The 144,179-nt window shown below is 44.1% G+C and overlaps 1 protein-coding gene across 1 annotated transcript; it reads left to right on the top strand.

Annotated features, from left to right (window-relative positions):
• Window positions 1–60,947: 60,947 nt before the first annotated feature.
• Window positions 60,948–141,589, top strand: LOC120985817 (aromatase-like). Its single transcript, XM_040413986.1, has 9 exons — window positions 60,948–61,092; window positions 69,418–69,568; window positions 77,957–78,111; window positions 84,631–84,807; window positions 94,634–94,748; window positions 94,860–94,974; window positions 98,030–98,192; window positions 100,780–101,021; window positions 141,211–141,589. The coding sequence occupies exons 1-9, from the start codon at window positions 60,948–60,950 to the stop codon at window positions 141,454–141,456; spliced, it is 1,509 nt and encodes a 502-aa protein (XP_040269920.1). The 3' UTR covers window positions 141,457–141,589.
• Window positions 141,590–144,179: the final 2,590 nt, after the last annotated feature.

Genomic DNA, 144,179 nt, shown 5'->3' with positions numbered 1-144,179 from the left:
TGGTTGCCTCCTTCAAACGGTTGTAGTTTAAAAATTATAAATCCTACAGTGAAGAGCTTTATATTGTGAGAATCGCAAGACACAATCCTACATTTTGATGCATAGTATGTCTCTGAAATATTAAAAATGAAGGCACAGTCACAGTTTAGAAATTGCCCTTCAAATTTGAGGTGGCTAGAGTGGAGTTTCAATGAATGACAAATGGTCATATTGTGAAAACTATCAGGACTATGGCTTAGCCGTGAACATTTTTAGTGGCATCAGGGATAGCTGAATGTTTTGATATAAGATTTGTGTAGGTGGGTTTGAAAATGAGGGAGTAGTGGCAGTTTAGAAATCATGTCCTGATTTTTCAGCTCCCACTCTAGCTTTTGTCAGCTCCCACTCTAGTTTTGAACATTCCGCTATTCATTCAAATGGGACCAATTACGCCACAAAACACCGATATTTTGTGAACCATTTGGTGAAACGTTCCACAAAGTAATAGCACACCAACCAGGAACAATCCGCACGTTTCGTTATATTACTGTCTATGTAGTGTAAAAACTGTGGGAGGAGTTAGGGTGGTAAATTTGGCTATAATAATAAGAATATATATGTGAGATAATAGTAAGTGGTCTTGCCATGCAAGAACACTTAATGAAGAATATTTTCCATTTACATGCAATTATCCAATGAAGAATTTTTTTAAATTATGGTGGTCAAAGTGTATAGCAATGTTCATTGTTATCTACTTTGCTGAGTTCTGCTGGTCACACATGCTCTGTCACACCCCACCGGCATCTCTCTGTTAGGAAAGGAGCTTTCTGTGGGGTAGACAACTGCCCTACAGTGCACAGAGGATCACTATGCAGGGACATGGATGTAGATGAATGTGCACATTACTATACACTTTTACCATCAGGTGGTACTATATGATGTAGGTAGATGTAACAACTCTTCAATTCCTTTTTTGCCATGTAAATGGTAAATATGCTTTAATTTTTAAGATCTATACAGTGAATAAGACATGTGATGATGGGACAACCCCTTTATGTATATTACTTGATGTATTTACCTAATTGACAGTGCCTATTTCATCTAATCTCTCTTTTAGCTAAATAACCATTTAGTAGATCTGACATTACTTTGTTTCCAGTGATCAATCCCTATTACAATTATTTAGGGCTCCTAGCTGCTCAGACTTTCTTTATATAGTGTAACAGTGGCTGCTGTGTGCCGCTGTTCCCTTGCTTACCGCGCGGTTCTGGGCACCGTGTTCAGCGGTGATCTGCTGCCGTTGCTTCCCATTTCACCGCTGCAGTCCTGGGCCCTGTCTGTGTTGGTGCTGTTGTTCTTGATCTGCTCCACAGCTTGCTATCAGCCCTGGCCACAGCATGCTTGCTGTTTGTTCCTGCTGCACCTCCTTAGGGGCTGGCGCGCGTCACTTCCTGGGCTTTGTGGCCTAGGTCATGTGACCTTGCTGACCTATCCTAGACCTCCTGTGCATAAATAAGTGGCTCAGCCCCCTTCCCTGATGCCTCAGCATCAAGGTCCTTGTGCTCTGCTGAGGCTCCTGATAACCACTTGTGTTCCTGTGTTCCTGACTTGTATTTGTGTTATTGGATTCTGCTACCCGTCTAAACCCTGCCTGCTAGCCTTGACTCTCCTGTTGCCGAACCGGATTGCCTGACCTGTACCTGTGCCGCCTGCCCTGACCTTTCGTCTGACTGACTACGCCCCTGCCTCATACTTCGATCCTGCACTGTTGCTCATGGTAACGACTCCGCCTGCCTGACTACGCCTGTACTTCTGGCACCTTTCCATGGTACCTCCTGGTCCACCTGGACCAGCTGCCTCGTTTGCCTATCCTCCTTAAGAGGTAGCGACCTGGTGTTCCCCTCGGGAAAGTCTATCTCCACCATCAGAGGTACTGTGAAGAATCAAGGGGTTCACTTAGACAACGCCCTTGGAGGAGGTAGGACACGTGGCACAGTGGGTTCACACCTGCTGGTTCGTGACATATATGTTTTAGTATTTGTTTTTTTTTTTCACTTTTTTAGTCAATTATATTTCCTTTTTAACTATTTAGCACTTTGTAATTTTAAAGGCTACAGCTGACCCATCAGACTTGTAATTTTTAAATGCCCTTTTTGTCATTTATTGCCCTTTTAACAGTATCTGTACGCCATGTGTCGGATATTGCAGCTGTTTCACTTGAATGATGGTTAGCTGCAACACAAAATGTAGCATATGAATAAAACTGGTGCTTGTCCTGGAGAATAGCGGCCGTGTTTAATAAACCCTCATTATTGGAATTTAACTCACCAGGGTTTGAGAATGAAAAGATGATTCACAAGAACCAAGAAGGCATCTGTCTTAGCATATTTAAATTATATAAAATAGCTGTTGTTTTTTAGAGTTGTTTTTTAAAGTGTTTTTAAAGTTCATTATAAAGCTAATTTAATTAACCAAAGCAAGCATCTGGATATAATATGAGAGCAATGTGTACATAAAAATCTAGAATTTATTTGTTGTTGTTAGCTCAAGATTCCCTTTGATCCTTCCGTGTTTTAATAAAACATGGAACATACATACCTCTAAATATGACAGTTTAGCCTAGCAGGTTGTCCAGTGTCCTCACAAGCAACTCGCATCCAGACTAGTTTTTCACTACTACACTAAAGGGAGATTCTAAGAAATGTAAAGAAATGTGATGAATGAACAGCTTGCACTGAATAAATATATATTTGTAGTTCTTAAAACATTGCAATCCCCCACCATACATGGGAATATGGGGTTCACAGTAACTAGAGCCCCTGTAATCAGATTCTTTGAATAGGGCCTACCCTGCTACAGATACAATGGATAGAACAGAAGGCAAAAAATGGGAATTTATGAAAGGTTTAACCTGTCTGCAAAGTATACAAGTAGCAGTTTTCTAATTATTCTATGGGTAGGTGCACCTTCCAACTGGGATAACTACATCCCATCAAGAAAACAATCCAGATAAAAAAATAAATACAACAGTACTCCAGTAGCTCAAATGTTTCATAAAACTTTTTTTTAATTACATAGAACCCATGTGATATAACTACTAATTGTCAGTGTTATAAAATGTTTTATAGAAACCCTTTATCAGGCTCCAAAAGACAAAACCAAAAGAAACAGCAGGTGCCTACTGAATGGCAGCAAGCTGAGATCTTAAAGACCACAAGGATCTGATACAGAAAGTATACTGGGAAATTGACCTTCATTTGATAAAACTGGATTCCCTTACGTCCTAACCAGTGGCACAGATGGGGTATTCCGCCCCCCCCCCCCCCCCCGTGGACTGGTAGGACAGGTGGAAATTTTATTGACACTTAAATAATTAAATAATTGACTAGACCCTCCCACCTCCAATAAAGAGGGGGATCACCCCCAGTCCCCTTGTGTTTTCTTTCTGTCCTCCGGACAGGTTTGGCCTGCTGGAGATCCCCCTCTGGGCGAATATCCCTGTTCTAATAGAACTCGACACTTACCCTTTGGGGTTAACTTTGCATGGGTCTTTTAGCCATCTCTGGTGGCTGTTTCTTCTTCCTGCGGTTGGGCGCAGGGTAATCTGTTCCGCTCCCATGCTGCAACTCCGGGCGGAGAGGATTCTTGTGACCTATCGGTCCCCTCTGTTGCTCTAGTTTCGAGCCTGTAGTGGGAAAAGGGGCTCCCGCATGTACGCACACCGCTGGTCCTCTCTAACTAGACGATCCTAGGGAGCGCTAGGAGCTAGGAGTCGGCGGCCCCACGTGTTTCCTGTTGGCGTCGCCATTTTGGGAGTGACGTCTCCGGCGTGTGACATCACTTCCTTTTTTCTTTAGGGGAAGTGTTCTGCACCTTTATATTGTATTCTTTTCACCACTTGTGGCGAACTAAGCTACTATAGGCTCCCTTTAGTTTTTTAGCCTATTTTCTCTCTTTTGAAGCCATTTTATTGATTATTATATTTAGCGCTAGCTATGTCCCTTTTGGGGCGGAGCCTATTTTTTCAGCGCCAATGTTGCTATTTTAATCCTGCACTAGTGGTCATTCAGCTTCCTTACTCTGCTTATCTTGAGATATTGGCTGAAGCGAATTTTCCCTTCTTACAAGCGGTTTTGCTTTGACCAGCTAGTGCTGTTCCTTTGCTAATTACCCTTGCAGTTTTGCTTGAAGCAGTTTCTTGGTTTTTCTAGGTAAAAGCCTATTTGCTTGAATTTCCTTTCCTCCATTCAGACTCAACAGTTAATTCTGTTTGTTTCTTGCAGCCATGTCATCTAAAGGGGACGGTGATCGGGACCCTGGCAGGAAGAATTCTGGCAAGAGACGCCATCTTCAATGCCACAAATGTCAAATTGTCCTGGAGGACAATTATTTATTTTCTCGATGTCCGCCCTGTAGAGCTAAGCTTCTTCCCCAGCAAGAACCTACGGTTCATGATGTAGTTGACTGGGTGAAGAGCTACATGGAGTCCGACATGAATCAGGTGAACTCCTCTATAGAGGAGCTGAAGCAGGCTCTTATATCTAAGCGCCAAAGACCTTCCTCTCCTCATCGGGCCATGGAGGTATCGGGGGCTCAGAATGCTAGAGAGGGATCTATCTCCTCTTCTTCCAAAGATGAGGATAGGTTTTCCTACTTCTTCCCTCCCGAGAAAGCCCAGCAGCTGCTGAGATCCATCCGGCTGGGGATCCAGGATGTTGATCAGGGTGAAGCCTCAACATTCTCCATTAAGAGGTCCAGGGCCTTTAAAGCGGACGATTCCCTCCTGTCATTAATGAAGACGGAGTGGAAGAAACCAGAAAAAGGTCCCGTGCTGACTTGAAGATTTAAGTCTGTCTTCCCGTTAAGAGAAGATCAATTGTCCTCTTGGGGGCCAGTACCAAAGGTGGATATGGCCATTCCCAAGCTTTCCAAGAGGACCATAGCACCATCGGCCGATGTATCAAGTCTCCAGGATCCGATGGACCGCCGCAAGGCTGATTGCACCTTTAGGCGTACTTATTCCTCTGCATCGGCTTCTGCCTCGGTCGCAATAGCGTCCTCTGAAATGGCGAACTTTCTCAAGACCAGGTTCTCCCAAGTTCAGTCTGACCTGGACCAGGGGGTCTCTAGGGAGGACATCTTGGCCTCTTGTAAGACGGCCGGTCTGGCCACAGATTTTTTGTGTTACGCTGCTCCACAACAACTAAAATTGGCTTCCAAGAGCATGGCGCTCTAAGCCTCGGGCAGGCGTCCGCTCTGGCTAAAACCCTGGAAGGCTGATACAACTTCCAAGCATAATCTCTGCGCCATGGCATATGAACCTGGCAAACTTTTTTGGACAGAGCTTGACCATATAATGGAGGGACTGTCTGATAAGAAGGGCAAGTCCCTTCCCCAACAACCCTTTCATGGTCAGGGTAAAAGGTATGGGTCCAGGTCTGGACCTCAGCCCAAAGCCCAGAGAGATTGGAGCTCCTGTAGAGGGGGGAAATCCTCCAGGGTCTCTAAGCCCCCCAAGAAATCCTTGGAGCTCTTATTGCAGGCCTCCTCGAGGCTCTTGGTACCATGCCGGTCTGACTGGATTCTCAGAACTCCCTGCTCCCCATATTCCCGTAGGTGGTCGCCTACAACACTTTCTAGAATCTTGGCAGATCCACATACAAGACCCTTAGGTGCTTCGTATTATATGTCAGGGATACCTGGTAGACTTGGACAGTCCCCCATCAAACAAGTTTTCCTGGTACCCAAGGTGACCGGAGACTGGAGGATGATCATAGATCTGAGATATTTCAACCAGTTCATCAAACGCAAGCATTTCCGGATGGAAACTATCCAGTCAGTGACCAATCTTCTATTGCTAGGAGATTTCCTGGCAACCTTGGATCTCAAGGATACTTACCTCCATATTCCCATCCATCCTGGGTCCAGAAGATTCTTAAGGATCGCGGTACAAGTCAGGGGAGTCCTAAAACACTTTCCGTTTGTGGCCCTCCCGTTTGGAATTTCTTCTGCCCCACACACATTTACCAAAGTGGTGGTTTCCGTGGTGGCAGCTCTAAGACTTCAGGGTCTGAGCATCATTCCATACCTGGACGACTGGCTCTTTAGAGCTCCTTCCCAAGCGATCCTGTCCCAACACATTCAGCGGGCTGTAGCCTTCCTCCACCAGCTAGGATGGATCATCAACTCTCATGCCAGCAACCTCAGTGAAGTTCCTGGGATTCATGGTGGACTCAGTGGAAATGACTATTCATCTTACTCCAGAAAGAAGGCTACCTGTTCTCTTAGTACCTCAGAAAGTAACCATTCGTACTTTGATGAGAATGTTGGGACTAATGGCATCAACCGCAGAGGCGGTTCGTTGGGCATTATGGCATCTACGTCCGCTACAATCGGAGGTACTAGCCAAGTGGAATCACAGTCTGGTGGGACTAAATTCCATGCACTCCCTGTCTTACCGTGCCCGGTCCTCCCTAAGATGGTGGACCCATCTAGATGATGGCAAGTCCCTGATCCAACCCTCTTGGATCATACTTACCACAGATGCATCCCTAGTAGGCTGGGGAGCACATCTTCTGGACAAGACAGTTCAAGGAACCTGGACATCTCAGTGTCACGGATGGTGTTGCAGAAAACTGGAAGTCACAAATAAACATCAGACTGACTTGATCCCAAACTAAGGAACATATGGGTAAGCCCTATAACAGCCCTAGAGCTCACCCTTACTGCTCAGCCCATGCAAAGATCTCTATGATAGATAATGGCATGCCCACGTGCCTCGACTATATGACACCTGAAAACGCTACAATAGTGAGGGGACACGACCACCAGCTCCCTGCCCTTGAAACTGAGGGAGTCAGGGTCACCTAGAATCAAGCCAGAAGAAAAACACAAATAAAGGAAGCGACTTATCTGAGGAACCAGCGGTTGCAGCTTCTAGCAGAGAGCACAATCCAGGAAGTAGTATAAACCACAAAGTGAGGCAGTATGGGAGGGGATATGAAGGGAGGCAATCAGTGTGAATAGATGACAGCTGGGAGAAGGAAAAGAGATGACAAAGTGAAAGAAAAACAAAAGAACATCATACAGGAGGTACAGAAGAACGTCTGTCAGAGCTTCTTAGAGATCTGGCGGTGACACTCAGGAGAAGTTATTGTCATCGAATCTCCTAGAAATCAGGGCGATCAAACTAGCCCTTCTTAATTTAACTCCCTGCATTCAAGGCAAACCGGTGATAGTACAGTCAGACAGCATGACCGCTGTAATGTACATTAACAAGCAGGGAGGCACGAAGTCACAAAGTCTCCTGAGAGAGATAGGTGTGATATTGGATTGGGCAGAATTAAACCTCACCCATTTATCAGCCGTCCACATTCGTGGAGTCCACAATATGATTGCAGATTGCCTGAGCCGAGGTCTTCCAACCGGAGAATGGTCTCTCCATCCAGACATCTTCAAGGAGATAACGCTCAGGTGGGGCATGCCAGAGATCGATCTCATGGCAACAAAGTTCAACACCAAGGTGGAGAGGTACTGCTCCCTTTACAGGGAGGACAACCCGGTGGCAATAGATGCACTGTCAATCCCATGGAGGTTCGGGCTGGCCTATATCGTTCCTCCAATTTCCTTGATTCCGAGGGTATTGATGAAAATCAGGCAGGACCAAGCATCAGTCATTGCCATCATTCCATACTGGCTTGGTTTACCCAACTCACTCAAATGAGTTGGGGTTAATTTTGGAGGCTTCCCCCAGAGGGAGTACTGGTGTCGGGGGACATTCAGATCTCCTCAAATCTTCAAATGTTCAACCTGACAGCCTGGAGGTTAATCAGTCTCTTCCAAGAATAGAATGTCTATCGGGGTCTGTCTTGAGACCCCTACAGCACTACAGATCTGAGACTACTAACAGATCTTATTCAAGAATTTGGAAGATTTTTTCAAATTGGTGTTCCAGTCATCAACTGTCATCCACAGACGCTTCCATGCCTACCATCATACAGTTCCTGCAGGGCGGTGTGGACAAGGGGTGGTCACCGTCTACCCTCAGAGTGCAAACTTCTGCTATCTCGGCCTGTCTCAATAGGTCCATTTCTCAAGAACCACGTATCAAGAGGTTCTTGAAGGGAGCTTCAAGGTTAAACCCTACAGTAATGAGACCTATCCCGGTATAGGATTTAACGGTCGTGCTCAGGGGGTTATCATTCCCCCCCTTTGAACCTATAAAGGAGTTGTTCAAATTTCTTACCTGGAAAATTACTTTTTTATTGGCTATCACTACTGCAAAGAAAGTTGGGGAGCTCCAAGCTTTTTCTGCTTTTGAGCCATACACCAAGTTCCTGCAAGACTGGGTGCTGCTCAAGTTCTTGCCTACCTTTATCCCAAAGGTGCCTTCATTCAGCAACATCAACCAGGTAATTTCTCTTCCAGTTTTGGCTCAACTCCCCTCCTCAGAAGAAAGAGGGCTCCGTACCCTCGATGTCTCAGGAGTGGTCCAAGGTATTTAGGAAAGATGAAAATCTCCTTATACTTTTTTTACGGTAACCACAAGGGTAGGAAAGCCTCTAAGCCCTCCATCAGTCGATGGATTAAAGAGGCAATTCGGGAGTCTTATCTGTGTCAGGGTTCTGAGCCACCTGAGTTTGTAAAGGCCCACTCTACTCGAGCGGTGGCTACTTCCTTTGCAGAAAGAAGCTCGATTCCACTGGATGTCATCTGTAAATCAGCTTCCTGGAGTTCTCACTCCACTTTTATCTCACACTATAGAGTGGATTCTAGGATAGATAGCTATTCCTCATTTGGCCGGACAGTGTTTTCCTCCGCCAGGCATGAGGGCCCAACCTTGGGGGTTTCTACTTGCTAATCCCCATCTGTGCAACTGGTTAGGATGTAAGGGAATTGTTAATTTCTAACGATAATTTGTTTTCCCTTAGTCCTAACAGTGGCACACAAATATCCCCCCCCCTTAGTTATTGGTTGTTAAATTGTTATACATTACTGTTGCTTATTTCTACTTGTAACTACACAAGGGGACTGGACTCTTTATTGGAGGTTGGAGGGTCTAGTAAATTATTTAATTATTCAGGGGGCAATAAAATTTCCACCTGTTCTACTAGTCCATGGGGGGCGGAATACCCCATCTGTGCCACTGTTAGGACTAAGGGAAAACTATTGTTAGAAATTAACGAATACCTTTTGAAACATTTAAAGGGACACTTCCATACAAATGGAGTATTTTTTTAACTCAATATTCAAGGAAACACATTTTATTTTAGAATGTTTTGCTGTTTCCCTTTTTCATTTCGGCAGTACTAGTGTTGATCGAGCACCAAAGTGCTGGGGTGCTCTGGTGCTCGAGTAGAACACTTTGGGATGCTCGGGTTCTCTACAGAGCACCAGAGCACAATGGGAGTCAATGGGAGAACCAGAGCATTAAACCAGGCACCCCCTGTTCTGAAGAGGGGAGGGTGTTTGGTTCACAGGAAAAGGTCAGAAATTGATGGAAACTCGGGAACAGCATGGGGAGAATGTCTGGATGCATCTTGGACTCCCAGGTCGCTACTGGTAACGATAATATGCAAAAAACCGAAGATTTTAGAGGAAAAATTGTTAGGAAACATTCTTTCCTGTATATTTACTTGTAAATAAAGTGCAAGTGCTGCCAAAAATTACAAGGAAGAGGCATATGATACAACCTGTATATCACATAAAGGAGGGCCTCATTCACCTTGTGGTACAATTGTTCAGGTAGTGGGACTCCTACACTTATAAAGCCTATGCACTATGAAAGGGCTGCCAAAAATTACAAGGAACTGGCACTCCAATACACCCTTTATTACACATAAAGATTGGCATCATACACGCCCTTGAAAAATTATGATTGATGGCTTGCTGGTGACCCTCAAAAACATTAGGAGCAAGGGCCTGCTGGTGACCCTCTAAAACATTAGGGGCGAGGGCCTGCTGCTGATCTCACCATCTAAAACATTAGGGGTGAGGGTCTGCTGCTGATCTGACCATCTAAAACATTAGGGGCAAGGGCCTGCTGCTGATCTGACCATCTAAAACATTAGGGGAGAGGGCCTGCTGGTGACCCTCTAAAACATTAGGGGTGAGGGTCTGCTGCTGAGCTGACCCTCTAAAACATTAGGAGCGAGGTAAGCCTAATAAGCATGCTGATATGGTGAAGGAGGAGGACAATAAAAGGAAGATTGAACCATATACCCTTTTATTGTGGTGGAAGGGGTGCATGGGAATACAGTGTATTGAATACACCATAAAAGCCACATTTAAAGTGCCTTTATGTTCAGCCACTTTCTTCTGGTGGAGTAGAGAAGTCAGGGGCAATCCAGGCCTTGTCCATTTTGATAAGATTCAACCTTTCAGCATTTTCAGTTGACAGGCGGATGCGCTTATCAGTTATTATGCCCCCAGCAGCACTAAATACCCGCTCTGTCAAAACGCTGGCGGCAGGGCAGGCCAGCACCTCCAAGGCATAGAGAGCCAGTTCGTGCCACGTGTCCAGCTTGGACACCCAATAGTTGTAAGGCACAGAGGGATCAATGAGGATGCTGACACGATCTTCTACGTACTCCTTTACCATCTTCCAAAACTCTTCCCTCCTTGTGATACTAGGCTGCGCATCAGGGTGAGGGTGCTGGCGGGGTGTCATGAAACTGTCCCAGGCCTTGGAGAGTGTTGCCCTGCCTCTGTTTGAACTGCTGTGTGTTCCCCTGCCTCTGTTTGAACTGCTGTGTGTTCCCCTCGTCTCCCCTCCTCGGTTGCCCAATGAACTACGTACTCTGCCACCAACATTGTCAGCTGGAAATCTTTGGAGCAATTTTTAAACATTGACCTTCTGGTATTGCACCATTTTGCTAGTCTTCTCCACCACGGGAATGAGAGATGAAAAGTTTTCTTTGTAGCGGGGGTCGAAAAGAGTGAACAACCAGTAATCGGTGTTGGCCAAAATGCGTATAACGTGAGGGTCACGGGAAAGGCAGCATAACATAAAGTCAGCCATGTGTGCCAGAGTCCCAACAGACAAGACTTTGCGGTCCTCATAAGGAGGATGACTCTCAATCTCCTCATCCTCTTCCTCCTCTTCGGCCCATCCATGCTGAACAGATGGAATAAACCTGCTATGGGTACTACCCTCTGTAGCGGAGGCAACTGTCTCCTGCTCCTCCTCCTCATCATCATCCAATTCGCGCTGAGAAGACGAACTGAGGGTGGTCTGGCTAGCACCCTGTGTACTGTCTTCCCCAATTTCCACCTCTTCCACATGCAAAGCGTCTGCCTTCATTGTGAGCAGCGAGCGTTTCAGTAGACACAGAAGTGGGATGGCTACGCTGATAATAGCGGCATCGCAGCTCACCATCTGTGTTGATTCCTCAAAGTTGCGTAAAACCTCACAGAGGTCCGACATCAATGCCCACTCTTCGCTTGTGAAGAGCAGAAGCTGACTGGAAAGGCGACGACCATGTTGCAGCTTCTGCCCTCTGCTGCTCACAAAGCCTGGCCAACATGTGGAACGTGGAGTTCCAGCGTGTGCTCACGTCGCACAACAGTCGGTGAGCTGGCAATTGCAAGCTCTGCTATAGCGTTGCCAGACTGGCGGCAGCTGTAGATGACTTTCGGATGACACGCGGCGCACCTTCACCAGTAGCTCAGGCAAATTGGGGTAGGTTTTGAGAAACCACTGAACCACTAAGTTGAACACGTGAGCTAGGCATGGTATGTGTGTGAGCTTGCTGAGCTCCAAAGCAGCCACCAAGTTACAACGATTATCAGACACAACCATGCCTGGTTGTAGGTTGAGTGGCGAGAGCCACAGCTCAGTCTGGTCCCTTATACCCTGCCACAGCTCTGCGGCGGTGTGCTGTTTGTCACCTAAGCAAATTAGTTTTTAGCACGGCCTGTTGCTGCTTCCCCACTGCAGTGCTATACTGCTTACAGCTACTGACTGATGGCTGACTGGTGCTGCAAGATGAGAATTCAGAGGTGGAAGTGGAGAAGGAGAAGGGGGGATTGCAGCCACTAATGTAGGTGGTGGCGGAAATCCTGTTGGAAGTAGGGCCCGCAATCCTTGGTGTCGGTAGCACCTGTGCCATCCCAGGGTATGTCTCGCTCCCGGCTTCCACAACATTCACCCAGTGTGCCGTCAGGGAAATGTAGCACCCCCGGCCAAAAGCACTTGTCCATGTGTCAGTCGTTAAGTGGACCTTCCGAATAACTGGGTTGGTCAGGGCACGGGTGATGTTACGGGACACATGCTGGTGTAAGGCGGGGACAGCACACCGGGAAAAATAGTGGCGGCTGGGGGACTGAGTAACGAGGCACGGCCGCTGCCATCAGGCTACGAAAAGCCTCAGTGTCCACAAGTCTAAATGGCAACATTTCCAGGGCCAGCAATTTGGAAAGGTGCGCATTTAGTGCTATGGCCTGTTGGTGGGTGGCTGGGTATTTACGCTTTCGTTGAAATGCCTGGGGTATGGACATCTGTACACTGCGCTGGAACACAGAAGTGGATGTGCTAGCTGATGGTGCTTGAGAAGGTCTAGGTGCAGTGTGGGAGGCATCCGGGCCTGCGTCTTGGACAGGGGATTGGCCAGCACGTAACACAGGGGTAGAGGAGGCAGTGATTTGACCTGCAGACACTAATTGTGGACCCAGGCATTCGGCCCACCTATTAGGGTGCTTTGATGCCATGTGGTGGATCATGCTGGTGGTGGTGAGGTTGCTAGTGTTCACGCCACTGCTCATTTTGGTACGGCATAGGTTGCAAATGACAATTCTTTTATCATCCGCACTTTCCTCAAAAAAGCGCCAGACTGCGGAACACCTACCCCTTGGCAAGGGAGATTGCCGCAAGGGGGTGCTTCAGGGAACAGTTGCGGGCCTGTTTGGTTTGGCCGGCCTTCTTCCTTTTGCCACCCCACTGCCTCTTCCAGCCTATTGCGGTCGTGCAGATCCCTCCCCCTCTGTACTGCTGTCCTTACTTGGCTTGCCACCTTCCCAGGTTGGGTCAGTGATTTCATTGTCCACCACCTCCTCTTCCACTTCCTCACTCTGGTCATCTTCCTGGCTTGTTGACCTAACAAGAACCTCACTTATTGACAACTGTGTCTCATCCTCATCATCAACCTCTTGAGACACTAATTGCCGTTGACTTATTGGCAACTATGTCTCATCACCATCATGTGAAACACTAATTGCCGTTCCCCACCATCATCATCTTCTGACTGTGGATGCTCAAGAGTTTGGGAATCAGTGCACAAGATCTCCTCATGTCCCTCTTCAAGCGGGCTTGGTGAGAGGCCCAAATCAAGGAATGGCACTGAAAAGAGCTCCTCGGAATATCCGAGTGTGGGATCACTTGTTTGCCAAGACTCTCCATGGTGGGAGGAAGGAGGATCAGGGTAAGGATTCTGTTGACCAGTCTCTTGGCTACTGAGACTGGACTTTGTGGAAGACAGGGTGGTGCTTAACCGACTGGAAGCATTATCTGCTGCGATCCAACTGAGCACCTGATCGCACTGGTGTGACTTCAAGAGTGGTGTCCTGCGAGAGTGGTGTCCAACAATAGGCAGTATTATACCACTGGAAATCAAATACAACATACTGAGTCAGATTTAATAATGAAAATATGCCAATTTGCACCAGAAAACTGGCACACATGCTTTACATAACATTTACTAACTGTTTAATACCTCGACGAGGAGGTGTGGCTTTACTAGAAAGGGCATATAATTGCTAGAAAGGGTGTGGCTTAAATGCTCCCCCCATGCACCAAAAATGCGCCAAAATGTTGCTGCATTTTAGGAATAAAACTTTGCCACTTATCTGTGGTGTAAACTTAGGGTAGTGAGTTTTTTGCCACATAGCATAACTTTTTTGCCAACTCTAGCATAATGTCACACTTGTGTGTGGGAGGAAAACACCACACCGAATATAAGAGGGAAAGGGGATAAGGCCTGGAAACTAGGGATTGAAGATGGACACCTCCTAGAGAAAACCCTAACTCCAGTCCTGACAGACTAGCAGTATGAACAGGCCCCAAAGGTAGGCAAGTTCATACACCGGATACCTAGAATCCTATCTCACCCTATAGGACCCTGGAACTAATGTCAGGACTGAGTCTACCTGTTCCTCCAAAGGGAAGGACGAACAGGAGTCTCCCTAAGGCCTAATGACAAACAACAGGGAAAGGCAACACACACACATATATAAACAAAATGCAAAAGGGAAAGAAAACACTTATCTTCAATGAAGTTTTGGTAGCACCAGGAACTCAGCCAAGAACCAAACACAAGCTAACCACAAGTCCAAAAGAAGCTATAAACCGCATAGCATAGTGGGAGAAATAACAATAGAGAAGGTTAAATGACCACAATAGTGTAGTGTCCCCAGGGCTTTTCTTCTCAGAGAAAAGGTGGTGGAACTCACCCCCCTCCCCTGGCCACACCCCTATCCACCCCTAGGACCGCCCCCTAAAACCGCCCCTTTAGAGAACAGGGATGCAAGTAAAATTTGGGGGGGGGGGGCTATAAAAGTCCAGCCCAGCAAAGAAACCCCCCAGATGGGGATGGCACTGTTAATGGGGGATCTGGGGATGGCACTGTTAATGGGGGATCTGGGGATGGCACTGTTAATGGGGGATCTGGGGATGGCACTGTTATGGGGTGGAGGATCTGTGGATGGCACTGTTATGGGGGATCTGTGGATGGCATCCACAGACCCCTCCATCCTATAACAGTGCCATCCACAGACCCCTCCCACCCCATAACAGTGCCATCCACAGACACCCCCCACCCCATAACAGTGCCATCCACAGACCCCCCACCCCATAACAGTGCCATTCACAGACCCCCCCCACCCCATAACAGTGCCATCCACAGACCCCCCACCCCATAAAAGTGCCATCCACAGACCCCCCCACCCTTAACAGTGCCATCCACAGACCCCCCCCACCCCATAACAGCGCCATCCACAGACCCCTCCACCCCATAACAGCGCAATCCACAGACCCCTCCACCCCATAACAGTGCCATCCACAGACCCCCCCCACCCCATAACAGTGCCATCCACAGACCCACCCCATAACAGTGCCATCCACAGACCCCCCACCCCCTAACAGTGCCATCCACAGACCCCCCCCCCACCCCTTAACAGTGCCATCCACAGACCCCCCCCACCCTTTAACAGTGCCATCCACAGACCCCCCCACCCCATAACAGTGCCATCCACAGACCCCCCCCCCACCCCATAACAGTGCCATCCACAGACCCACCCCATAACAGTGCCATCCACAGACCCCCCACCCCATAACAGTGCCATTCACAGACCCCCCCACCCCTTAACAGTGCCATCCACAGACCCCCCCCACCCTTTAACAGTGCCATCCACAGACCCCCCCCACCCCTTAACAGTGCCATCCACAGACCCCCCCACCCCTTAACAGTGTCATCCACAGACCACCCATTGCCGCTCCAGTACAGTTATAAAATGTGTAATTCAATTAATAATGATTCATGCTGCCCCCTCTGTAGTATAACATTCAATATATCCTACTCACAGGGCTACTGTTATAAAATCGTAATGCAGGCCGGCCGGGCAGACAAGCGGCAGAGTGACTGACAGACGTCACGTGCCTGCGCCACCTGCTTCATTCATAAAGAAGGCCGGGCAGGCACGTGACGTCAGTCAGTCACTCTTCCGCTCGTCTGCCTGGCTGGCCTGCATTACGATATTATAACAGTAGCCCTGTGAGTAGGATATATTGAATGTTATACTACAGAGGGGGCAGCATGAATCATTATTAATTGAATTACACATTTTATAACTGTACTGGAGCAGCGGGGCCGGAGCACAGTGAACGCACCGGCCCCCAGCTCCTCCTCCCAGTCCCTCCCCGCTGATACATCGCAGCCTGCAATGCTGGAGCATGGCAGGCTGCGATGTCAAAAGGTGGCGGAACGCCGTTCCGGTGCGTTCCGCCAGAAAAAAAGCCCTGAGTGTCCCACTAGGTGAATGTGGGCACTACACAAGGGTCAATTGGGCCACGCTGTACTCCACCTCCTGTGGAACAGTGGCAGTGTATTTCACAGTACATTTTAATGTGTATTTAATGTGTATTTTTCCCTGTGATATGTGCAGCAGGCCTATTAGGGTGTAGTTAGGCATCCTAGGCACTAGGGGAGCCAGGGAACACTTAGTATAAATACTTAGACCCAGACAGGGAGGAGTTGGTCTGTAGTCAGGAGTCTGTGGAGACAGAAGTGAGAGGGCACCAGCCAGAGATATGCTGAGGGCCTCCTCCTGACATGCATCTAGATAGTCCAGGCTTCTAGTTGCTACCAGGAGGCTAATGAAGGATTATAGCCTGCCTGAAGTTTCCTGAGCCTATGTTAGCTCAGAAGATTCACCCCAAGAGAAGAGTTTGCCTCCTGGGAGAAAACCTGCAGTTCCCACCAAGCCAAGCAGAGCCAGTGTACCATTTAAACCAAGTAAGCTGAAGGGCAGAAGGATTATAAATGTAAAGCAAGGATAAATACGGGAGGAAGTTTGTTACCAAGGATAAAAGCCAGCATTGGGGCATCCGGACCTTGGGATAAAACCAGACAGGAGTTCTAAGGAACAGTGTACACTATTTCTGAGGAGAAGGTACAGCCTGATTCTGAGTGTGTTGTTGTTTACCCTCTGAGTATCTTGCAAGGAACAGTATACATGCCATAATTGTAAAAGCCTGCTTGTGAAGTGTATCTGAGATATGAAACTGATTTGACACCCAACTGTACAAAGTTGAACTGTTTTCAGTAAAGCAAAGTTTGGTTCACCATACCATCTGTGTACCTCACTTACTACCACTGGAAATCTGTGTGCCACCGTTACAGGCACTGGCGTCACGTTTCTTAAAGGGACCTTGCCCCAGGCACATAAAATACCTGCAACATCCAGGGCACCTCATCCACCACCAGGCCTGGTCCCTAAATACAGAGTGTGCCCCAGAGGACTCCTGTGCCAGCCTCTCCTTCACTGCTGTACGCCTGCACAGGGTTTTCCTACAGAACTGTGAGTAACCCTCGCTTGCCCATTAACCGTGACCTCAAAATCGCAATACCCTGCAGGTCTGGAGTGCTGCAATAGCAACACCTGGGGATAGAAGGTGTGGCAAGTACCAGAAACAATACAGACATCATTAGATCCAAAAGGAAAACATGTCAGATCAAACTACATGTTGCCTGTCTCACCGATCTTCTGCCACCTGTTGCGGGAATGTCCGTGACACATAAATCTGGTGCAGGATTTAGAACACAAAAGGATTAGAATATGGGAAATAGCTCACCCTCTCACAGCCACAGAGAGGTGCTCTAGTCTAAAATGATTCACCCTTCACAGATGCAAGAAAATATGTAGTACTGGAAGACTGGCACTCTCAACACATGGGACCATATGGTTCAGTGCAGATCACAAAGTTTATTAATAGATACATAAAAAGAATAAAAATATAAAAATATATTTATAAACAAATAAATATACACTAACACTGGATAACTATTAAGAAGGTTTCACACAGTATTGTGCTGATCATAACATGATATCATAAATCATATATTTTGACACCCTGTATTATATATTGATCCTTATGTTGTTTTAATGATCGCTGCAGGAAAAAACATAAATATTCGCAAATAGATTCCTGTAAATGGGAAAAAAAGGGGAAAAGAAAAAGAGAGTCCTCCTTGTTCTTATCCTTAATGAAAGCAGACAATGCGAAATGTTGTTCGCTAGAATAAAGTCAATATTTCTGCTATAGTTGACTGTTTCTTTCTTATGCATGTTTTACTTGGCAATTGGCAGTTTGGATATGCCTAGTGATCACCCACTGTGAGGGCTTACCTTTCCTTGGTGCCGGTCAGTCAGTCAAATTGTTCGGGGCTCGCTGGATGCCGGCGTCCCGGCTGTTTCACAGTCAGCGTCCCACGTGGATTCGGAGATAGGTTTGTCGCTCCGGAAATGACGTATCGGCACACAGGATTGTATTCGTCGATTTTTTTGAGCTCAAACGTTCGTTATAGCGGCCAATATCGAACTTACAGTGCACTGTTATAGAGATATTTCTTCTCACAGACGGGTCATATTATGATCTCCTATTTGGATCTCTTGAAACCAAACGCGTTTCGGGGAAGGCTCTCCCCTTCCTCAGTGGTAATGACCCTACTTCATATCTGATTGGTTTTTATACCCTCAGTTGGTGAGTTCCAAAAACAGACATGGAATATATACATTTATCATTTCTTTCAATTTTTAGTTGTTTTAAGTATGATTATTTTATATCAGATGTCTTTCATATCTTTTTTCTCCATAGTCCTTTTCATATATTCGATTTTTCTTCAATTTTTCCACTTGCGATTATGTTGCGTTTTTGATGCGTTTTATATTTGATACATGCTTTTTTTGCCAAAAGCTGTAGTTTTCCTTATGGTATAAAGTCCATAGAGGATTTTATTGCACGAGCCATAGTTGGACTTGTATATCATTTTTATGTGGTCTATTCAATATATATGCAATCAATCTACATTTGCATCTATCATTATATAGTTGGGATATTTTCATCATTCTTATCAGCATAAAAGTTTTTTTTATATAAAAATATAAAAGTGAAATCAGCTTCTAAAATTGTAGACTGCACATTTGATACATTGTGATTCTTCATGTTTTTGTTGGTTACTATATATCAACATACAACGTTGTATATGCCTATCTGTGTAATACCTTATTCAGACTTTTCAAAGTGTAATAACTCCATAAAAAATATATTCATTTTATTTAATAATTTGTATTATATAGAATAGACATCTATCAGCAAGATAGGGCGGTTGTATTAGTATATTTCTCTCTAGATCTTAGTCTAAAAGCTTTTTTGGGATGTCTGTTCTTTTCCCGAGAAGCATTTTGTTAGATGAAAAAAGGGTACATGCGCCTTTTTCCGAGGGAGGGTCGCAGTGCTGGTAAACAGCCAAACATGCGATCCTCCATCGGAAAAAAAGGCGAATGCCCCATAAACTCAAAGAAAACCAAATATCTCCAAATCAGCATTTAGTCCCTTTGGTATGAGACTTCCAAAATCATATATTCGTTTTGATTCTGCCCTTGACATTTTCTCAATGTGGTTGCCCCCTCTCCAGTCGTGCTCTATCTGCTCCAGTGCTGAAAAGGACAAACCCTCACAGTCCTTGTTGTGGACTTCCTTGAAATGTCTTGATAGGGCATTGTTGTCACAACCCTTGGCTATGTTATTGAGATGTTCAGATATTCGCACTTTGAGTTGTCGTTTTGTCCTACCAATATATTGTTTTGCGCATGGGCACTGGATCAGATAGATCACGCTGGAGGAGTTGCATGTCAAGAAACTTTTGATGGTCATTGAGAATAAATTCTGAGTCAAGGAAATTTTTATTGTTTTTTTAGGAAATTTAGTTTTTTTACAACCCATACAAGATCCACATCTAAAAAAAACATCAGATTTTAGCCAGCTTTGATTTATCTTTTTGCACTTTTTTTTGACAGTTGGTGCTATCTGGATACCTAGGTTTGGTGCCTTAGTGTATGTTATAAGGGGGTTTATTGGTAATAATGGACCAATAATCTTATCTTGGGAGAAGTGATGCCAATGACGTTTGATAATTCCAGTTATTTGTTTGGAGCGGACGCTATATGGTAAGATCATTCTAAATTCGGAATTCTGATTTTGTTTTTGTGTCTTTATTTCATCAAAAAAGGATTTTCTATCCAGTTTTCTTACTTTTTCTAATGCCTCTCCCAGTAATTTTTCTGGGTAAAGTTTTTCTCTAAATTGTGTCTTCATTATAGAGGCTTCTTCTTCGAATTGGTTATCTTCCGTGCAGTTTCTTCTGATACGACGAAACTGTCCGAAAGGAATATTGATAAGCCAATTCGGTAAATGACAGCTTGAAAAAAGGATAAATCCATTTTTGGCTGTAGGTTTATGATAAGTGTTACAGACATATTTGTTCCCATTTTTAGTGATCTGGATATCTAAAAAATCTACCTGGGCAACCACATTGAGAAAATTTCAAGGGCAGAATCAAAACGAATATATGATTTTGGAAGTCTCATACCAAAGGGACTAAATGCTGATTTGGAGATATTTGGTTTTCTTTGAGTTTATGGGGCATTCGCCTTTTTTTCCGATGGAGGATCGCATGTTTGGCTGTTTACCAGCACTGCGACCCTCCCTCGGAGAAAGGTGCATGTACCCTTCTTTCATCTAACAAAATGCTTCTCGGGAAAAGAACAGACATCCCAAAAAAGCTTTTAGAGTAAGATCTAGAGAGAAATATACTAATACAACCGCCCTATCTTGCTGATAGATGTCTATTCTATATAATACAAATTATTAAATAAAATGAATATATTTTTTATGGAGTTATTACACTTTGAAAAGTCTGAATAAGGTATTACACAGATAGGCATATGCAACGTTGTATGTTGATATATAGTAACCAACAAAAATATGAAGAATCACAATGTATCAAATGTGCAGTCTACAATTTTAGAAGCTGATTTCACTTTTATATTTTTATGTTTTTATATAAAAAAAACTTTTATGCTGATAAGAATGTTGAAAATATCCCAACTATATAATGATAGATGCAAATGTAGATTGATTGCATATATATTGAATAGACCACATAAAAATGATATACAAGTCCAACTATGGCTCGTGCAATAAAATCCTCTATGGACTTTATACCATAAGGAAAACTACAGCTTGTGTCAAATATAAAACGCATCAAAAACGCAACATAATCGCAAGTGGAAAAATTGAAGAAAAATCGAATATATGAAAAGGACTATGGAGAAAAAAGATATGAAAGACATCTGATATAAAATAATCATACTTAAAACAACTAAAAATTGAAAGAAATGATAAATGTATATATTCCATGTCTGTTTTTGGAACTCACCAACTGAGGGTATAAAAACCAATCAGATATGAAGTAGGGTCATTACCACTGAGGAAGGGGAGAGCCTTCCCCGAAACGCGTTTGGTTTCAAGAGATCCAAATAGGAGATCATAATATGACCCGTCTGTGAGAAGAAATATCTCTATAACAGTGCACTGTAAGTTCGATATTGGCCGCTATAACGAACGTTTGAGCTAAAAAAAAATCTACGAATACAACCCTGTGTGCCGATACATCATTTCCGGAGCGACAAACCTATCTCCGAATCCACGTGGGATGCTGACTGTGAAACAGCCGGGACGCCGGCATCCAGCGAGCCCCGAACAATTTGACTGACTGACCGGCACCAAGGAAAGGTAAGCCCACACAGTGGGTGATCACTAGGCATATCCAAACTGCCAATTGCCAAGTAAAACTTGCATAAGAAAGAAACAGTCAACTATAGCAGAAATATTGACTTTATTCTAGCGAACAACATTTCGCATTGTCTGCTTTCATTAAGGATAAGAACAAGGAGGACTCTCTTTTTCTTTTCCCCTTTTTTTCCCATTTACAGGAATCTATTTGCGAATATTTATGTTTCTTCCTGCAGCGATCATTAAAACAACATAAGGATCAATATATAATACAGGGTGTCAAAATATATGATTTATGATATCATGTTATGATCAGCACAATACTGTGTGAAACCTTCTTAATAGTTATCCAGTGTTAGTGTATATTTATTTGTTTATAAATATATTTTTATATTTTTATTCTTTTTATGTATCTATTAATAAACTTTGTGATCTGCACTGAACCATATGGTCCCATGTGTTGAGAGTGCCAGTCTTCCAGTACTACATAGGATTTAGAACACACCAAATTTACAAAGGTCCATGCACAAGAATAGTAAATTTGTCTAACATTAAGACTTTCATATTCTTAGTGTAAAGCACAACACTATTAGTAAATCTGTCCCATTGTCCTGCTGAAGCAGTCAGCACCTCCTATATAGATAGGTAATCCATTGTTAGTTTGCTGGTACTGTGAGGGGAAAATGTTATCAGAAGAGTAATCCTAATGATAATATTAGGGGCAAAATTTGGACAACAGTATGACAGCTCTGTTGTTCTCTTCCCCTTTATTGCTTTGGAGCCAAGCCCTGGGGAGCAACGGTATCCAGGTAGGAGCATCGAGAGAACTATTGGGGTCTTACCACACCACTCGGCATTCCTATAAACCTGTGACACGGTCGTCCCTGGGGGGTGGCACGTTGCACACCTATATGTACAGCAATGGAACATGACAGGATGTAATACCACTAATAACTATGTATAAATATATCAGGGGTCATTACAGAGATCTAATAACTATGTATAAATATATCAGAGGTCAGTACAGAGATCTCTCCCATCATCTATTTATCCCCAGGACTGTGACTGTGACGAAGGGACATCCTCTGCGTCTGGAGGAAAGAAGGTTTGTATACAAACATAAAAGAGGATTCTTTACTGTAAGAGCAGTGAGACTATGGAACTCTCTGCCTGAGGAGGTGGTGATGGTGAGTACAATAAAGGAATTCCAGAGGGTCCTGGATGGATTTCTGGAGTGTAATAATATTACAGGCTATAGCTACTAGAGAGGGGTCGTTGATCCAGGGAGTTATTCTGATTGCCTGATTGGAGATCAGGAAGAATTTTTTTCCCCCCTTAAGTGGGGAAAATTGGCTTCTACCTCACAGTTTTTTTTTTTGCCTTCCTCTGGATCAACTTGCAGGATAACAGGCCGAACTGGATGGACAGATGTCTTTTGTCGGCCTTATAAACTATATTATTATGTTACTATGTAATGCAGCCACGTTATAATTAGTCCCTAATTTCACCAGTCACCATGAAAGAAAACTTTCATAAAAAAAAAATACCATGTTAAGTCCATTTCTAAATTTATATTGAGTTTATATCCAACAAAATTTATTGTAAGAATTTGTATTTAGGTCCTTAATGAATGAAAGCTTTGGATATAAGGTCAAGTTACAAACTTGTCCTATTTTTTTGTAATGTCATTTATGAAATAAATCACCTGTATCTAAGCAACTGATCTCATAGCAACTTGAAGCACCTTTCCTCCAAACAGGGTTGGTCATAATTTTGTTTTCCACAGTCGGTATATTAAAGGGGTAAGAACTTCAGAGGCTCTACAGAGACCACAGACGTGCCAACTGCACACAGGTAGAGTTCAAACTTTATTGCTTCTATGCTGCTGCTTCACATCGGAAACAGCATCAATGTATTTGATATATTTAATATAAAACATTGTTATATTATTTCTTTTTAAGGATGTATAGCTAGAAAGACAACTGTGTACAAGTGTATTTTTCTTCCTATTACTTAACATTTTGCCTTTTATAGTTTATTTTCTCAAATTATAGCTAAAGCACTCTGGTGGCTGCATGGGGCTAGTGCTTTTTCTGACTTATAGAGTTTATCCCAAGGATTTGGTTAACCACAAATGTGGGATTTTTTCAGCTAGGATAGAGAGGGTTGGTGTGATAGTATCACATTGTGAAATGTAATGACAGGCTGGTATTACACAGATGAATACTTTAAGCATTGTCTACCTGCCAGGAAATGAGAAAATACAGTAGGAAATTTACAGGGAAACTGTAATGAAAAATCCATTACAATGCCCAAGAGCCTAGCAGAACTAGATGTTTCTTACTGTAGAGCTCCTCGTGTGTGGGAAGTTGTTGGCTTAGTTTAAAAAGACAAAAGCTATTTATGACAGACTATAATATAAACTATTATAAACAGAATACAATAAAAAAAAACTATTTTATTTGGCTGTGGATGGGTCTAGAATTAAACTTTACAAAATTACTGTAAGTGAAGCAAACAGGGTATTGCAAGCATAAAAATCCAAACCTACAAACATATCACAAATTGTTCCAACTCATTGTTTTTAGGGACGATAAATTATAACTTCCAGTTACATTTTGATCTGATAAGGGCAGCTGTTTTGGCATTGATGGTTATAAAATGTGGCATATTTTTAATGTATTACCTTAAATTTTGCTTAAGGCTACAAACATGCCTTTAATTATTGGAATACAATATGTACACCAGGTTATACAGTATAATGTATGAATGTGCATTTCTTTAAGAAAATAATACCTTATTATTAATATTTAGTTGTCTATGGAAATCTATATCTGCTTGATCACTCTCTGCACTAATGCACTGCCTGCATTTAGTATTATATTTCTGTATTTGAAGTGCAAATATTAAGGAAAGAAGAAGAAGGGAGAGTTTTAATCACAGCAAATGTGGATTTATTATTAACTGAGGAACATAAAGGATAAGTGGTCTGGGTGAAGTCATTGATTGTATCTGGAAGGAGTTGAATGAATGAATAAATGCATTTTTGGAACTGAAAAGCTATAAAGGAGAAGGTAATGTTTGTCTACTCATTGAATGTATACATAAAGTGAATGTATATTCAGAAAATGACATGTTATATAAGGCTTCATACACACAACTGTATTTTTGGTCTACCTTCGTTCTGCATTTTTTGCAGATCACACATGGACCCATTTATTTATATGGAATCACAAAAAATGTGGACAGCACATGGATGTATTCTGTGCTCAGTGATTTCTGACACATTATTGTTATTATTTATTATTAAAGCGCCATTCATTCCATGGCGTTGTACATATGAAAAGTAGTGCACATACATAATGCAATTGCACTAAGTATGAACAAGACGAATTACACACTGGTACAGAAAGAGAGAGAGCTCTGCCGGCGAGGGCTTACAATCTACAATCTACAAGGTATGGAGGAAGGACACAGTAGGTGAGGGTCACATGACACAGCTGGGGACCCAGAAGGAAGAGGACAACTCACAAATACAGCCATCAGTAAAAAGATTACTTTCACTACAATTTACATCATGTACCTTTCCAATGGGTCAAAGAATAAAACACAACTGCATATTGTTTGTATGGTGAATGCAATGATAAAACAGCATGCACTAGCTCCCACTAGTGGTGGTTGAATACAGTCAGCATGTCATCAATGACGTTGAGATTTTTAAAAGCTTGTAAAATGTATTTTTTTTAAATAGCTGAACTTTTCAATTTCTTTCACTATTACTCTGGTTTGCGACACTCCAATACTTGATGTTCCTGCACTAGTCATGGGTTTTTCATCGTTCACGTGACCACTGCAGTCAATCTCTGACCTCATCAGTCTTGTGTTGTTTATGCACACAACTTCTGAGGCCAGTGATTGACTGCTGTGGTCATATGAATGACAAATAGCACATGAACGCTGCATGCCCAGTGAGGATCAGAGCGGTGGTGCAGAACTGGTGAGGCATTTTACACAACTCCTTGCTATGGACTAATTTTATAAAACACTCATAAAACCATTTCAGAGTATGTCCACATAGAATAGATATGCTGCAGATCTGAAACTTTGGATTTGCATTTACCAGCAAACTGGATAAAATTTTAAGAAATCTCATCCACGCTTTGCAAAAAAATAAAAAATATGCAGTGTAAATTTACCTGTAGCATGAATTTTAAATCAGAAGTACAGTTGCAAAAAAAAGTATGTGAACCCTATGGAATGATATGGATTTCTGCACAAATTGGTCATAAAATGTGATCTGATCTTCATCTAAGTCACAACAATAGACAATCACAGTCTTCTTAAACTAATAACACACAAAGAATTAAATGTTACCATGTTTTTATTGAACACACCATGTAGGCATTCACAGTGCAGGTGGAAAAAGTATGTGAACCCTTGGATTTAATAACTGGTTGAATCTCCTTTGGCATCAATAACTTCAACCAAACGTTTCCTGTAGTTGCAGATCAGACGTGCACAACGTTCAGGAGTAATTCTTGACCATTCCTCTTTACAGAACTGTTTCAGTTCAGCAATATTCTTGGGATGTCTGGTGTGAATCGCTTTCTTGAGGTCATGCCACAGCATCTCAATCGGGTTGAGGTCAGGACTCTGACTGGGCGACTCCAGAAGGCGTATTTTCTTCTGTTTAAGCCATTCTGTTGTTGATTTACTTCTATGCTTTGGGTCATTGTCCTGTTGCAACATCCATCTTCTGTTGAGCTTCAACTGGTGGACAGATGACCTTAAGTTCTCCTGCAAAATGTCTTGATAAACTTGGGAATTAATTTTTCCTTTGAAGATAGCAATCCGTCCAGGCCCTGACGCAGAAAAGCAGCCCCAAACCATGATGCCCCCACCACCATACTTCACAGTTGGGATGAGGTTTTGAGGTTGGTGTGCTTTGCCTCTTTTTCTCCACACATAGTGTTGTGTGTTTCTTCCAAACAACTCAACTTTGGTTTTATCTGTCCACAGAATATTTTGCCAGTACTGCTGTGGAACATCCAGGTGCTCTTGTGCAAACTGTAAACGTGCAGCAATGTTTTTTTTTGGACAGCAGTGGCTTCCTCTGGGGTATCCTCCCATGAAATCCATTCTTGTTTTATTTTTATTTTTTATAATTGTATATTTATTATAGTGTAAAACAGAAATGTAAATACACTTTTACAGTAGAATAATGCACAGAAGTACAAAGTAAGGATAATAAACAAAATACATCACATACATATTGGATGGGCATATGTAACACTTGATAATAGTCAGTGATGAAGAATGGAAGACCGAACAAAAATAAAGCATTAACATGAACTAACTGAGACTGTGTCTATCTGTACCCAGTCCGAAGAAGGACTACTGTGCAATGTATCCTAAACAAAGAGACATCAGGTAGAAGCGGGAGAGCCTTAAGGACCCGAAGGCCCAGAGCTTCCCAGCTAATAATACCCAACCCAACAGATACCCAACAGACAAGACAAATGACATAGACAAAGACATAAAAAAGGGGGGAAGAAGGGAACATTCCTTTCACACAAGATCGTCAAGGTTGCCTAGTGGCCCAGTAATTATCCCATATGTTCCATATGGCATTGAAGAGTGCCATTTTGTCCTGAAGCATAGCAGTGGAGTACTCCATTGTTCGAACCTCCATCACCCTGGCATATAAATCAGAGACCCGTGGTGGTTCGGGGCTTTTCCAGGCTCAGGAGACTAGACAACGAGCTGCTGCTAGTATCAGTAGCAGCAGCTTGAGTGCATGTTTTTTAACTTGTATGGGGACCACATTGAGGAGGAAGGACACAGGTTCCGGTCGGATTTCAATTCCAAAGACATCACTCAGGAGGGCGCCTACTTCAGTCCGGTAGGGGCATATCTTGGGACAGTCCCAAAAAATGTGAGGCAATGTACCCCGATGTAAGCCACATCTCCAACAATCACCTGGGACTACTGGATTCATTCTATGGAGGAGGTCAGCAGTGTGATACCAGTACATTAAGATTTTATATTGGTTCTCCTGATGAAGTACCGACATAGATGATTTCGCTGCCCTCCTCCATATAAGGTGCCAGAGTGAGTCCGGCAAGGCCCTCCCCAGATATTCCTCCCACCGCACCATGTAGGAATGCCTTTGGACCCGATCAGGGAAGAGAGTCAGCAATATGGAGTAAATCTCAGAAATTAAACCTTTCGCATGTACCCCTTCCCTGCAAAGGCGTTCAAAGGGAGTCGGGAGGGAAGCTGTGACCCCTGAAAAGGTGGACTGGGCAAAGTGCCTAATCTGGATATAAAAAAAGTTGGAGGAGGGGAGATCATTTTTGGCCTGCAGGGTAGTAAACGGCATAAGGACCCTAGTGAAGGGGTCCACAATATCAGCGGACCGAAACACCCCCCGTTGAAACCATGGTCTCGTTGTGAATGTGATAAGACTAGCAGGGAGCGTGGGGGGATATAAGAAGGAGGTCATGGTGGAGTGAATGGACCCCAGAGGGAATTTGCTACTGCACTGCTGCCAGATGCGTCTGGTACAAGCCATGGGCCCTAGGAGATCCTTGGCTGGCTGAGTCCTGTCAGGTCCGGACCATAGCATGGAGTTAGGATGTACAGGAGCCAGCCAGAGTCTTTCTACCTGCATCCAGACAGAATAAGGGTGCAAGGAAGCCCAGGCTGTGACAGAGCTTAGCTGGGCCGCCCAGTAATATTTAGACAGATCCGGAACCCCTAGACCGCCCTGGTGCCTACTAGATAGGAGAACCGTCCTCGGGATTCTGTGCCGCCTTCCCGCCCATATGAATCTAAGGAGGTGGGATTGAGTGGATCTCAGATCTTTAAGGGGGACTTTAATCGGTAAGGTCTCAAAAAGGTACAGAAGCTTGGGCAAGATCGTCATTTTAGTCGCAGCAATACGCCCCATGAGAGAGAGTGGGAGAGGGTGCCACCTATCCACAAGACCCCTAATCTCGGCATATATACGTGGGAAATTAGCTTTGTAAAGCTCTCCATATCGGGGAGTGAGGTCAACTCCCAAATATTGCAGTGAATCCGTCTTCCAATGGAAAGGAAAGTTAACCTTGAGAGAGCTCAGGGCGTCTGAGAAAGATTAAGAGGGAAGGCCTCAGTTTTATGGGTGTTGACCTTATACCCTGAGAGACGACCAAACTCCCGTAGGATGGTGTCACGACCATGGTCATGGTCGTGACTCCTGTATCCGCAAGCTGTTGCCTGCGGTCTAGTTTGGTTGTTCAACCACAGGTGAGGGCCGCTAGTATGTTGCCTCACTTGTGGTTGCCGCTGGCAACATGTAGTTATTTCGCAGTTTAGCAGCTTGAACTGGTGCTGGGCAGCTTGCTGCAATGTGCATGCGGTTGCACCTGGCAACCTATCTTTGTTAGGTGTGTCTTTTGTATGTCTGGTGTGCACAGGGTTTTAGTTATGTGTGCACCTTCCCTGTCTTCCCTTCCCTGGTGTGAGAAGGGTTAATTCCCTTCTGTGTGTGTGAACACTGGGTGTGTCTGTGTGGGTGTGGCCACTTTGGGCTATATAGCCTCAGTTGAGACCTGATGTCTGAGGGGTACTCCAGCATTGTTTGTAAGCTGGAGGCACCCTCCTGGTCCCTTATACCATCTGCCAGTGAGGGCCACCCTTGTGGTCATAAATGTTGTTATGTGATGTTAAGTTTATGTTTATGTGGTGTCTGTTATTATTGCAGCTATGGTTCTGACTTCCTGTGTGTTTATGTGTGCTGTGTCCTTTTATGTCTGTGTGTGGACTTCAGCACTTGTGTCCAGGGATCCAGTCAGTGTGTCTGTGGCAGGTAGGGGTGGAAGTCTTTCACTCTCCTGCCATATCCATAGTCTGTTTATGTTTATATCTAGGGATGAGCGAACCCGAACTGTATAGTTCGGGTTCGTACCGAATTTTGGGGTGTCCGTGACACGGACCCGAACATTTTCGTAAAAGTCCGTGTTCGGGTTCGGTGTTCGGCGCTTTCTTGGCGCTTTTTGAAAGGCTGCAAAGCAGCCAATCAACAAGCGTCATACTACTTGGCCCAAGAGGCCATCATAGCCATGCATGTGACCCAGCCTCTATTTAAGCTGGAGTCACGTAGCGCCGCACGTCACTCTGCTATGATCAGTGTAGGGAGAGGTTGCAGCTGCGACGTTAGGGCGAGATTAGGCAGATTAACTCCTCCAAAAGACTTCATTCTGTGATCGATCTGCAGCTGTGGATCATTGAAGTGCTATTATTGACTTACTCACTTTTTTGAGGCTGCCCAGAGCGTTTTTAGATCACTTTTTTTCTGGGGTGATCGGCGGCCATTTTGTGACTTGTGGTGCGCCAGCACAAGCTATCACCAAGTGTATTTAACCATCGATAGTGTGGTTATTTTGTGCTATATCCTACATCAGCTGCAGGCTGAGCCTGTGTCACCGAAGTGCATTTAACCATCAACAGTCTGGTTATTTTTTGGCCATATACTACATCAGCTGCAGGCTGAGCCTGTGTCACCCAAGTGCATTTAACCATCAACAGTCTGATTATTTTTTGGCCATATACTACATCTGGTGCAGGCTGAGCCTGTGTCACCCAAGTGCATTTAACCATCAACAGTGTGGTTATTTTTTGGCCATATATTACATCAGGGGCAAGTTGAGCCTGTCACCCAGCGCCTAAAAAATAGACCTGACATTTCTATTCAACCAAATCTGTACTGTTTTAGCTGGTCAAGTTATTTGTAGTGACCGTAAAAGCACACTTTTTTTTCTGGGTTGAAAAACTATTCCCAAATTTGCCATTCTCAAAATAACTAGTTTCTGGTATTTGAGGCCTACTTGAAATCTATCCCAAAAAGGATATCTTACATTGAAGGTACTGATAGTGTCATTCAGAAAAACCTAAGAGACACGCTACCGTGCAGATAGAAGTCTGATTCTGTGATTAAACCTATACCTGTCACACAGCGCAAAAAAAAACAGGCCTCACATCTCTATTCAACCAAATCTGCACTGTTTTAGCTGGTCAAGTTATTTGTAGTGACCGTAAAAGCACACTTTTTGTTCTGGGTTGAAAAACCATTCCCAAATTTGCCATTCTCAAAATAACTAGTTTCTGGTATTTGAGGCCTACTTGAAATCTATCCCAAAAAGGATATCTTACATTGAAGGTACTGATAGTGTCATTCAGAAAAACCTAAGACACGCGCTACCGTGCAGATAGAAGTCTGATTCTGTGATTAAACCTATACCTGTCACACAGCGCAAAAAAAAACAGGTCTCACATCTCTATTCAACCAAATCTGCACTGTTTTGGCTGGTCAAGTTATTTGTAGTGACCGTAAAAGCACACTTTTTGTTCTGGGTTGAAAAACCATTCCCAAATTTGCCATTCTCAAAATAACTAGTTTCTGGTATTTGAGGCCTACTTGAAATCTATCCCAAAAGAATATCTTACATTGAAGGTACTAATAGTGTCATTCAGAAAAACCTAAGACACACGCTACCGTGCAGATAGAAGTCTGATTCTGTGATTAAACCTATACCTGTCACACAGCGCAAAAAAAAACAGGTCTCACATCTCTATTCAACCAAATCTGCACTGTTTTGGCTGGTCAAGTTATTTGTAGTGACCGTAAAAGCACACTTTTTGTTCTGGGTTGAAAAACCATTCCCAAATTTGCCATTCTCAAAATAACTAGTTTCTGGTATTTGAGGCCTACTTGAAATCTATCCCAAAAAGGATATCTTACATTGAAGGTACTGATAGTGTCATTCAGAAAAACCTAAGACACACGCTACCGTGCAGATAGAAGTCTGATTCTGTGATTAAACCTATACCTGTCACACAGCGCAAAAAAAAACAGGTCTCACATCTCTATTCAACCAAATCTGCACTGTTTTAGCTGGTCAAGTTATTTGTAGTGACCGTAAAAGCACACTTTTTGTTCTGGGTAGAAAAACCATTCCCAAATTTGCCATTCTCAAAATAACTAGTTTCTGGTATTTGAGGCCTACTTGAAATCTATCCCAAAAAGAATATCTTACATTGAAGGTACTAATAGTGTCATTCAGAAAAACCTAAGACACACGCTACCGTGCAGATAGAAGTCTGATTCTGTGATTAAACCTATACCTGTCACACAGCGCAAAAAAAAACAGGCCTCACATCTCTATTTAACCAAATCTGTACTGTTTTAGCTGGTCAAGTTATTTGTAGTGACCGTAAAGGCACACTTTTTTTTCTGGGTTGAAAAACCATTCCCAAATTTGCCATTCTCAAAATAACTAGTTTCTCGTATTTGAGGCCTACTTGAAATCTATCCCAAAAAGAATATCTTACATTGAAGGTACTGATAGTGTCATTCAGAAAAACCTAAGACACACGCTAGCGTGCTGATAGAAGTCTGATTCTGTGATTAAACCTATACCTGTCACACAGCGCAAAAAAAAACAGGCCTCACATCTCTATTCAATGGTCTGCCGGGTGTTCACTCCAAGGTCATGGAAGTCACGCCTGCGGCCACCCCGTTCTCCGAGGGATATGTCCTGAAATCCAGCTGAAAGCTGCAGAACATCAGTCGGAGGTCTCTCCACTACTGGCGGGCCTCTCTGGCGCCCTCTTCCCACAAGCAAAGGCTCGGCTGGTGGCTGCTGGGGTCTTTCAATGCGTCTAGGTTCTTGAGCCTCTTGCTCCTGTCCAGGCTGTCCTTGGCTGGGCTGCCCCCTGGCACGTGCTCTTCCGCGGGCTCTGGCTCGTCCACTCATCTTCTATTCCTGAGAGGATATAAACCGCTAATAAGGTCAATCTGCCGCCTAGCAGCTCCGCCGTGGCACAATCACCTCAGAACTCGCACACTGGTGACTTTAGGTATCTTCACTGGTCACTTTGAGCAGAATGATGACATCCGAGTCACGGCACCAAATGTAACCCTCTTTTCCTTGCACCATCTGCGACACCTCCAGCTTTCACACTCACTCGGTCACCAGCTCCTCCAGGCATAAACTCTAAGTGGACTCTAAGGGACGACACTCAGGTCTTCTGTGGTTTAAAGCTTTATTGAGGTGGAGTGCACTTGGCTGGAGCCTGTAATACAACAGGGAAACACTGCCACTATGTGGTATACAGCCAGGTCACCAGCCCACCTCCTTCACAGTAAATGTCTGCACTCTAAATATATTTTAAAACAGTGATCGTATAGTGGATTTTACATTGAACAAGTATATGAAGATAACAGCAACATACCTGTAATACAACAGGGAAACACTGCCACTATGTGGTATACAGCCAGGTCACCAGCCCACCTATATGATAACAGGCAGTCATTATATTACATTCCCACATACATGTTACAGGATATAACAAAGCATACAGAAAAATGAACAAGAGAAAATCATTTACAAAGATATTGCAGCAGGATGACCTGGAATACAGCATGTCTTGCAGCCATTTTAGGAAGAACACCTGGCTCTCTAACTGTACATCATCTACTCAGCCTAGCATGTGCTGCAGGGTTTAAAGGCTGCTAAAAAACACACAGTCACAGTGGGCAAAATCAGAACACCCGCCGCCAAGAGACTCCGCCTGCTACTGACCGCCGCCATCTGGGACCGAGCACCCCAAAGGCAGCTTCAAGGAGTTCCCTGGCATGGCACTTCTTCAAACAATGTGCTGACGACAAGACCCGAGTGGTTTGCACGCTGTGCCATCAGAGCCTGAAGCGAGGCATTAACGTTCTGAACCTTAGCACAACCTGCATGACCAGGCACCTGCATGCAAAGCATGAACTGCAGTGGAGTAAACACCTTAAAAACAAGGAAGTCACTCAGGCTCCCCCTGCTGCCTCTTCTGCTGCTGCCGCCTCGGCCTCTTCTGCTGCTGCCGCCGCCTCGGCCTCTTCTGCTGCTGCTGCCGCCGCCTCGGCCTCTGCCTCTGGAGGAACGTTGGCACCTGCCGCCCAGCAAACATGGGATGTACCACCAACACCACCACCTGCGTCACCAAGCATCTCAACCATGTCACACGGCAGCGTTCAGCTCTCCATCTCACAAACATTTGAGTATGTTGTTCCCAGCCGGCACTACTTCTCCAAGAGAGCCGTGCCGTCCCTGCACAACCAAGTGTCCGATAAAATCAAGTGTGCACTGCGCAACGCCATCTGTGGCAAGGTCCACCTAACCACAGATACGTGGACCAGTAAGCACGGCCAGGGACGCTATATCTCCCTAACTGCACACTGGGTAAATGTAGTGGCGGCTGGGCCCCAGGCGGAGAGCTGTTTGGCGCACATCCTTCCGCCGCCAAGGATCACAGGGCAACATTCTTTGCCTCCTGTCTCCTCCTCCTCCTACTCAGCTTCCTCCTCCTCTTCTTCCACCTGCTCATCCAGTCAGCCACACACCTTCACCACCAACTTCAGCACAGCATGGGGTAAACGTCAGCAGGCCATTCTGAAACTCATATGTTTGGGGGACAGGCCCCACACCGCACAGGAGTTGTGGCGGGGTATAGAACAACAGACCGACGAGTGGTTGCTGCCGGTGAGCCTCAAGCCCGGCCTGGTGGTGTGCGATAATGGGCGAAATCTCGTTGCAGCTCTGGGACTAACCGGTTTGACGCACATCCCTTGCCTGGCGCATGTGCTGAATTTGGTGGTGCAGAAGTTCATTCGCAACTACCCCGACATGTCAGAGCTTCTGCATAAAGTGCGGGCCGTCTGTTCGCGCTTCCGGCGTTCACACCCTGCCGCCGCTCGCCTGTCTGCGCTACAGCGTAACTTCGGCCTTCCCGCTCACCGCCACATATGCGACGTACCCACCAGGTGGAACTCCACCTTGCATATGCTGGACAGACTGTGCGAGCAGCAGCAGGCCATAGTGGAGTTTCAGCTGCAGCACGCACGGGTCAGTCGCACTGCGGATCAGACACACTTCACCACCAATGACTGGGCCTCCATGCGAGACCTGTGTGCCCTGTTGCGCTGTTTCGAGTACTCCACCAACATGGCCAGTGGCGATGACGCCGTTATCAGCGTTACAATACCACTTCTATGTCTCCTTGAGAAAACACTTAGGGCGATGATGGAAGAGGAGGTGGCCCAGAAGGAAGAGGAGGAAGAGGGGTCATTTTTAGCACTTTCAGGCCAGTCTCTTCGAAGTGACTCAGAGGTTTTTTGCAACACCAGAGGCCAGGTACAAATGTGGCCAGACAGGGCCCACTACTGGAGGAGGACGAGGATGAGGAGGAGGTGGAGGAGGATGAGGATGAAGCATGTTCACAGCGGGGTGGCACCCAAAGCAGCTCGGGCCCATCACTGGTGCGTGGCTGGGGGGAAACACAGGACGATGACGATACGCCTCCCACAGAGGACAGCTTGTCCTTACCTCTGGGCAGCCTGGCACACATGAGCGACTACATGCTGCATTTCCTGCGCAACGACAGCAGAGTTGCCCACATTTTAGCGTATGCGGACTACTGGGTTGCCACCCTGCTGGATCCCCGGTACAAAGACAATGTGCCCACCTTACTTCCCACACTGGAGCGTGATAGGAAGATGCGCGAGTACAAGCGCACGTTGGTAGACGCGCTACTGAGAGCATTCCCAAATGTCACAGGGGAACCAGTGGAAGCCCAAGGCGAAGGCAGAGGAGGAGCAAGAGGTCGCCAACGCAGCTGTGTCACGGCCAGCTCCTCTGAGGGCAGGGTTAGCATGGCAGAGATGTGGAAAAGTTTTGTCACCACGCCACAGCTAACTGCACCACCACCTGATACGGAACGTGTTAGCAGGAGGCAACATTTCACTAACATGGTGGAACAGTACCTGTGCACACCCCTCCACGTACTGACTGATGGTTCGGCCCCATTCAACTTCTGGGTCTCCAAATTGTCCACGTGGCCAGAGCTAGCCTTTTATGCCTTGGAGGTGCTGGCCTGCCCGGCGGCCAGCGTTTTGTCTGAACGTGTATTCAGCACGGCAGGGGGCGTCATTACAGACAAACGCAGCCGCCTGTCTACAGCCAATGTGGACAAGCTGACGTTCATAAAAATGAACCAGGCATGGATCCCACAGGACCTGTCCATCCCTTGTGCAGATTAGATATTAACTACCTCCCCTTAACAATAAATTATTCTACTCCAGGGCACTTCCTCATTCAATACTATTTTTAATTTCATTTTACCATTATATTGCAAGTTGAATGAACCTCTCCTCTGTCTGGGTGCCGGGGCCTAAATGTGTGACAGTGGCCTGTTCCAGTGGTGGGTGACGTGAAGCCTGATTCTCTGCTATGACATGAAGACAGATTCTGCGCTGACATAAGGCCAGATTCTCTGTTACGGGACCTCTCTCCTCTGCCTGGGTGCCTGGGCCTAAATGTTTGACAGTGGCCTGTTCCAGTGGTGGGTAACGTGAAGCCTGATTCTCTGCTATGACATGAAGACAGATTCTGCGCTGACATAAGGCCAGATTCTCTGTTACGGGACCGCTCTCCTCTGTCTGGGTGCCGGGGCCTAAATGTGTGACAGTGGCCTGTTCCAGTGGTGGGCGACGTGAAGCCTGATTCTCTGCTATGACATGAATACAGATTCTGCGCTGACATAAGGCCAGATTCTCTGTTACGGGACCTCTCTCCTCTGCCTGGGTGCCTGGGCCTAAATGTGTGACAGTGGCCTGTTCCAGTGGTGGGTGACGTGAAGCCTGATTCTCTGCTATGACATGAAGACAGATTCTGCGCTGACATAAGGCCAGATTCTCTGTTACGGAACCGCTCTCCTCTGTCTGGGTGCCTGGGCCTAAATGTGTGACAGTGGCCTGTTCCAGTGGTGGGTGGCATGAAGCCTGATTCTCTGCTATGACATGAATACAGATTCTGCGCTGACATAAGGCCAGATTCTCTGTTACGGGACCTCTCTCCTCTGCCTGGGTGCCTGGGCCTAAATGTGTGACAGTGGCCTGTTCCAGTGGTGGGTGACGTGAAGCCTGATTCTCTGCTATGACATGAAGACAGATTCTGCGCTGACATAAGGCCAGATTCTCTGTTACGGGACCGCTCTCCTCTGTCTGGGTGCCTGGGCCTAAATGTGTGACAGTGGCCTGTTCCAGTGGTGGGTGACGTGAAGCCTGATTCTCTGCTATGACATGAATACAGATTCTGCACTGACATAAGGCCAGATTCTCTGTTACGGGACCTCTCTCCTCTGTCTGGGTGCCTGGGCCTAAATGTGTGACAGTGGCCTGTTCCAGTGGTGGGTGACGTGAAGCCTGATTCTCTGCTATGACATGAAGACAGATTCTGCACTGACATAAGGCCAGATTCTCTGTTACGGGACCTCTCTCCTCTGTCTGGGTGCCTGGGCCTAAATGTGTGACAGTGGCCTGTTCCAGTGGTGGGTGACGTGAAGCCTGATTCTCTGCTATGACATGAAGACAGATTCTGCGCTGACATAAGGCCAGATTCTCTGTTACGGGACCGCTCTCCTCTGTCTGGGTGCCGGGGCCTAAATGTGTGACAGTGGCCTGTTCCAGTGGTGGGTGACGTGAAGCCTGATTCTCTGCTATGACATGAATACAGATTCTGCGCTGACATAAGGCCAGATTCTCTGTTACGGGACCTCTCTCCTCTGCCTGGGTGCCTGGGCCTAAATGTGTGACAGTGGCCTGTTCCAGTGGTAAGTGATGTGAAGCCTGATTCTCTGCTATGACATGAAGACAGATTCTGCGCTGACATAAGGCCAGATTCTCTGTTACGGGACCTCTCTCCTCTGCCTGGGTGCCTGGGCCTAAATGTGTGACAGTGGCCTGTTCCAGTGGTGGGTGACGTGAAGCCTGATTCTCTGCTATGACATGAAGACAGATTCTGCGCTGACATAAGGCCAGATTCTCTGTTACGGGACCTCTCTCCTCTGCCTGGGTGCCTGGGCCTAAATGTTTGACAGTGGCCTGTTCCAGTGGTGGGTAACGTGAAGCCTGATTCTCTGCTATGACATGAAGACAGATTCTGCGCTGACATAAGGCCAGATTCTCTGTTACGGGACCGCTCTCCTCTGTCTGGGTGCCGGGGCCTAAATGTGTGACAGTGGCCTGTTCCAGTGGTGGGTGACGTGAAGCCTGATTCTCTGCTATGACATGAATACAGATTCTGCGCTGACATAAGGCCAGATTCTCTGTTACGGGACCTCTCTCCTCTGCCTGGGTGCCTGGGCCTAAATGTGTGACAGTGGCCTGTTCCAGTGGTGGGTGACGTGAAGCCTGATTCTCTGCTATGACATGAAGACAGATTCTGCGCTGACATAAGGCCAGATTCTCTGTTACGGGACCGCTCTCCTCTGTCTGGGTGCCTGGGCCTAAATGTGTGACAGTGGCCTGTTCCAGTGGTGGGTGACGTGAAGCCTGATTCTCTGCTATGACATGAATACAGATTCTGCTCTGACATAAGGCCAGATTCTCTGTTACGGGACCTCTCTCCTCTGTCTGGGTGCCTGGGCCTAAATGTGTGACAGTGGCCTGTTCCAGTGGTGGGTGACGTGAAGCCTGATTCTCTGCTATGACATGAAGACAGATTCTGCACTGACATAAGGCCAGATTCTCTGTTACGGGACCTCTCTCCTCTGTCTGGGTGCCTGGGCCTAAATGTGTGACAGTGGCCTGTTCCAGTGGTGGGTGACGTGAAGCCTGATTCTCTGCTATGACATGAATACAGATTCTGCGCTGACATAAGGCCAGATTCTCTGTTACGGGACCGCTCTCCTCTGTCTGGGTGCCGGGGCCTAAATGTGTGACAGTGGCCTGTTCCAGTGGTGGGTGACGTGAAGCCTGATTCTCTGCTATGACATGAATACAGATTCTGCGCTGACATAAGGCCAGATTCTCTGTTACGGGACCTCTCTCCTCTGCCTGGGTGCCTGGGCCTAAATGTGTGACAGTGGCCTGTTCCAGTGGTAAGTGATGTGAAGCCTGATTCTCTGCTATGACATGAAGACAGATTCTGCGCTGACATAAGGCCAGATTCTCTGTTACGGGACCTCTCTCCTCTGCCTGGGTGCCTGGGCCTAAATGTGTGACAGTGGCCTGTTCCAGTGGTGGGTGACGTGAAGCCTGATTCTCTGCTATGACATGAAGACAGATTCTGCGCTGACATAAGGCCAGATTCTCTGTTATGGGACCTCTCTCCTCTGCCTGGGTGCCTGGGCCTAAATGTGTGACAGTGGCCTGTTCCAGTGGTGGGTGACGTGAAGCCTGATTCTCTGCTATGACATGAAGACAGATTCTGCGCTGACATAAGGCCAGATTCTCTGTTACGGGACCGCTCTCCTCTGTCTGGGTGCCGGGGCCTAAATGTGTGACAGTGGCCTGTTCCAGTGGTGGGTGACGTGAAGCCTGATTCTCTGCTATGACATGAAGACAGATTCTGCGCTGACATAAGGCCAGATTCTCTGTTACGGGACCGCTCTCCTCTGTCTGGGTGCCGGGGCCTAAATGTGTGACAGTGGCCTGTTCCAGTGGTGGGTGACGTGAAGCCTGATTCTCTGCTATGACATGAATACAGATTCTGCGCTGACATAAGGCCAGATTCTCTGCTATGGCATGAAGAGACTGATTCTCTGCTGACATGAAGCCAGATTCTTTGCTATGGCATGAAGAGACTGATTCTCTGCTGACGTGAAGCCAGATTCTCTGCTATGGGACCTCTGTCCAATTGATATTGGTTTATTTTTATTTTTTTTTATTTTTATTTTAATTCATTTCCCTATCCACATTTGTTTGCAGGGGATTTACCTACATGTTGCTGCCTTTTGCAGCCCTCTAGCTCTTTCCTGGGCTGTTTTACAGCCTTTTTAGTGCCCAAAAGTTTGGGTCCCCATTGACTTCAATGGGGTTCGGGTTCGGGACGAAGTTCGGATCGGGTTCGGATCCCGAACCCGAACATTTCCGGGAAGTTCGGCCGAACTTCTCGAACCCGAACATCCAGGTGTTCGCTCAACTTTATTTATATCCCCTTGCAGCTCAGCCAGTTTAGACTCCTGTTTCTCCGCATCCAGGAGGAACAGGTGGTCTACTCAGCTCCTAGTTCAGGGATCGGCGGAGGGTGAGTAAGGATCCGAGGTTCCGGAGCATGAGCCCTCCTACCATCAAGGTCGGCTCATGCAGCTAAGAGTCAGGGTCAGATTAGGGATGTGTTAGGAGGTGACCTGCTCCCTAATTCTGTTGTTTCTGGCCTAGTAGCTTCCAAACATCTTCTGGCATCGCACGGCTGAGGGTTTCCCCATCCTCAGCCATGACAGATGGAGTGGAGGTTTGGTAGGGAAATGTGAAGCTTGGTAAGGGTAAGGAGGATATCATCAGCATATAGCGATAGCTTAAACTCCCTATCCTTGACCATAACACCTCTGATATCCGGGCAACCTCTGATCTTGGCTGCCAGGGGTTCAATACACATGGCAAAAAGTAGGGGAGATAGGGGGCAACCCTGCCTCGTTCCATTAGCAATGTTTATGGGTCGAGATTGAGCATGAGGTAGTCTGATCGTCGCTGTGGGGGAGGAGTATAGACTATGAATGGCTCTAACAAATGGGCCAGAAAGGCCGTAAGCCTGGAGGGTAGCAAAGAGAAAAGGCCAACCTAAACGGTCGAATGCCTTTTCCGCATCTAAACTAAGAAGTAACGCCTCCTCACCCGAGCGAGATATGACATCTCTCAAGTCAATGTTTCTTCGTGTGTTGTCGGCCCCCTGACGGCCCGGGACAAATCCCATCTGGTCTTTATGAATCAGGGAGGGGAGAAAGACATTTAATCGGGTAGCTAGAGTTTTGGTGAAAATCTTAAGGTCTGAGTTAAGTAGGGCAATGGGCCTATAATTAGGGCATTTTTGCGGATCCTTCCCAGGTTTCGAGATCATCGTGAGATACGAGTGAGACATTGGGGGAGGTACTGCATTGCCAGCTAGTAAATGATTGAATAGGGTTGCTAAGTGAGGGGTTAGTTCAGTCTTAAAGGTCTTATAATATTTGTACGAAAAGCCATCAGGCCCTGGGGTTTTACCCTCAGGTAGATGTTCCACCACCTCCCCAATCTCCGGCGTGATCGGACTATTAAGGGCGGCAAGGTCGGAAGTCGATAGGGTAGGAAAGCGACAGGATGCCAAATAAGACCGGAGCGTACTATCTCTCAGTCCCTCATCTGTGGGAAGGTCGGAGGGTAAGTTATACAGGGAAGAGTAATAGGCTGAGAACCGCTCCGCTATCACCCGGGGGTGATAGTGGATTGTTCCGTCAGATCCCCTAATAGCACTCGGACCCGTTTGGGAGCTGTGGTTCCTAAGTTGTCTGGCCAGCAAAGTGTGGGGTTTGTTCCCTCAAGCATAATAGCGCTGTCGTGTGTAAAGTAATAACTTGCTGACACGACCTAAAGCTAGACTGTTCAATTGGGTCCTAGTATTTACAATTCGTCTCAGTGTGCAGCGTGAGGGATGAGCAGCCATCTTGTCTTCTAGTGTTTGAAGGCGGGACGTAAGGGTCTTGACTAAGGCAGTCAAGTCCTTCTTTAATTTTGAGCTTATTGCAATACAATGACCCTTCATGACCGCTTTATGCGCTTCCCACAAAGGACGGACATCCCCTACTGATCCCTCATTTAGGTCAAAGAACATTTTCAGACGTTCACCGAATTCCTCCCTAATGGTAGGTTGTTTCAGGAGGGAGTCATTAAGTCTCTAGTGGCAATGGCGTACATGGCCCGACTCACTACTAATGTCAACTAGTACAGGAGCATGGTCTGACCAGCTGATTCGGCCCATGTCTGCTCCCTCCAATAGTCTGAGGGTCGAAATAGTACCAAAGAGGTAATCAATACGGGTGTGTGAACCATGTGGGGCAGAGTAAAAGGACTTATCAGTGGGATAAGTGAGACGCCAGAGTTCATACAGGGAGTATTTCCGCACTAGTTTACAAAAATCTCTGGCTAAGCGCTGCTGTGTAGAGTGTATTGGTCTACCTGGAAGGGCCAGGCGATCCATCGATTCAGAGAACACTGCATTAAAATCTCCACCCAGGAGGACTAGGGGCTCTGAGGAGTCCGCTCCCTCACCAAACACCTTGCGAAAGATTCCGCCGAGAAAGCGAATCTGGGATGTGTTTGGTGCATAAATGTTACATAAGGTGATAGGTCTATCCGCCAAACGGCCACGGAGAATAATGTAACGGCCCTGTGTATCTAATATTGAAGATTCAATCCTGAGGGGACACTGTGCAGACACCAAGATGGCAACACCCGCTGTCATGCCCTGCTCAGGCTATATGCGGAGGTCTGCCAGATTAGCAGCACGTGTCTAGCCTTTTTTTTTGTTTTGGAGTCAAGCTACATCCGCCTTCCTTCAGGTGCACTGGGTAGGGTCGTTGGTTTCAGTTTAAATCACACCCACTCCCAGTGTTCCCTGTGGGTTATAGCTTCTGTCTGGCTCTGTGTTTGCAAGGAAGGAAGGATTGGCTGTTCCTGCTCAAAAGATAAGTTGGTTTTTTGTTCTCTTGTGGTTTGCTGTCTAGGCTGTTAGAGAGACGCCTGCCCCTCCAGGTTCGGAGGGAGCAGGCTGCCTCTTTTTCCCCTTTCATCATCTTAGGGATTTTTAGGGTATTCTCAGCCCAGGCACGAGGACACGTTATTTACACCTTAAGGGTCTGAACGTGGGCTTAGCAGTATAGGGAGAGCTGGTAGGGATTTATCAGGAGGTGACCTTGATCCCCAGCTTCTCGCCTAGAAACTTGTTTGCTTATTTATCTGTGTTTCTATATCCTGTACGCCGTTACACCCGCCCACCGATGGCAATGAATAGCCGAATAAGCGGTAGGATAAAGGTGAGAGGCAAAACGGAAGGAGGAGCTGCCATCAAAGTGTGTTTCCTGTAAGAACACAATTTCCGCTTTAAGGGATTTCAATTCCAAAAGCAAGAGTTTCCTCTTGGCGTTGGAGTTAAGCCCCTTGACATTAAAGGTTATGCACCGCATCGTGTGAGTATGAGATGATACACAATGTATGTAGGGTACAGCTCACCAAGGAGGTCCGTATATGTCAGCAGGTTCGCACCAGTCGGACAACGGATCAAAGGCAGAGCTGAGGTACACGATCTCCACAGGCAAGGAAGTTCAGGCACCTACAGCAGGAGAGAGAACACAAGGGGGAGGGGGAAGAGACATGATGGGACAAAGACAGACAAACAGATAGCAATAAACAGCTTTTCCCAGGGATGTAATCCCTGCTAGGGGCAAATAAGAAGCCCCTTCGGGGGTGAAAGTGTCGGAGACCAACAGGTTAAGGCTGACCAGGGTGCCAACTACAATTATATGAGAGAAACGAAAACAGGTTAAAACTAGGTGGAGCCTTCAGAGAGCCTGCACCGTGATGTAGCAACAAGAAAACTATGACTGGCTTAACAGAGGAAATAAGTGATCGATATGGGGACCCTTCACGGACCATCAATCCTGAGGGCGAAAGGGGTTAAGGGCAAGTTCTGGACAACCAAGTCCCCTCAGCCGTTGGCGATCAAGCAGATGGGCGATGTCATGATAACGGAGGAGACCGCGGGGAAGAGGACGCATTTGGACCAGGTCTTCTTTTCCTGGTTACAGGAGACCAAATGCGGGGCGGTGGAAGCGCTGGAGACTCAAACTCCCAATCCGACATGTCAGGGATAGGAATTCCAAGTGATTCGCAGAAAGGGCGAAGATCCGAAAAGTAACGGAGAGTCTCTGTTCTTCCTTGATGACGGACCGTCAGGGCAAAAGGGAATCCCCAGCGGTAGACGATCTGGCGGTCCCTGAGTAATGTGAGGAGAGGCTGGAGATGTCTCCTTTTCTGGAGTGTGAACCAGGATAGGTCAGGAAACAATTGAACTGGAGCGCCCTCAAAGTCAAAGTTGCGTAGAGATCTCACCTTAGCCATGATGGATTCTTTAAGGGCAAAATCTTGGACACAACTAATTACGTACCTAGGATGCGCAGCATATCCCTTAGGCTTGAGTGCTCTATGAGCTCTGTCCAACTTGATCTTCTGCGAGGATGGTTGCCCTAGGATCATGTTAAAGATGGCTTCCAGCGTAGCAAAAAGATCTTCGTCACCGGTAGCCTCCGGAAGACCCCGTACTCGGATATTGTTCCGGCGCCCTCGGTTATCCAAGTCCTCTAAATGCCGTCCCATGCCCCTGAGCACAGCCGTTTGGGCAGAAATGGATTCATGAAGCGTGGAAATATATTGCCTGGTATCGTCATGAGCATTTTCTAGGGAGTCAACCCGGTCCACCACATGTTTAATAATGGTGCGAACTGCCGCAATTTCAGCTCTGCAGGTGTCCGTGACCTCATAAATAAGAACCCGAAAGTCCTCTTTTGTAGGAAAGCAGCTAAAATAGCTCGCACAGGGCTGTGGAGGTTCAGGCAGGGGTGGGGGGTCCATAACGGCAAGTGATGGAGGGCTTGGGGATCTGGCCCAGTTGTCAGAAGGGAGAGGAGAGCTGCTGTCCTCCTGGTCCAGCAATGGAGGGGCTGGGGGCTGCTTATTTCGCCAGGGCTCAGGGGGGGTCCCAGGAAGGCTGGATGCAGGGTACCCTGGGATAATATCCCGTCCCCTAGTGGCCACAGTACCTTTAGTTGCAGTCGCCCCCTGAGAAGCGGGTCCAGGAGCCATCATGGCGGGATCCCTCCTTCCAGCAGCAGCAGGCCGAAAGTCTGGGGCGGCCGGTGAGAGCCCCAGGTCAGAGGATCCGCGTGTGGACACTGTGGACGGCGGACCAGTTCCTGGAAGAAATCCAGCAGGGGTAAGTAGCGCTGTGTCCTTCTCCCTGGTCAGGGCGCGGGAATCCAGCGGGGGGAGGGAGGAATGGCGGGAGGCCCTCTGTGCCTTGGTGCTGCGAGGTGGAAGCGCCGGACCCGGAGTGCAATCCCAGCACTGCTCAAGGGTCCTAGTAGGTGAGGGGGATCGGGGAGGGTTAGGGGTCTTTTTCGGAGCCCCTTTCTTCCAATAGGATCCAAGAGAGATGTGTCGCTGGCTATCACCGTCGGTGTCCGGACACACCCCCTCCATTCTTGTTTAGTGTTTTACGTATCGTAGATTCGCTAACATGGATGTTAGCATATGCCAGAGACTTTTGAAACGCTGCGTTCACACCTGAGCGTACGGGATGGAGCGCTCTGTATGCGCGATTGTATGCGCGTTTACAATCGCGTCTCCGGAACAAGCAAACGCCCATTGTCACGCGCTCCCGGAAGTCTATGTACGGGAACGCGCGACAAGATGCCCTAAAGAAGCTCCTGTACTTCTTGGGGCATCGGGCGTTTTACAGCGCCATCTACGCACTGTAAAACGCTCAGGTGAGAACCATTCCCATAGGGAATCATTGGTTCTTGCCTTTTGAGCGTTTTACAGCGCATAGGAACGAGCTGTAAAACGCTCAGGTGTGAACCAAGCCTAAGTGTTTAGCTGACACTCTATGATTCTTCTTCACCTCATTGAGCAGTCTGCGCTGTGCTCTTGCAGTCATCTTTACAGGATGGCCACTCCTAGGGAGAGTAGCAGCAGTGCTGAACTTTCTCCATTTATAGACAATGTGTCTTACCGTGGACTGATGAACAGCAAGGCTTTTGAAGATACTTTTATAACCCTTTCCAGCTCTATGCAAGTCAACAATTCTTAACCGTAGGTCTTCTGAGAGCTCTTTTGTGCGATGCATCATTCATATCAGGTAATGCTTCTTGTGAAAAGCAAACCCAGAACTGGTGTGTGTTTTTTATAGGGCAGGGCAGCTGTAACCAACACTTCCAATCTCATCTCATTGATTGAACCCCAGTTGGCTGACACCTCACTCCAATTAGCTCTTGGAGATGTCATTAGTTTAGGGGTTCACATACTTTTTCCACCTGCACTGTGAATGTTTACATGGTGTGTTCAATAAAAACATGGTAACATTTAATTCTTCATGTGTTATTAGTTTAAGCAGACTGTGATTGTCTATTGTTGTGACTTAAATGAAGATCAGATCACATTTTATGACCAATTTGTGCAGAAATCCATATCATTCCAAAGGGTTCACATACTTTTTCTTGCAACTGTATGTCATACCTTCACAGATTGCTGGAACGAAAAATGGCATGGTTCTTGAAGGGAATCTGTCACCAGTTTTTTGCTGCTAGGTTGTAACAGCTGCAGGGCATGCCAATGAGTCCTCAGATTCATGAGCTCACAGCGTTCCTTGCCCACCTGCCTCTGATTGACAGGTTTTTCTTCCATATGAATCAGCAGCAGGTGGGCGGGGAAAACCAGGGGCTCATGAATATCAGGACCTGTTTGGCATGTGCTGGAGCTATTTAAATACAAGATTTGGGGAAAATGTCTGGGTCAATTAAACAAAGTAACCCAGAATTTTGCTAAGGGGACCTGTCACTAGTTTATGTTGCTCTTAGGACACCATAAAACTGGTGACAGATAGACAGATAGTCACATTACAGTTCTTGGCTGTTGTTATCATCCAGTAAATATAAAAGTATGCAGGAAAGAATATTCTGACCTTGTATAACTCCCAAAAAGTTATTACAGTTTCTCGGGAGAAAATATATGTTAAAGGGTTTCTGTCAGCATTAAAATGGGTATTAACCTGGCTGACATTAGTGATGTGCTAATGTCAGCTGAACATAACTATATTAGTCCTATTTCACTATGTGCCGCCGTTATTTAAAAACAGTACACCCTCTCCTTCATTGATGCCAGCATCGCTCTTCTTCCGGGTGTACTGTGATGTATGCGTTGCAGGCACAGTAAGGAAGTCCACAGCTGGCTGGCATCCCTTCTTCACTACGCTTCGCCTTCACCGCATACTAAACGGCTGAAGATTTCACCCGAACTCAGGGCCAGGCAGGAGGATGTGAACGCTGCCTGGCCCTGTCAATCAAGTGTAGTAGGGCGTGGCCAGAGGTGGGAGAACGGAGCCTCTAGGAGCTGGAGCAACGCCCCCTGCTCCTAGAGGCTAATTTGCATATTATAAGTACATTTTTTTATTTTTTTATAACGATGGCACATAGTGAAATGGGACTAATATAGTTATCTTAAGCTGACAATAGCACATCACTAATAGTGATGGACGAACATCGGCCGGGACGGACAAATGTACGTGAACTGCAAGTGTGCGGCGGGCCACATTCATTTTGATGGCAGGCAAACCTGGAAAACCTTCAAGTCATATTTGCAGTCACCAAATACTTACTAGAAGTGCACAAATAGTCCCACAACATGGATAGTGACATACTAGAGGAGGATCAATGACAAAAATTCCCACAAAAAAATATGTTTTTTAATCAGAGGCCATTTTTATGCATCTTAAAGGGAAAATCTCAAAAATATGCCCTGCTGGAGCCTAGAAACTGTTTATTTTAGGCCACGGGAGTACGGGCCCTAAAAATTAGGCATTTACCGGACAGAAAAGATCAAGTGATTATGTGGCTGGAGGTATATTAGATGGTCATTGGATAACAATTTTACTGCAGGCCAGTGGAGTACAGGCACCAAACATTAGGCATTCCCCATACAGAAAAGAACAAGTGATTATGTGGCTGGAGGTACATTAGGCGGTCACCGTATAAAAATGTTACTGTCGGCCAGTTAGATTACAGGTCCCAAAAATTAGGCATTCACCGTACAGAAAAGATCAAGTGATTATGTGGCTGGAGGTATATTAGATGGTCATTGGATATCAATTTTACTGCAGGCCAGTGGAGTACAGGCCACAAATATTAGGCATTCACTGTACAGAAAAGATCAAGTGATTATGTGGCTGGAGGTATTTTAGACGGTCATTGGATATCAATTTTACTGCAGGCCAGTGGAGTACAGGCCCCAAACATTAGGCATTCACCAAACAGAAAAGACCAAGTGATTATGTGGCTGGAGGTATATTAGACAGTCAGTGGATATCAATTTTACTGCAGGCCAGTGGAGTACAGAACACAAACATTAGGCATTCACCGTACAGAAAAGATCAAGTGATTATGTGGCTGGAGGTATATTAGATGGTCATTGGATATCAATTTTACTGCAGGCCAGTGGAGTACAGGCCACAAATATTAGGCATTCACTGTACAGAAAAGATCAAGTGATTATGTGGCTGGAGGTATTTTAGATGGTCATTGGATATCAATTTTACTGTAGGCCAGTGGAGTACAGGCCCCAAACATTAGGCATTCACCAAACAGAAAAGACCAAGTGATTATGTGGCTGGAGGTATATTAGATGGTCAGTGGATATAAATATTACTGCAGGCCAGTAAGGTACAGACCACAAACATTAGGCATTCACCATACAGAAAAGATCAAGTGATTATGTGGCTGGAGGTATATTAGACGCTCATTGGATAATAATTTTACTGTAGGCCAGTAAAAATACATGTCAAATACATATGTTTAAAAGAGCGAAAAATATTAAATTGGATTAAAAACATGGCTAATGAAATCCCCCCTCTTGAATAAACCCCAATTGATAATAGGTGAAATTCGATAACACATAGTCGTCACAGGTGTTGAATTTCTCAGAGGCCCCAACAATTAGGCATTCACCGTACAAAAAAAGATCAAGTGATTATGTGGCTGGAGGTATATTAGACCGTCATTGGATAACAATTTTACTGCAGGCAAGTGGAGTACAGGCCCCAAACATTAGGCATTCACCAAACAGAAAAGATCAAGTGATTATGTGGCTGAAGGTATATTAGACGGTAATTGGATAACAATTTTACTGCAGGCAAGTAGAGTACAGGCCCCAAACATTAGGCATTCACTGGACAGAAAAGGCCTTTTATGCCGCTGTATTTACATAAGACAGGGACCATTCTTTTTCTGGGTGGTGGCGGATATGTGTGGGTTGGCATGAGGAAATTTAATTAAACGTGGTCGTTACAGGTGTTGAATTCCTCCGAGATCCATGCCTCATTCATTTTTAGAAATGTGAGGTAGTCCACACTGTCGTGAGTTAGGCAAGTGCGCTTATCGGTCACGATTACCCCTGCTGGGCTGAACGTCCTTTCGACAGGACACTCGACGAGGGGCAAGCTAAGAGTTCCATGGCAAATTGTGCCAGCTCTGGCCACAGGTAAAGCCTGCACACCCAGTTCTCAGAGAGTCCACATCGGCCGTTAAACCGATGTAGTCGGACACCTGTCGGTCTAGGCATTCCCTGAGGCTGGATCCGGAGGGCAGCTGTCAATGGGTTGGCTGCAAGAATGACCTCATATCCGAAGTGACCAACACATCTTGAAACCGCCCTCTTCTTGCATGCGTGGTAGGATTGGTACCCGCAACTGTTTTTCTGTGGGTGGAAATTCCTCTGCCAGCACCCGAAACAGCAGAATGCAGCATCTCTCGCAGCAAGTCCTGGAAATGCTGCATTCTGACAGCCCTCTGTGATGCTGGTAACATGTCTGCCATTTTGTGTTTGTACCGGGAGTCTAAGTATGTTGCCACCCAGTACTGGTCCTTGCCCTTTATACTTTTTATACAGGGGTCCCTCTTCAAACACTGGAGCATGAAGGCCCCCATTTGCACTAAATTGGAAGCGGTCGAGCGCCCTGGTTCCTCCTCATCGCCCAGGAGAAAGTCGTCCTTGGTCTCCTCACCCCAGCCACGGACAACACCAGGGATCCCCGAAAAGTTTAAAGCCTGCTCTTCTTGCTCCTCCTCCTTCTCCCCCCAGCCATCATCCTCTTCTGACTCCTCTTCAGACTCCTGCCGATTTGTCTCAGATGGAGTAACCCCCACTGGGAATTCATTCAGCATTGCGACTTCCTAATCTTCCGACTCCTGCTCCTTGGCGGCTTGATCAATGACACGACGCAATGCATGCTCCAGAAAGAAGGCGTAAGGTACGATGTAACTGATGGTGCCCTGGCTGCGACTGACCAGTTTGGTGATCTCATCAAATGGCCGCAGAAGTTTGCATGCATTGCGCATGAGCAGCCACTGGCGCAGTGAAAAGAACCTGTCCTGCTGGTAGTCTTTAATGGCACGTTGCTGCTGGAGCAGCCTATCAAGCCTTTACAAGGTGGAGTTCCAGCGCGTCGGGCTGTCACAAATCAGACATCTGACCGGCAGGTGGTATCACCGCTGAACATCAGCAAGGCGAGTCATGGCCGTGTAAGATCTTCTAAAATGGCCAGAGATTTTCCTGGCCTGCCGCAAGACCTCCTGGACCCCGGGGTATTTGGCAACGAATCACTGCATGACTAAGTTCAGGACGTGTGCCATGCACGGCACATGTGTCATTTTTCCCTGTTTTAGCGCGCTCAGCCGATTGGCACCGTTGTCGCACACCACTTTACCAATTGTCAAATTGAGCAAGGTTAGCCACTGATCGGCCTGTGACCGCAGAGCTGAAAGCAGTGCAGGATCGGTGTGGCTCTTGGCTTCCAGGCACAACAGCCACAGCACAGCATGGCACGTCAAATAGGTTCTGGGGAGCTTGGGGGGTGCAGCGGAAGAGGCGGTAGCAGTAGAAAAAGAAGGAGTCAGCCGAGGAGGAGACGGAGAATGGAGTAGGAGAAGGAGAAGAAGAGGCAGGCCTGCATGCAATCCGTGGCGGTAACATCAAATCCACATGGGTGCCACGGTTTGGATGCTTGACAGCCATCAGAAGGTTCACCCAGTAGGCAGTAAAAGTTATGTACCCTCCCTGTCCGTGTTTGCTAGACCACGTGTCTGTGGTCAGATGTATCTTGGCACCGACACTGTGCCAGAGATATATTCACTTGCCGCTGAACGTGGCCATATAGCTCTGGGATGCCCTTCTGGAAGAAATATTTCCTTCCGAGGACCTTCCATTGCAGTGTGCCAATGGCCACAAATTTTCTAAAGGCCTCCGAGTCCACCAGTTTATATGGCAGTAGTTGGCAGGCTAGGAGTTCCGACAAGCCAGCGGTCAGCCGTTGGGCAAGAGGGTTATCCGGCATCATCAACTTTTTACGCTCGAACATTTGGGCCACGGAAGCCTGCCTTCTGCCAAATGAACGCGACGACGCCACAATGGAATGTGGAATGGAGGACAAATGGGAGGAGAGAGGAGAAGAAGAAGAAGGACGTGGATCACCGGGAGTGTGGCTTTGTGGGTTCTGACAGTGTTGCTCCCACTGGGCTCGGTGATGGGAGGCCAGGTGCCTTCATAAGGGGGTCGTCCCTAGGTGAGTGTTGGGCTTACCGCGACTTATGCGTTGACAGCACAGGCTGCAGATGCAACACTATTGTCAGCAGCTGACATTTAAAAAAAAGCCCACACTGTGGAGCCATATGCCGGCGCCCTGGGAGCGCCAGATGTGACCGTGCATGGTGGATGGCTCGCTCCAGATACATTTGCAGTCTGCTTTTAGCCTCCTGTGCACTGCGAGTTTTGACTGCTTCTCCTCCTTCTACACCCTATCGGCTACTCTGTCTCTCCCTCTGAACTCCCCTCCTCTTCCTCTGTTGTGGGCACCCACGTGACATCTATCGACACGTCATCATCGTCACCTTCACCACCACTGACATTAAAGATCTCGGAGTAGGCAGCAACAGTGGGGACCTCATTCCTTGTCTGAGCTGGGTACTGTCGGCGGCCGTTGCTACCTCCTCTTCCTCATCCGATACCAAGAATGGCTGCGTATCGGTAAGGTCTAGGAATGGATGGGAAAATAATTGCTCTGACTCAAGTGGAGGGGCTATGGTGGTGGTGGTAGTAGTGTTTTTGGGGGTGCACACAGCTGAGAGTGAGGAGGGTGCAGATACAGAGGATGAGGAGGGTGCAGAAGCGGAAGGCTGAGTGAGCCACTCAACCAACTCTGGTGCATCCTTTGACGTACTCACACGCACCTTCTCCAACTTCCCACTTAGGCTCCGGCTTGGTGCACCTGCCTGACCCCTACCACCCCTGCGGAATGCCCTGCCTCTTCCTCTGCCTGTCATTTTCAAAATGACCCTGTGACAAAGTCCCTATAGAAGAGCAGTATTTGTGGAAGCAGGTATATCGCAGGCCTCAATCAATATTTGGTGGAAGCCGATATATCAAATCCCTTAATCAATATTTGGTGGAAGCCGGTGTATCGCAGGCCTCAATCTATATTTGGTGGAAGCTGGTATATCAATCCTCTCTATCAGTATTTTTTGGAAATAGGTATATAGAACCCCTTAATGAGTATTTTCTGGAAGCTAGTAAATCAAACCCCTTAATCAATATTTGGTGGAAGCTGTAGTATTGCAGGCCTCAATCTATATTTGGTGGAAGCCGGTATATCAATCCCCTCTATCAGTATTTTGTGGAAACGGGTATATACAGTGGGGGAAATAATTATTTGACCCCTCACTGATTTTGTAAGTTTGTCCAATGACAAAGAACTGAAAAGTCTCAGAACAGTATCATTTCAATGGTAGGTTTATTGTAACAGTGGCAGATAGCACATCAAAAGGAAAATCGAAAAAATAACTTTAAATAAAAGATAGCAACTGATTTGCATTTCATTGAGTGAAATAAGTATTTGAACCCTCTAACAAAAAAAGACTTAATACTTGGTGGAAAAACCCTTGTTTGCAAGCACAGAGGTCAAACGTTTCTTGTAATTGATGACCAAGTTTGCGCACATTTTAGGAGGAATGTTGGTCCACTCCTCTTTGCAGATCATCTCTAAATCCCTAAGGTTTCGAGGCTGTCTCTGTGCAACTCTGAGCTTGAGCTCCCTCCATAGGTTTTCGATTGGATTAAGGTCCGGAGACTGACTAGGCCACTCCATGACCTTAATGTGCTTCTTCTTGAGCCACTCCTTTGTTGCCTTTGCTGTATGTTTTGGGTCATTGTCGTGCTGGAACACCCATCCACGACCCATTTTCAGTTTCCTGGCAGAGGGAAGGAGGTTGTCGCTCAGGATTTCACGATACATGGCTCCGTCCATTTTCCCGTTTATGCGAATAAGTTGTCCTGTGCCCTTAGCAGAAAAACACCCCCAAAGCAAAATGTTTCCACCCCCATGCTTGACGGTGGGGACGGTGTTTTGGGGGTCATAGGCAGCATTTTTCTTCCTCCAAACACAGCGAATTGAGTTAATGCTAAAGAGCTCTATTTTGGTCTCATCAGACCACAGCACCTTCTCCCAGTCACTCTCTGAATCATTCAGGTGTTCATTGGCAAACTTCAGACGGGCCTGCACATGTGCCTTCCTGAGCAGGGGGACCTTGCGAGCCCTGCAGGATTTTAATCCATTGCGGTGTAATGTGTTTCCAATGGTTTTCTTGGTGACTGTGGTCCCTGCTAATTTGAGGTCATTAACTAACTCCTCCCGTGTAGTTCTAGGATGCTTTTTCACCTTTCTCAGAACCATTGACACCCCACGAGGTGAGATCTTGCGTGGAGCCCCAGAGCGAGGTCGATTGATGGTCATTTTGTGCTCCTTCCATTTTCGAACAATCGCACCAACAGTTGTCACCTTCTCTCCCAGCTTCTTGCTAATGGTTTTGTAGCCCATTCCAGCCTTGTGCAGGTCTACAATTTTGTCTCTGACATCCTTGGACAGCTCTTTGGTCTTTCCCATGTTGGAGAGTTTGGAGTCTGCTTGATTGATTGATTCTGTGGACAGGTGTCTTTTATACAGGTGACTAGTTAAGACAGGTGTCCTTAATGAGGGTGACTAATTGAGTAGAAGTGTCTAACCACTCTGTGGGAGCCAGAACTCTTAATGGTTGGTAGGGGTTCAAATACTTATTTCACTCAATGAAATGCAAATCAGTTGCTATCTTTTATTTAAAGTTATTTTTTCGATTTTCCTTTTGATGTGCTATCTGCCACTGTTACAATAAACCTACCATTGAAATGATACTGTTCTGAGACTTTTCATTTCTTTGTCATTGGACAAACTTACAAAATCAGTGAGGGGTCAAATAATTATTTCCCCCACTGTAGAACACCTTAATGAGTATTTGCTGGAAGCCGGTATATCAAACCCCTTAATCAATATTTGGTGGAAGCTGGTGTATCGCAGGTCTCAATCAATATTTGGTGGAAGCCGGTATATCAATCCCCTCTATCAGTATTTTGTGGAAACAGGTATATAGAACACCTTAATGAGTATTTGCTGGAAGCCGGTATATCAAACCCCTTAATCAATATTTGGTGGAAACCGATGTATCGCAGTCCTCAATCAATATTTTGTGGAAGCCAGTGTATCACACCCCTCAATCAATATTTTGTGGAAGCCGGCGTATCACACCCCTCAATCAGTATTTTGTGGAAGCAGGTATATCAAACCCCTTAATCAGTATTTTGTGGAAGCAGGTATATCACACCCCTTAATCAGTTTTTTTGGGGGAAACAGGTATATCTGTCACTACCAGAGTTTTGAGACGTTCTCACAGCTCTGTTTCTCCACCCCTGTGATGATGTCACTACTAGAGCTTGGAGGAGTCCTCCCAGCTGTTCCTCCTGCGTTTGATTTCCCTGCCTTTAAATCACCCCTCCTCCTTTCTAGGCTGTGGATTATAGTTCTCATTTGAGTTGTAGCTCTTGCTTGAGTATCTTCACTTGTTAGCTTTCATTTCACTGGACCTGTGTTCTGCTGCAGCAAGCACTCCGGATATTGCCAGCTGTCTTTGGATCCGTCTTCTCTGCGGCTGCAGCCCCTTCAGCTAAGTGTGCAGACATTGTTGTGTACCTGTTTATTTTCTGACTGGATCTGAGGCGGCCACGGTTCCCTCCATATACTGAGCAGGGCACCGGTGACCGTGCCCCTTCCACTATTGTAGGGGTTACAGTGGTCATCAGTCTTAGGTACGTGGGCATGCCCCGTTCCACCATTTGGATCCGGGCATGTGCTTTAGCAGCATAGGGAGAGCTTTGAGGGTCTGACAGGGGTCACCCTTTATCCTCCCTAGTTTGGGTCCGGTCAGTAGCTCTATTAACTGTGTATGCTCTTGTTGCTCACATACAGCCGTGACATTATAATCCACCAAAACCGTCCTTTTTGACATGGATCCGCTTTCTGGCCTGGTTGACCGCATGCAGGGTCTTTCTTTGGAAGTAGCGGATCTCCGTCAATCTATGTCTCAGCTTCAAGCATTGGGCTCTGCTCCGGATCATGGAGTCTGTTGCGAGCCAAAGGTCTCACTTCCGGAAACGTTCTCCGGGGGCAGTGAGAATTTTGTTCGCTTCAGAGAGGCATGCAAACTCCATTTTTGCTTGTGTCCCCACTCCTCTGGTAAGGAGGAGCAGAGGGTGAGGATTGTCATCTCCCTGCTCAGGGGTAATGCTCAGACTTGGGCTTTTTCGCTGCCATCAGGGGATCCCTCCCTTCGATCCGTGAAAAAGATTTTTTGTGGCCCTGGGGCAGATATATGATGACCCGGATCGTGTTGCTCTGGCCGAATCTAACTTACGTGTTTTATGCCAGAACAAACTGTCTGCGGAGCTTTATTGTTCTGAATTTCGGAGATGGGCAGCTGATTCAGGTTGGAATGATGCTGCACTCCGGAGTCAGTTCTGTCATGGTCTCTCAGAGAGATTGAAAGATGCGTTTGCTTTCCATGAGAGACCAACGTCCTTAGAGTCTGCCATGTCATTGGCGGTACGCCTTGACAGGCGTCTAAGAGAAAGAAACGAGACCTCTCTGTCCAGCCATTGTCAGTCTAGGGGCAGTGGTGCAGACTCATTCAGTGTGCAGGGGCCTCATCCTGTCTCGCTCCCCTCTGAGGAGGAGCCCATGCAGCTAGGTCGACTTGCCCCTGATAAAAGAGGATTTAGTCCTCAGAGTATGGTGCGTTTTTGTTGTGGGGGCATAGCTCATTTGGCAAATGTTTGTCCGTCTAGGAGATTCTTGAACTGTACTAAGAGCAATAATAAGAGAAATACCTCAAAAGGTAAATCATCAAATTCTGCTTCATCTGCTACTTTGGGCAAAGTTGATGTAGGAATTGATGCTTTTCCTCTGACCTGCAGTTCCCGTTTTCTCCTGTCTGCCAGGGTGGCGCTAGAGAGCAAAGTCATTTCTTGTGAGATTTTTGTCGATAGTGGAGCGGCCGTCAATCTTATTGACACTCAATTTGTAGCCACGCATGGTTTTCAGGTTTGCACATTAGAAAAGGATATACCTGTTTTTGCTATTGACTCTGCTCCACTCTCACAGAGATCCCTGAAGGGCATTGTTCACAATATCCGGCTAGCTGTAGGTGACACTCATGTGGAGGATATATCTTGTTTTGTCCTTAACGGATTGCCTTCTCCTCTAGTTTTGGGGTTACCCTGGCTCACTAGACATAACCCCACTTTTGATTGGCAAGGAAGGCAAATAAATGAGTGGAGTGACTTTTGTAGAGAAAATTGTCTCACAGCGACTTTTGCAGAGGTGTCTACTAAAACTGTGCCATCATTTCTCTCTGATTTCTCGGACGTGTTTTCCGAGAGCGGTGTTCAGGAGCTACCTCCTCACCGGGAGTTTGACTGTCCCATTAACCTCATTCCCGGCGCCAAGTTGCCAAAAGCACGCCTCTACAATCTCTCACAACCGGAAAGAATCGCAATGCGAACCTATATCTCCGAGAGTCTCGATAAGGGGCATATTCGTCCCTCAAAATCACCTGTTGCCGCGGGGTTTTTTTTTGTTAAAAAAAAAGATGGCTCTCTGAGACCTTGCCTAGATTTTAGGGAGCTGAACCGTATCACGATTCGCGATCCCTATCCCCTTCCTCTGATCCCGGACCTCTTCAACCAAATTGTTGGGGCCAAGGTTTTTTCCAAATTGGATTTGAGAGGCGCGTACAACCTGGTCAGGGTCAGAGAGGGGGATGAATGGAAAACGGCCTTTAATACTCCTAACGGGCATTTCGAGAATCTCGTTATGCCTTTCGGCCTGATGAATGCTCCGGCCGTCTTTCAGCATTTTGTTAATAGTATTTTCTACCATTTAATGGGGAAATTTGTATTGGTGTATCTTGATGATATTTTGATTTTTTCCCCTGATGTTCAGACCCATCAGGATCATCTTTTTCAGGTTCTGCAGATTCTGCGGGAAAATAAATTGTACGCCAAGCTGGAGAAATGTCTTTTTATGGTATCGGAGATTCAATTTCTGGGTTTTCTCCTCTCTGCTTCTGGTTTTCGCATGGATCCGGAGAAGGTCCGTACTGTACTTGAGTGGGAGCTTCCTGAGAATCAGAAGGCATTGATGCGCTTTCTGGGTTTTGCGAACTATTACAGAAAGTTCATTTTGAATTATTCCTCTGTTGTCAAACCCCTTACTGACATGACAAAAAAGGGGGCGGATTTTTCCTCTTGTTCGGAGGAGGCGCTTGCAGCTTTTTCTAAGATTAAAGAAAGTTTTGCGTCTGCTCCCGTCTTGGTGCATCCCGATGTTTCCTTACCTTTTATTGTTGAGGTGGATGCTTCCGAGGTGGGTGTGGGTGCGGTTTTGTCCCAGGGCCCTTCTCCTGCCAAATGGCGACCCTGTGCCTTTTTCTCTAAAAAACTCTCCCCGGCAGAGAGAAACTATGATGTGGTAAATAGGGAGTTGTTGGCCATCAAGTTGGCTTTCGAGGAATGGCGCCATTGGTTGGAGGGGGCCAGGCACCCTATCACCGTTTTTACCGACCATAAGAATCTGGCATACTTGGAGTCGGCCAGGCGTATGAATCCGAGACAGGCCAGATGGTCTCTGTTCTTCTCCAGATTCAATTTTGTCGTTACATTCCGCCCTGGGATCAAAAATGTGAAGGCTGATGCTCTCTCTCGCTGTTTTCCTGGAGGAGGAAACTCCGAGGACCCGGGTGCCATTTTGGCGGAGGGGGTAGTTGTTTCTGGTCTATATTCCGATTTGGAGGCCGAGGTCCAGGCTGCCCAGACTGAGGCACCTGCCCGTTGTCCTTTTGGGAAGTTGTTTGTGCCTCCTGAGCTACGTCACAAACTCTTCAAGGAGCATCATGATACTGTTCTTGCTGGTCACCCCGGGAGTAGAGCCACGGTAGATCTCATTGCTCGGAGATTTTGGTGGCCGGCTCTTCGTAAGTCGGTGGAGGGTTTTGTGGCTGCTTGTGAGACGTGCGCTCGCGCTAAGGTCCCTCGTTCACGGCCTTCAGGTTCCCTTCTCCCGTTACCCATACCTTCCCGTCCTTGGACACACCTGTCCATGGACTTTATCACGGATCTTCCTCGTTCCTCAGGGAAGTCGGTGATCCTGGTGGTGGTGGACCGTTTTAGCAAGATGGCTCATTTCGTACCTTTCCCTGGTTTACCCAATGCTAAAACGTTGGCGCAAGCTTTTGTCGACCATATTGCTAAATTGCACGGCATACCCTCTGATATTGTTTCCGATAGAGGCACGCAGTTTGTGTCCAGGTTCTGGAAGGCTTTCTGTTCTCGCCTGGGGGTTCGGCTGTCCTTCTCTTCTGCTTTTCACCCGCAGTCGAATGGTCAGACTGAACGCCTCAATCAGAATCTGGAGACATATTTGCGCTGTTTTGTGGCAGAGAACCAGGAGGATTGGTGTTCATTTCTCCCTCTTGCTGAGTTTGCTCTGAACAACCGTCGTCAGGAATCTTCTGATAAGTCACCATTCTTTGGTGCATATGGGTTCCATCCGCAGTTTGGGACATTCTCGGGAGGGGCTCTTTCTGGTTTACCTGAGGAGGAGAGATTTTCCTCGTCTTTGTCTACCATTTGGCAAAAGATTCAGAGTAATCTTAGAAAGATGAGTGAGAAGTATAAGCGTGTGGCTGATAAGAGACGTGTGCCTGGTCCGGACCTGAATGTGGGTGATCTGGTGTGGTTGTCTACAAGAAATATTAAACTGAAGGTTCCCTCCTGGAAATTGGGTCCCAAGTTTATTGGGCCTTATAAAATCTTGTCAGTCATCAATCCTGTTGCCTTCCGTCTTGATCTTTCACGGGTTTGGAAGATACATAATGTATTTCACAGATCTCTCTTAAAACCATATGTCCAGCCCACGGTACCCTCCTCTTTGCTTCCTCCTCCGATTTTGGTTGATGGCAATCTGGAGTTTGAGGTTTCCAGAATTGTGGACTCTCGCATTGTCCGCGGTTCTCTTCAGTACCTCGTTCATTGGAAGGGTTATGGTCCTGAGGAGAGGATGTGGGTTCCGGTGTCGGACATTAAAGCCACTCGCCTCATCAGGGCATTTCATAGGGCTCATCCTGAGAAGGTGGGTCCTGGGTGTCCGGCGTCCACCCGTAGAGGGGGGGTACTGTCACTACCAGAGTTTTGAGACGTTCTCACAGCTCTGTTTCTCCACCCCTGTGATGATGTCACTACTAGAGCTTGGAGGAGTCCTCCCAGCTGTTCCTCCTGCGTTTGATTTCCCTGCCTTTAAATCACCCCTCCTCCTTTCTAGGCTGTGGATTATAGTTCTCATTTGAGTTGTAGCTCTTGCTTGAGTATCTTCACCTGTTAGCTTTCATTTCACTGGACCTGTGTTCTGCTGCAGCAAGCACTCCGGATATTGCCAGCTGTCTTTGGATCCATCTTCTCTGCGGCTGCAGCCCCTTCAGCTAAGTATGCAGACATTGTTGTGTACCTGTTTATTTTCTGACTGGATCTGAGGCGGCCACGGTTCCCTCCATATACTGAGCAGGGCACCGGTGGCCGTGCCCCTTCCACTATTGTAGGGGTTACAGTGGTCATCAGTCTTAGGTACGTGGGCATGCCCCGTTCCACCATTTGGATCCGGGCATGTGCTTTAGCAGCATAGGGAGAGCTTTGAGGGTCTGACAGGGGTCACCCTTTATCCTACCTAGTTTGGGTCCGGTCAGTAGCTCTATTAACTGTGTATGCTCTTGTTGCTCACATACAGCCGTGACAATATCACACCAGTTGCAATTAGTTATTGCAATAGCGTTTGTCCCTCTATCTAGCTGCTGTATCTCAGCAGAACCGCACACAACTGCTGCACAATACAAATGCACTATAATATACTTTCTATGTTAGAAAGTATATTATGAGTATATCACACCCTTCAGTATATCACAACTATCGATAGCACACATATACCAGTCCTTAAAAGGACTTTTGTGGCCCTATTAGCTAGCGTTTGGTGTCCCTAACAGTCTGTCCCTGCTCCACACAGCAGCCTCTCTTTACACTGGCAAAAAACTGAATGCAAAATGGCTGCCAGATCGGATTTATTTATAGGGTAGGGGGTGTGTCCATGTGCTGAAACGTCTCAATTGGCTGTCCTGTCCCACCTGATGGATGTGTCATAGGTCAAAGTTCTGCACAATGCAAAGCATATGGCGCTGGCGGACATCGCCATATGTTCGCATGTTCAGCGAACCGCAAACGATCAAAGTTCGCCACGAAACGACCGCCGGGCGAACCGGAAGGCAATCCCTGATCACTAATGTCAGCCAGGTTAATACCCATTTTTCTGACAGAAACCCTTTAAACATTGATCTTACAACATTATTATACTTGTTTGTCTCCTTTTTTGGATACCTGCATATAGCTTTGGGTTTCCAAACAGAATTTCCGCACAGAAGTTCGTGCGGATTTCAACGTTTTCCATGTTACTCGCAGATTTTGATGCAGTTTTGTTCCAGTCTCATCCATTCTATTGCAAAGGGTAAATCCACACAATTGACATGCTGCAGATCTCAAAATTCGCAAACCAGGTCAATTTCCGTGTGTAAAATATACGCAAAGTGTACATAAGATTTGTCTAGTCTCATTCACTTTGCTGGTACTGCATTATGCTGCAGTTTTACCACACCAAACTTTGCATGAAAAAAACGCATCTAATTCACAATGTATGCAGGTAGTCTAAGATTGGATTCCCACATGGGTTTTTTCAGTTTTTAGTTTTTTTTTGTGTGATGATTTTTGCCATGTTTTTTAGGCAAAAACTACCTGCTCCAGATGATGCATGGAAGTCTATGTGAAATATTAAGCACAGGACAAACAGGCATTTTTGTGTAATGGTATTTTTTACCCTTGAGGTTCATTTTTGGGTTCAATGGTGATTTTTTTTTTATTGCAAAATGCTCTGGGTCTGTCATTTTTCCCTCATTGCCTGGCATTTTTCTCCCATAGAGCACCATTGTTTTTTTTCAGCTTCAAAAAAACTTAAATGCAAAATGTGTTGGTATTTTTTAATGGTACACAAAGTGACATTACAGGGGGCACATCATTTTCTATAAAAAAAAAACACTAGGCTTACAAAGAATGGCATTAAAAGGGACAAGTGCTAATTGCTACAAAAACTGTGTCCAAAAAGGTATGAAAATATTACCTTAAAATACGCAAAGTAAAATCCATGTAAACCCTATGTGTAAAGTTCAGAATTTCTAAAATTGCATTGGTACAAATGACTTGTCAAGGGCATCCTTCACTGATGGCACATGTATAATCAATGAGAAATGTGTAGTACAAAGTTGATGAAGAAATCTTATCTTTCTGTTTTGACTAAGCTTTCTTGCTATGAAGCAGATTCCCAAAACATGAAAAGGGTAAATGCCAGCACTATAGGCCTTAGATCTTCTGTCTGCTGTCCAAGTGACAGTGTCCAAGTTAATTCTCTCTTCACCTGTACTTAGGAAGAGAAGACCAGCCTGGAAAGACATGCTTCCAGAAGTCTTGAATCCAATGCAGTACAACATCACGGGGGTTATGCCCAGTGTGGCCCCAGCAACAGCCGCCTCTGTGGTGGCATTCATCTTTTTGCTTATACTTATTTGGAATTACGAGGAGACATCTTCAATACCAGGTAAGAGGAGTCAATTTACTTCATCTGACTTTCCATAGGGAGCCTTTGCATTACTGCCCACACCGGAATAAGTATTTTTTTTATAAAACTGCTATAACTATATCACCTGATGCAGAAGTTGTAATACTCTGTACTGCGGCTACTGAATATACAGAGCGCAGGTAGACAAAGTGATGCAGTCAATGAAGAGGCAGATGAGCTTGCCCGAGCTCACAGTCAATAGCATGGGTCATCATCCGGCTATTGTGAATCCACAAAACCCCTGCCTAAATGAAATCAGTATCTATCTATCTATCTGCCTATCTATCCATCCATCCATCCATCTATAATATATCTCTATTTACAGTGCCTTGAAATAGTATTCATAGCCCTTGAACTTTTCCACATTTATCACGTTACACCCATAAATTTAAATTTTATTGGGATTTTATGTGATAGATCAACACAAAGTAGCAAGTATATATGAAGTAAAAAGAAAATGATACAAGTGTGGTTGGTGTGCATTTGTCCCCTGTACCCTGATACCCCTAAATAAAATCCTTTTGAAGTCACCAAATTAGTATATAGAGCCCACCTGTGTGTAATTTATTCTCAGTATAACTACAGCTGTTCTGTGAAGGCCTCAGAGGTTTGTTAGTGAACATTATTGAGAAAGATGAGATCTGCACACCCCTCATTTGTGGGTGCTCATAGAGGACCATAGTCAATCCACGTACATAAGGAGATATGGCACACCAAAATTCTTTTCAAGTGATGCTTTAATTCATAGTCTACATATTTTAACCGAAACATTAGGACTTTGCATGGCCTTTAAAGTCTGTTTTAAATTTTGGATAAAAAGCATGTACAAAATGATTTTAATATGTACACTATGAATTAAAGCATCACTTGAAAAGAATTTTGGTGTGCCATAGATCTCCTTATATGTTAGAGAACATTAGTGATCAAACAGCATCATGAAAACCAAGGAACACACCAGAATAAAGTTGTTCAGAAGTGTAAAGCAGGGTTAGGATATAAAAAATATCCCAACCTCTGAACTTCTCACGGAGGAAACATTGCGTGCAGAGGTTTTAGTCCAGCCGAATACTGGCATACAGTATTGGCCGAGTAGTAGCTGGAACTCCACCGGACCCCGTCATAGTCAATAGGGCCGGCAGGCATTCCAGGAACATCCGGCAATGCCGACTCTGGAGAACACCGACAGACTGTTCTCTGCCAGAAAAGCCTGTGAGAGAGCTGTGCCATCAGTGTGAAAGTTACCTTACAATAGGTGGTGAAGCCTCATCTTATTTTGCTATTGGGCACTATGAGTTAGTCCTCATGCACACGACCGTTTTTGTGGAACGCATCCGAGCCGCTTTTTTTGCGGCTCGGGTGCGGACCCATTCACTTCAATGGGGCCGCAAAAGATGCGAACAGCACTCCGTGTGCTGTCCGCATCCGTTGCACCGTTCCGTGGCCCCGAAAAAAAATTAGAGCATGTCCTATTCTTGTCCGTTTTGCGGACAAGAATAGGCATTTCTACAATGGGCCGCCCGTTACGTTCCACAAATTGCGGAAGGCACGCAGGTGGCTTCCACTTTTTGCGGATCCGCGGTTTGCGGACCGCAAAAAAACGGCATGGTCGTGTGCATGAGGCCTTATAGTTATGCCCCTGCTTCTATCTATCTATCTATTGCTCTGTCTCATATCTATATATCTATCTAGTGTCTATCCATCTCATCTATCTATCTGTCTCATATCTATATCTATCTATCACTGGACCTCAGTGTCAAATAAGTAACATGTAGCTGACCAAAGCTTGTCATTTGGCATGCAGAATATTAGGTCATATGGATGCCATAACGATAGATCACTGTTTCTATGAGTCAGAGCCGTTGTCTCTCTGGTAGACCCATCCATTACGTAACGGACGATTCATCTGAATGGGGCTTGCAGAAATATATGTGCTTTCTGGAAAATCTCATTTAGAGCTCATGCACACGAATGTGCCGTTTTTTGCGGTCTGCAAATTGCGGATCCGCAAAAAACAGATGCTGCCCGTGTGCCTTCCGCAATTTGCGGAACAGGAGGCCCATTATAGAAATGCCTATTCTTTTCCGCAAAATGGACAAGAATAGGACATGCCTCAGAATTTTTGCGGGGCCACAGAAGGGAGCAACGGATGCAGACAGCACACAGAGTGCTGTCTGCATCTTTTGCAGACCCATTGAAATAAAATGGTTCCATATACGAACCGTATATGGAATCAAAATACGGCCCGTATACGGAACGCAAAAAAACTTTGTGTGCATGAGCCCTTAGATGTATAGAACTGATTTTCTGATTTTGATTCCTGATTTGAAAAAATATCTGTAATAAAATTTGCCACATTTGAAGGAACCCGAATACTGTATTTCCACTCCACAAAATCTGAAAATGCAAGTGTGACCCAAGTATCCGATTTATAGCACAGTAATGAATGCTTCTCCCTAACTAAACAAAAAGCCCAGCATAGTTAAACGGGAAACTTCAGCAAATGGCATTTATCATGTAAATAAAGTTAATACAAGGCACTTCTAATACACTGACCATATCCAGGGACTATGACCCCCCTGCAATCCTCTACCGGTGGCTATACTTGCACATTATAGAAAAAGTGCTTTTTCCTATAGTGTGCAAGAAACAGCCACTGCTGGTGGATTGCAGGGTGGTCATAACCCCTTGAAATGAGCAGTCTATAATGTGATGGAAAAATGAATCAAGCCAGCAAAGGAAGCAATATGGACAATCACAGTACATTAGTAAGTGCCTTGTAATAAAAGGGTTTTCCAAGATTTTACTAGTGATGACCTATCCTCAGGATAGGTCTTCAGTATCTTATCGGTGGGGGTCCGACACCTAGGACCCCACCGATCAGCTGTTTGCAAAGGCACTGGCGTTCCTGTGAGCAACGCAGCCCTCTCCATGCTTTCCAAGCACAGCACTGTATAGTGTATAGCCCTGTGCTTGGCATCACAGCTCAGCCCCATTTACTTCAATGGGGCTGAGCTGTGCCATTTGCTGAGGTAAGACAACCCCTTTAACCCCTTAAGGACATAGGACGTACCGGTACGCCCTATTTCCCGAGTCCTTAAGGACACAGGACGTACCGGTACGTTCTGACTTAAAATCGGCATTCCGGCGCCGCGGGGGTTAATCGGAACGGGATGCCGGCTGAAATCATTCAGCCGGCATCCCGAAACAATGCAGGGGGGGTCATTTGACCCCCCCGTATCGACGATCGCAGAAAACCGCAGGTCAATTCAGACCTGCGGTTTTCTGCGTTTCCGGTCCATTCGGGTGTCCTGTGACCCGATGAACCGGAAAAAGACTGCGATCGGTGGCGTAATTTTACACCACCTATCGCAGTCCGAGGATTTTGAGAGGCGGTGCTGGCCCTGGTGCTGAACGCCGCTGTCCAGGGTGCTGATTGGAGCAGGGGAGAGAGGCGCGAGATTCAAACTTCCTGCGCTCCTCTCTCCCCTCCTCTTCCTGTCCAGCACCCTGACCGTGCAGCACCGTTCGGCACCAGCTCCTGCGTCCCCCTAATCGCCATCCATCACCCTCCTGCACCCATCGCCACCCAGGTAGGTTAGGGTCAGTGAGGGAGAGGCACCGTTAGGCAGGGAAAGAAGGGAAAAGTTAGTTAGAAAAAAAAAAAAAAAGTTCTTTTATTTCAAAACTTTTTTTGATCCATCCATCAGACCCCAGACCCCCCTCTGCGGCCTCCCTGCCTACCCCCTCCAGGTACCTATCCCCAGGGGTGAGACCCGTGCCCTTACCAGTGGAAACCTGTTGCTGGTCAGGTATAAGGACAAGAGGGATGTCCTTATGCTGTCCACAATCCACAGTAACAGCACCACCCCAGTCCCTGTGCGAGGTACCGCGGCAACGGTCCTCAAGCCCGATTGTATCGTCGACTACAATCGGTATATGGGAGGAGTTGATCTCTCTGATCAAGTCCTCAAGCCATATAATGCCATGCGCAAAACCCGGGCATGGTACAAAAAAGTTGCGGTCTACTTGGTGCAGGTTGCCATGTACAACTCTTTTGTACTATCCCGAAGCGCTGGCAGCACAGGGACATTCCTCCAATTCTATGAGGCAGTCCTCAAGGCCCTGATCTTTTCGGACCGGGAAAGAGCAGGCCGGAGTACCTTGGGAATTGGAGGCGCCCGGATCGTCCCTGGCCAACACTTTCCAGGTGTGGTCCCCCATACTGGAAAGAAGGGACGAACCCAAAAAAAGTGCAGAGTGTGTCACAAGAGGGGGATACGGAAGGACACCACCACTCAGTGTGACACGTGCCCCGATCATCCGGGCCTCTGCATTATCGATTGCTTCAGGGAGTATCACACTTCCATGGAGTACTAAATTTTTATAATCCCCAACAGTCCACTAGAGAACATAAAAAACTATGGCTCTCAGACTTTGGAGACACGGAAACATTTTTTTTTTCCCAAAAAAATATTAGTTTTAGTGCAGGCATCCTCAAACTGCGGCCCTCCAGATGTTGTAAAACTATAACTCCCAGCATGTCCAGACAACCTACAGCCATCAGCAGGGCATGGTGGGAATTGTAGTTTTACAACATCTGGAGGGCCGCAGTTTTTAGGATGCCTGCTTAGTGTCTCCAAAGTCTGAGAGCCATACATATTGGGCATCGTCGCGTGCGTAAAAGTCGTCGCTATAGAAATAACTTTTGCCCAAACGCCTCGGATGGACGGTGTTAAAAATATAAAATAAAAACGGTGCCAAAACACCCATTTTTGGGCAAAATTTCCATTTGAATCCTTTTTGCCGGTAATAAAGCAAGGGTTAACAGCCAAACAAAACTCAATATTTATGGCCCTGATTCTGTAGTTTGCAGAAACACCCCATATGTGGTCGTAAATGGCTATATAGCCGCACGGCAGGGCATAGAACGAAGGGAACTCCATATGGTTTCTGGAAGGCAGATTTTGATGGACAGTTTTTTTTTTGACACCATGTCCCATTAGAAGCCCCCCATGATGTAGCCTAGACTAGAAACTCCAAAAAAGTGACCCCATCTAAGAAACTACACCCCTCAAGGTATTCAAAAGTTACTTTACAAACTATGTTAACCCTTTAGGTGTTCCACAAAACTAAATAGCGAATGTAGAAACAATTTTAGAATTTAATTTTTTTGTTACATTGCCGCATAAAGAGTAATATAGAGCAACCAAAAATCTAATTTACCCCTAAAATAGTCCCAAAACAACAACCACCTTATCCCGTGCATCAGGGGGCTTGAAAGGGGACATGGTGTCAATAAACCAGTCCTGCAAAATCTGCCTTCCAAAAACCATATGACATTCCCCTTCTTCTATGTCCTGCCGTTTAGCCAAACAGTAGTTTACGACCACATATGGGGTGTTTTTGCAAACTACAGGATCAGGGCAACCCATTTTGAGTGTTGTTTGGCAGTTAACCCTTGTTTTACTCCTGGAAAAAATTGATTATATTGGAAACTTTTCCAAAAAATAGAAATTTCAAAATTGTTTCTCCATCTGCCATTAACTCTTGTGGAACACCTAAAGGGTTAACAAAGTTTGTAAACCCAGTTTTGAATACCTTGAGGGGTGTACTTTCTTAGATGGAGTCACTTTTTTGAAATTTCTATTCTAGGGGTGCAACAGGGGGCTTCAAATGGGACATGGTATAAACAAAACCAGTCCTGCCAAATCTGCCTTCCAAAACCCATATGGCGTTCCCCTCCTTCTATGTGCAACCGTTCGGCCAAACAGTAGTTTACGACCACATATGGGGTGTTTTTGCAAACTACAGAATCAGGGCAACCCATTTTGAGTGTTGTTTGGCAGTTAACCCTTGTTTTACTCCTGGAAAAAATTGATTATATTGGAAACTTTTCCAAAAAATAGAAATTTCAAAATTGTTTCTCCATCTGCCATTAACTCTTGTGGAACACCTAAAGGGTTAACAAAGTTTGTAAACCCAGTTTTGAATACCTTGAGGGGTGTACTTTCTTAGATGGAGTCACTTTTTTGAAATTTCTATTCTAGGGGTGCAACAGGGGGCTTCAAATGGGACATGGTATAAACTAAACCAGTCCTGCCAAATCTGCCTTCCAAAACCCATATGGCGTTCCCCTCCTTCTATGTGCTACCGTTCGGCCAAACAGTAGTTTACGACCACATATGGGGTGTTTTTGCAAACTACAGAATCAGGGCAACCCATTTTGAGTGTTGTTTGGCAGTTAACCCTTGTTTTACTCCTGGAAAAAATTGATTATATTGGAAACTTTTCCAAAAAATAGAAATTTCAAAATTGTTTCTCCATCTGCCATTAACTCTTGTGGAACACCTAAAGGGTTAACAAAGTTTGTAAACCCAGTTTTGAATACCTTGAGGGGTGTACTTTCTTAGATGGAGTCACTTTTTTGAAATTTCTATTCTAGGGGTGCAACAGGGGGCTTCAAATGGGACATGGTATAAACAAAACCAGTCCTGCCAAATCTGCCTTCCAAAACCCATATGGCGTTCCCCTCCTTCTATGTGCTACCGTTCGGCCAAACAGTAGTTTACGACCACATATGGGGTGTTTTTGCAAACTACAGAATCAGGGCAACCCATTTTGAGTGTTTGGCAGTTAACCTTTGTTTTACTCCTGGAAAAAATTGATTATATTGGAAAATTTTCCAAAAAATAGAAATCTCTAAATTGTTTCTCCATCTGCCATTAACTCTTGTGGAACACCTAAAGGGTTAACAAAGTTTGTAAACCCAGTTTTGAATACCTTGAGGGGTGTACTTTCTTAGATGGAGTCACTTTTTTGAAATTTCTATTCTAGGGGTGCAACAGGGGGCTTCAAATGGGACATGGTATAAACAAAACCAGTCCTGCCAAATCTTCCTTCCAAAACCCATATGGCGTTCCCCTCCTTCTATGTGCTCCCGTTCGGCCAAACAGTAGTTTACGACCACATATGGGGTGTTTTTGCAAACTACAGAATCAGGGCAACCCATTTTGAGTGTTGTTTGGTAGTTAACCCTTGTTTTACTCCTGGAAAAAATTGATTATATTGGAAAATTTTCCAAAAAATAGAAATCTCTAAATTGTTTCTCCATCTGCCATTAACTCTTGTGGAAGACCTAAAGGGTTAATAAAGTTTGAAAAAACAGTTTTGAATACCTTGAGGGGTGTAGTTTCTAGAATTGGGAGGTTTCTATTATCTAAGCCTCACAAAGTGACTTCAAACCTGAACTGGTCCATAAAAAGTGGGATTTTGAAGATTTCAGAAAATTTCAAAATTTGCTTCTAAACTTCTAAGCCTTGTAACATCCCCAAAAAATAAAATATCATTCCCAAAATGCTACAAACATGAAGTAGACATATGGGGAATGTAAAATCATCACAATTTTTGGGGGTATTACTATGTATTACAGAAGTAGAGAAACTGAAACTTTGAAATTTGCTAATTTTTCAAAATTTTTGGTAAAAATTTTATTTTTTTATGAAAAAAAATTAACTTTTTTGACCCAATTTTAGCAGTGACATGAAGTACAATATGTGACGAAAAAACAATCTCAGAACGGCCTGGGTAAGTCAAAGCGTTTTAAAGTTATGAGCACTTAAAGTGACACTGGTCAGATTTCCAAAAAATGGCCTGGTCCTTAAGGTGAAAATGAGCCCGGTCCTTAAGGGGTTAAAGCCTTGCAAGGACATGTTCACATTGCATTTTGTAATGATGATTTTGATGCAGTTTTAATACCTAAATTTCTTTCAACAAGCCTAACATAACTGTCTCACTGATTTAAATACAAACTATGAACTATTTTTCTGCGCTCTGACTTGAAATTTACATCACAAAAAAAAAAAAAACACTGGGGGAGATTTATCATATCTGGTGTAAAGCTTAGTTGCCCATAGCAACCAATCAGATTCCACCTTTTATTTTCCTAAGTAGCACTGAAAAATAAAAGGTTGAATCTGATTGGTTGCTATGGGCAACAAAGCCAGCTTTTCATTACACCAGTTTTGATAAATCAAATTAAATTATTCCTATGGTTTCCAAGCAGAAACCGCTTGAGAAAGTGTGAGCAGATCCTCCACAGTGGAAACTGCAAACCACAGCAGAAATCAGATTTTTCTGATGTGTATTTCGGTTGTGTGAAGATGGCCAAACAGCTGAACCAGACAACTGTCTGTAAAATGCCAATTCAGGGTATATCTACCTTCATATTTATCTATCTTATTAATCTCACCGTCTGCCGATTTACCCATATATCCAGCATCATTCAATTTTATTTTATATTTTCAGGTCCTTCCTATTACCTGGGACTTGGGCCACTGATTTCCTATGGAAGATTTCTGTTGACAGGAATTGGGACAGCATCAAACTATTACAATAAAATGTATGGAGAATTTGTAAGAGTGTGGATAAATGGCGAAGAAACGCTCATTATCAGCAGGTAAATGTGCAGTTATTACAGTAATGTAAGCACTGCTAGATACAGTAAGTAATGCTGACCACAGGTATGTGCAGCGAGCCCCTGAGGAGCCGGTGCAGAGGATGGGAGTGGTAGTGCCCCTCATGAACGGTGTACTCCCTCAAGCCGATGCTCCATGGGGATCAGTGCAGGGGAAATGTAGTTAGAAGAATAAGGCCAGAAGTAAATGTTGAACAGTCTCTTTTACTTTTAAGTATAACTTCAGGTACATTCAATAGCAGTGGATTCCAAATGCAATTTCTGGCACCACTAAGGAATATGGAGGCAGGTTGGATGACTGCAGTTTGCCACTTGTGAGTGTAGATGTCAACTGTCAGGCCCAGATTCAACTGGTAATTGGGCTAGTGGCAGTCTGGGTGATGTGTGTCTTAGCCACAGTCCTTCACCTCACAACAGTGTCTTTAATGCAGGTGTTCACTCTGTCTGTCTGATTCCTCCCAAGCAGTTGCTTGAGGGTAACTTTAATTGTTCTTCTGGAGAATTCATCACATAAGCAGGAGCTCTGCAGTGTGCTTCCTCTCCTCTCTGTCTCTCAACAGGAATTCCCCCTTGTAAGCCGTGTACCGGGGTGGGCTCCCCAGGATACAGCGAAGTTCCGAACGAGGAAAACAACTCCCCCACCAGCTTTTGCCAAAACAGAATTTTACTTAAACGTGGTAATGAACACGACCACAAATGCTGGGAACACACAATAAATTTACATACACCTAGCCCGAAGGCTGAGACTCTTGTGATGCACAGCATGGCGCCCTCCGATGGATGCAGGAGGAAAGCATGGTAATTTACCTACTGGCGGGCACAACTAAACTGCCACACCTTACCTGTTTACCTTAAAAAACAAGAATAACTGTATAGGGGTGTGGTACGGGCTAACCTGCGGTGCAGCACAACAGCTTACAAACTTACAGTGCTCTACAGAATTCCCTCTCCCATAACCGGTCTTGTAGCACGTGCCTGAGGATTCTTTCTGAGCAAAACGCCAGCCTGACTTGAGTTTATGTGGAAATTTATCAGCTCTCCAGTGTGAAATGTCACTTTAAGTTATGGAGTCCTTGCAATGAACAATAGCAACACTTGTGGCCTGACACAAACAGAGACCCTAACTAACTAACTAACTACATGCCTGGTCTAAGTCTCTAGGTGCCAACACTGTGATGAGGTGTGTGCACGATCTTACCGACCCGGGTCTGCTCTGCCTTCGCTGGTGACTCGGAACTGAACAAATGCCTCTCGAGCAAGCATGCGGTGCCACAGTGTATGTCGCTTTTCTCCTCAGCTCTCATCAGCATTCCTGAAGGCAATCCTCATTCCTCTGGACAGGACGGGGTCTTGGACACAATCAGCTTCACTTAGCTTCTGCTCTGGTCACTGAGGTAGGCTCTCACACCTGGATGCCGTCGGATCTCCTGCTCACACAGTTCCTCAGTCTCACCTCCCTCTAAGACTTCTTTCCCAAACAGTTGGACCCGCATCCAGACTATCCCTCGGACATCCATTTCTCTGTTATTGGCAGCTGTTCGCCTGATGATGCTCCCGTCTTCCGTCTCCATCATATGTCCAAAGTGTCTTTCGAAGAACTCCAGAGGCATAAGGGTGCACTCCGACCCTGTATGAACTAGGCAGCGTACCTTCTGGCCTTCCAACTCGGCTTCCATAACATGGCTGCTGGCAAACAGGTCGTGTTCCTCACGCATGGGGCTGAACTTCTGGTGTACCGCCGCAAGACGCTCAGCTACTGCAGCGGTTGGAAGTTTAACGTCGGCTCAGACTTCATCTGTTCTGAGCACTCTCTGGCCATATAACCATTCAGTCGACAAGCCCAGCAGAGGGGCTCTCTTTTGGCGAACCCCAGCACCTGAGTTATCCTGGGTGGAGTGGAGTGGGGAGGTGGGGTCATTTCTGGAGGCCGGGGTGATCCTGCCTTCATCTGGGACACTTCTAGCCGAAGGTCTCACAATTCTGTCCGCAGGGCCTGGACCACATCCTTTAAAGAATCAGAGTCTTCAGATGCAGATCGACATCCTGTAGTATGGGTGCTACTCACTATTCTCGCCGTCACAGACATGTGCTCTTCCTCTCTCTCCACGGTGGCTAGGTAGATGCTGTAGAATGTCATGTCAGGCGTCATCCGTGTCATCTCTTGCAATTTGCCCTGTAAGAACTTGTTAGAGAGCTCCACTATGAACTGGTCTCATAGCAGCCGGTCTACCTCCCGGAAGGCTCCCATGGCCTCTGGGTCTTACCGCTGTATTTCATTTAATGTCTCCTGTAGGGCATTGGAGTACTGCATCAGGGTCTCGCCCTCTCGCTGTGATCGGTCAAAGGAGTGGCTCCGCAACAGCACTACTTTAGTATATTCCCCCTGTGCTCTCTCCAGCAGGGAGAATATTTTCTCTAGGGTGTCTCTCTCGGATTCGGACCTTACCATCACTGTCCGTCTGACATCACCCTTTATAGCCCCCAATGCAACATCTGCCCGCAGCTCGGGGGTCAGGTTACACATTCTAACCGCACTTCGCACCCTTTCAGTCCAGTCCTGCAATGTCATGTTTTTACCGTCAAATTTTGGCAGATGACGCAACAGTGCCTCAACGGGGATGTACCCTACTGGGTCGGGCATGGCAGGGGCAAGCTGTATCAGCGGTGGTGGAGAAAATTGGCCTTGCACTGGGGCACCCTGAGCTGGGTCCTGGTCCGGTGCCATTGGCGCAGGGGGAAGGTCTCCCGCCGCGTTCCCGTCCATAACAGTCACTGTATTTTGCCGACCACGCCAACATGTAAGCCGTATACTGGGGTGGGCTCCCCATCAAACAGCGAAGTTACGAACAAGGAAAACAACTCCACCACCAGCTTTTGTCAAAACAGAATTCTATTTAAACGTGGTAATGAACAGAACCACAAATGCTGGGAACACACAATCAATTTACATACACCTAGCCTGAAGGCTGAGACCCTTGTGCTGCAACAGTGATAATGCTCGACAAGAATGCCTCCATTAGTAGAAGAGCCCTCCAGTATTAATAATGCTCCCACAGAGACCCCAGTAGAAATAAGGCCCTACCTATTGTTCCCCCAGTGGTAATAACGCTCTCTACAGACCCCTCAGTAGTAATAAGGTGGATGTATAAGTCCCTCCTATAGTAATAAGAAAGCCTAATGTCCCCGGTATTTAAAATGCTCCCACAGTGCCCCCAGTATTTATATCGCCCCCTACTGTTATAATGCTTGCTCTGCAGTACCCCCTGTAGTTATATTCCTCCATTTAGTGCCCTCAGAAATTATAATTCTTCAGCCCCTCTACTACACAGTCCCATGTAAATAACATCACCCCCTCAACATTCAGTCCCATGTAAATAACATCACTCCACCCCACTCCAACATACAGTCCCATGTAAATAACATCCCTCCCTACAGCCCTAACATACAGTCCTAGTTAAATAACCACAATCCCCAACTTACTCTGCCTCTTACACTGAGTAATCTACCCCTTCACTTATCTGACCTCATAGCAAGACATTTCCTCTTCACTGCTGAGCGCCATCCTCTCTAGCACTGATCACATGATGGTGACATCATCGCAAGTCCCTCTCAGCCACTGCCTTTTGTGCTGATCACATGGACTGTGATGTCATCACAGGTCCTTCAACTCTTCCAGTGCAATAGATTCAATTGTATTGCCGTCCTGAGGACAGCAATACAGTTGTATCTATCTGGCAGGCAGTACATTCGGGGCCTGGGACAAAACATCTGGGGGCCAGGCCCTGAATGTTTTAGCCTAGCAGCACCCCTGGCTGCCATAAACCAATTTTCTTAATACTTTCTGAATGCTGTTTAGAACAGCTCAGGCAAGATGGCTGCTGCTATAATCATGTTCAGGAAGCAGAAAAAATAAATCTACAATGAGAAAATAAAAGCTGGTTAGAAAACAACGAGATGTGTCACTATCTGATTGTAAAGGGGTTTACCTAGAATTTCACCCAGGCAGCCCCCCTGACAAGAGCATCAGAGCAGTTCATGAATCGCTCAAAGCAAAGGCATTTTGTGGATTTCCGGTGACGTTATTGGTACTGATGGGAGGGCTTTAGCGCTGCCTAGCCTGTAAAACAGGCTAGGGCAGCATTAAAGCCCACTCATTAGAGCCGTTGACGTCACCGAACACACTGCTGGGTGGAAGCTTCCGCCCGGCAGTGTGTTATAGTGAAGAAAAGAGCCCTTGCCCTGCGCGATCCTGCTCCGATGCTCAAGTCAGGGGGGGCTGCCCGGGTGAAATTATGGGTATGTCCGGGTTCACCTCTGAACCTAGACAACCCCTTTTAACTGGCAGTAAAAAAAAATGTTGACACATTTCCTTTAAGACACTTCCCGTTGTATTCAAATCCCTAACTGTGTCTGCTGTAAAACCACAAAAAAATGCATGTAAATACAGCCATCCTTAATTAGCTCACTTATAGAGCATGTTGTATCTTTTTTTGAAGGGGCCGCGTAACGGAACTATGGATGCGGACACCACACCGTGTGCTGTCCACATCTTTTGTGGCCCCATTGAATTGAATGAGTCCGCACCCATTCCGCAAAATCACAGAATGGGTGTGGACCCGTTCATACGGCCATGTGAATGCGCCCTTAAAATGTATGGGCTCCGATGAGCCGAAGTTAGTTATTCACAAAGTCACTTGTGACTTGCTGGATGTAGAGTGCTATCACATTTGTATTTTTCACTTGTGACTTTGTTGAATAACTTCAGTGATCGATTTTTAAAGTGGAAAAAACATTTAAAACTTGAAACCAAACTCGGCTTCGGTTCCGAGGTACTAGTCGGACCCCAAGCCAAGTTCGGTTTCAAGCTTTAAAGTGGTTTTCCACTTTAAAAATCAACTACCAAAGTTATTCAACTAAGTCACGCGCGACTTCGCAAATAACTTACTTCGGCTCATTGGAGCCCATACATTCTCCGTACAGTATTATTCCGAAGCTTTGAATGAAGTGACTTTGGATGAAGCAGCTGAAGCTCGCTTCGCTCAACACTAGTGAGTGGCCTTCTTGCTGTTTACCCTAGGCCAGTAACATCACGACCACGGTCATATGGCCTAGGTGCATTTAGCCCTTTCACTGAAACAGAGGATAAGTTATCGGTTACAAACAGTCAGATAACCCCTTTAATGGCAATTTTCTGACTTACATGATTTCTTACTTTACACATATTCTGTTATATTTGTTTTGTTGGCATATATCAAGAACTTCACTTATGCCCTGTGTGGCATTGATTACATTTCTGGCTTGATATTTTTTGTTTTGTGATTTTAAAAAGTAAAAAATTTAATAAAAGAGATTTGATTTAAAAAATTCTTAGCAAAGCAGAGGTAATATAACGTATGCAGTTTTTGTGGTGTAGTAATGGTCCAGGTTTCTGATGCGATATTGCCATTGTAGTTAAATATATGCTTCGGTTTGAGACACACAAAGACTTTTATCCACTGCTGTGGTCCAGAGGCAGTCACTGAGTTGCATGTTCTTAGTGTATTTCAGGGGACTGCATCTGTCACTTGTGTTAATGGGTGTGAAGCAGGTCATTTTTCTTACAGAAGGCTCAGACTTTTATTTAAAAACACCAGTTCACTGCCACTGTTGTTCCAATGTTCCTTGCTCCCCACTGGTTTCTCCTTCCTCTCAATACACAGGAACTGACTGCTCAGCCAATCAGTGGCCGAAGTGGGTTACTACTATGGCCAGTGGAGATGGCCTTGCGGTTCGCCCAGTGGTCGTTTCGCAGCGAACTTTGCTAGTTTGCGAATCGCCGAACATGCAAACATGGCGAAATTCGCTTGTGCCATATTTTTGGGCATAGCGCCGAACTTTGACCCATCCATCAGGTGGGACAGGACAGCCAATTGAGATGTTTCAGCACATTGTCACACCCCCTACCCTATAAATAAACCTGATCTGGCAGCCATTTTACATTCTGTTTTTTGCCAGTGTAAAGAGAGGTTGCTGTGTGGAGCAGGGGCAGACTGTTAGAGACACCAAACGCTAGATAATAGGGCCACAAAAGTCCTTTTAAGGACTGGTATAGGTTTGCTATCAATAAGTGTGAGATACTGAGGGGTGTGATATACTTATAATATACTTTCTAACATAGAAAGTACAGTCCTGATCAAAAGTTTAAGACCACTTGAAAAATGGCAAAAAATCATATTTAGCATGGCTGGATCTTAACAAGGTTCCAAGTAGAGCTTCAACATGCAACAAGAAGAAATGGGAGTGAGACAAAACATTTTTTGAGCATTCAATTTAGGACCACACCTCTAAAAAAAAACGAAACCCCCCAAAACAGAAATCCAACTTCCAAACATGAACTCAGTAAAGAGTAGCTCCGCCGTTATTGTTTATCACTTCCAAAATTTGTTTCAGCATGCTTGATGCAAGCGTTTCCATGAGGTGAGTGGGAACATTTCTCCAAGTGGTAAAGACGGCCGCACGAAGGCCATCTACTGTCTGGAACTGTTGTCCATTTTTGTAAACTTCCCTTGCCATCCATCCCCACAGGTTCTCAATTGGATTTAGATCAGGGGAACACGCAGGATGGGCCAAAAGAGTGATGTTATTCTCCTGGAAGAAGTCCCTTGTCCTGCGGGCATTGTGTACTGTAGCGTTGTCCTGTCGAAAAACCCAGTCGTTACCACACAGACGAGGGCCATCAGTCATGAGGAATGCTCTCTGCAACATCTGGACATAGCCAGCGGCCGTTTGATGCCCCTGCACTTCCTGAAACTCCATTGTTCCACTGAAGGAAAAAGCACCCCAGACCATTATGGCGCCCCCTCCACTGTGGCACGTAGAAAATATCTCAGATGGGATCTGCTTGTCATGCCAGTAATGTTGGAAACCATCTGGACCATCAAGGTTAAATTTTTTCTCATCAGAGAATAAAACTTTCTTCCACCTTTGAATGTCCCATGTTTGGTGCTCTCTTGCAAAGTCCAAACGAGCAGTTCTGTGGCGTTCAAGGAGACGAGGTCTTTGAAGGCGTTTTTTGTTTTTGAAGCCATTCAGTCTCAGATGCCGTCTGATGGTTATGTAAGGGCCTTAATTTGGGTCGAGGATCGTCCAGTGTCTTGACCGACAGCCAATTGGATCCTCCGGCTCAGTGCTGATGAAATTTTTTTGGGTCTTCCACTTGACTTTTTTGTTCCATAACACTCAGGATCATTTAAGAAATTCCAAATGACTATCTTACTGCGACCCACCTCAGCAGCGATGGCGCGCTGTGAGAGACCCTGCTTATGCAGTTCAACAACCCGACAACGTTCAAAAAGGGAGAGTTTTTTTGCCTTTGCCATCACAAAGTGTGACTACCTGACAGAAAGTGACAATGAATCCACATCTTTGCACAGATTTGGCCTTTTAAAGGCATGTGGTCCTAAACTTTTGATCAGCTGAAAAACAGCCTGTTTCAGTTTAATCTTTATTTTCAATTAATTGAATGCTCAAAAAATGTTTTGTCTCACTCTCATTTCTTCTTGTTGCATGTTGAAGCTCTACTCGGAACCTTGTTAAGATCCAACAATGCAAAATATTATTTTTTGCCATTTTTCAAGTGGTCTTAAACTTTTGATCAGGACTGTACATTATAGTGCATTTGTATTGTGCAGCAGTTGTGTGCGGTTCTGCTGCGATACCGCAGCTAAATAGAGGGACAAACGCTATTGGAATAACTAATTGCAACTGGTGTAATATACCTGTTGCCCCCCAAAAAATGATTAAGGGGTGCGATATACCTGGAGTTATCTTCCTTTGCCACTGTATTCTCCCCCAAAAGGAATACTTCTATTAAAGCCTCCAGCACACGACTGTATCTTTTTTTGGGGGTCCGCAAATCGTGGATGTGCAAAACACAGATAGAACCAGTGTGCGTTCCACATTTTGCAGATCGGTACGTACTGCCCTCTGTTAGAAATGCCTATTCTTGTCCGCAACACGGACAAAAATAGCACATGTTTGTTTTTGTTTTTGCAGGGCTGCAGAATCGAAATAGCAAAAAATGTGGATCGGATGTGGACAAAAACTACAGTCGTATGCATGAGGCCTAAATTACATCCAATGTAACAGGCCACAGTTTAATCTCAGAAATTTTGTAAGAATCTAAGAAAAAGCTTTATATGCCTCAGAGGTACAGTATGGCCTATATATTGCTATGGGTTCTGAATTACAGATATGTAATATGGCCATGTGCATGAGACCTTGTGCGGATTTACAGATGAAATACAACAGAATCAGAAATGGAAAAATGAAACTTTTCATACAACAGTATTTATGATATATAGCACTGAATATGAATGTTTTCCCCCATAGATCTTCAGCGACATGCCATGTGATGAAGCATAATCATTATGTGTCACGGTTTGGCAGTAAATTGGGATTACAATGTATTGGAATGAATGAAAATGGGTTAATTTTCAACAGTAACCCGACTCTATGGAAAGTCATAAGGCCTTTCTTTAACAAAGGTATGAAATATTTGAAATGAATTATATAAGTACAACAATAATGCATTTATAATCAATTGTGTTGGTAATGTTGTGAAAAAAGAACAGAAGAACATATTCTGGAAAGCCAGCACTAGATTAAAAGAACATTTCATTGGTTTCCAAAAGAACATCTGATACAGAACTGTGCAAAAAGCCTAACAGCCTCCAGTAGCCTAATCGTATTGTACTGTAAATTATTAATGATATTGTCCTGGTAAAAGTAAAGAAGGGTATTATGCTGCCCCCTGCTGACAATGGACAACACTGCTGAACGTTTAAATGCTGTTTTAAAATATAATCAAGAACACTTTAAGCTAAATATAGGTCATATAAAAATATATACATTATATATTTTATTTATATATATATATATATATATACATACAGTACAGACCAAAAGTTTGGACACACCTTCTCATTCAAAGAGTTTTCTTTATTTTCATGACTATGAAGGCATCAAAACTATGAATTAACACATGTGGAATTATATACATAAAAAACAAGTGTGAAACAACTGAAAATATGTAATATTCTAGGTTCTTCAAAGTAGCCACCTTTTGCTTTGATTACTGCTTTGTACACTCTTGGCATTCTCTTGACGAGCTTCAAGAGGTAGTCCCCTGAAATGGTCTTCCAACAGTCTTGAAGGAGTTCCCAGAGATGCTTAGCACTTGTTGGCCCTTTTGCCTTCACTCTGCGGTCCAGCTCACCCCAAACCATCTCGATTGGGTTCAGGTCCGGTGACTGTGGAGGCCAGGTCATCTGGCGCAGCACCCCATCACTCTCCTTCATGGTCAAATAGCCCTTACTTTCAAAGTTTTCCAATTTTTCGGCTGACTGACTGACCTTCATTTCTTAAAGTAATGATGGCCACTCGTTTTTCTTTACTTAGCTGCTTTTTTCTTGCCATAATACAAATTCTAATAGTCTATTCAGTAGGACTATCAGCTGTGTATCCACCTGACTTCTCCTCAACGCCACTGATGGTCCCAACCCCATTTATAAGGCAAGAAATCCCACTTATTAAACCTGACAGGGCACACCTGTGAAGTGAAAACCATTTCAGGGGACTACCTCTTGAAGCTCGTCAAAAGAATGCCAAGAGTGTACAAAGCAGTAATCAAAGCAAAAGGTGGCTACTTTGAAGAACCTAGAATATTACATATTTTCAGTTGTTTCACACTTGTTTGTTATGTATATAATTCCACATGTGTTAATTCATAGTTTTGATGCCTTCATAGTCATGAAAATAAAGAAAACTCTTTGAATGAGAAGGTGTGTCCAAACTTTTGGTCTGTACTGTATATATATATATATATATATATATAAAAAAGAAAAAAAGAGATGGCAGCACCGTCACAATAGAAGAAATGGATAAAGGGTGCACAGGCCCAGTATGGATATAAGCCAATCCAGTAAAATATAAGCGATGAAAAAGGGCAGCACTCCAATAGATAAAAATATAAATAACTTTATTTACCCATAAGGCTGTAGCGACGTTTCGGCTCTTACACAGGAGCCTTCCTCAAGCAGTGTGTATAGATCAAACTCTAGATATATATAGTGTTACAACCAATCATAACCAATTACATATCAAGTGGACATAATTAATAAAAAATCAAAATACATGATGCATTATAAATATACAAACAGACAAAACCAACCATGTAGCATTATCGAATCGTGATACACATAATTATAAAATATTTCCGTGAATATGAAGTATAATACATTTTTTATACAGATCAAGAATTAATAATATTATAAGTGCCAGCTGTGGACAATTAAATAAAGTGCTAAGTGCTTACTCATACAGGTGATATGTGTAACAGATGCAGGAGGGAGGACGGCTGTCATCCATGTTGACATGTGCGATCCGGCGTACCTGAATCGCCAATGCGCATGCCCCTATGACGCATAATGTGTGCTTCCGTCTTACACTAACCTCGTCACATGACGCATGCGCTCTTGAGCTGCAACACTGAAACGGCCATTTTTAATAGGGGCAAAGAGCCCACTAGATTACGCTACCGCTCACAATAACTATTACAGCCGGTACACTGCAGGCTAAGGGTGACAATGACATATAAAGATGCCCGAGTGTCACAGTGGCCAAGTGGACTCGGGAGAAGGCCACACCTACAAATTGAAGTGGAGCCGTCTGCCGTGATCATGGAGCGGCTGCGCATCTGCATGTAAATACAGAGTCGCACCGCTACAACGATCAAAATCCACCTATCACCACCTTACTCTGAGGGTTCTCCTCATAACACCCCGCCATGCTTGTAGCGGACAATAAAAGCATGGCGGGGTGTTATGAGGAGAACCCTCAGAGTGAGGTGGTGATAGGTGGATTTTGATCGTTGTAGCGGTGCGACTCTGTATTTACATGCAGATGCGCAGCCGCTCCATGATCACGGCAGACGGCTCCACTTCAATTTGTAGGTGTGGCCTTCTCCCGAGTCCACTTGGCCACTGTGACACTCGGGCATCTTTATATGTCATTGTCACCCTTAGCCTGCAGTGTACCGGCTGTAATAGTTATTGTGAGCGGTAGCGTAATCTAGTGGGCTCTTTGCCCCTATTAAAAATGTCCGTTTCAGTGTTGCAGCTCAAGAGCGCATGCGTCATGTGACGAGGTTAGTGTAAGACGGAAGCACACATTATGCGTCATAGGGGCATGCGCATTGGCGATTCAGGTACGCCGGATCGCACATGTCAACATGGATGACAGCCGTCCTCCCTCCTGCATCTGTTACACATATCACCTGTATGAGTAAGCACTTAGCACTTTATTTAATTGTCCACAGCTGGCACTTATAATATTATTAATTCTTGATCTGTATAAAAAATGTATTATACTTCATATTCACGGAAATATTTTATAATTATGTGTATCACGATTCGATAATGCTACATGGTTGGTTTTGTCTGTTTGTATATTTATAATGTATCATGTATTTTGATTTTTTATTAATTATGTCCACTTTATATGTAATTGGTTATGATTGGTTGTAACACTATATATATCTAGAGTTTGATCTATACACACTGCTTGAGGAAGGCTCCTGTGTAAGAGCCGAAATGTCGCTACAGCCTTATGGGTAAATAAAGTTATTTTTATTTTTATCTATTGGAGTGCTGCCCTTTTTCATCGCTTATATATATATATATATATATATATATATATATACATATATAGTAAACCCACTGAAATACCTTGTAGTAGAGAATACTGTTTCCATTAATAAAAGCCATAACAAACCTTTATAGTCTTTTTCAGTATTTACTTTGTCTTCTTTGCAGTTGTCAACCCATGGCTATCAAACAGACTGGCTGATGACTGGCCATCTTAAAGGGGTTATCCAACCTCTATAATGACCCCCCCTAATGCCCGGGCACCTCATATAGGTTATAATTACCCCGCTCCCTGGCACCCGCATCTCTCCTGATCCCACACGGCTGCTGCTACATCTCCCTGTCACGCGGATCAAAACATACTGCAATGGGGGAAGCAGTCAATAGCAGGCTGCAACGGGGACGAGCCTCCCTAGGATCGCGGGTGACTCTAGGGAGGCTCGTCCCTGTCACGACCTGCTATTGGCTAAGACAGCCCCCGCCATCCTAGTTGTCGGATGTTGTGATCCACGGGATGGGGAGAAGCAGTGGCGGGCATGCAGGGATCAGGGGCGAAGCAGGTGCCAAGGAACGGGGTAAGTATAATCTATATGAGGGGCCCAGGCATTAGGGGGGTCATTATAGAGGTTGGACAACCCATTTAGTTGCTTCACCCACAGTGATCATTATTATTGTCAGGTCCTTTCTAGGCACTGCAGCTCTGTGCCAGACTAGACCTCAACAAAATCAGGCAATTAAAGTATTCATGTAAATGCTTCACCATTACCATCTAAATGAAGGGGCAATGTCCCCTTCATTGTTTACTAGTATGCACAGTGCCACACACTTGGTTGTGTCTATAGCTGGTACTGCACCTCACTGCTGTTCAGTCCTTTCAAATGAATGGGGCTGAGCCAGGGGTGGATTGGCCATAGACCCTACAGGAAAATTTCCCAGGGGCCTATGCTCAGGGGGCTATCCAAGCCCTCCTCTCTGCCATTGGCTGAGTACATAATGAGGTCTCAGTGGTAATTAACACTGTGGGAATCAGGCATTAATGTAAGCGGCCAGCGACTGCACATGCCCTCCTGAGTTCAACTGTTGTGATCCACATCTCACCTCCTAAGCCCCCTGCTCCATATCTTAATCAGAGACAGCTGGAAGAGGAGGACAGAAAGTGGCAGCTATTTGTGGCCACCACAGAGAGACAGCTTTTAGGGCAGTATACAGGGGTGCACGACCAATGAGGCCAGGTGAGGCGATTGCCTCAGGCAGTACCAGGTAGGGGCAAGGGAGGCATTGCCCCTCTTTTAGCTGACTGGCAGGTGGCCCAGTGAGTGATGATCCCCTTTCATTCTAATAGTATGAACTGAAACAAGATCAAAACAAAGAAAATCTTGATGTTGTGTACCCAAGATACCGTTCTATACACTGGGGGTAGCATATAACACTGAACGGAGGCCACCTGAACCTACCCCAAGCAGTAAGAAATAAGGGTACCCCTTTGTCTACCGCTTAAAGTCTCATTCAGACGTCATTGTTCCACGTTCGTGTGCTGTACGTGTTCTCCATGGACAGCACACGTCCCCATTCATATTAATGTGTGTATTCACACATCAGTATTTTACCACGATCCGTGGGTTTGTGTTTCTATCACAGATGCACGCTCTATTTTGTCGATCACCCCCATTATAATCTATCGGTCCGTGAAAATGACGGATGCAACACGGATGCCATCCATGTTTCATCCGTGTTTCACAGATCAATAGGAAGAGATGCTTTGAAAATTATTTTTCAGCTATGCAGTGTCAGTGAAACATGGATGACACACAGAGAGCAAAAAACTGACATACGCACCGAATACGGATCCATCACAGACATCTTCATGGAGGCATTACTGACATACATATGTATGTTCCTGAACACCACATTCAGTAGATTTTTCATTCTTCTTGAGTTTACTATCATCAGTGAAGGAAATAGCACAAATCACCAAAGAAAGAAGCAGCATAATGCAATCAGCACAGCAGTTGTTGTATGAAGCGCGTCAGCCTCGCACAAGTCGTGCTGTACTTCTAGCTGCTTATTTGCATTCGTAAAAAGGGAGAGAAAAAACAGAACATTCACCGCTGACCGGCACACACTGATTACTCTTTTTTTACATGGAAAGTTTAATACATTTACGGGATAATGCAGCATTCTTAATGGTTAGTCGGGTTGGCTCATGCAGCATTTGTTCACACAGTACACTTTTTTTACCAGGTAAAAGTAAGATGTAGCTCTCACCCTATCTGCATCTATTAGCAACTTGGATATTTACATCTATTGACCTGTCCTTGTCTACTTCTCATCCCACGTAGTCATATTGGATCAGCCAAAAATTATACTAAGGCTACTTTCACACTCGCATTTGGTGCGGATCCGTCATGGATCTGCACAGACGGATCCGTTCAGATAATACAACCGTCTGCATCCATTCAGAAGCGATCAGTTTGTATTATCTTTAACATAGCCAAGACGGATCTGACCCTTATTACTAGCGACCATCATGGCTCATCTACGTCAGTGTTCCTCCACCAGTAGCTTGGGTGCCACATGAAGATCTCTGGCCTTCTCTGTGTTGCTCTTCAGCTGTTGCCACTTCTAGAAACCATTTTGCACTAGTGGCACCAGGGAGATTATTGCATTAAAATAATATGGTACCAGGGTCAATACCGTATCACTGGCTGGTAACCAGGCTAAAAGTATTACTCATATTTGTCACATCTTTAATAGGCTCTTTCCCGCTAAATATTTAGTGTGCTATAACAGCACTTGTCATATTGGAAAATTATTGGCTCATGACCTACAGAAGGTTGTGGACCTCTGATCTAAGTGCACAGTGTATTAAAGAGGACCTGACATGTTCTCCAACAATAGTAGCTGTCTTTACCTGGCTCTGCAGATTCTGCAGTAATTATTTTCCTAGATCCCTCTTCCCCCCTATACCTGAGCAATTGGTGCCATTTGTTTCAGTTCCTATCCAATATGTCATTGTGGCCATGCATTTTCAAGGGGGCATGATTCTTAATTGGGAGTGAACCAGAGCAGTGATACCATCCAGTCAGAGCTCTGGTTCACTTGTTGTTGAGAATCGCAACCCTTGACAGTTCATGGCCCGAATAGCATATTAGGACCTGAAATTAATGGCACCAATTGCTTAGGTATGGGGGAGGGGGTATTAAGAGAAAAAGAACTCGGGAATCCTCTGAGTAATGGCTACAGCCAGGTAAGGGCAGCTGCCTAGTTAGAGGACATGATAGGTCCTCTTTACGACCATGCCGTGATTTGTTTCTTTCATCATGGAGATGTACAATGTTGTTGAACATGTTGATCTTTCAGCTTTGTCTGGACCTGGACTACTACAGACCACGGAGCAGTGCATTAACTCAACCAAACATTTCCTGGCAAAGCTAAGTGACGTCACTGATGATCTGGGCAAAGTCAATGTTCTGAAACTAATGAGATTGATTATGCTAGACACCTCCAACAACCTGTTCCTTAGAGTTCCATTAGACGGTAGGTGCATCAACACATCTGTTCATTCTCAGTCATTGGGGTTATTTATGGGAACAGATGCATAAGAAAAGCAGAGGTCTTCATAAAAGTAACCAATCACGTCATACTCTCCTTCAATCTCCGTCCGTAATGAAACTCTGGTAAAATAACATGCATTGTCAGTTTGACAGTACATATATTACTGTATATAGTCAGACTGTAGGAATTCTTTAACAGTATTAGTACTATTTTTGTGATGTTTGGTTCTCCTTTAAGAAGAATATTTTAGTCTCTGATGGTTTTCAGCACTAGTCAGTATTAAGTGACTGAAGATCAACTCGTGACTGAAAATATCCAGCAAACCCACACTAAATCTGCATTTATCAACAAATTCACTCAGTGAGCTCATTCATTGAAAAAGCCTATATTTCATCTTTATCCATGGACAGTGATGGCCAGTTCGCAGTGTTCACCAACGAACACATGCGATCTGCCATCTTTATTCCCAAGCCCGGCGATGCAGAGGTAAGTCCTTACCTGTGCCTGCGCCGCGAGCCGCTCTGAGACACATGCGGTCACCGGGAGCAGGCAGTTCCGAGAACAGCCCGATGAAGGCTGTTCTCGGAACTGCCTGCTCCCGGTGACCGCATGTGTTTCAGAGCGGTCGTGTGCATGAGGCCTTAGTCTAGTGCAGGGATCAGCAACCTCTGGAACTCCAGCTGTTCTCAAACTACGATTCCCAGAATCCTCCTTTTACAGCAGCTGGGATGCTGAAGGTTGCTGATCACTGGTGCAATAAGGAATAATGGGTAGCATTATATTACTATGAAGCTGCAATCAGAGTTTTATGATTCTTAGCATATCTTTTATATAGACCCCTTCATTGGAACTTGTACAGTACTATGGGGCACATTTATTAAGACCAGCGTTTTAGATGCTGGTCTTAATAAACCCCTGTGCTGGGGGTGGATCTGCCAAAGTTATGAAGAGGCGCTGGCCTCTTCATAACTTCGGCGCAATCAGCACCAGTAAGACAAGTTCCGAGACAAGTTCCTACCAGTAAGACAAGTTCCGAGCTGTCTTACTTTTAGACCTTTTTTGTATGCCTAAAACAGGAGTAGAAAATGGTGAATGAGAGGGGCCTGCTAGCCCGCCCCCTTAACATAGTGGCGCAAATAACCATTGTTCCACTATTTGTGCTTGAATTACACCTAATTTAGGCGTATTTAAGAATAGGAAGTGACCCCCTATATGAATATAATACCTGCTACTGACAGATCAGTAATTTGTACAAGGGTTGAAATGACCCACCAGAGAATCAGAGGATCCTCCAATGGGCCCAGTCTCTGGAACCATAATGGGTCCCAAACGTCCAGTGGAAAAAAAAACATTTGCAGCTGCTTTCATTCAAAACCTATAAGGCCTCTTTCACACGGGCAAGTTTTCCGCGCGGGTCCAATGCGTGAGGTGAATGCATTGCACCCGCACTGAATCCGGACCCATTCATTTCTATGGGGCTATCCACATGAGCGGTGGTTTTCACGCATCACTTGTGCGTTGCTTGAAAATCGCAGCATTCTATATATTGTGCATTTTTCACGCAACGCAGGCCCCATAGAAGTGAATGGGGATGCGTGAAAATCGAAAGCAAGTGCGGATGCGGTGCGACTTTCACACATGGTTGCTAGGAGACGATCGGGATGGGGACCCGATCTTTATTATTTTCCCTTAGAACATGGTTATAAGGGAAAATAATAGCATTCTTAATATAGAATGCTTAGTAAAATAGTGATGGAGGGGTTAAAAAATAAATAAATTTAAACTTACCTTAATCCACTTGTTCGAGTAGCCCGGCTTCTCTTCTTTCTTCTTCTTTGAGGAAAAGGACCTTTGGTGACGTCACTGCACTCATCACATTGTCCATCACCATGGCGATGGATCATGTGATGGACCATGTGATGAGCGCAGTGACGTCACCAAAGGTCCTTTTCCTCAAAGAAGAGAGAAGCCGGGCTGCAATTAAGGCGAGTTAAATATATATTTTTAACCCTTCCATCACTATTTTACTAAGCATTCTGTATTAGGAATGCTATCATTTTCCCTTTATAACCATGTTATAAGGGAAAATATTAAAATCTACACAACACCTAACCCAAACCCAAACTTCTGTGAAGAAGTCCGGGTTCGGGTCTGGGTATCAAACTTGCAGATTTTTCTCACGCACCCGCATCCTATCCGACCCTCACACGCAATGCCCGTGTGAAAGAGGCCTAAGACTTTATTTCTAATTAAGGGGTTGGGCCCAGAGAATAATGTCCTCTGGTGGGCCCAAGAAACTGCAGTCTGACATGGACACTGCAGTTCCCCTGCTGTCCACTCGCAAACTGGCCGTGGCCGTGCATAGAGAAGACTCCTGCAGTCTTCTCCATCATGTAACATAGTACATAGTAGTACATAAGGCCGAAAAAAGACATTTGTCCATCCAGTTCGGCCTGTCATCCTGCAAGTTGATCCAGAGGAAGGCAAAAAAACCCTGTGAGGTAGAAGCCAATTTTCCTCACTTTAGGGGAATAAAAAATTCCTTCCCGACTCCAGTCAGGCAATCAGAATATCTCCCTGGATCAACGACCCCTCTCTAGTAACTATAGCCTGTAATATTATTACACTCCAGAAATACATCCAGGCCCCTCTTGAATTCCTTTATTGTACTCACCATCACCACCTCCTCAGGCAGAGAGTTCCATAGTCTCACTGCTCTTACCGTAAAGAATCCTTTTCTATGTTTGTGTACAAACCTTCTTTCCTCCAAACGCAGAGGATGTCCCCTCATCACAGTCACAGTCCTGGGGATAAATAGATGATGGGATAGATCTCTATACTGACCCCTGATATACAGGGAGTGCAGAATTATTAGGCAAGTTGTATTTTTGAGGATTAATTTTATTATTGAACAACAACCATGTTCTCAATGAACCCAAAAAACTCATTAATATCAAAGCTGAATATTTTTGGAAGTAGTTTTTAGTTTGTTTTTAATTTTAGCTATTTTAGGGGGATATCTGTGTGTGCAGGTGACTATTACTGTGCATAATTATTAGGCAACTTAACAAAAAACAAATATATACCCATTTCAATTATTTATTTTTACCAGTGAAACCAATATAACATCTCAACATTCACAAATATACATTTCTGACATTCAAAAACAAAACAAAAACAAATCAGTGACCAATATAGCCACCTTTCTTTGCAAGGACACTCAAAAGCCTGCCATCCATGGATTCTGTCAGTGTTTTGATCTGTTCACCATCAACATTGCGTGCAGCAGCAACCACAGCCTCCCAGACACTGTTCAGAGAGGTGTACTGTTTTCCCTCCTTGTAAATCTCACATTTGATGATGGACCACAGGTTCTCAATGGGGTTCAGATCAGGTGAACAAGGAGGCCATGTCATTAGATTTTCTTCTTTTATACCCTTTCTTGCCAGCCACGCTGTGGAGTACTTGGACGCGTGTGATGGAGCATTGTCCTGCATGAAAATCATGTTTTTCTTGAAGGATGCAGACTTCTTCCTGTACCACTGCTTGAAGAAGGTGTCTTCCAGAAACTGGCAGTAGGACTGGGAGTTGAGCTTGACTCCATCCTCAACCCGAAAAGGCCCCACAAGCTCATCTTTGATGATACCAGCCCAAACCAGTACTCCACCTCCACCTTGCTGGCGTCTGAGTCGGACTGGAGCTCTCTGCCCTTTACCAATCCAGCCACGGGCCCATCCATCTGGCCCATCAAGACTCACTCTCATTTCATCAGTCCATAAAACCTTAGAAAAATTAGTCTTGAGGTATTTCTTGGCCCAGTCTTGACGTTTCAGCTTGTGTGTCTTGTTCAGTGGTGGTCGTCTTTCAGCCTTTCTTACCTTGGCCATGTCTCTGAGTATTGCACACCTTGTGCTTTTGGGCACTCCAGTGATGTTGCAGCTCTGAAATATGGCCAAACTAGTGGCAAGTGGCATCTTGGCAGCTGCACGCTTGACTTTTCTCAGTTCATGGGCAGTTATTTTGCGCCTTGGTTTTTCCACACGCTTCTTACGACCCTGTTGACTATTTTGAATGAAACGCTTGATTGTTCGATGATCACGCTTCAGAAGCTTTGCAATTTTAAGAGTGCTGCATCCCTCTGCAAGATATGTCACTATTTTTGACTTTTCTGAGCCTGTCAAGTCCTTCTTTTGACCCATTTTGCCAAAGGAAGTTGCCTAATAATTATGCACACCTAATATAGGGTGTTGATGTCATTAGACCACACCCCTTCTCATTACAGAGATGCACATCACATAATATGCTTAATTGGTAGTAGGCTTTCGAGCCTATACAGCTTGGAGTAAGACAACATGCATAAAGAGGATGATGTGGTCAAAATACTCATTTGCCTAATAATTCTGCACGCAGTGTATTTATACATAGTAATTAGATCTCCCCTCAGTCGTCTTTTTTCTAACGTGAATAACCCTAATTTTGATAATCTTTCAGGGTACTGTAGTTGCCCCATTCCAGTTATTACTTTAGTTGCCCTCCTCTGGACCCTCTCCAGCTCTGCTATGTCTGCCTTGTTCACTGGAGCCCAGAACTGTACACAGTACTCCATGTGTGGTCTGACTAATGATTTGTAAAGTGGTAGGACTATGTTCTCATCACGGGCATCTATGCCCCTTTTGATGCAACCCATTATCTTATTGGCCTTGGCAGCAGCTGCCTGACACTGTTTTTTGCAGCTTAGTTTTCTGTTTATTAAAATTCCTAGATCCTTTTCCATGTCAGTGTTACCGAGTGTTTTACCATTTAGTATGTACGGGTGACTTGCATTATTTCTTCCCATGTGCATAACTTTACATTTGTCAGTGTTAAACCTCATCTGCCACTTATCTGCCCAAGCCTCCAATCTATCCAGATCCCTCTGTAGTAGTATACTGTCCTCTTCAGTGTTAATTACTTTACACAGTTTAGTGTCCTCTGTGAAAATTTATATTTTACTATGCAAGCCTTCTACAAAATACTGACCCCTGAGGTACTCCACTAGTGACAGTGACCCAATCTGAGTATGTACCGTTAATAACCACCCTCTGTTTTCTATCATTGAGCCAGTTACTTACCCACTTACAGACGTTTTCTCCCAGTCCGAGCATTCTCATTTTATATACTAACCTTTTATGTGGTACAGTGTCAAATGCTTTGGAGAAGTCCAGATACACGACATCCATTGATTCGCCGCTGTCAAGTCTAGAACTTACCTCCACATAGAAACTGATTAAATTAGTTTGACATGACCGATCCCTCATGAAGCCATGCTGATATGGTGTTATTTGCTTATTTCCGTTAAGATGCTCTAACATAGCATCTCACAGAAAACCTTCAAACAGTTTACCCACAACAGATGTTAAACTTACCGGCCTATAGTTTCCAGGCTCTGTTTTTGGATCCTTTTTTAATATTGGCACCACATTTGCCATGCGCCAATCCTGTGGGACATTCCCTGTCAGTATAGAGTCCGCAAATATCAGAAATAAGGGTCTAGCTATGACATTACTTAATTCCCTTAGGATACGGGGGTGTATGCCATCCGGTCCTGGCGATTTGTCTATTTTAATCTTTTTAAGTCGCTGTTGTACTTCTTCCTGGGTCAGACAGGACACTTTTAATGGGGAATTTATTTCGACATTCAGCATTTCATCTGACAGTTTATTTTCCTCAGTGAATACATTGGAGAAAAAAATATTTAACAGCTTTGCTTTCTCTCTGCGACTTCCCCCTCATTACTCTTTAAAGGGCTGACACCTTCAGATTTATACTTTTTAACATTTATATAATTGAAGAACATTTTAGGGTTAGTTTTACTCTCTTTGGCAATTAATCTCTCGGTCTCTAGTTTGGCCGCTTTTATTTGTTTTTTACATGTTCTATTTTTTTCCTTATAGTTTTTCAGTGCTTCTGTGCTACGCTCCTGTTTTAGTGTTTTATATGCTTTCTTTTTGTCATTTATTGCTTTCTTTACAGTTCTGTTTATCCACATTGGTTTCTTTTTGTTCCTTAACCTTTTATTCCCATACGGTATGTACCTCTCACAATGAGCTTTTAGGATGCTTTTAAAGATATCCCATTTTGTGGCTGTATTTTTATTTGTGAGGACTTTATCCCATTTAGTTAGGCCTATGGCCTCTCTTAGTTGGCAAAATTTTGCTTTTTTGAAGTTTGGTATTTTGGTATTATGTGCTTGTTCTTATGAGGCCTCTCAATGTATTTAAGGCTGGTTTGTGGGTGTACAGCAGGGGTATATGGATTACTGATCTGAGGTTAGTGGTTGGTGTTCTATTCATTTCTTACTGCACTGAAAGGAGTTGTCCCAGCTGGACATTTATTCCACAGAATATGCCATAAATGGTCAATAATTGTGGGTCAAACCTATTTTCAAAAGTTCCACAGAATGGAGAAAGCCTCTCTCATAGCAGTGCGTAATGAGGCCCTGTTCTTGAGATAGCAGCATATCCCAAAGGTGGATATGCCTTAAATGTCTACATGGGATAATCTCTATCATAGGACTTGTAAAAGGTGACAGATTTCCTTTAATATGTTGTAGCATCATCTAATTTCATGAGGTCCTACAGCATAACTTGGAATATGGCCAACTCCACCAGCCAGAAAGGCTTATTATTCCCTTTGTCTTTATTTTATCCCTTGTATCTTTTTCTATTTTGCTTCATCTCACAGTGATCTGCATGTAGGTATGTTACCCTTGGAGAAAAGATAAAAATTCTGAGTCCTCAGTAGTTGATACCTTTTTAGGATGACAAGAAACTTTTGAGACTACTTATGCATGGCATTAGCCATCAAGAGACCTAATTATGTTGCCATCTTAACTCTTTGATGGCCAGCACCATACATGTGCAGCAGAAGTCGTTACTTTAAATATGGTGCATACTCTCAAGAGCACAAGGGGCGCAATAGCCACTGGGTTTTTGCTGTTTTAAACAGCAGAGACACGGGTCTAATGTTTGTAATGGGCGATGACGCCAGTTGCAGAAATTCATCCCCTCAGATGCAGTGGTCAAATATGACCACAGCATCTGAGCGCTGAAAACGCTACCCTTCAGGGCCTGGAATAGCTCTCTCATGTGGCGATCGTGACATGCCGTTCATTTGCTCTGGTATGCTGGGTCTCTCTGAAGAAACCCTGCGTATCAGAGCTATAGTTCCTATGGTGGCCTGCAGGTGGTAGGGCTCCAGAATAACAGGGCTTACAATGCAGTGTTAATTCACTGGTATGTAAGCTAAAAGTGATCTAAAGATCGCAAATAGGGGTTCTAAGTAAAAAGAAAAGTTAATGCCCAAAATGCCCGAACTATTAGAATATAAACATATTTATCCCATATGGTGAATACTGTAATGGAAAAATGTATCAAAAAGTCTTACACACTCCGAAATGGTATCAATAAAAACTACAGATCATGTCACAAAAAATGAGTCCTCACACAGCTTTGTAGACCTCACTATAAAAAAAGTTATGGGAGTCAGAATATGGCGTTGATAACAGAAAAATATATATATTTTTTCCAAAGTTTTTTTTAAAGTATTAAAATTCAAGAAAATTAAATGTAGTTTAGTTGTAATCATACTGACCCAGAGAATGAAGGTAACAGGTCAGCTTACCGCATAGGGAATGCTGTGAAAACAAAACCCAGAAAACTGTGGCAGAGTTGCTGGCTAACACAGGACAAAGATTTTTTTTCTGTCAGCATATTAGTCTTTTGTTCATGTCTGCATCCCTGTATAAAATTACAGAAAACACAATGGGGAATTTTTCACAAGCAGAATTTTTACAGTCAGTTTTTCTTGGGTTGCCCTAATGTGTGCTAACTTTACTAAACGGTGCATGTTATGCTGTAAATTGAGGGCTTTTTTAAATATAACAGTTGTTAAATCTGGCTTACACCTCATTAATATAGATAACCATGCTTACTTTTTCACCCATTTTGGTGAGAGTGGCGTAAGAATCACTGACTGGCTGTCTTCCTACTGACACACCCCTTGTTCAAAAATTTCATCAATCACAGGTCACTTGCCTTGTTTCCAGGTAAAAATAGTGAAACTGGATCAGTTATGTTTTTAATTGATGCAAAATAATGCAAACTTTGCATCAGTTTATGGAAAGGATGCAGTTTCTCTAAAAACCTGATTCTGTGTGTAAAACAAAGAAGAGTGGTGCGAAAGAATTATGTAGAATTATGCATATTTTTTTTATGACACTTTCTCTTTAAAATCAGTTCCATTAATTTGAATGGAGTGGCAAACACATGCATTTCTGCAAGCCCCATTCAGGTGAATAAAACAGATTTTCAGTCTTGTAAAATTCTGCAAAAAAATCTGTTGCTTGTGAAGGCGCCCTTAACAGTGCACTCTTCTGTTTCTTTACAAGGTAATGATGAAATTCAGGAGAATCACATTGTTAGTTATTTAAAAACAAAAAAACATTCTTATTTCATATAAAGTAATTCATCTACAATACCGATGTGCGAATCAAGGTCCACACAGTGGACTTAGATCCGAATTTCAGGATAAATTTGATTTGTCGCAAAGCTGAGTTTCCTTGTGCTCCATGGTATCGAATCGATTTAAACTGAAATAATGTAAAAAACAAAAAAAATAGTACTTACTTGATCCATTTGCTCACAACCGACTGGCTGCCGCCATCTTGCTTGAAGATCTAGACCGAAATCCCATGAGCGGTGACGTATGACGTCACCACGCAGGCCAGTGTGATGACGTCATCTCAGGCCGCAAGAAATTTCAAGCAAGATGGCGGCGGCCAGCCTGTCGCGAACAAATGGATCAGTTAAGTTTTTATTTATTTATTTTTCCCGCTCTATTATTAATATAAGATGCCACGATCATGTGTGAAAGTGGCATCTGAAGGGTACAATGATTGGGTGCGGCGCAATCACCACTCCCTGTCATTGCAGCCACTCCTTACAAAGAAATGCACTTCGTGGTGAGGTAATTCATTACAAAGCAGATTTTTTGTAAAGTTTGGTGAAGCAGCCAAATCAAATTTCTTAATACTTTGCTCATCTCTGATCTAAAACATTCAAAAACATTGGGTCAGATTTTCTAATGAAAATGTGCCACATTTATTAAGTGTTCTAGAAACTTTTTGTGCCTTGCTGTTGGTGCTACACAGTAGATAGAGCTGTGTAGTTCCAGCACTGGGGTTACTGCAGAACCTGGACATGCACATGTGCCAGCCGGTCCCGTATTGCGGCTCGCAAACAGCGAATTCACAATATACATGCACTGGCCGTTTGTGCTCTGCATTTACTATGGAGTGCTTCCGTGGGCTTTCTGTCTGTGCCTCCGCACTGCAAAAACATTTAACTTGTTCAAGTTGAATGGTTCTGCATCCATCCTCACCAGCCACACGGATGGTGCACTTGCACTGGGGATTGCAATTTGCGGTCCCCAATGCACAGAACGGGCGGCACATGTGTGAATGCGCCCTAAGTCACAACACTGCACCCCAAAATTGCAAAGTAAGACAGCTAGTATGTGGCATAAACAGACTAGACAATCTAAAGATGCACCAAAGTTATCATCCAGCATCAGCCACTGGTGTGATTCTGGCAAATGTTTAAGAGGTCTACTCAAAGTTTATATTTTCTAAATAGTAGATAGGATTAGTAAATGTGCCCCAGTATTTTGGTGACATATTCCCTTTTAATACATTAATTGCTCTTGATTTTATGGAGATCTTGGCAATATAAGGTGTCAGGTTCTCATCATTTTATCATTGTTGTTCCAGAGAATGACATTGTTGTAAAGATTCAGAAATACTTTGACGCATGGGAGGCTCTTCTGCTGAAACCAGACATATTCTTTAAAATCTCCTGGCTCTACAAGAAGTATGAGAAATCAGCGTGAGTTTCCACCGTCTAAACAACACTCTCCCTACTGTGAATGTAATTGTTTATAAATCAAAAAAAGATTTTGCTGATTCTGGAAGTAACCATCCTCTCTTTGTACTTCAGCAATGATTTGAAAGAAGCTGTTGAAATTCTCATTGAGCAAAAGCGACGGGAACTTTCCACTTCAGACAAGCTGGATGAGAATATTAATTTTGCAACAGACCTTATTTTTGCACAGGTGTGTAGTAAGAGTTGATCCAAATAAATATATGCATAAGAAAGTGTGTGGAGAATAGCAGATGGTGCCTTCTTACAAATCTAAGAACTGAATGCTAAAAAGTATCTGATCTAATCTAAAACACCATCTCATGTACACAGCAATTCCATATGCACGGAGTGCTCTTCAAGTCCACAGTGAAGACTCGCTCTGCATTACAGCTTTGCTGTAAGTTTCTTCCATAATGCAAAATATGCTCCTCTAGAAGCAGGAAAAAAACATTGCATCCAGATCTGTGTGATGCACCCACATGAGATCCAATAAGATCCATTAGAAGTTAAAGGGGTTGAACAGCCTTTTTAAAATAATGGCCCTTCCTTACATAGGCCATCACTTAAAATAGGCTGGACAGCTCCTTTAATTTGACCAGCAGTTGTCACCACAGCAGCAGAGCGCTGTCAACATTGTAGTGGACAGGGTGCAGCACTGCTACCATTGATCTCGATGGGAGCAGCGCTGCAGTGACATGCACTATCCACTACATTGTTGACGGTGCATTGTACGGTCGTGGCCAAAAGTTTTGAGAATTACATAAATATTAGAAATTGGAAAAGTAGCTTCTTAAGTTTTTATAATAGCAATTTGCATATACTCCAGAATGTTATGAAGAGTGATCAGATGAATTGCATAGTCCTTCTTTGCCATGAAAATTAACTTAATCCCAAAAAAAACTTTCCACTGCATTTCATTGCTGTCATTAAAGGACCTGCTGAGATCATTTCAGTAATCGTCTTGTTAACTCAGGTGAGAATGTTGACGAGCACAAGGCTGGAGATCATTATGTCAGGCTGATTGGGTTAAAATGGCAGACTTGACATGTTAAAAGGAGGGTGATGCTTGAAATCATTGTTCTTCCATTGTTAACCATGGTGACCTGCAAAGAAACGCGTGCAGCCATCATTGCGTTGCATAAAAATGGCTTCACAGGCAAGGATATTGTGGCTACTAAGATTGCACCTCAATCAACAATTTATAGGATCATCAAGAACTTCAAGGAAAGAGGTTCAATTCTTGTTAAGAAGGCTTCAGGGCATCCAAGAAAGTCCAGCAAGCGCCAGGATCATCTCCTAAAGAGGATTCAGCTGCGGGATCGGAGTGCCACCAGTGCAGAGCTTGCTCAGGAATGGCAGCAGGCAGGTGTGAGCGCATATGCACGCACAGTGAGGCGAAGACTTTTGGAAGATGGCCTGGTGTCAAGAAGGGCAGCAAAGAAGCCACTTCTCTCCAAAAAAAACATCAGGGACAGATTGATCTTCTGCAGAAAGTTTGGTGAATGGACTGCTGAGGACTGGGGCAAAGTCATATTCTCCGATGAAGCCTCTTTCCGATTGTTTGGGGCATGTGGAAAAAGGCTTGTCTGGAGAAGAAAAGGTGAGCGCTACCATCAGTCCTGTGTCATGCCAACAGTAAAGCATTCGGAGACCATTCATGTGTGGGGTTGCTTCTCATCCAATGGAGTGGGGTCACTCCCAATTTTGCCCAAAAACACAGCCATGAATAAAGAATGGTACCAAAACACCCTCCAACAGCAACTTCTTCCAACAATCCAACAACAGTTTGGTGAAGAACAATGCATTTTCCAGCACGATGGAGCACCGTGCCATAAGGCAAAAGTGATAACTAAGTGGCTCGGGGACCAAAACGTTGACATTTTGGGTCCATGGCCTGGAAACTCCCCAGATCTTAATCCCATTGAGAACTTGTGGACAAACAAAAACCCACTAATTCTGACAAACTCCAAGAAGTGATTATGAAAGAATGGGTTGCTATTAGTCAGGAATTGGCCCAGAAGTTGATTGAGAGCATGCCCAGTCGAATTGCAGAGGTCCTGAAAAAGAAGGGCCAACACTGCAAATACTGACTCTTTGCATAAATGTCATGTAATTGTCGATAAAAGCCTTTGAAACGTATGAAGTGCGTGTAATTATATTTCACTACATCACAGAAACAACTGAAACAAAGATCTAAAAGCAGTTTAGCAGCAAACTTTGTGAAAACTAATATTTTTGTCATTCTCAAAACTTTTGGCCACGACTGTAGTTCCGGTGGCGACTTCAGGGAACGGAGCTGCACAGACCAGCTGATCCGGATAGGCCATCACTTGGAAATGGACAACCCGTTAAGAAATATAATTGTTGGTGTGCTGTTAGGCCTCTTTCACACGGCGGATGCCGTGCGTGTCATCCACAGCGTGAATGACAGCCAAGCCCCGTACTGAACAGCAGAGACACGGAGCATTAACATGATTGATAATGCTCTGTGCCTCTCTGTGAACTTTTTACTACAAAATCACAGTGAAAACTTTAGCTCACTGTGATTTTGTAGTAAAGAGGTCACAGAGAGGCATGGAGCATTGTCAATCAGGTTAATGCTCCATGGTTCTGCTGTTCAGTGCGGGGCTAGGCTGTCATTCACGCTGCGGATGACACGCACGGCATCCGCTCGTGTGAAACAGCCCTTAATCCTACAAACAAGACTACTCATGTGATGTAATGATTGATAGAGGACTGCTATACTATTTGCTGTTGACCCTTTAGAAAATAGTTTCATGTCCATTGAGATGTCACATGCCCATGACAGCCAATTATGGCATAGCCCATAACACTACATCCACTGAGCTGAGCCATTATTGGCTTCAATAGTCTTCATCTGCATTTTATTTCCCGATAGATTTTTAGTTTAGAAGTTTTCCCAAATCCACCCTGATTTTAAAAAACAACTTCTTGGGGGATTGTCCTAAACATATAAAGTTATGGCTTTTTTGCTAGAACATGCCATTACATTATAATTGGTAGAGATCCAACCTCTGGGACACCTGATCCTGAGAATGAAGGTCTCTGCTTTCCCTTCCAAGCTTTCACTGTACAGTCACAATCCTGGCCACTCATTGTGTAGGAAACTGCTGCACAGCTCCGTTAAAGTAAATAGGGATAAATGGAAGCATTTATTTATTTTTTTAATCGCAAGTGGTCTGAAAAATAATTATTATTCCATTTAATATTTTCTCCCCTTTAAGAGCCATGGAGATCTTACTGCTGAAAATGTGAATCAGAGCATTTTGGAGATGCTGATTGCTGCTCCTGACACCATGTCTGTCTCCCTGTATTTCATGCTAATCCTGATCGCTCAACATCCAAAAACTGAAGAGATGATAATGAATGAGATCAAAACTGTAGTTGGTAAATATCAATGGGGTGAACACTAACATTTCTGGGTTTTTTCAGCATAGAAAGCTAGTTATTTACCCATCATTTCTTTTTACCTTTGTTGTGCTGTGATAACTCTTATAAATAAAAGGGTTCAATAAATAGGTGACATATTACTAGGATAATCTGCTAGTGTCCAAGTAATGATCATCGATTGCTGTAAATCCAGTTGATAGCTACTATGTCGTAACGTGGCAGTAGTGAAAGGAAAGCAACGCTGTCTCCTCTGGGTGGTCACATGGGCAGCCATTGACTATAATGGACTATCTATCTGATCACTGCAGAAAACTGAGCAGTCAAAAGGAGACAAAGTGTCTCCCAGTCTTTTCTAGATATTGGTGGGGCTCACAGCATTAAAAAACCCACTGATCTTACAATAGTGTCAAAAATCTTACACATGGGCCACTAATGATCAACAGATATAAAAAGAAGTTTCAGGTAAATAACTAGTTCAAGTCTCCCGCATCTGTAAGACAGTGTGGGGCACAGGTATATCATTGTTGAGATTCAATGTTTAGTCATATGCATGAATATTCATATACATTTTATAGAAAATGTATTAGGAAATTATGCACTTTCAAGTGCATATTTTATGTGGTGACTTAATCTTGACGATGTGGCCCTTGGACAAAATCATTGTAAACCCTGATCTACAGTATAATATACACACATGTATAATTTGCCTGTATGTGTCTGTGACCTTGTCCTGCCTGATGTCTATAAACTGCCTAGAGATGGTCAAAATGTCACATTACATTTGTCTAATGTTTTATACAATGGGCAATGGACGATTCTAGCTCCACAGCTATACAATGTCAAAAGGCTGCCCTTAGTCTTGTGCACAGCTTGTGGCATGATTAGTTGGTAAAACAAAGGCATTTTAAATGACATTGTAAAGCTTAAGATACATAAGATATTGTTACGTTGGCAGCCTGTGTCCACCACTCACTATGTGTCTGTCTGGTGTCTATATATCAGCAGGAGCTTAGTTCCATGTATCTCATCTCAGGTTCAGCACTGCAGGGGTTACACCCTTTCTCTCCTTGCTCTGTGTGTTGCTGTCCAGTTGCTGACTGACTAGTTAATCAGCCCCTTATAAATACCTGTTTGTCTCTTTCACTCTTTGCCTGATCAGTATAGGTCCTGCTAGGTTCTGCTAGTCTGCTTTACCTGAGCTATATTCCACCTACCTGGCAGTATACTAACAGTTGCCTTCCTGGACTTTGACCGCAGCCTGTTCTTGACTGGAAATTAGCCTGATACCTCTGGTACTCACTCAGGTGTCCTTGATCCCTACGGGTCAGCAGCTTACCACTCCTGAGTGGTTCGCAAGTGGATCCACAGCCATAGATCATAACAGATATACAGTATCTTAACAAAAAAAAAGTTAACATTAAGCTTCCATGGATAGATCTATGTAAAAAAATCTATCTTACTAAATAGCAGTTATGATATATAAGGGGTAATTTTTAGATGCTGGTCTTAATAACCCCTATAGCTGGCGATGGATCCACTGAAGCACCAGTGCAGCGCCAGTATAAATGTAAGCCAGCTTCCTAAAACAGGCATAGAAAATGATGAATGAGACAGGCCTCCCGGACCGTCTGCTTCCCTGCCCACACCATGCCCATCTTTTTGGTGTGAGAGGGAAAAAGTCGCAGATTGTGCTGCAATCAGCACCAGAAATATGCCTAATATAGGGGTATTTCTGGATAATAAATGACTCCCATACCATTGAGCGAATCAAAGTTATCGAAGTGGACTTCAATCCAAATTTCAGGAAAAATTTGATGCGTCACGAAGGTGAACTTCCTCGCACTTTGTGGTAATAAATCAGTTTTTTCTTGAAATAGCGGTAAAAAAAAAAATCCATACTCGCCTCATCCATTTGATCAGGGCGAGGCCATTATGGCCATCTTGAGTGAAGATAATGAGCCAAATCTTGCGCGTGCTGACCTGTAATGTCATCACGTCAGCGCGCATGAAATTTGGCGCATTTTCTTCAATCAAAACGGCCACCATGGCCTCTCCGCAATGAAATGGATGAGGTGAGTATGTACTTTTTTTTAACCCCTGATTAACCGCTGAAAGGCCTAAATGTGACGGCCAGCCATGAACGTGGCATCTGAAGGGTTCAATGACGGAGGGGGTAGTGTGATCACCATTCACCATCATTACTCCTGCTACATACAATGGAATGTGATTCGTGACAAAGTACTTCGTAATGAATCAAATTTCTTGTCAATCGAATTTTTGAAAACTTTGCTTGCTCAAACTTTGCTCAAATATATGATCACTGATCATATATTTTGAGATGTTGTGGACCCTAGCAAATGGAGCTTTACATCCTCACAAAATAATGTCTGTGAAGGGGTCTGGCTATATATAAAGCTTTATAGGTAAGTACAAAGTTAGGCAAACTTTGGCTACACTCAAGAGTTCTATAGTGAACCCAATGGACACCTTTACAGATTTAACATGTTTCCTGAATAAAACTATTACACAAAGACTGCAAAGAACATAGTAAATTATTTCTAAAATATCTTCCTTATAATTGTAGGTGATCGAGAAGTACAGAGTAGCGACTTGCAAAATCTTAAAGTTGTTGAGAATTTCATCTGTGAGAGCATGAGGTACCAGCCCGTGGTAGACCTGGTCATGCGCAAAGCTCTGGAAGATGATATCATAGATGGGTATTATGTTAAAAAAGGCACCAACATCATCTTAAATCTTGGACGCATGCATAAAGTTGAATTTTTTCCAAAGCCAAATGAATTCAGCCTTGAGAATTTTGAGAAAACGGTATGTACATAGTGTCGGACTGGGGAACTTAGGGCCCATTATGGTGGCCCCGATTATGGTGGCCCACCTTAGGGCTCCTGCACACTAACTTATTTTTTTTCCATGTCTGTACCGTTCACTTCACTTCAATGGGGCCGCAAAAAAAAAAAAAAGACTCTGTGTGCATTCCGTGTCTGTATGTCCGCATGGCCGTTCTGCTAAATGATAGAACATGTCCTATTATTGTTCAAATTACAGACAAGGATAGGACTGTTCTATTAGAGGCCGGCTGTTCTGTTCCGCATAATGTGAAATGCACACAATCGACATCCATGTTTTGCGGATCTGCAATTTGCAGACTGCAATTATCCAATGGTTGTGTTCATGAGCCCTTAGAGTGATAACAAAAATATTAAATATGAAGTATGATGGCAGGCTTTCACAGCAAAATGCACAAACATACATGTGGCAGAATTTACACATATATGGATATCCTACACTTAAGTCAGTCAATAAGACACATGCAGCGCACACCAATCACTCATTGGACACATGTGCCACACAAGACACTTATACATGGCTCACATGCCACTGATGCTTATGTCACATACTGCACATACACCACTGATACATAGAACATATATAGCACACACCAATCACACATAGGAAACACGCAATGCACACACCAAGACATTTATGCCTTACCCTATTAAGTGTAGCACACTTAAAGGGGTTAAAGGCATTTATCATGTACAGAAAGTTAATACAAGGTACTTACTAATGTATAGTGATTGTCCATATTGACTCTTTAACATCACATTATACACAGCGCGTATCCATGGTTTTGACCACTCTGCAATCCAACAGCGGTGGCCGTGCTTGCACACTATAGCTAAAGGTGTTGGCCTATGCACACTTCCATCCTTTCCCCATAGTGTGTAAGCACGGCCACCACTGCTCAATTACATGGTGGTAATAACCACAAATACGTGCTGATTATAATGTGATGGAAGGGAGGCAATATGGACAATCACAATACATTAGTAAGTGCCTTGTATTAACTGCATGATAAATGCCATTTACTAAAGTGAGACAACCCCTTTAACCCCTTTAAAGGGAACCTGTCACCTGTTTTATGGTGTCCTAACTAAGGGCAACATAAATAAGTGACTGATTCTCTTAGCAAAATGCTGGGTCACTTTCTTTAATTGTCCCAGTCAATCTGCCAACATCTTGTATTGAAAAGCTCCAGCTGATAATGATGAGTCCTGAATATTCATGAGCTCCTGACTCTCCCCGCCTACCTGCTGCTGATTGACAGTTATTTTCCATATGAATCAGCAGCAGGTGGGCAGGGGAGTGGCTATAGCTGTTAATTAAATAAACACTGGACTCAATGACATCACGCTGGACTCAAATCAGCTCATTAGCATGCGGCATGTGGCATCTTTGTGTGTATATTATGAGGTAACCATCTGTCACACCAGTAAGTGAATACATCTAAGGCACTTTTTAGTAGTTAATGATTGTATATAATTAGTTAGATTATAATCAAATATCCACATGACAGGTTCCCTTTAAGCATAAATGTCTGTCATGAAATTTACCAAATGGTAATCTCCTGATATTGTACATAATCTACATTATAATTAAAAGGGTTGTCCTACCATAATGACCTATTGCCTATCTACAGGATAGGTGATAAATATCAGATTGCTGGGGTCTGACTGCTGGAACACCAACTGATCATGAAAAAAGGGGTCCTGAGACATTCAATTACATTACCGCCAATCTATGTACAAAAGGGTCTTAAGACCATGTTCCCTTGATCATAGGGGTCCCAGCAGTCAGACCCCCATCAATCAGACACTTATCACCTGTCATGCAATAGCTGTTTCACCTTTTCACATTCCCTATCCTTAAAGGTTTTCTTTTGGTGTAAAAAATAAATAAATAATCTGTCCCAAACTAAAATAGAAATGCTCGCCTGTTAAAGGACCTGTGTCCACTTTTCTAGTTATCCTCTATCCACAGGATCAGTGATCTGTGGGGGTTTGAACGCTGGAGCCCCCAATGATCCCCCTTCTCGACTGAGTGGCAGGTCGAGCATATGCCCTGCCTCTCCATCCATTCTCTATGGGGTCGCTGGAGATGGCAGAGTACAGTGCTGGCTATTTCCAGTGGTCCCAAAGAGAATAAATGGAGCAGCAGAGCATATGTGCAGCCTGCCACACCATCAAAAAAGGAGAACAGGACCCGTTCCTGGGATCAGTGGGGGTCGCAAAATCGGACCCCACTAATCATATAGTTATGCCCTATGGTGTGGAGAGAAAAACTTGAAAACCTGGACAACCCCTTTAAATCCTCCACCACTCCATCACCAGTATCTCTTTACATGGCAGCAGTGATGCCTGTACAGTAAATACGGAATATCATCACTGCCGCCATGTAAACCATATGTGTCAATACTGGAGAATGTGACGCACTGTGCAGAATTTTGCTGTCATAATTCCAACCCCCTTTGCAGGTCACAACCTTTAACAAAGCCCAAGCACAGGTGCTAGAGGAGCAACATGAGTAAAGGGCACAGACGGAGGGCAGGGAAATAGTGGAGATCCTGGAGCAGGGGTAACTGGAAAAGAGGCAATATTAGTGGTGCATTTAGAGTGGGGGCACCTGGAGGTGGGGCATTTATGTGGGTGCACCTAAAGCAGAGGCATTAGGGTCACCTGAGGCAGGGTAATAGTGGGGATCCGGGAGCAGAGGTATTAGGGGGGCAACTGGAGAAGATGCAATATTAGGGGTGCATTTAGAGTGGGGGCATTGGGGGGCATCTGGAGCTGTGGCACTAATGGGGGTGCACCTAAAGCAGAGGCATTGGGGGGACCTAGGGCAGAGTCCCCCCAATGCCACTCTGAACTCTGTAGAGAGCAGCACACATACACAGATCCCAGTCTGCTATAAACAAATCCCCTATTTCCCCCTTACAGTCTCCTACAGCTCACTACTGTCACACACCTGAGAAATCAGCCCAGCACCGCAGAGGAGTCCTTCACTCCAGCAACCACAGTTTTCTGACAGCAGGGAAGGCAGGAGTATGGCCAGACATAATCTCTCCTCCTTCGCTGCCAGCAACCCGGGACCTTCTGTACAATTTACACCAGTAGGAGGCTGCATCGCTGTGCGATACTGCCACCTAGTGGCTACAATAATTATCTCTCCTGAGAAACAAGATAAATAATTACTCCTCCGTCTTATCTCCGGGCGCAGGAGACTGGGGGCCTACCGAGGAATACCCCGCCTCCCCGGTGGGCCAGTCCGACCCTGTGTACATATTATTTTTATATACTGTTTCTTTACAAAGCAAGTAGGTGTCCTACATAAGAAAAAGCCATTAATAAGGGTCACCACGACTTTTAATATAATATTTTTAAGCACATGAATACTTTGGCAGATTTACTAATATTGTCTACAATTTAGACAGTGCATACACTAAAAGACAGGTGGTCTAAAGGTAAGCCAGATAAAAGTCGCTGATGCTGGATGATACAGTGGGATGCAAAAGTTTGGGCAACCTTGTTAATCGTCATGATTTTCCTGTATGAATCGTTGGTTGTTACGATAAAAAATGTCAGTTAAATATATCATATAGGAGACACACACAGTGATATTTGAGAAGTGAAATTAAGTTTATTGGATTTACAGAAAGTGTGTTATAATTGTTTAAACAAAATTAGGCAGGTGCATAAATTTGGGCACTGTTGTCATTTTATTGATTCCAAAACCTTTAGAACTAATTATTGGAACTCAAATTGGCTTGGTAAGCTCAGTGACCCCTGACCTACATACACAGGTGAATCCAATTATGAGAAAGAGTATTTAAGGGGGTCAATTGTAAGTTTCCCTACTCTTTTAATTTTCTCTGAAGAGTAGCAACATGGGGGTCTCAAAACAACTCTTAAATGACCTGAAGACAAAGATTGTTCAACATCATGGTTTAGGGGAAGGATACAGAAAGCTGTCTCAGAGATTTCAGCTGTCTGTTTCCACAGTTAGAAACATATTGAGGAAATGGAAGACCACAGGCTCAGTTCAAGTTAAGGCTCAAAGTGGCAGACCAAGAAAAATCTCGGATAGACAGAAGCGACGAATGGTGAGAACATTCAGAGTCAACCCACAGACCAGCACCAAAGACCTACAACATCATCTTGCTGCAGATGGAGTCACTGTGCATCGTTCAACCATTCGGCGCACTTTACACAAGGAGATGCTGTATGCGAGAGTGATGCAGAGGAAGTCTTTTCTCTGTCCACAGCACAAAAAGTGCTGCTTGAGGTGGGCTAAAGCACATTTGGACAAGCCAGCTTCATTTTGGAATAAGGTGCTGTGGACTGATGAAACTAAAATTGAGTTATTTGGCCATAACAAGGGGCGTTATGCATGGAGGAAAAAGAACACAGCATTCCAAGAAAAACACCTGCTACCTACAGTAAAATATGGTGGTGGTTCCATTATGCTGTGGGGCTGTGTGGCCAGTGCAGGGACTGGGAATCTTGTCAAAGTTGAGGGACGCATGGATTCCACTCAGTATCAGCAGATTCTGGAGACCAATGTCCAGGAATCAGTGACAAAGCTGAAGCTGCGCCGGCGCTGGATCTTTCAACAAGACAACGACCCTAAACACTGCTCAAAATCCACTAAGGCATTTATGCAGAGGAACAAGTACAATATTCTGGAATGGCCATCTCAGTCCCCAGACCTGAATATAATTGAAAATCTGTGGTGTGACTTAAAGATAGCTGTCCATGCTCGGAAGCCATCAAACCTGAATGAACTAAAGATGTTTTGTAAAGAGGAATGGTCCAAAATTCCTTCAACCAGAATCCAGACTCTCATTGGAACCTACAGGAAGCGTTTAGAGGCTGTAATTTCTAAAAAAGGAGGATCTACTAAATATTGATTTCATTTCTTTTTTGTGGTGCCCAAATTTATGCACCTGCCTAATTTTGTTTAAACAACTATAGCACACTTTCTGTAAATCCAATAAACTTTATTTCACTTCTCAAATATCACTGTGTGTGTCTCCTATATAATATATTTAACTGACATTTTTTATCATAACAACCAACGATTTATACAGGAAAATCATGACGATTAACAAGGTTGCCCAAACTTTCGTATCCCACTGTATATTGAGTACATCTTTAGACTATCTAGTCTAAGTTTATGTCATCTATTAGTTGGCTTACTTACATCAAAATTTTGCGGCAACATTTTGCAGACATTGTCATATTTTAAGTCATGACCCTTTATTAAAAAAATTACACCTCTTTCCCAATAAGCAACTTTCTGAACCACTTAATAGGATATAAGGTAAGTAGGCCAGTTTTTACATGATTTCGGATTAGTAAATCTCCCTGTTCCCAATTGCAATCCAAGGCAAAGAAAATCTTCCACTTCACACTGTATAATTTTATTGGATATTATTTTCCCCCCTTTCTGCTGAGTATGTACTGATTAAATAGGTTTGAGATAAGAGGTGATGTGTGTCATCCTTCCCCTTTCAATATGTTAACTGAACTATAAAGAAAAGCTATCTGACTTGAGGCGTGTTTTTATTAACACCAGTGTACCGACAAGTAGCATGCCAGACATGTAAATATTAGTCTATATCTTTTGTACTCCTTGCGGTTCTGTTTGGTGATGAATGGGCAAAAACAATCCGGATTTGTACAATCCATTGAGCAGTGCTCAATGTTTGTACAAATTTTACTTCTGGATCACCCATAGACAATTCTGTGTAACCTTTACTGGGCGTGATTTCCTTTACCCAAAGGAACTCTGGGCCTGTGAACCAATTTGAATTTTTCAATTCTGTTACATTCAGGCTCTTGAAGCATGATCTGCTGGGTTATGCTTTGTGTCAATGTGATGCCAATGTTCTGGATTTATTTCCCAAATTTTCTCAACTCTGTTGGCGACAAAGATATGGAATCTTCGAGCTTCGTTGTTTATGTATCCTAGAACAACTTGTGAGTCTGTCCAAAAATATTCTTCATCTATTTTCAACTCCAATTCTTCTCTCAGAAACTTGCTTACTGATGCTGAAACAACAGCTGCTGTCAGTTCAAGTCTTGGTATTGTCTGAATACTGGTAGGTGCAACACTGGCCTTTTCCATAACCAGGGAACAGTGTGTCTTTTCTTCTCCTATCACTCTGATGTAGGAGCACTGACCATAACCATAACTATTGGCATCTGAAAAGTGATGAAGTTCTATTTTCTTGTACTTTCTGAAATCATGACGTACAAAACATCTGGGTATCCGAACTTCTCTTAAGTTTTGCAAGTCTCTTATCCAACTCTCCCACCTTGGCCTCAAATTTACAGGTATGGGCTCGTCCCATCCCAACTTCTGTCTGCATAATTCTTGTAGTATTTCTTTTGCTCTGAGGATTACTGGGGCCAAGAATCCCAATGGATCAAATATAGAAGCCACTGCGGAAAGAATGGTACATCTATTTGCAACTTTCTCTTCAATAGATACTTCAAAGAAGGACTTGTCATTCTCTACTTTCCATCCCAATCCAAGTACGTTTTGAACTGGAAGATGATCATAATTGAGATCTACATTCTTCATTGTTGATCAACGTTCAGAGTCACAGACGGATTCCAGTATCTCTCTGTTGTTTTTTTTTTTAATAGCGTTTATTTAAAATTTTTGATCTCTCTGTTGTTTGATATGAATTTATGAAGGCGCAGGTTTCCTCTTGTGCATAACTCTTGGCTTTCTTTCACAAGTTTAATTGCAGATTCTGTGGACTCCTTTTCATTCTGATTGGCCAGGTACTTTATACCATAATTGGAGCAACCTGAAGACGATGCTGTTCCAAACAAGTGTACTTTCATTCTGTATTCTGCTGGCTCTGAATCTGTATCTCCGTCCTCCCACCATAGAAACCTCAGGAAGTCTCTATCTTCATTCTTCACATGAAACTGTTGGAACATCTTTTCAACGTCACACATCTACAGAGTACTCCAGGCAGAGTGTTTGTAAGATCTGGTCCTTTTAGTAAATGATCATTCAATGCAACACCATTATACTTTTCTGAGCAATCAAATACTACTCTAATCTTATCTGGTTTATTTGAGTGGTAAACACGTTGATGTGGGATGTACCACACTTCTCCTTCTTTAGGTTGGTTATTAACTTTCTTTGTATGTCCTTCTTCGAGGATGCCTTCCATGAATTTCAAATAATCATTCTTGAGTTTGGGATCTCTTCCCATCCTTTTCTTCAAACATTTCAATCTTGCTAGGGCAAGATTTCTGATATTTGGCAGACGAGGTCACTCTCTAAAAGGTAAAGGCATTTCAAGATGACCTTGTTGATTCTGCAGAATAATTTCTTCTAGAGTGTGTACGAACTTTGTCTTCTTGAGATACACTCTTTTCTTTAGAACTTATGTCTGCAAAGTCGATTCAAGAATCTTGATTACTTTTTCTGGACTTACAGTTGGTAACTCTTGGACAGATATTCGATGACACAATCCTGTCACCTGTCTTGAGTTTGTGATCTGCTGTTTTCCTCCAACAACACCCCATCCTAGATCAGTTTTAACAACCTAGGGTTCACCCTTTCCTCCTGTGATTACCTTTCATGGTACCAAGGCTTCGGGACAATCTTAACCTATCAACAGTCCAACACCAAGCTCCTTTAGCGGGGACATTTCATGAGATATGACAAATAGGTGCTCCCATTTATTGGCTGTTTCACAGGTAGGTATGTGAACTTGATCTAGAGGTTTATCGTCTTTTGTATAAGCTGGAGGTAGTTCTAATGTGAAGTTTGAATGAAGTCCTCTAACTCTCAGTCCTTTGACCCTTTGACTGTTCACTTATGTGTCTCTCCCTGTCATTGTGGTGAGTTTGAGCTTCACTGGTTCTGTAGCCACTTGTAATTTCTTGCAGATTTCTTTATCAATGAAGGTGACGTCACTCTGGGCATCCAGTAGCTCATAGGCATATACCTTCTTGTTCCTCCTTTTAGGATTTGAAATGCAAACTGGTACAACCATTGATGCGCCATTGCTTTCTCCTTCCCTCACTCTGCAAGAGAATACCAATACTTTATTTCCTTCCTCAGTATCTATAGGTATTGAGGATTTATCTTTGGACGTTAGTCATGTAGTGGTGTAACAAAGGGTGGCGTCCTTTGCAAACGCTGCATGTGGCCTTTTTCTTACACTCCTTAGTAACATGACCTTTTCTTAGGTATCCGAAACACAGTTGGTTCTCAAGTACAAACCTTTTCTTTTCATCTTGGGACTTCTCCTTCAATTGTTGGCACTTGTGTACACACTTGTAGGTAGTCTGAAGATTTGTCGGTTCTGTCTCTCTACTGATCCCGGTAGTGACTTTGAACTTGCTTTCGTAGGTATCTGGACCTTTAGCTGCTGTGTTGGTTGCAAATCTAGTTGCTCTTGCACGTCTTATCTCTATTGCAGGCCTTTCTTCTAAGGATTTTAAGATGTAAGATGATGTTACTGGATTACATGCTATCTCTGCTTTTTTATTGATGAACTCAGAGATCTCTTTAAAACTTGGGAAGTTCTTGCCTAGATCTAACTGTTCAGTCACAGTGATTCCATATAGAAGCCACTTCTTCAGGTAGCTTGGCTAGCATTCTGTGGTTTTCTAGATAGTCGTTCAGTACTTCTAGACCTTGAACATGTGGGATGGCATTGCTGTATGCTTGCAGGAAGTCACCGTACTCTTGGAGTCTGAAGTGTTCTTTAGGACCTATTTTAGGCCAGTTATTCAATTTCTCTCTAAAAGCTCTTTTTACTGAGAAAGGATGACCATATCTTGCATTTAATTTCCCCAAGCTTGCTTAAAGGCTTCTTCGTCTTTTCTATAGAAGTTACCTTCAAGAACTTTCTTTGCTTCCCCACCAACATATGCTGCCATAAGCTCTAATTCAGATTCTTCTACCATCTCTACCATATCACTGAAGTTCCTTTTTATACTTCCTTGCTTTAGCTTTCTATGAATGTCTTTAATGTATGATTTCCACCTATCATACATTGGGGTGAATTTTATCTCTTTTAATACTGCTTCTTGCTTCAAATTTTCCAGCATCTTTGAGGTCGGTTTTCTGGCACGTGATGAACGTCTTAGTTCATCTGTTTGGGCTATATTTGTTTGAGGCAAGACTAATGCTGCATCAGACTCTTCTACCTCAGACAGGTTTCCTTGCTCTTCAACTTCTACTCTATCTATCTTTGTATCCTCGAACAGTGGCATGGTAATACTAGGCTCAGACATTTCACTTTCAATGCTATCACAATCAATACAAATAATAAGATGCCTTTCACTTTAAATGCAATACTGACAAATGCAGAAATAAATGACTTTCACTTTAAATGCAATACTTACAAAATGCTGAAGTAAATGACTTTCACTTTAAATACTTTAGAGTCCATATACTACAAACTGTCCTTTGTTTTTACTTTAAAGTCTCTTATTTCTGAACACAAAAATATGTCTCTTTATGCCAAAGCCTATATGCAATGATAAGTAAAGGAAAGCTCTGACTTTTTTCTAAAGAGCAGGAACAAATGTCAGCCTTAAAGGAGACGTGTATTCTCTTAATATGATGCTCTGTGCAGACTTGCAATGCTTGAGATGCGCTGGCTTGGATACACTGCTTGCGATGTTCTGTGCTGACGATTCTTTGTGCTGACTTGCGATGCGCTGGCTTGGATACGCCGTTGCAGGCTTTGGGCCTAGTGGCGGGAAACTAGCTGGCTGCAGTACGTGGTATCTTCTAGGATAGTGGGCACTCTAGCTCTGGACTTTGGCCTCCCACCATGCGTCTCTTTCGCTCTCTAGGGATCGCAGGAGGGTTGGCGCTCTTTCTGACTATTTTGCCGTTCTGCCACTTTAACCCCTTAAGGACCTAGGACGTACCGGTACGCCCTATTTCCCGAGTCCTTAAGGACCCAGGACGTACCGGTACGTCCTGACTTAAAATCTGTATTCCGGCGCCCCAGGGGTTAATTGGAACGGGATTTCGGTCATTTGACCCCCCCGTATCGGCGATCGCATCAAACCCCAGGTCAATTCAGACCTGCGGTTTGCTGCGCTTTTTGCAGTTTCTGATCGCCGCGGTCCCTGACCGCGGGGATCAGAAACTTTAGAGTGGGGGCGTTGCGGGAGGCGGTGGGGGCGTTGCGGGAGGCGGGCGGTGCAGCAGGCGGGATGTGCGGCAGGCGGGATCGCGATCCCCCGCCCGCCTCCCCATGAACGATCGTTGGCTTCTAGTGGTTGTACCAGGGTGCCAGCACATTGCTGGCACCCTGGTATAAACGGCTGACATCTGTGAAGATGTCAGCCGTTTAACCCTTTCCATACCGCGGTCCGTACGGACCGCTGTATGGAAAAAGTTAACTGTCATCGGTCAGGGAGCTCCCTCCCTCTCCATCGGGGGGCTGCTGTGCCTTTGCAGCCCCCCGATGGAGAGGGAGAGAGCCCCCAGAAAGCCCCCCTCAGCCCCGTGCTTACCCTTCCCCGTCTGCGAAGTTCTGAGCAGACGGGGAGGGTTCCCATGGCAACAGGACGCCTGCTCAGGCGTCCTGCTGTCCATGGTGCTGAACAGATCTATGCTAAAAGCACAGATCTGTTCAGTGTAAGTAAAATACAGTACAGAACAATATATATTGTTCTGTACTGTATTATACAGACACCAGACCCACTGGATCTTCAAGAACCAAGTGGGTCTGGGTCACAAAAATGTAAAAAAAAGTGAAAAAAGTTAAGATAAAAAAAAAACATTTATCACTGAATAAAAATTAAACAAAATAAAATAAAACTACACATATTAGGTATCGCCGCGTCCGTAACGACCTGATCTATAAAATGGTCATGTTACTTTCCCCGCACGGTGAACGCCATAAAAATAAAAAAATAAAAACTATGAGAAAATTGAAATTTTGCCCACCTTACTTCCCAAAAAAGGTAATAAAAGTGATCAAAAAAGTCGCATGTACGCCAAAATAGTACCAATCAAACCGTCATCTCATCCCGCAAAAAATGAGACCCTACTCAAGATAATCGCCCAAAAGCTGAAAAAACTATGGCTCTTAGACTATGGAGACACTAAAACATGATTTTTTTTTTTCAAAAATGAACTCATTCTGTAAAACTTACATAAATAAAAAAAAAAGTATACATATTAGGTATCGCCGCGTCCGTATCGACCGGCTCTATAAAAATATCACATGACCTAACCCCTCAGATGACCACCGTGAAAAAATAAAAATAAAAACAGTGTAAAAAAAGCAATTTTTTGCCATCTTACGTCACAAAAAGTGTAATAGCAAGCGATCAAAAAGTCATATGCACCCCAAAATAGTGCCAATCAAACAGTCATCTCATCCCGCAAAAAATGAGACCCTACTCAAGATAATCGCCCAAAAAATGAAAAAACTATGGCTCTTAGAATATGGAGACACTAAAACATTTTTTTGGTTTTAAAAATGAAGTTATTGTATAAAACTTACATAAATAAAAAAAAATGTATACATATTAGGTATCGCCGCGTCCGCGACAACCTGCTCTATAAAATTACCACATGATCTAACCTGTCAGATGAATGTTGTAAATAAAAAAAATAAACGTGCCAAAAAAGCTATTTCTTGTTACCTTGCTGCACAAAAAGTGTAATATAGAGCAACCAAAAATCATATGTACCCTAAACTAGTACCAACAAAACTGCCACCCTATCCCGTAGTTTCTAAAATGGAGTCACTTTTTTGGAGTTTTTACTCTAGGGGTGCATCAGGGGGGCTTCAAATGGGACATGGTGTCAAAAAAAACAGTCCAGCAAAACCTGCCTTCCAAAAACCGTATCGAATTCCTTTCCTTCTGCACCCTGCCGTGTGCCCGTACAGCAGTTTACGACCACATATGGGGTGTTTCTGTAAACTACAGAATAAGGGCCATAAATATTGAGTTTTGTTTGGCTGTTAACCCTTGCTTTGTAACTGGAAAAAAAATATTAAAATGGAAAATCTGCCAAAAATGTGAAATTTTGAAATTGTGTCTCTATTTTCCATTAAATCTTGTGCAACACCTAAAGGGTTAACAAAGTTTGTAAAATCAATTTTGAATACCTTGAGGGGTGTAGTTTCTTAGATGGGGTCACTTTTATGGAATTTCTAATCTAGGGGTGCATCAGGGGGGCTTCAAATGGGACATGGTGTCAAAAAACCAGTCCAGCAAAATCTGGCTTCCAAAAACCAAACCGCGCACCTTTCACTCTACGCCCTACTGTGTGCCCGTACAGTAGTTTACGGCCACATATGGGGTGTTTCTGTAAACGGCAGAGTCAGGGCAATAAAGATACAATCTTGTTTGGCTGTTAACCCTTGCTTTGTTAGTGGAAAAAATGGGTTAAAATTGAAAATTAGGCAAAAAAATGAAATTCTCAAATTTCATCCCCATTTGCCAATAACTCTTGTGCAACACCTAAAGGGTTAACGACGTATGTAAAATCAGTTTTGAATACCTTGAGGGGTGTAGTTTCTTAGATGGGGTCACTTTTAGGGAGTTTCTCCTCTAGGGGTGCATCAGGGGGCTTCAAATGGGACATGGTGTCAAAAAAACAGTCCATAAAAATCAGCCTTCCAAAAACCAAACGGCGCACCTTTCACTCTACGCCCCGCTGTGTGGCCGTACAGTAGTTTACGGTCACATATTGGGTGTTTCTGTAAACGGCAGAGTCAGGGCAATAAAGATACAATCTTGTTTGGCTGTTAACCCTTGCTTTGTTAGTGGAAAAAATGGGTTAAAATGAAAAATTTGACAAAAATATGAAATTCTCAAATTTCCTCCCCATTTGCCAATAACTCTTGTGCAACACCTAAAGGGTTAACAATGTATGCAAAATCAGTTTTGAATACCTTGAGGGGTGTAGTTTCTTAGATGGGGTCATTTTTGGGTGGTTTCTATTATGTAAGCCTCGCAAAGTGACTTCAGACCTGAACTGGTCGCTAAAAATTGAGTTTTTGTAAATTTCTGAAAAATTTCAAGATTTGCTTCTAAACTTCTAAGCCTTATAACATCCCCAAAAAAATAAAATATCATTCCCAAAACAATTCAAACATGAAGTAGACATATGGGGAATGTAAAGTCATCACAATTTTTTGGGGTATTACTATGTATTACAGAAGTAGAGAAACTGAAACTTTGAAATTTGCTATTTTTTTTCAAATTTTTGGTAAATTAGGTATTTTTTTGGGCAAAAAAAATAATTTTTTGGACTTCATTTTACCAGTGTCATGAAGTACAATATGTGACGAAAAAACAATCTCAGAATGGCCTGGATAAGTCAAAGCGTTTTAAAGTTATGAGCACTTAAAGTGACACTGGTCAGATTTGCAAAAAATGGCCTGGTCCTTAAGGTGAAAATGAGCCCGGTCCTTAAGGGCTTAAGAGCCAGCTACAGTTTGACTAATGCACACGTTCTATGGCCTCTATGGTAGCTCCGCTAAGGTGTCTTTGCTTGCTCACTCAGGGAACAGTTGCTGCGCGGTGGTATATGATGGCGCTCCGCTGCCCTAATGCACTCTTTACTGTGCAAGTTGAGGAGCGATATCACTTTGCCCTCTGAGGGTAATAGTTCCACAATGGCAGAAGCAGCACTATGAAGTGCCTTTTGCGCTGTGGCATTAGAAGAATTTTGATATCTCTGACTTTTAGCCTAGTCTAACCAGACTGTCTGTTACTCTGTAATTCCTCTAGCGCCGTTCTATGAAAACAGTAGGTTTAAAGAGCACACCAAATGCTTGAAATAACTTCTTTATTAATTTCAATTTTTTTTATATATAACACTGCCGCCTCCGCAGCAGATAGTCCATGTACATAACACGTGTTGAAAAGATATCACAAAATGGCGGTATGCATAAGATGGTGGTTCAACTGTTCAATCTTGTCAATCAACATAAAATGGTGGATATATTTTTGAGTATCTGTACTCTTACTTTAAGTTATTTAAGCACTTTATGATCTCTCTGAGAGGTATATCTGAGGTCTAACTAATAGTTCACTTGCTGAATTTGGTCGCAATTTGCAATATGCAGTTAGCAGTATGTATTTGCAGATTTGTTGAGTATGATCTGGTATGGTTGTATGCAATTTGGATTGCAATATGGAATTTGAATGGTTGCAATTGTTTGTATGGTATTTATAGTTTGCACTTGGTGGAACTGTAAGTAAACACACATATAACTGGTTCAGTATACAGTTCTAATCACTATATTAACATTAGGAACATTTTATAACTGTTTTAAATACCTATTTTGGCCTCTCTGCTTCCATAAAACACAGCTCTTAGTGGAGTGAATGTCTGTTCAGCTTCCCTCTCTGGTGAATGATTCTTGCAGGTCCTGCTAGGGGAATTTCCTACACAGGCTGTGTGTGAGGCTGGCTGTGATTAGCCAAGACTCCTGCTGTGTGTGAGGCTGGCTGTGATTGGTCTAAACTCCTGGCCAGCAACAACAGTTTAACTCTATGCTTTTTGTTGTTTCTGCTGTATCATTCAGCTTGCCTCACATCCATATAATGAATCTTAAAGGCATATTATCTTTTCTGTTTCTGTGAACACAATTTATAACAGTTATAAGACATCCAAACATGAAGTCACTGTAAATAACTCTGCTTTGGTCTTTAACACACTAACATAGAAACTTTATGGTAATTTGCAGGTCTAGCTATATAAACATATAAGCTATATTAGCAACCTAGGACAGGTCTTAGCTGGCCAGCTACAGTCAGACCTGACAAAACAGATGGTTTTGGCCCTGAGTGCTATGTGGGGCCCCTCACTCTAGGATAGAGGAAGGAATCGGAGGACACAGTTGTATCTTAAACAAGTTGTATCTTTACGTGACATACGTAAAGCATACAAGCATACAGATTTTCACAAGCAACAGGCTTAGCGGTTACAGTCTATCAACAAAGGCACAGGACTTGTTAGAGGCAGTAGGATAATAAGTACACAGTGTCTTTAAGCTGCAGCAGACACATATAACCCATTAACTTTAAGAGGAAACAAATCATTCCCCCTCTGGCTTGATTTGCACCTAATTACCTAGGCATTAACAACCTGGGCATTTATCACTATGGCTTTCTTTCCATGTGGCCTGTTACCACACAATCTGCACATTCTTTAACCACTTGCCTACTACTGCATGACTTTATACGTTGCTTACATTACAATCTGCTGGTGCCCGTGGTGCTACAGATAATTGTGACAACATTGTCATTATACAGCTGTAGTCACAGTGAACATCCCGGAGACCAGCCAAGGTTGTCTCTGAGCAGCTGATCAGTGTGAGAAGTGTGACAACAATCCTGTGCGAAAGAAAAGTACTGTATTTTTTGCCCCATGAGACGCACCTACGTTTTTGAGGAGGAAAATAAGAAAAATATATATTTTTAACCAAAATGGGTGCTTTTGGTGGGTTTTGAACTAATGGTGGTCTGTGCATGACACTATAATGGATCTGTGGATGACGCACTGTTATGGAGGGAATCTGTGGATGGCACTGTTATGGGGGATCTGTGGATGGCACTGTTATGGGGGGATCTGTGGATGGCACTGTTATGGGGGATCTGTGGATGGCACTGTTATGGAGGAATCTGTCGATGGCACTGTTATGGGGGAATCTGTCGATGGCACTTTTATGGGGAGGGGCATCTGTGGATGGCACTGTTATGGGGTGGGGGATCTGTGGATGGCACTATTATGGGGTGGAGGATCTGTGGATTACACTGTTATGGGGGAGATCTGTGGATGACACTGCTATATATGTGTCATCCACAGATACTCCCCATAACAGTGTCCCCCAATACACCGGGCCCCGCCGCTCACAGCAATATTTCTAAACTGTAATCCTTAACCTCTTAATAACTATAACTAAAGTTGCGCTCTCCCCTGTATCAGCACTTACTAACAAGCATCCGTAGCAGGCAGAGCGGCTGGCAGCGTTATGTCACTCACTGACGTCAAGCGCCTGCTTTATTCAGGGAAGAGCAGGCGTGCAACGTCAGTGAGTGACATAACGCTGCCAGCCACTCTGCCTGCTACGGATGCTTGTTAGTAAGTGCTGATACAGGGCAGAGCGCAACTTTAGTTAAAGTTATTAAGAGGTTAAGGATTATGGTTAGAAATACTGCTGTGAGCAGCGGGGCCCAGTGTAAGAGTACAGTGACTGCACCAGGCCCCGCCGCAAGTTCCTGGACTCCAGCCCCTCTTCCCTCCCCGCTGATACATTGCAGGCTGCGATATAAAATGACAGCATTCGCCCCATAAGATGCAGGGGCATTTCCCCTCACTTTTTTGGGGGGGGGAAGTGTGTTTTATGGGGCAAAAAATACGGTATATAAACTGCCAGGGTCAGTTGCAGATATGTGAGAGTGACCCCTGTTGCCTGTAAAGTGAACTGTGATCATGCTGTCTGTAAATTAATCCCTTCCTGCCCTGACTGTGGCAGGAATTAACTTTTTTCATGAAAAAAAAAAAAAAAGTACAAAAATTAAACAATACAAAAGTTTTTAATTTTAATAATAGTATAGCAGACTACCTACACACACATTTTCCCCCACATTATTTTGTTTTGTAATAGTATAGTGAACTTTGTGTGTAAAATATACATAAGCAGGAGATATCACTGTTAGAAATTGAGTCAGGAATAATTGAATGGTAAAACCTGCTTTTACTTTCACTTTCAGCTGCATTCACTGCATCCTGATTCCCATGTAGTGACGATAATGCTGGATATACTTGTATTGTTTAAAGAGCTTCTGTCACCCCACTAAACATTTTTTTTTTTTTTGTGTACTTATAATCCCTATACTGCAATTTATCCATACATAATGTGATTAATCATTTTGGTTCAGTAGATTCTGCTAAAAACGTACTTTTATAATATGTAAATTACCTTTCTACCAGCAAGTAGGGCGGCTAATTGCTGGTAGCAGCCGCATCCTCCTTTCATAATGACGCCCCCTCCTCATGTTGATTGACAGGGCCAGCGGACGGGATCTTTCTCTAGCTGGGACATAAATAAAATAAAGATAAATAAAACAAAATAAAACAAAGAATAAGTGCACTTAAGTACAAGAATGGATGGTTGAGGCTGGTATAAATGTCTATTCTGCACTAGGTACTGTCGGGTATTTATTTCATATAGGATATGAAATCATAAAAATTATGATTTCATATTTTTATGAAATATGAAAAATTAAAAATTAAAAATTTAATTGGCGGACATATAAACGCCAGTTCTTTTATTGACGAGATCTAAAGTTCATTTGTGCAGATAGTGAAACAGGGTGCAATTAATTATATAAAATATAATTTATTACAAATAAATACATGCAGTAAAAATGGCATACAAATGAATACAAGGATAATATCAAAATTGACCACAAGATGATGCTCCACCGTTTACGCCGGGCTCACTTAATTTAGTACACCAAATACAATAGAATACTACTCTTTTATTTTATCAAATTATTACCGATTAGTATACTGGTTATCAAAATATTATAATGTAACAACAACAATAAAACAATAGAAATGAATCTGTGGAAAATCCCTTATGCTCAATCACAGAATATGGCAGTAAGAGACACCTTATAAATACGCTCGTTGGCCTAACTACGGATAATAAAATCCGATCAGAGATCCCACTCTGATAGCAATATTACAGGAATTCTAATGATGTGCACGTTCATTAAAATTTCCCATAAAATTATTGTTTTAACACTATTGACCCACTAATAATGGGGTCTCAACTATATGCCAATTGGAGCGATTTATAATTACTGCAAATGAAATAGATTATACATTACCCCTGGCTTTGGGATAAAAGAGCTTTTAGAATGGATCCAGCTTTCCAAGATTTAGATATGTCCCGTCCTGTGGTACGTTCCTGACGTGTGAAGTGATGCTGATGAATGAAGTCCTTGTGAAGTGTTTTCTTTTGTGAAGTGTCCTGATCTTCCAAAACTGGATCAGATATTCCAATCCTTATCTATGCCCATCCCCTCTTGGATTAGGGATTTCCAATTAGATAAGGTGGGTGTGACGTATGTTAAACATGGGGATGATGTCATTAAATTGACATTCCTTAGAAACTTCTGCCCATCTACCACTTGATGGCACTGTTGTATCATATAACAATTTTAAATATTTTAAGAATTAACATATATATACATTGCTTTATTACCACTTAAACTCTGATCTCTTCCACCTTAAATCAATTAGGAGGGACTCTTTCTGACACTTTACTCAGACTGACTGGCGGTATCAGAAGTTTCCCTAATCCCTGATTTTATGGGGCAGATAAGAGTATAAAGTTTTCTCCTGGTTTGTGTATCTTAACTGTCTTAGTTATTGAGTAATGATGTTTGAAATAACATCAGCTCCTCTAAAATAAACCCTACTTAAGAAAATTCAACTTAAACACTCTCTATATCCCCTAGAATATATCTTCTCAGTGAGATACAGACACATAAAGATACATTAATAATATTTGGTTATAATACATCAATATTGCATAGTATATATGAATCATTAACAAGTTCAAACGCTAAATGAATGCACACAGGAATATATATATATCTATATGTGAATATATGAATAGATATCTGTTCCACACCAGATGTGTTTTATGGACGTCTCTTATCAGATCATGGTTTAGCCATGAAACACCCATTGTTCCTCAGACAGACAAGTTTAGAGAAACCAGTGTAGATAAATCCATGTCTCTAAACAATAATACGAAGTATAATGCTCCCTATATATTTACTTTTAACACATTGAACTTGCCATGAACCCATCTTGGTTTTTTCCAGGTTCATGCTGATCACATGCTGTTAAAGGCAATGATCATCCATATTGAATATAGTATCATCAAATACATTGTACACTTATGAAAATGCACAACAGTACGGACAAGTCCTGTGGGATCCATGCCTGGTTCATTTTAATAAACGTAAGCTTGTCCACATTGCTGCGGCCTATGATAATGCTCTCTGCTGTGCTAAACACACGTTCACACTATACATTGGCTGCAAGGCAGGACAGCACCTCCAAGGCTGACAAAGCTTTTCCACATTTGGGCCATGCTAACCCTGCCTTCTCAGGTGCTGGCGGTGCCCCAGCTGCGTTGGCGACCTCTTCCTCCTCCTCTGCCTTCGCCTTGTGCTTCCACTGTGCCCCCGCTGTCAGGTGGGAATGCCATCATCAGCGTGCGATTGTAGTCGCGCATCTTTCGATCAATAGCCGATGCTTTAGCTAAATTTAGTTCCCTGTCAGCAATGCAGAGCAGGGGTTCATTCACGGCAAAAAGCGGTTCATGTCACCCAGCAATAGAACAGAGGATTTTGAGAGATTTAGGCCCCTGTCAGCAATGCAGAGCAGGGGCTCATTCACAGCAAAAGGGGGTTCATGTCACCCAGCAATAGAACAGAGGATTTTGAGAGACTTAGGCCCCTGTCACCCAGGCACAGCAGGGGTTCATTCACGGCAAAAGAGGGGTTCATGTCACCCAGCAATAGAACAGAGGATTTTGAGAGATTTAGGCCCCTGTCACCCAGGCACAGCAGGGGTTCATTCACGGCAAAAGGGGGTTCATGTCACCCAGCAATAGAACAGACGATTTTGAGAGATTTAGGCATCTGTCACCCAGGCACAGCAGGGGTTTGTATATGCCAAAAATGGTAATATGTCACCCGACAATTGAAAATAAGAATTTGTTCAATTCAGGGCACTAAAATTGGCACTTTTTTTGCATTAAAATGGCTTTAAAATAGTCCTTGAAAAGGCTAGAGGGATGGAAAAGGCAGTAAAATGTGCTTAAGAGCATGGCAACTGCTCTGCAAACAAATGTGGATAAGGAAATAACTTAAAATAAAATAAAATAACTCAAAATTGCTAATTATTAACCTGCAACTCAGAGAAGGAGGTGGATATGGAATCGGAGGTTGAGGAGGCGGTGAATGTGGTGTTGTAGGTGGAGGCAGCAATGGAGGAGGAGGAGGTAGCCAACAATGTTTTTTTATTTTTTTTATTGGGGTAGGTAGCCCCCAAAATATTGGGACAAATAAAAAAAAATAAAACAAAGAATCATTGCACTTGACTTGAGTACAAGAATGTATGTTTGATGGTGGTATAAATGTCTATTCTGCACAAGGTAGTGACAAGTCTTGTGGGATCCAAGCCTGGTTAATTTTAATGAACGTGAGCTTGTCCACGTTGGCTGTGGACAGGCGGCAGCGCTTGTCTGTGATGACGCCCACTGCCATGCTAAACACACATTCAGATAATACACTGGCTGCAGGTCAGGCCAGCACCTCCAAGGCGTAAAGGGCAAGCTCATGCCATGTGCCCAATTTGGAGACCCATAAGTTGAAGGGGGCAGACCAATCATTCAGTACGTGTAGGCGTGTGCACACATACTTCTCCACCATGTTGGTGAAATGCTGCCTCCTGCTAAGACGTTCCATATCAGCTGGTGGTGCTGGTTGTTGTGGCGTGCTGACAAAGCTTTTCCACATTTCGGCCATGCTAACCCTACCTTCTGAGGTGCTGGCGGGGCCCCAGCTGCGTTGGCGACCTCTGCCTCGTCCTCTGCCTTCGCCTTGTGCTTCCACTGTCCCCCCGCTGTCAGGTGGGAATGCCACCAGCAGCGTGTTTACCAGCATGCGCTTTGTACTTGCGCATCTTACAATCACGCTCCAGTGACGGAATTAAGGACGGTACGTTGTCCTTGTAACTGGGATCCAGCAGCATGGCCACCCAGTAATCAGCACAAGTTATAATGTGGGCAACTCGGCGGTCGTTGCGGAGACACTGCAGCATGTAATCGCTCATGTGTGCCAGGCTGCCCAGAGGCAACGAAAAGCTGTCCTCTGTGGGAGGTGTATCGTCTGTGTCCTCTGTATCCCCCCATCCATGCACCAGTGATGGCCATGAGCTGGTCTGGGTGCCACCCTGCTGTGAACATGGTTCCTTCTCCTGCATCTCCTCCTCCTCATCCTCCACCTCCTCATCCTCCAGAACTGTGCCCTGGCTGGACAATTGTGTACCTTGGGTTTGTAGGTGCAGGAACCCACCCTCGTAGCCACTTGGGAATGACTGGCCGGGAAACCCTACGAAATGATCCCTCTTCCTCCTCTTCCTCCTGTGCCACATCCTCTTCCATCATCGCCATGAGTGTTTTTTCAAGGAGGCATAGAAGTGGGATAGTAATGCTGAGAACGGCGTTATCGGCACTGGCCATGTTGGTGGAGTTCTCTAAACAGCGCAACAAGTCTCGCATGGAGGCCCAGTCATTGGTGGTGAAGTGGTGCTGTTCCGCCGAGCGACTCGCCCTTGCGTGCTGCAGCTGAAACTCCACTATCGCCTGCTGCTGCTCGCACAGTCTGGCCAGCATGTGCAAGGTGGAGTTCCACCTTGTGGGCACGTCGCATATGAGGCGGTGAGGGGGAAGGCCAAAGTTACGCTGCAGTGCTGACAGGCGAGCAGCAGCAGGGTGAAAACGCCTAAAGCGCGCACAGACGGCCCGCACTTTATGCATCAGTTCTGACATGTCGGGGTAATTTTTAAAGAATCTCTGCACCACCAAATTCAGCACATGCGCCAGGCAAGGGATGTGCGTTAAACCGGCTAGTCCCAGAGCTGCTACGAGATTTCGCCCATTATCGCAAACCACCAGGCCGGGCTTGAGGCTGACTGGCACAAACCACTCATCGGTCTATTGTTCAAGGCCCGTCCACAGCTCCTGCGCGGTGTGGGGTTTGTCCCCCAAACAGATACGTTTTAAAACTGCCTGCTGTCGTTTACCCCTGGCTGTGCTGAAGTTGGTGGTAAAGGTGTTACGCTGACCGGATGAGGAGCTGGTAGAGGATGAGGAAGCAGAGTAGGAGGAGGAAGCAACAGGAGGCAAACTGAAGCGCCCTGCAATCCTCGGTGGTGGAAGGACATGCGCCAAACTGCTATCCGCCTCAGGCCCAGCCACCACTGCATTTACCCAGTGTGCTGTTATGGAGATATAATGGCCCTGACCTTGCTTACTTGTCTACGTATCCGTAGTCAGGTGCACCTTGCCACAGATGGCGTTGCGCAGTGCACACCTGATTTTGTCCCCTAATTGGTTGTGAAGGGAAGGGATGGCTCGCCTTGAAAAGTAGTGGCGGCTGGGCACGACGTACTGTGGGACAGCCACCGCCATAAGGCCTTTAAAACTATCCGTATCCACCAGACGGAATGACAGCATTTCAAAGGCAAGTAATTTAGATGAAGAGGCCACGACTGCAGCAGAAGAGGAAGCAGGAGGAGCCAGAGACCTTTCTTGGTTTTTGAGGGGTCTACTCCACTGCAGCTCGTGCTTTGCACTTAAATGCCTGGTCATGCAGGTTGTGCTCAGGTTGAGAACGTTTATGCCTCGCTTCTGGCTCTGATTGCACAGCGTGCAAACCACTCGTGTCTTGTCGTCAGCACATTGTCTGAAGAACTGCCACGCCAGGGAACTCCTTGGAGCTGGCTTTGGTGTGCTCGGTCCCTTGCTGCGGTGGGCAGTAGCAGGCGTACTGTCTAGAGGACGGCCGCTCCGCTTTTGCACCCTGCTCCCTCTTCTGCTGTGCTGGTGGCTCTGTGCGACCACCGCCTCTTCCTCCGAACTACATCGGTCACTCGCATGGCCTTGATTCCATGTGGGGTCGAGGACCTCATCGTCCTCCACATCATGTTCCACCCAGTCTTCACCCCTGACTTCCTTGGCTGTATTTCAAATGCCTAATTCAAACCCCTGTATGTAGAGGTGGTATCTCAGAGGGCCTGAACCTCTGTAGGCCTGAAGTAAATATATCTTTGCACAAAATGGCTGTATTTCAAATGGCTGTATTTCAAATGCCTGATTCAAACCCCTGTATGTATAGGGGAAATCAGACACGGTCTGAACCTGTGTAGGCCTGAAGTAAATATATCTTTGCACAAAAAGTCTGTATTTTAAATGGCTGTATTTGAAATGCCTGATTCAAACCCCTGTATGTATAGGGGGTATCACACACGCCCTGAATCAGTGTAGGCCTGCAGTAAATATATCTTTGCTCAAAAAGGCTGTATTTCAAATGGCTGTATTTCAAAAGCCTAATTCAAACCCCTGTATGTATAGGGGGGATCACACACGCCCGGAACCAGTGTAGGCCTGAAGTAAATATATCTTTGCACAAAATGGCTGTATTTCAAATGGCTGTATTTCAAATGCCTAATTCAAACCCCTGTATGTATAGGGGGGATCACACACTCCCTGAATCAGTGTAGGCCTGAAGTAAATATATCTTTGCACAAAATGGCTGTATTTCAAATGGCTGTATTTCAAATGCCTAATTCAAACCCCTTATGTAGAGGATGTATCTCACAGGGCCTGAACCAGTGTAGGCCTGAATTCAATATTGGTGCACCAAATGGCGGTATTTAAAATCTCTGAATGTAACCCAAATGTATTAAGGGTGTATCTTACAATGACATCTGCATCAAAGGCTGCCAACTATTTTTTTTGTGCCAAAATGAGTGTTTGTTTAAAAACTGAATTTGACAGCAGTATATAAGCCTGTAATTTCACACGTGCTGATGCTGCAAGGCCTGTATTTCTACCTTAAATTGCACACTAACTAATACAGATGTTGTAGTTTGCCCCAAAAAATTTGGATTTGAAATGTCCCAAAAACTCAGATGCAGTGCTGGTGCACTGAGCATGCATAAAATGGCCGCCGCCACCGCCACCCACCTAACTAACAGAATTCTAAAAGTTAGTATTTTTTGGTCAATGAGCTCAGGGCAGGGTAAAACGATTGTGCCCTGCACCCACACAACTATTTGTCTGTAGATCGCTGAGTTAGATTCTCTCCTATGCTCTCCCTGAAATCACAAGTCCAGCAGCATCCTCTCCCTACACTTGTAACAGCAGAGTGACGTGCAGCGCTACGGGACTCAAGCTTATATAGAGCCTGGGTCACATGCTGCTCTGGCCAATCACAGCCATGCCATTAGTAGGCATGGCTGTGATGGCCTCTTGGGGCAAGTAGTATGACGCTTGTTGATTGGCTGCTGTGCAGCCTTTCAAAAAGCGGCAAGAAAGCGGCGAACACCGAACCCGAACTTTTACGGAAATGTTTGGGTCCAGGGTCCCAAAATCCTAAAGTTCGGTACGAACCCGAACTTTACAGTTCGGGTTTGCTCAACCCTAGTTATAAGGTAATTTCTAAATAATTTTAATTCCATCATTCCACAGTGAAAAAGATTATTCACAAGTGGAACATTCAAGACAGTTGACAATCTTCACAGGAAGATTAGAAAAAGTCTGAACAAGTATGGCTTGTTTTGGAAGGGTTGCCAGGAGAAAGCCTCTTCTTTCTAAAAAAAAAAAAAAAAAAAACATGACAGCACGGCTTACATTCACAAACTTGAATCTCTATAAACTTCAAGACTTCTGGAACAATGTTCTAAAAACAGATAAAACCAAAGTGGAGATGTCTGACTATAGTGTACAGCCCAACATTTGGTGAAAAACAAACAGCAGATCAACACGAAAACCTCATACCACTTGTCAAGCATGGTGGTGGGGGAGGGGGTAATTTGGGCTTGTTTTGTAGCCACAGGACCTGGGCACCTTGCAGTTACTGAGTAGACCATGAACTCCTCTATATAACAAAGTATTCTAGAGGCAAATGTGAGGCATCTATCCAACAGCTAAAGCTTGCCAGAAACTTTTTTTTACGCTGGACGATGAATCCAGCAAATCTACAACAGAATGACTGAAAAAGAAAAGAATGATGGTATTGCAATGGCCCAGTGAAAAGGCAGACCTCAACCCAATTGAAATGCTGTGCTGGGACCTTAAGAGAGTTGTGCATAAATGAGTGCCCACAACCCTAATGAACTGAAGCAACATTTTAAAGAAGATTTAGCCAGAATTCCTCCAGAATGATGTGACATACTGATAAAGTCATACAGAAAATGATTTCTTCGTGTTATTGCTGCTAATAGTGGTTCAACAAGCTTTTGATTCAGGGGATGTACTTTGTTTTTTACATATAGCTTTTCCATTTTGGCTTCCTTTTTTTTTTTTATAATTATTAAAAGGGCAAGATCTGTTGTGGGTTTTCGCTTATCTGAAATTGTATTTACCTGATTTTAATACCTTCTAAGGGCCAGATATTTTTTTTTATTATTCCCAGATACATTAAACCATAGAATTCAATATAGCTGTACTTAGTTTTTCTCATGGCTGTATATATCCACATGACATTTCCCCTTATCTGCTGTATGGTCTTTGCAATGTACAAACAACACAACCTATTCAAGGTATATGACTCAACCTATAGCGTCATTACTATACATTCCCGCTATGGTCTCAAAACTTACAGGGCATCTCACCCATAGTAGTGCACATACATTTACTATTTCCTTGGTGATATTCAACCTCTTTAAATGCACAATAGTACACCACATATCATTACATTATGGAAAATTATGGGTACAAGCTACATGGTACACTTAAGTTCTGGGAAATATAATAGTATGCATAACCATAATATAATATTTTTTCAGGTTCACGGTCACTCCGATCGAACAAGTTCGATCAAACGGATATAATGTTATCCAGACTCTGAGAAAACGCAAGATGTTCTGGATATACAAATTGAATTGTCTCAATCCATATGGCCTAAATGAAGCCTTTGAAATTAATTTATGAAATCCCCCGATGTTTCACCCCCGCCCCAATATTTATTTCCTCCTCTCCTGCATGCCCACATTTTATTACCCCCTTTTTTATGCTACTACTAGTATACATGAAATCCCATATACCTTCCTTTTTATCTGCCCGAGCCTAGACACTTATACAAGGATCTATTGATTATCCAGTAAGCTATTCCACATATAGTTTACCTCTATCCGGCATTAAGTGGACCACTGAAATATAGTGATTTCTCAACCACATCCTACACATCCTTTTTATTCCATTTATCCTTTTTACATTCCTACTATACCCTTTTAGTGTCTCCTACCGATATTGATCCAGTTTCATCACACATACTAGTGTACTCCAGCACATTATATATATTTTACGCACGTTTTATAGTCATAACGCACTATACCCACTTATTTATAGCCTCCATTATATATAAGGATCATTTTATATAAGGATCACTATATTATTCATAACAGTTATATGCAAATATTATATTCTGCCTCCAAGTATTTCATCTGACTTACTTGTACTCAATACATCTTAACAAGGATTACTGTATTTCTTAAATAATGTAACACAAATATCGTTTGTGTTTCACTTTACTCTTATTTGCAGTATAAAATGAGTTTATTTGAGCCAGCCCTCTCCAACAGCATATTAGGAACGGACTTAACTCCCTCTTCCCAGCCAAACTCACACTCCCCCTCTCTGACGTGGCATCAACTTCTGGTTGCCGAGAGAGGGGGTGTGACGTCCCGACCATGTGACCGGCCGCTGGACCATGTGACCGGCCGTCTCCTAATGCAGCCACACCTCCCTAGTTGCTGCCTCCGGCTGACGGAGGTCACGTGCTGCGCGATAGGTCATGTGATCTCATCACATGACTCTCCAAGGTCCTGCGCCCACATAGACTTCCCGGAATTATTACCAAGGTCCTGCGCCCACCTAGGCTTCCCAGAAATTATTACCCTCACGTCTGAACTAAAAATAGAGATCGCACCACTGTGATGGTCGATCCTATGAGTAAGGACTCAGAGTGAACTGAATAAAAGTTATTATTTTTTAAGTTTGCACACAACTTTCCCCCTTAGCTTTACTAAGCTTTGAGAGCTCTCCCAGCACTGCCCACTGACCCGCCCCCTCCCGCCCCCTTGGCTTTTGGCGGTTTTTTACAATGTATTTAAATGTATGCAATTTTGCTTTTATGTATGCAAGTCAATTGTACATGAAGAAGGGGTATATCCCCAAACGCGTTGTCCTGCTTGCTCAATAAAAAGAACCCTCATTCTATTCCAACCACTGGGTGGTTTTTGCGCTGTGGAATATTCCCTTTTCTCTATTTGAACTACTGGCTTATTGAGGGATTCCAGGCATCCCTGAACAGAAGTATTCATCCCGGGCTGCATACCATCCGCTGTGAGGGGCTTGTGCCAACCTGATACATATCTACATTAGAGTTGTGCCTAATATAGCACAACTCTACCAGGTGAGCCTCCATTCATTGGAGATACTACTTTTACCTATTTAAGACGTTATTACCCTATGGTGCGCCATTTTTTATTCTACAGTGGAACGAAGCCTGCTTTTATTACTGATCTGCTCCGCCCTTTGTTCGGAGTTCTTTGGCAGCACATAGGATCTACCGATTCCTGAACAATATGGAATATGTCCAGAAGCGGCTCGAACAAAGAGAACGCTTAATTTCACAGCTTGTACTAGCCCCGCCCATTATGGCGACTGATGCCACAGAAGGGCCGGACACAGCACCTGATGAAATTGATGAAAAAACTTTGTCTTCCTTTTTCTTTGAACTAGAGAAACTGATGACCAGTGAAATTCAGCACCAATTAGACGCTGAATTCCTTGAAATTTACCTCACAGAGGGACTCGTCCCTAGGGGACTTCGCCTACGCTTCAAACATTCGTTTGAAGATGATGTTGATTTTTCTAGAGACTGGGATAATTATCTACTGTCATGTGCTAGGGGTCTGATGTCCAGACTCGCAGCTAAAAGGAAACAAATAGCTGTGGGCCTGGACACAAAAAAACTCCATCATTTTAAGATATAAGTCACACCGGTCCTTTACCAAGTATGAGAGAGCGATTACAGCACGAGCTATGGCTAGAGAGAAAGATATTCTGAACAAAAAGGCAGGCAAACTGTCAAGGGATAGAACTGATTTTGAGACTGATAACATCAAATTCTGGACAAAACCTATGGGACCAACAACGAACCCCCAGTTAATGTCCAGAGACCCACCACTTACCAAATGGCCACAGATCCTAACACGAGAGATCCACCCAACATTGCCCACCATGGCGGCTCCAGACCCCAGCATAGAAGCACGTACACCCACAGTAGCAGACATGTCCCACCCTCTAGGAAGCAACACTCCACCAGGTATCAAGCCCGCCCAGTGAAGCACCCCCATCGTTTCAGTCAACACACATCCAATATACACTATTCGCCTGCCACATCTGAAACTATACATTCAAACATCACAGTTGCCACCCCATCCATCATCATTGAGTTATCCCCCAAGATTGCTCATCCCTCTGCTACGATTGATATGGGAAGTTTCCCTTCCCCTACACCCATCCCAACCTTGGGGTGTTTCAGTGAGGAAGTGCTTTCCAACTGCGCTCCCCTTAATTTACCTCCCACTTCTTTCATCAAAAGTTCCTTACACAAATCGTTGCCCAGGCAATCCACCACTCCGGTATCCCCATCCACATCGGTAGAATTGTACTCACTCCTCACAGTACACACCGAGTCCCCTACCCAATCCTGCACTATTCCTGCAGGAAGTATCACTCCACCGTCAGGTCAGACCTGTTCAACTACAGAACTGGATTTTGGAACCACTACCCTCTCAGACCTCTCATTGCAGATGACCAAAGGCCAGCTTTCTTTTTTATCCTTAGCTCCCCTACTCACACCGGTCTCAGCGTACCCAATATTAAAAAGTCCAACCACAGTCACGATAACCAATTATTTCCGCCCGCTGGGAACCAGACCTTTAAAAAGAAAAAATGTAGGAGAGGAAGTAGGGGGGGCCAAGCCCAAAAGAAGAATTTAAAGTCAGCATGCAATCAGAGGAAAGAGATAAAGATCTTTAACCTTTCCAGTTATCTATTAAATCAAGAAGAAACAAAGGTTTTATCCAAAGGTCTCTCATTCTGTCCATCTGCGAAAGTTGATGGATTCAACCTCTTCCTTGATTTACACAACTTCATCAGAAATCTTACTTTGAGGAGGCATTTCAATATCATAGCGAATCATAAAAAAAAAGGCGGACCCAGCGGAAGTACTGGCAGATTCCATACCGAAGGAACAGTTCATTAATACTGATCTGAGACCACGCTCCAACTTTTACCCCGTACACCATAGGGGGAATTTTATAGAAATTTTTTATGATTTGGTTTTAGATGATTTTAGATCAATCGACAAAATACCAATCGAAAAACATAATCTCAGCGCTAAAGAGAAGTTGGCTATCAAACAATTACAGGATAACTCGGATCTAATAATCCGCAACGCGGACAAAGGAGGCGGCATCGTACTACAGAATAGGAACGACTACATCAAGGAGGCGATACGTATACTGTCTGACACTGAATACTACCAACAGCTGGCCGAAAACCCTCTCAAGGAACACCAGCAGTCATTCAAGGCCCTCATCAACTCAGCATCCCATATCCTGAGCAAAAAGGAATATAATTAAATCCATGTCACAGATCCAGTCATTGCCACCTTTTATCACTTACCAAAAATCCACAAAAGTATCTCCAACCCTCCTGGTTGCCCAATCATCTCAGGCATTTCATCACTCACATGTAACTTATCCCATTACGTTGATATTTTTTTACAGAAATATGTAGTACAATTACCATCCTATCTCAGAGATTCCACCACTTTAATACAGCTTTTACAGAACGTTGAATGGAAAGAAACATACCACTGGTTGACCTTGGATGTCACATTGCTTTACTCAAATATCCACCACGATTTGGGCATCAACTGTGTAAAAAGTTTTTTAGATACTGATGACCAATTACTATCAGAACAAAATGATTTTATTTTAAGAAGTATTCATTTTATTCTCACTCACAATGTTTTTAAGTTTGAGGACACTCTGTATCTACAGACAAAAGGGACCGCGATGGGCACGCGTTTCGCGCCCAGTTTCACTAATCTTTTTATGGGGGTTTTTGAGGATACTTTTATTTACAAATCGAAATATTGGGCACGAAATTTTTTACCGTCGTTATATCGACGATCTGATCCTGATCTGGGAGGGGGATCTTTTATCAATTAATAGTTTTATTGAACACCTCAATTTTACCAACTGGGGCCTAACTTTTTCAGGCATAAGTGACAAGTCTACAGTTGAATATCTTGATCTTGAATTAAGAGCAAACAATGGAACAGTCAACACACGAACATTTTTCAAAAAAGTTGACTGCAACAGCTACCTGGAATATTCGAGCAAACATTTCAAAAAATGGAAGAAAAACATCCCATTCAGCCAATTCAAGCGGATTAGGCGAAACTGCTCCAGGAACGATGACTTCATTACACAAAGTAGGGTCATCCGATCTAGGTTCCTACAAAAGGGCTATCCAACAGATATTATAGATGCAGCCTTCAATAAAGCTAAAACATTCACACAATCAGAATGTCTGGTAGGAACCAAAAAACAAAATGATAGGAAACGCAGTAACACTAATTTTTTAACCACCTATAATAGCAACCATACGGATATCCGGAGAGTCCTGTCCAGACACTGGTATATACTGAAAAAGGACCCCTTTCTGAATAAGGAATTAACGAAACAACCGTCTTTAGTTTTTAGAAGAGCGAGATCACTAAAAAATATGTTAGCCCCTAGTAAATTGAAAAATAGACAGGAACAAGTAGCCAGACCAGTCAGCTCCAAGACACCGGGGAGCTATAGGTGTAACCAATCGAGATGCCTTTGCTGCAGATCCCTAAACATCACCACATCCTTTTCGGGCCGAAATGAGGAATCTTTTACAATTAAGGATGAATTGAACTGCGGATCATCAAATATCATTTATCTCATCACATGCCCATGTAACCTCCACTATGTGGGGCGCACTATACAAACCTTGCGCAACCGGCTCAATAAGCATAGATCTAATGTCAAGAAGAAGTTCCTCCAACACAGCATCTCTAGACATGCCACTGTCCACCATCAAGGCTCTTTTTTCGGGTTCACGGTCACTCCGATCGAACAAGTTCGATCAAACGGATATAATGTTATCCAGACTCTGAGAAAACGCGAGATGTTCTGGATATACAAATTGAATTGTCTCAATCCATATGGCCTAAATGAAGCCTTTGAAATTAATTTATGAAATCCCCCGATGTTTCACCCCCGCCCCAATATTTATTTCCTCCTCTCCTGCATGCCCCCATTTTATTCCCCCCTTTTTTATGCTACTACTAGTATACATGAAATCCCATATACCTTCCTTTTATCTGCCCGAGCCTAGACACTTATACAAGGATCTATTGATTATCCAGTAAGCTATTCCACATATAGTTTACCTCTATCCGGCATTAAGTGGGCCACTGAAATATAGTGATTTCTCAACCACATCCTACACATCCTTTTTATTCCATTTATCCTTTTTACATTCCTACTATACCCTTTTAGTGTCTCCTACCGATATTGATCCAGTTTCATCACACATACTAGTGTACTCCAGCACATTATATATATTTTACCCACGTTTTATAGTCATAACGCACTATACCCACTTATTTATAGCCTCCATTATATATAAGGGTCATTTTATATAAGGATCACTATATTATTCATAACAGTTATATGCAAATATTATATTCTGCCTCCAAGTATTGCATCTGACTTACTTGTACTCATTACATCTTAACAAGGATTACTGTATTTCTTAAATAATGTAACACAAATATTGTTTGTGTTTCACTTTACTCTTATTTGCAGTATAAAATGAGTTTATTTGAGCCAGCCCTCTCCAACAGCATATTAGGAACGGACTTAACTCCCTCCTCCCAGCCAAACTCACACTCCCCCTCTCTGACGTGGCATCAGCTTCTGGTTGCCGAGAGAGGGGGTGTGACGTCCCGACCATGTGACCGGGCGCTGGACCATGTGACCGGCCGTCTCCTAATGCAGCCACACCTCCCTAGTTGCTGCCTCCGGCTGACGGAGGTCACGTGCTGCGCGATGGGTCATGTGATCTCATCACATGACTCTCCAAGGTCCTGCGCCCACATAGACTTCCCAGAATTATTACTAAGGTCCTGCGCCCACCTAGGCTTCCCAGAAATTATTACCCTCACGTCTAAACTAAAAATAGAGATCGCACCACTGTGATGGTCGATCCTATGAGTAAGGACTCAGAGTGAACTGAATAAAAGTTATTATTTTTTAAGTTTGCACACAACTTTCCCCCTTAGCTTTGCTGAGCTTTGAGAGCTCTCCCAGCACTGCCCACTGACCCGCCCCCTTGGCTTTTGGCGATTTTTTACAATGTATTTAAAGGGAACCTGTCATGTGGATATTTGATTATAATCTAACTAATTATATACAATCATTAACTACTAAAAAGTACCTTAGATGTATTCACTTACTGGTGTGACAGATGGTTATCTCATAATATACACACAAAGATGCCGCATGCCGCATGCTAATGAGCTGATTGGAGTCCAGCGTGATGTCATTGAGTCCAGCGTATATTTAATTCAGAGCTATAGCCACTCCCCTGCCCACCTGCTGCTGGTTCATATGGAAACAAACTGTCATTCAGCAGCAGGTGGGCGGGGAGAGTCAGGAGCTCATGAATATTCATGACTCATCATTATCAGCTGGAGCTTTTCAATACAAGATGTCGGCAGATTGACTGGGTCAATTAAAGAAAGTGACCCAGCATTGTGCTAAGAGAATCAGTCACTTATTTATGTTGCCCTTAGTTAGGACACCATAAAACTGGTGACAGGTTCCCTTTAAATGTATGCAATTTTGCTTTTATGTATGCAAGTCAATTGTACCTGAAGAAGGGGTATATCCCCGAAACGCGTTGTACTGCTTGCTCAATAAAAAGAACCCTCATTCTATTCCAACCACTGGGTGGTTTTTGCGCCGTGGGATATTCCCTTTTCTCTATTTGAACTACTGGCTTTCTGAGGGATTCCAGGCATCCCTGAACAGAAGTATTCATCCCGGGCTGCATACCATCCGCTGTGAGGGGCTTGTGCCAACCTGATACATATCTACATTAGAGTTGTGCCTAATATAGCACAACTCTACCAGGTGAGCCTCCATTCATTGGAGATACTACTTTTACCTATTTAAGACGTTATTACCCTATGGTGCGCCATTTTTTATTCTACAGTGGAACGAAGCCTGCTTTTATTATTCATAATATAATAGCAATGTTGGCATGGTCTAGCAATTCTCAAATAACAGATAAAATAGGTAGTATTGCCACTGCGACAGGGTTAAGCAGTAACCAGTATGTCACCAGCTACTGTAAAGGATGCAGTTGTCTTTGTAAGAGGGGCAAGGCTGATTTCCAAACTCCTCCCTCAGAGGGGAATGCTAATTCCCTATACTGAGTCAAGTCATAATAAACAATGCCACCTACAGACAGCTTTTGGGACTGCATACAAAGCATAATAAAAAGCATGAACTGATTAAATAACATCAAATCAAGAACAATTTCCAAGTACCTTGTTCTGGGGTACTGCTTCCAGTATACACCCTTTCAGATTCCAAGTTGAATACAGAATGGCGATTCCTGTCACTGTGCAGAAAGACCTGGCTGAATACTCCCCCGATTGGATGATCAGGCTGTCTTTCAGCCTCTGTGCCAATCACTGCACCCCCCCCCCCCCACACACACACACACACACACACACTTCCTCCCAGTGTCATGTGATTCTTCATATTCTTATGGTTTTACCCACCAATATTCACAGTAAAATGGTGCTGGGTGCCATTGTTACGCAATTAGTCTGAAACGAATCGCCAAAAGTTCAGATTTGTTTGCTGACAAATTTTTCGTGAAATTCCTAAGGAATCGTTTAGAATTGATTCGCTTTTCTTATCTAGTGTGACTGTAATGATGATCTATACAATATTAGTTATTTATTTTATGCACTTATATAGTGATGCTATATTCCGCAGCGCTTTACAGATATTAGCATCACTCTGTCCCCAACGGCGCTCACAATCAAAGTTCCCTATCAGTATGTCTTTGGTGTGTGGGAGGAAACCAGAGTACCCGGAGGAAACCCACTGACACACATGGAGAACATACAAACTCCATGCAAATGTTGTCCTTGGTCGGATTCGAAGCTAGGATCCCAGTGCTGCAAGGTACCTGTGTGAGCCACCAAGCTGCCTAGTTATAAATTATTACAATATTAGAGCAAAAGGTTAAGTTTATTGGGGAAACTGTACAGCTGAAAGGCAGCTCTAGTACCCTGCTGGGCCACCTCTAGCCTGGATACAAGATGAGATATGGTTGGGTATGGAGGCATACAGGTTCTGTAAGGTATCCTGTGGTATATCTGCCCACGGATGTTGCAGCTGGGTCTGTAGATCCTGCATATTTGTAGGTTGCTGAAGCTGGCATCCCAGCTGGTCCCATAAATGCTAAACTGTTGATAAATATAGTGATCTGGCAGGCCAATAAATTGTTACAATCTGGCACAGGCATTCCTGGGAAACCCTTGTTGTGTGAGGGCAATATCCTGCTGAAAAATGCCAGTTGCCACTGCTGGAAAAAAAGAACTGATTTTGAAACATAAAAAAAAACTAACTTCAGAACTTAACAGTTATGGTCAGTTTTCAGTGTTCGCCAACGAACACATGCGGGCTGCCATCTTGACTCACCCGTCCCGCGATGCACAGGTAAGCCCTTACCTGTGCCTGTGCCGGGAGCCGGTCTGAAATCAAATGCGGTCACTGGGAGCAGGCAGTTCCGAGAACAGCCGCCGGGGGCCTTCATCTGGTTGTTCTCTGAACTGCCTGCTCCCGGTGACCGCATTTGATTTCAGACCGGCTCCCGACACAGGTAAGGGCTTACCTGTGCATCGCTGGACGCGTGAGTCAAGATGGCAGCCCGCATGTGTTCATTGGCGAACACTGCGAACTGACCATCACTGCTTATTAACTACTGGTACATAACTCCATGTGGCATGTATATGCAAATACATAAAACTCATGGTGCCTGAACAGAACACTATGTGGAAACATTTGGCCATGATTGATACCAATGTTTCATACAACCATGAGCATGAAGCAGAAAGAGCAACTGTATTTTCATAGTACAAACTAATCTAAGATAATTTGTAATATATTTTGTCAGAGAAAGATGCATCCTTCTCTTCTTATTAGACTCTTCTCTTGCATCTCCCCTCTTCATTAAAGGGGTATTCCGAAATTTTCATACTGATGACAGTAGAGGTCATCAGTATCTGTTTGGTGGGATCCAACACCCAGGACCCCCGCCGATCAGCTGTTTGAGAAGGCAGCGGCGCTCCTGTGAGCACTGCTGCCTTCTCTCTGCTTTTCCTTGACCAAATGACGACTTGTTTATGTGTCTCATGGCCAAGGAGCAGCTCAGCCCCATTCAAGTGAATGGGGCTCAGTGTGATACCAAGCCCAGCCGCTGTCTTTGCAAAATAGATGATCCCTACATATAAAGTCCTGGAAAACCCTTTTAACCGCCTCCGGACTGCCTAACGCAGGATCGCGTTCCGGAGGCGGCAGTCTCAGGCAGAGTCACGCATATATGCGTCATCTCGTGAGACGCGAGATTTCCTGTGAACGCGCGCACACGGGCGCGCGCGTTCACAGGAACTGCAGGTAAGCGAGTGGATCTACAGCCTGCCAGCGGCGATCGTTCGCTGGCTGGCTGTAGATGCAATTTTTTTTAACCCCTAACAGATATATTAGACGCTGTTTTGATAACAGCGTCTAATATACCTGCTACCTGGTCCTCTGGTGGTACCTTTTGCTTGGATCGACCACCAGAGGACACAGACAGCTCTGTAATAAGTAGCACCAAGCACCACACTACACTACACCCCCCCTGTCACTTATTAACCCCTTATTAACCCCTGATCACCCCATATAGACTCCCTGATCACCCCCCTGTCATTGATCACCCCCCTGTAAGGCTCCATTCACATGTCCGTATGTGTTTTGCGGATCCACGGATCCATGGATCGGATCCGCAAAACACATACAGACGTCTGAATGGAGCCTTACAGGGGATGTGATCACCCCATATAGACTTCCTGATCACCCCCCTGTGATTGATCACCCCCCTGTAAGGCTCCATACAGACGTCCATATGTGTTTTGCGGATCCGATCCATGGATCCGTGGATCCGTAAAACACATACAGATCTCTGAATGGAGCCTTACAGGGGGGTGATCAATGAAAGGGTGGTGATCACCCCATATAGACTCCCTGATCACCCCCCTGTCATTGTTCACCCTCCTGTAAGGCTCCATTCAGACATTTTTTTGGCACAAGTTAGTGGAAATTGTTTTTTTTTTCTTACAAGTCTCATATTCCACTAACTTGTGACAAAAAATAAAATCTCACATGAACTCACCATACCCCTCACGGAATCCAAATGCGTAAAAAATTTTTGACATTTATATTCCAGACTTCTTCTCACGCTTTAGGGCCCCTAAAATGCCAGGGCAGTATAAATACCCCACATGTGACCCCATTTCAGAAAGAAGACACCCCAAGGTATTCGCTGAGGGGCATATTGAGTCCATGAAAGATTGAACTTTTTGTCCCAAGTTAGCGGAAAGGGAGACTTTGTGAGAAAAAATAAATAAATCAATTTCCGCTAACTTGTGCCAAAAAAAAAAAATCTTCTATGAACTCGCCATGCCCCTCATTAAATACCTTGGGGTGTCTTCTTTCCAAAATGGGGTCACATGAGGGGTATTTATACTGCCCTGGCATTTTAGGGGCCCTAAAGCGTGAGAAGAAGTCTGGGATCCAAATGTCTAAAAATGCCCTCCTAAAAGGAATTTGGGCCCCTTTGCGCATCTAGGCTGTAAAAAAGTGTCACACATGTGGTATCACCGTACTCAGGAGAAGTTGGGCAATGTGTTTTGGGGTGTCATTTTACATATACCCATGCTGGGTGAGATAAATATCTCGGTCAAATGCCAACTTTGTATAAAAAAATGGGAAAAGTTGTCTTTTGCCGAGATATTTCTCTCACCCAGCATGGGTATATGTAAAAAGACACCCCAAAACACATTGCCCAACTTCTCCTATGTACGGCGATACCACATGTGTGATACTTTTTTGCAGCCTAGGTGGGCAAAGGGGCCCACATTCCAAAGAGCACCTTTAGGATTTCACAGGGCATTTTTTAAAACATTTTGATTTTAAACTACTTCTCATGCTTTAGGGCCCCTAAAATGCCAGGGCAGTATAAACAGCCCACAAGTGACCCCATTTTGGAAAGAAGACACCCCAAGGTATTCCGTGAGGGGCATGGCGAGTTCCTAGAATTTTTTATTTTTTGTCACAAGTTAGAGGAAATTGATGATTTATTTATTTATTTATTTTTCTTACAAAGTCTCATATATCACTAACTTGTGACAAAAAATAAAAACTTCCATGAACTCACTATGCCCATCATGAAATACCTTGGGGTGTCTTCTTTCCAAAATGGGGTCACTTGTGGGGTAGTTATACTGCCCTGGCATTTTAGGGGCCCTAATGCGTGAGAAGTAGTTTGAAATCAAAATGTGTAAAAAATGTCCTGTGAAATCCTAAAGGTGCTCTTTGGAATGTGGGCCCCTTTGCCCACATAGGCTGCAAAAAAGTGTCACACATGTGGTATCGCCGTACTCAGGAGAAGTTGGGCAATGTGTTTTGGGGTGTCATTTTACATATACCCATGCTGAGTGAGAGAAATATCTCGGCAAAAGACAACTTTTCCCATTTTTTATACAAAGTTGGCATTTGACCGAGATATTTCTCTCACCCAGCATGGGTATATGTAAAAAGACAACCCAAAACACATTGCCCAACTTCTCCTGAGTACGGCGATACCACATGTTTGACACTTTTTTGCAGCCTAGGTGGGCAAAGGGGCCCACATTCCAAAGAGCACCTTTAGGATTTCACAGGGCATTTTTCACACATTTTGATTTCAAACTACTTCTCACACATTAGGGCCCCTAAAATGCCAGGGCAGTATAACTACCCCACAAGTGACCCCATTTTGGAAAGAAGACACCCCAAGGTATTTCGTGATGGGCATAGTGAGTTCATGGAAGTTTTTATTTTTTGTCACAAGTTAGTGGAATATGAGACTTTGTAAGAAAAAAAAAATCATCATTTTCCGCTAACTTGTGACAAAAAATTAAAAGTTCAATGAACTCACTATGCCCATTAGCGAATACCTTAGGGTGTCTACTTTCCGAAATGGGGTTATTTGTGGGGGTTTTCTACTGTCTGGGCATTGTAGAACCTCAGGAAACATGACAGGTGCTCAGAAAGTCAGAGCTGCTTCAAAAAGCGGAAATTCACATTTTTGTACCATAGTTTGTAAACGCTATAAGTTTTACCCAAACCATTTTTTTTTTACCCAAACATTTTTTTTTATCGAAGACATGTAGAACAATAAATTTAGAGAAAAATTTATATATAGATGTAGTTTTTAAAAAAAAAAATTACAACTGAAAGTGAAAAATTTCCTTTTTTTGCAAAAATTTCGGTAAATTTTGATTAATAACAAAAAAAGTAAAAATGTCAGCAGCAATGAAATACCACCAAATGAAAGCTCTATTAGTGAGAAGAAAAGGAGGTAAAATTCATTTGGGTGGTAAGTTGCATGACCGAGCAATAAACGGTAAAAGTAGTGTAGTGCAGAAGTGTAAAAAGTGGTCTGGTCATTAAGGGTGTTTAAGCTAGGGGAGCTGAGGTGGTTAATTCCCAATTTACTGCTCAAATCCATCTTCAGAGAGGTTGGGCTGTCTGCTCACTGAAGGATCAGATTTCATAGAAGTCTATGGATAGGGGAGGGGGAAAGAGGAGTAGGGAGAGGCTGCTGGAGACAGGTTCAGACAGAGACAGAAAGGGAGACTGCTACTAATTTGTAAGCAATTACATTTTTTTATTAACTGCTGGATTTAAAGTAAACTGCTTAGTTCAGCAGTATAATGTCCTTCATTATTGCTTCTTATGAGGCAGGGCTACAGAGAGTTAGGCCTCATGCACACCGTATGTATTTTGCGGTCCTCAAAAAACGGATCCCAAAAAATACGGATGATGTCCGTGTGCATTCCGTATTTTGCGGAACAGAACAGCTGGCCCCTAATAGAACAGTACTATCCTTGTCCGTAAGGCGGACAATAATAGGACATGTTATTTTTTTTGCAGAACGGAAATACGGACATATGGAAATGGAATGCACACGGCGTACCTTCCTTTTTTTTTTTTTGCGGACCCATTGAAATTAATGGTTCTGTATACGGTCCGCAAAAAAAACAGAACATACATGGAAAGAAAATATGTTTGTGTGCATGAGGCCTTAGGCTACTTTCACACTAGCGTTCGGGTGTCCGCTTGTGAGCTCCGTTTGAAGGGGCTCACAAGCGGCCCCGAACGCATCCGTACTGCCCTAATGCATTCTGAGTGGACGCGGATCCGCTCAGAATGCATCAGTCTGGCAGCGTTCAGCCTCCGCTCCGCTCAGCAAGCGGACACCTGAACGCTGCTTGCAGCGTTTGGGTGTTCGCCTGGCCGTGTGGAGGCAAGCGGATCCGTCCAGACTTACAATGTAAGTCAATGGGGACGGATCCGTTTGAAGATGACACAATATGGCTCAATCTTCAAACGGATCCGTCCCCCATTGACTTTCAATGTAAAGTCTGGACGGATCCGTCTGAAGCTACTTTTACACTTAGAAATTTTTCTACAATATAATGCAGACGGATCCGTTCTGAACGGATCCCAAGTCTGCATTATATGAGCGGATCCGTCTGAGCAGACATCAGACGGACCCGCTCTGAACGGTAGTGTGAAAGTAGCCTTAGTCAGCAAGATCCCCTGTTTCTCCGTGTGAAGTGCATGGGCAGACATGATACCAACTAAACTCTGCGTAACAGCTCAGAAAAAAATACAATTACAGACAGATTACAAAGTTAAAAACTGCTAAAAACTCTAATTTACTCTTCTTCATGTTGATGTTGGTGGTAGTTTTAGCCTTCATAGAATTAAATACATTATATATAAGTCATACGATGTAGAGAGTCACAGCCAAGGTACTTACTCTTTTATATAATACTATTCTGTACTGTTTTCCTGATTATTCTAGGTCCCATATCGCCACTTTCAGCCTTTTGGATTTGGTCCCCGGGCATGTGCAGGAAAATACATTGCTATGGTGATGATGAAAGTGATCCTGGTGACTCTACTGAAGAGATACAAGGTGCAGAACCTGCAAGGACGGTCTTTGGAGAACATTCACAACAACAACAATTTGTCCATGCAACCTGATGAAGCCCAGTCCTCATTAGAGATGATCTTCACTCCTCGCCACACAAATCAGCTCACAAACTAGCACACAACATATTCACTTATGCCAAGTCTTAAAGTCTGAAATGTCATTTATCTAGTCACTGTGTTGGTCTGTGTTAAATATTGAGCCAACTCTTGCTATTGTATGAGAGCTGTAATTCCAGTCTGACATGCAGTTCCGGTATCTATTTTATGTATATTTAACAATATTATTATTAACCACTACAGGACCGCCGTACGCAGGATTGCGTCTTTGCAGCGGCCCTGTTATTCCGAGTGGACGCGCCGGCGCGTCATCTCGCGAAACGCGAGATTTCGGGCAAAGCCGGCCCGCGCATCGCGGGCAGGCAAAAGTTAAAGGAGTATTTAGTCATCAGCCTGCCAGCCAATGATCATCGCTGGCAGGCTGATGATTTTCAAAAAAACAAATCAGAAGCCAGTTAACACATTATATTTATAAATATAATGTGTTAAATGGCTTCTGTGCTCCTCTGCTGGTCCTTTTCGTCGGTTGGTCCCAGCAGAGGAGCACACATCACAGTGAGTACACCCCACACTACACTTAGCCCCCAGATCAGCCTCCATCACCCCAATTAACACCTTGATCACCCCTTGATCGCCCCTGTCAATCACCTAGTGAAAGGGAAAAAAGTGATCAGTGTAAACTGTCACATTTTTTTTTCACTGGTATTGACTGTTAGGTTTTAGGATAGTTTAGGCCCCTTGGTTAGGTAGTTAGCGATCGTTTAGCGCCCAGCCCACCGCACCGCAGTCACTGATTTGCTGATTAGCGTATCGCTAAACAGTATTGGTACTTTTATAGTATCTGTAAGTGATCAGAACTGATCACAGACAGATCTATAATAGTATTAGTGTCACCTTAGTTCGCCCTCCACCCAAAACGCAGTGTTTGCTTGATCAGGCCTGATCGGTCGCCCACACGTGCGTTCACCCACGCCCGCCCCGCCGCAGTGACAAAAATTTTTTTTTTTTTTTATCACTGCACAATCACTTTACAAGCGCTGCGGTGATAAAAAAAAAAAATCAGTTTTGATATTTTTTATCAATCGCAGCGGCCTCCGGTACTTCGCTAGCCTCCCATTTGTAAGACAGGCTTGCTTTTTTTCTTGGGTAGTCTCAGGGAATACCCCCTAAATTTAGTTGACCAAATGGCAAACAAGGGGTATTCTTCTGAAGAGGCCTACAGGATTCTGACCCAGTCGGATGAGGAATGGGAACCCTCATCTGACGAATCCAGCGGGTCAGAATATGAACTTGTAGAAAGCAGTGGCAGTCTGACCCAAAGTTCGGACAAGGAGGTTGAGGTCCCTGATACCACCAGACGTACCCGGCCCCGTGTTGCTACACCACAGGTTGCGCAGGATCCGCTTCAAAGGCAGCAGAGTGGGGCTGGCGCTGTCGGATTACGTGGTGAGGCATACACCAGCAGCGCAGCCCATCCTGGACCTAGTACCAGCACTGCCGTACAACATGGTGAAGTGGCGATCACCAGAAGGACAGTTGAAGCTATTACGGTGGCACGTGCATTAGTTCCCCCCGTCGCAGCCACCGCACAGATAGGCCCGTAGAGCCCCTAGAGTCCCTGAGGTGCTGGCAAACCCTGATTGGCAGCCCCCAACTTCAGCCGCACCAGTAGTTCCACCTTTCACCGCCCAGTCTGGAGTTCGGGTTGAGACAGCTCAGATCGGTTCGGCACTGGGATTTTTTTAGCTGTTTTTGACTGCGGAGCTCTTGGACTTAGTTGTGGCAGAAACAAACCGATATGCCACTCAATTTATAGCCGCCAACCCGGGAAGCTATTATGCCCAGTCTTTCCGGTGGAAACCCGTCCAAGTTTCCGAATTAAAAATTTTTTTGGGCCTTCTCCTCAACATGGGCTTAACCAAAAAGCATGAATTGCGGTCATATTGGTCCACAAACCCAATTCATCACATGCCCATGTTCTCTGCTGCCATGTCCACGACACGATTCGAGACCATCCTGCGTTTCCTGCACTTTAGTGACAACAGCACCTCTCGTCCCAGAGGCCACCCAGCTTTTGACCGGCTCCACAAAATTCGGCCCCTCATAGACCACTTCAACACCAAATTTGCAGATTTGTATACCCCTGAGCAAAACATCTGCGTAGACGAGTCCCTTATACATTTTATCGGGCGCCTTGGCTTCAAACAACACATCCTAAGCAAGCGTGCCCGGTATGGGGTCAAATTGTATAAGCTCTGTGAAAGGGCCACAGGCTATACCCACAAATTTCGGATCTATGAGGGTAAAGATCAGACCCTGGAGCCGGTCGGTTGCCCTGACTACCTGGGGAGCAGTGGGAAGACAGTCTGGGACTTGGTGTCACCCTTATTTGGCAAGGGGTACCACCTTTATGTGGACAATTTCTACACAAGTGTGCCCCTCTTCAGGCATTTGTTCCTAGAACAGATTGGCTGCTGTGGCACCGCGCGACCTAGTCGCCGGGGCTTCCCCCAACGGCTCGTTACCACCCGTCTTGCAAGGGGGGAGAGGGCTGCCTTGTGTAACCAAGAACTGCTCGCGGTGAAATGGAGAGACAAGCGTGACGTTTACATGCTCTCCTCCATTCATGCAGACACGACAATCCAAATTGAACGAGCAACCAGTGTCATTGAAAAGCCCCTCTGTGTCCACGACTATAATTCGCTCATGGGAGGGGTGGACTTCAATGACCAGATGTTGGCTCCTTATCTACTTTCCCGCAGGACCAGACGCTGGTATAAG

This window comes from Bufo bufo, chromosome 1 (genome assembly GCF_905171765.1).
Source record: "Bufo bufo chromosome 1, aBufBuf1.1, whole genome shotgun sequence".
In the NCBI taxonomy this organism is placed as follows: Eukaryota; Metazoa; Chordata; class Amphibia; order Anura; family Bufonidae; genus Bufo; species Bufo bufo.
The sequence above is the reverse complement of the archived record's forward strand: the minus strand, read 5'-3'. Positions and strand labels throughout refer to the sequence as shown.

Excerpts from the sequence above, each read along its gene's own strand:
- LOC120985817 (XM_040413986.1), top strand. The coding sequence starts at position 60,948 with ATGCTTCCAGAAGTCTTGAATCCAATGCAGTACAACATCACGGGGGTT. Across the intron at positions 69,569-77,956 it reads GAAACGCTCATTATCAGCAG|ATCTTCAGCGACATGCCATG; the intron begins GTAAATGTGCAG and ends TTTCCCCCATAG. Across the intron at positions 94,975-98,029 it reads CAGACCTTATTTTTGCACAG|AGCCATGGAGATCTTACTGC; the intron begins GTGTGTAGTAAG and ends CTCCCCTTTAAG.